The sequence below is a fragment of the Hemiscyllium ocellatum genome, chromosome 8, assembly GCF_020745735.1.
Source record: "Hemiscyllium ocellatum isolate sHemOce1 chromosome 8, sHemOce1.pat.X.cur, whole genome shotgun sequence".
NCBI lineage: Eukaryota > Metazoa > Chordata > Chondrichthyes > Orectolobiformes > Hemiscylliidae > Hemiscyllium > Hemiscyllium ocellatum.
In genome coordinates, this window is record NC_083408.1 from 77,800,873 (window position 1) to 77,920,622 (window position 119,750).

At 40.3% G+C, this 119,750-nt stretch overlaps 1 protein-coding gene across 2 annotated transcripts; it reads right to left on the reverse strand.

Annotated features, from left to right (window-relative positions):
- Positions 1 to 20,750: 20,750 nt before the first annotated feature.
- Positions 20,751 to 104,650, reverse strand: traf3 (TNF receptor-associated factor 3). 2 transcript variants are annotated; one of them, XM_060828492.1, is made up of 11 exons: positions 104,552 to 104,650; positions 49,585 to 49,857; positions 48,553 to 48,604; positions 48,348 to 48,452; positions 47,105 to 47,269; positions 44,225 to 44,302; positions 43,242 to 43,316; positions 42,778 to 42,870; positions 26,381 to 26,521; positions 24,846 to 25,038; positions 20,751 to 23,977 (listed from the first exon to the last, which is right to left on the reverse strand). In XM_060828492.1, the coding sequence occupies exons 1-11, from the start codon at positions 104,569 to 104,571 to the stop codon at positions 23,406 to 23,408; spliced, it is 1,767 nt and encodes a 588-aa protein (XP_060684475.1). In that variant the 5' UTR covers positions 104,572 to 104,650; the 3' UTR covers positions 20,751 to 23,405. The 2 variants fall into 2 exon arrangements, with proteins under 2 accessions (XP_060684475.1, XP_060684476.1); XM_060828493.1 differs by having other exon boundaries at positions 104,359 to 104,630.
- Between the last annotated feature and the right edge of the window lie 15,100 nt (positions 104,651 to 119,750).

Below are 119,750 nucleotides of genomic sequence, written 5' to 3' on the forward strand. Positions count from 1 at the left end.
TTTGCAGACTACTGGAGCACAAAATGCACAAAACCTAATCATGTTCTATAGTTTATCGAAAATGTAAAAAAAATCATTTTTTTGTGTCCAATGCATAGCCTGCCGATTCAAAGGGTGAGGTAATGGTAGAAATTGGGTGCTTTCAGTTTAATATAATCCTATCCTACAATTATTCCTGTTTTGTTGGAGCTCCTCAATATTAGCTGGGGGATTATGTAGCTCGCTTGGTTCGAGTGTGGTATGGAATAAAGCCATTGGCATGGATTCAATCCTCTTACTAGTTCATATCAAATGAACTCCTCATCTTAACCATATATTTGCAAAATAGTTATCCACAATCTGTACATAATCAATTGTCTCTCTATAGAATGGAGAGAAATGCCTATGTTCCTTCATGGGATACAGCTCCATGTCAAATAATAACCAGAGCAAATGCATATCTAATCCATCCCATTAAAGTTGCAGAAGTCAACATCAGTCTAAAAGTATTTGCATTTTAAAAGTTGCATGTTATTACAATACATAAGGTTCAACTACTATTTCTATAAACTCCAGAGGGCGGCACGGTGGCACAGTGGTTAGCACTGCTGCCTCACAGCGCCTGTCGACCCGGGTTCAATTCCCGACTCAGGTGACTGACTGTGTGGAGTTTGCATGTTCTCCCCGTGTCTGCGTGGGTTTCCTCCGGGTGCTCCGGTTTCCTCCCACAGTCCAAAGATGTGCGGGTCAGGTGAATTGGCCAAGCTAAATTGCCCGTAGTGTTAGGTAAGGGGTAAATGTAGGGGTATGGGTGGGTTGCGCTTCGGCGGGTCGGTGTGGACTTGTTGGGCCGAAGGGCCTGTTTCCACACTGTAAGTCTAATCTAATCTAAAGAAGGTATTTTTGTAATATGCAGTGTTACACACTGCCAGGGCCTTCACATGATTTCGAACCAAATGTATAGATTAAGTTTGAGTCAGTAATCAAACACTTTGGTTAATCTCTGTGTTTTCAAGATCACTGCACAAAACATCAATCTTACAAAACTACAAGTTGACCACATTTGCAAATCATATCAGGGAATAACAATCGAATCTCCGAAACAGTCCAAACTGGAAGGTGATCAAACTCTGGATGGTGAGATATGAAACAAGTGCAAGATGTTGGATATTGGGCAAATTATGAAAACATACTGACTAAATAAGGTTTAACCAACTTGGACAGATAGAAAGAAATCTGACAGGAGTAGTGTGCTTGCTGCCTGCCAGATCATTCATTATTAAACAATGGCCAACAAATCAAATGAGGGCTGAATTGTGTTAGACCTGAGGTAATCAGCACATATTTTCATTTGTATGAACAGACTTTTAACTGAGATATAAAAACAATAGCTTTTCTAAAAAGAACAGCGATTAGACTGTTCCAGAGTGCCAGAGAATTGAGTAATGAAGAATGATTAAATAGAAGCAGTGATTTTTTTTTTGAAAGGTAAAATGACTGAAGGGTTGAGGAGGGTGCAGTGTAGAGTTGATGATCTATCTCAAACTCCTCCCTGATGTCTCCAGTGTTACAGTTATCAGTCTTTAACCAATTTGATTCACTCCACACAATGTAAAAAAAAATGATACTGATTACTGCAGAGGATCCTGAAAACATTCAGGCAATAATACTGAAAACCTGTGCTCCAGGACTAGTTTTACCACTAGCCAAGCTGTTCCAATGCAGTTACCATAGCAGCGTCAATCTGACAATGTGGAAAGTTGTCCAGGCACATTCTAAGGGACTATATATTTTTCCTATTTGGGCTAAAAGCTGGAATGCAAGTCAGACTGAGAGACAGCTGTACAACCAAGACAGAAGGAGAGATCTGCAACTTCCAAGAGCAAAGTGGTGCACATTTTAGGCACATAAAACAATGTTGCTTTTTGGAGAAGTGGGATTGTTGCTTTGAAACACAGTGGTGCCAGAGGTTTTTGAGTTAAGGAAACTGTAGACAACAGCTGTCAGAATGATCAAGCTCTGTTTGGTACCAATCTGTAGAGCAACCAGAGATGGCAAACGAAATACATCTCTCTCATCCCTTCTTTCAGAGTGAGTGAAAAGATTTTAAAAAACCAAGAAAGCTTAATAGAAAAATCTCTCAAAGGGCAAGATCTATGTCCAGTGAGTCAACTTTCAAAGTGAAGGATGACTATTGCTTTCCAGCAAAAGCATACCATCATTGTCAAAATTCAAAGGAACTGTGACAGACTATTAATCCACTCTCGTGATCTGGTTTTCTGAGTTTTTTTTATTTCACATTTAAGTTTATCATTTATAGTTTTTCTACCCATGTTACCTGTATCAAACTGTTAATGTTTTGTCTGTATTAATCATGGAGAAGAAAGTGAGGACTGCAGATGCTGGAGATCAGAGTCGAGAGTGTGGTGCTGGAAAAGCACAGCAGGTCAGGCAGCATCTGATTCTCCTGTTGTGCTTTTCCAGCACCACATTCTCGACTCTGTATTAATCATGAATGGATGTGTGTACTTGGGGCTTTTAAAAAGGCATAGTTTATGTCATATAGTATTAAGTTAGGTATCCTCTATTCAACCATCTTCAGCTGCTTCATCCATCATCTTCCTTGCCTTGTGCCGTCAAAAGTGGGATATTCATTGACGATTGCACAATGTTCATTACCATTTGCAATTCCTTGCTTACTGAAAAGGTCAACATCGATATGTAGTCGGATCAGGACAATATCCAGGCTTAGACCGAAAAGTGGCAGGTAACATTTATGTCACACAAATGCCAGGTGTCACAACTGGTCCCAGGCAAGGATCCCGAATTTGTTATGTTTCTGGATAAGAGTGGAAGGATCTGGCTGTCCTTTCCTATTCACACCACTCCCCCAACCCCTTCAGCCTCTATTGATCGTAACAAGGTTAACTTAAAATAAAGGATCCCTTTCCTTGTGCAAACCTTTCCGAATTCCAATGAAATTTATATCGTGGAAGCAGCCAATTTCACTAGGTTTTTCTCAGATAAATAAAACATGAGTTCCTCAGTTACTAACATACAAGGAAAAATATAACTAACATATGTACAGAAAGACTAGAAATGAGAATCAAGTGGAAAGGTAACAGTTAAATATGAAATGAATTTACGACATGAACCAGTCTTTGATTTATCCATGGAATAGACGCTCTAATAATGCAGCTGCTGAGTGATTCCAGTGGCATTAATGCAGGTAATTGGGTAGTTGATTTGGTGTTCTGCAGGTTAGCTCAAATAAGTTATCTGGTTTCTGATTTGACTATAGCTTTTGGCTGACAAGTTGCTCTCAGCTGAGAGAGAAAGAGAATAATTTCCCATTCTTTTTCTTTTTACCTTTTAGTAGAGGCAATGGTGTAGTGGTACTGTCACTGGAATCATAATCCAGAACTCCAGGCTTAATCAATTCATTCTGGAAATAGGAGTTTGAATCTCACCAATGGCAGAAGGTGAAATTTGAATTCAATATAAAGATCTGAAATTAAAAGCTCACCCAATGGCGACTATGTAACTCCTGGCAATTGTTATGACATCGATCTGGTTTACTAATGTCCTTCAGGGAAGGAAATCTACCTTCCTTAGCTGGTCTGGCTTACATGTGACTCTTGACTCTAAGTGACGTCCATACTACATAAGCAAACTTTAAAAACCACAGGGTGTTTAGTATGTGTCTTTCAGCTGTACCCTTAGCAGCATACACATTAGCTTAGTAGCATTAATACACCAGAATAGCCTATCCCAACAGTTGTACACTGTTTTAAACCTTTTTTCATGAATTCCTGACAGGGCACAGACATGTTTTTTGCCAAGACTGTTTTCCATTTATATTACATTACACCCACAATCAAAAGATATAATTCTGAGGATTTGGTTCCAGGTTTTGCTTTGTATCTCTTCTTTTAAAAGTGTCTCTTTAAAATTCCTTTACATCCTCACATGTGCAACTTCCAGGGTGTCTGTCGATGCTAGGTGTAATCCACACAGGGGTTTTCCAGAGAGCCATCTCTGTCTTGTGTGTCCTTTCTCAATTTAAAAAGAATTCCTCAAGTAATTTCAGGCAATGATCCATTGTCATGACAATAGTCATCTACAAGCATTGCACTTGATGTTCAACAGTATTATGATCAGGAGTTAACAGAATTACCATCACTGAAACACCATCAGGAACAGTATTACCATCACTGAAACACCACCAGAACATCTTGGGGGTCACCATTGACCAGTAACTGAACTGGAACAGCCACGTAAATACAGTGCTGAGAGGAACAGGTCAGAGGTCAGGAATTCTTCAGTGAGTAACTGTACCTCAGTGTCTCTCCAACATCTACAAGGCACAGGTCAGAGGTGTGGTCGAATAATCTCCACTTGCCTGGATAAGTGCAGCTCCAACAGCACTCAAGGTGCTCTGCATCATTCAGAATATAGCAACCCATTTGACTGATAGCCCTTCTGCCAATGTTAACTACATTCACCACTGATAGGTAGTGTGTACCATCTGTAACTCACAAAGGTTCCTCAATAGCATCATCTAACTCTGCAATCTTTGCCACCTACCAAGGACAAGGGAAGCAGATACATGGGAACACCATTTTCAGCAAGTTTCCATTCACATCATACACTAGTCTAGAACTATATCACTGTTCCTTCACTGTCACTGGAACTGTTCCTACAACTTTCCTTCCATCTTTGGAACCTGTGCACCTCAAGAACTGTGGCATTCACCACCTTTGCCAGGGTATTTAGAGGTGGACAATAACACTAGACTGGGCAATGACACCTAGATCCTGTGAATTAATAATGTAAATTCTATCTTGTTTGTTGTTTATTTCTTATATTGAAAAACTTTAAATCATCAAATTTTGTTGTGTGATTATTTGCACGTGGGAAATTCAGATATCCCTTTAAATGTTAATTCTCTACTGAGATCATAATATTATTGAATTAGTCCCACCCCTGTTCTTTCAGTACTGCTTTGTCAATATTTCCCCTTCAAGTACAGTTGCATTTGTGACATAGGTGATAATTATTAAAAATAGTAAAGGGTGTTAAAGATCTGGAATGGAGCACAGTCTCTGAGGTCATTCAAGAGGCAGTCAGATCCTATAATGGAAGCTTTGGGGTTAAATAAAAGAATGAGCTGGAGTTACGTTTATTGGATCCTGCAATCAACCTATATTTTTGAGATCCTGGCTTTGTAATATATGACATCCAGATGTTCAAAAAGACCCTTCATGTAATTTATTTTACTGGTGCAATTTTCCTAGCCTTGGAGTAATCTGAGTACTGGTGAAAAATGGGAGAAAATATTGAGAGGTTGAAAATATCTGAATCTTAAAGTCAAGACAAAAAAAGCTCTGATTTCCCCTCCAGCATATTGATCACAATCAACTGGTGAATCAGAGTCTCTGACTGTCGGTCTCACCATCCAGAAACTAGGTAGCTGAACAAAGGTGTATGCTGTTAACAGGCTTTGCCAACTTATTGTATCAAGTAAACTATCAATACAGGGTGAAGCAAGTTTTGAGTTAGCAATGCAACTAAGTAAATAACATAATTGGAACTGATGAGTGAAGCTAGTGTATGATAACATAGGAGGCTATTCAGTCCATCACATCCATGCAGACTCTGAGCAATAGCAGCTCAGCTATTTCTTATTCTCTGTAGACCTGCTGTTTGCTTTTCAGCTGCCTATCCAATTAAGGAAAAATTATGGAAAATGTTCCTTTATCCCACGCCCAATATCTAACCAAGAAAAGACAACCAGGCACCCCAAAACAAGTCGCAGCCATAGAAGTGACCATCAAGCCTCCACACTTGAAAGCAGCTAGTGACATTCCAGATGATCCAGATGCATGGATCTAGAAACCAGCCTGCAGTGTGCCCAGTAGCAGTGATGTTACAACCTATAAGGTGAAGCAATTGTATATGTAACAAGCCTGTAATATTGAAGAAACCAAAAATATACAACCTGCACATGAAAGGGGAAAATGAATTTCTGTTCACAATTGAAAAAGCAAGTGCTTTTATGTCGCCAAAGCATATATTGATAAGTAAAAGGAGAATTTGGAACACCACCACACAATGATGCATCATAAATCCAAGGATAGTTTTCCCGTGAAGAGCATGCATCAGACAATGGAAAAGTTAAGGGCAGGTTTGGAAAGTTCAACAATAAAATGTAAGGTTACAACAAAGCATCATTTTGCAGTTGCCATCTTCTGGCAAAACACAATAAATCATTCAGAGATGATGAAGCAGAAAGAAGCGATGACTGTGGCCTCTGATTCTTTATTCAAAATCTCTAAGAACAAAGAAATAATAATAATGACAATCCAGAACATATCACTTGGTGCATCCATAGTAGCAAGACAAGTGGTATATTTGTCTGAAGACATCTCTCAGCAACTATCGCAAGACGTGAAGGGCTGTGAATTCTTCTCACTGCAATTTGATGAATCTATTAATATGAGCAGCACAGCCCAGCAATTATTTTTGTGTGCATGATCTTTAAGGATGTAACAACTAATGAGGACCATCTCACCCTTTGGTTCTTGAGAGAGAACAAGGGATGAGAATACCTGCAACAGATTCAAAAGGTAAGTGCATGAGATAAACATTCCAAACAAGAAACTGGTTTCCATCACAACTGTTGTATCGGTCATGCTTGGTGCAAATGTAAGCTATGTTGCATTTTGCAGAAACAATTCTGATTTTCCATCTTTGGTCAATTACCATTGCATAATCCACCAGCAAGCATTAGCAAGTAAAGTTATGGACTTTTGGCATGTAACAAAAGTTGATAAGATTGTAAACTCAATATGAACAAGAGTCCTTTAGCATTACCCATTTAAATCCTTACTCGATGAGTTGAAGCTGCCGACTGTAAACTAACCCTCCATGCTGAGGTGAGGTGGTTAGTTCCAGTGAAGCTCCTGCAAAGTTTTTTAATCTAATGCTTGAAATCATCACTTTTTTAAAGCAAGAAATAAAGTGTGCAGTGAGACAGTGTGCAATTTTACTGTCCATTCCTTATAGAAATAACATCAAACTGAATGAGCGGAATAGTGAACTGCGGAGGAAGAATAGTGACTTAGCACATAAGATCAGTGCGTGAATGTACTCAAATTGAAACCGGGCCTGTGATCTTCCTAATTGAAAAGTAAAATGCAACAACACTCCAAGTCTGGAGAAAATATTAGAAAAAAAGGCAAAGGCATATAGAAATGCTCACAAACTACCTATGCACACCTGAGAATGTTAGCAGAGGAACTCAACAGGAAATTTTAGGAATTAGATATGATGGAACAAATCATCACACTTGTCTTAAATCCATCCCTTCATGTAGACCTTGATGGATTGGCTACCAAATTCCATCAGGTGTTTGATTTACAAAGAATTGGATTTGCTCTGCAAAATGAGATGGAGCTGAAATTCAGATCAAGGAATAATGATTTTTGAGGACTTATTGAACAGTGCATGTCTCTCTGTTAATTAAACCTAACACTCAGAAAAGCTCACCTCACCCTTGTAATCTGTTAAAATATGAGTGACAGAGAGCTTCCAAATTCCACTATTTAAAGAAAATAACATCAATTTATTTTTAACTCTAAAAGTAAACATTGAACAATTATTCACAATTCCCCTTTCTCTTAACTGCTTGTTATCTGCCTCCAACTCTAAAACAATATGCTGTTTCAATAAGACCCTTATTAAAATTACATCAACTTAATTTCAAAGCCACTCAGCTGCTGTCATCCTCAATGTATTTATTCTTCCGGTTGAAGATCTCCCTGGGTCGTCATCTTTCTTTTTACTGCGAGTATGTTTCATATGAAAAGGTACCTTTGATAAACAATGTTTCCTAATTACTTGGAGAGCAAAATGTTAGGTCTCCATGTGTTTCTGTCTTAATAGCAATTGCTCTCTGACCAATATTCAGAAAGTTCAAAAGGTTCCCATTTTATATTTCCCCTACATTGGATTGTTTCATTGGTTTGATGTTTGCAAAATACTAAATTCAAATTCAACTGAGTTGTAGTATCCTGGGGCATACTTTTAATTGATTGGTTAAATTCAAATTGTTGTTTAAACAGCAACCAAAACTCAGGTATCCATTTCACAGCTAAATGTTACATGTTTTCAATTTTTCAGTACACTCTGGGCCTGCCATCTAGGTATATACACAGGTGATTGTAACACGTCAGTTCAAAACAGTATTCACTCTCTCTTAAAGGTACAGTACACGCCTTCAACTTCATAACAGTACCCCTCTGAAAAAGTGCACACTGTATTTTATTCTTGAGATGAATCAATATATAAGGCCAGATTTTCCTGTTTATAGGCTCTTATTTTCAGGGTGGTATGGTGGATGTGCTATCATAGCCCAGAACATGCTATCTGCCATTCCTCACTTTATTAATTAGGCCTCCTCATCAAGCAATTAGGTAAGCAGGCAGCACACACAGCTATATTCCACATCAGATGCTGCAAGCCAGGAACTACCTAATTCACTGACCACTGGTACCTGCCACCATTTTCTCTTGCTACCTCTAACTCTGCTCCTGCACACAAACCTCATGGGCCACCAATGTCACTATTACATGCAGCATCTCCACTCAATGGCTCTCACTCACTAGGTCCTCCACAACCACTAACCCTTCCTGCCGTCTGGCTAAAATAGCTATGCAGTCCTCAGAGGCTGGCAATCTCCAATATGTGCAAAGTGAATAAGCACCAAAAAAGCTATAAGCGTCAACCTGTCTCCTTGAGCACCAAGGTGTCCTAGCAGGAGAATGCTAGTGAAAAGTGCCCTTGACCTTCAAAGTGAAGTCTTGAAGGTCTAAAGTGGATCCTGAACTGGTCTGAGATCAACTATGATAATAAGAAGGAGCTGGTTCTTTGCTGATTTCAGGGGGTGAAGGTTGGAGGAAGGCGCTGTCCATGGATCGTTCAAGGATGTTGTTAAAGGTACTTCAAATCAGAGGCTGGAGAAGCAAGTGGAAAGCTACAGGTAACCACTCTGACTTTCAAGTCAGGAATTATTGCATCTAGTTTCTCAGGAGGATTGTAAGCTGAATAAAAATAAAGTGTAATTAGCTAACAATGAGATGCAAACACATGAGAAAGAGGTAGTTGCTTTTTGATAGTGAAATTTAGAACTCACCATTGATAGCTTGAGGCAGTGGATTCTTCTTAACTACAAGATAATTTTTTGAATTTAACCACAATCCAGAATCTACCACAAAGAAAATATGGTATAAATAGATTTTTTTAGCTTTATATAAATCTAAAATGGAGTAACTATAATTATTCATTTTGTCCTTTGATCACTGAGACTCATTGCAGCACCTGTGACAGTCCATTATGTGCCCCCCTTCCCCCCCCCCAACCGTGTCAAAACAGTTTGGGGGCTTATCCGGGATTTGGATAGATTTAGACAGGTTTAGAGAGATCCAGTCTGAGATTTAGACAACTTTGAACAGATTTGATGTTCAAAAGGTCCCAGCAGATTTAAACATTTGCTGATTACAGTCCGAGATCTTAAAGTAAAATGTGGGTGAGAAAATTTGTTTAATTTTGGTTGCATGTAGTTGGTTAGATTAAAAGTGAGGGAAATGGCTGTTAAGATTGCTAAAGAGATTTTGGGGTTTGAAGGTGCTTCCCAAAGAAAATTTAGAAAGACAGAGGAAGGATATACTTTTAGAATTAACAGTTGGGTTAGAATTGGGTTTAATCATGGACAAAAGGAAAGCTTTAATTATAATGGAGTTGGTCAAGCACTTCGGTGTATCAGAGAAACAGAGAAGTGTGATAGTTAGAAAAACTTAAATTACAATTGAGGCAAATGGAGTTAGAAGATAAAGGAAGAGAAAGTTCTTAGCTGGGCAAAAGGAAAAAGAGAGAAGAGAAAGAGAGAAGATTTGACAGAGAGACATAGATTAGCTGCAGAGCTGAGCTGAGAGGTGACAAATGGAGTTTAATGCAGAAAATTATGAGGTGATTCAGTTTGGAAGGAGTAACAGGACTGCAGAGTACTGGGCCAATGGTAGTGTAGCTGAGCTGAGCGATCTCGGGTGTCCATGTACATAGATCCCTAAAAGTTGCCACCCAGGTTGATAGGGTTTTAAGAAGGCATATGGTGCGTTGGCTTTTATTGATAGAGGGATTGCAGTTCAGAACCATGAAATCATGCTGCAGCTGTACAAAACTCTGGTGCAGCCACATTTAGAATATTGCATATAGTTCTGGTCATTGCATTATAGGAAAGATGTGGAAGCTTTGGAAAGGGTTCAGTGGAGATTTACTAGATTTTGCCTGGTATGGAGGGAAGGTCTTATGAGGAAAGGCTGAGGGACTTGAGGCTGTTTTCGTTAGAGAGAAGAAGGCTGAGAGGTGACTTAATTGAGACATATAAGATAATCAGAGGGTTAGACAGGGTGGACAGTTAGAGCCTTTTTCCTCAAATGGTGATGGCTAGCGTGAAGAGAAATAGCTTTAAATTGAGGAGTGTTAGATATAGATGTCAGAGGTCGTTTCTTTGCTCAGAGAGCAGTAGGGGCGTGGAACGCATTGCCTGCAAAGTAGTAGACTTACCAACTTTAAGGGCATTTAAATGGTCATTGGATAGGCATATAGAGTCATAGAGACATAGAGATGTACAGCACGCAAACAGACCCTTCGGTCCAACCCATCCATGCCGACCAGATATCCCACCCCAATCTAGTCCCACCTGCCAGCATCCTGCCCATATCCCCCCAAACCCTTCCTATTCATATACCCATCCAAATGCCTCTTAAATGTTGCAATTGTATCAGCCTCCACCACATTCTCTGGCAGCTCATTCCATACACGTAACACCCTCTGCGTGAAAATGTTGTCCCTTAGGTCTCTTTTATATCCTTCCCCTCTCACCCTAAACCTATGCCCTCTAATTCTGGACTCCCCGACCCCAGGGAAAAGACGTTGTCTATTTATCCTATTCATGCCCCTCATAATTTTGTAAACCTCTATAAGGTCACCCCTCAGCCTCTAACACTCCAGGGAAAACAGCCCTAGCCTGTTCAGCCTCTCCCTGTAGCTTAGATCCTCCAACTTTGGCAACATCTTTGTATATCTTTTCTGAACCCTTTTAAGTTTCACAATATCTTTCCAATAGGAAGGAGACCAGAATTGCACGCAATATTCCAACAGTGGCCTAACCAATGTCCTGTACAGACGCAACATGACGTCCCAACTCCTGTACTCAATACTCTGACTAATAAAGGAAAGCATGCCAAACCCCTTTTTCACTATCCTATCTACCTGCGACTCCACTTTCAAGGAGCTATGAACCTGCACTCCAAGGTCTCTTTGTTCAGCAACACTACCTAGGACCTTACCATTAAGTGTAGAAGTCCTGCTAAGATCTGCTTTCCCCAAATGTAGCACCTTGCATTTATCTGAATTAAACTCCATCTGCCACTTCTCTGCCCATTGGCCCATCTGGTCCAGATCCTGTTGTAATCTGAGGTAACCCTCTTTGCTATCCACTACACCTCCAATTTTGGTGTCATCTACAAACTTACTAACTGTACCTCTTATGCTTGCATCCAAATCATTTATGTAAATGACAAAAGGTAGAGGACCCAGCACCGATCCTTGTGGCACTCCACTGGTCACAGACCTCCAGTCTGAAAAACAACCCTCCACCACCACCCTCTGTCTTCTACATTTGAGCCAGTTCTGTATCCAAATGGCTAGTTCTCCCTGTATTCCGTGAGATCTAACCTTGCTAATCAATCTCCCATGGGGAACCTTGTCGAAGGCCTTACTGAAGTCCATATAGATCACATCTACTGCTCTGCCCTCAGTAATCTTCTTTGTTACTTCTTCAAGAAACTCAATCAAGTTTGTGAGACATGATTTCCCATGCACAAAGCCATGTTGACTATTCCTAATCAGTCCTTGCCTTTCCAATTACAGGAACATCCTGTCCCTCAGGATTGCCTCCAACAACTTGCCACCACCGAGGTCAGGCTCACTGATCTATACTTCCCTGGCTTGTCTTTACCGCCCTTCTTAAACAGTGGCACCACGTTTGCCAACCTCCAGTCTTCTGGCACCTCATCTGTGACTATCACTGATACAAATATCTCAGCAAGAGGCCTAGCAATCACTTCTTTAGCTTCCCACAGAGTTCTCAGGTACACCTGATCAGGTCCTGGAGATTTATCCACTTTTAACTGTTTTAAGACATCCAGCACTTCCTCCTCTGTAATCTGGACATTTTGCAAGATGTCACCATCTATTTTCCTACAATCTATATCTTCCATATCCTTTTCCACAGAAAATACTGATGCAAATATTCATTTAGTATCTCCCCCATTTTCTGTGGCTCCACACAAAAGCCTCCTTGCTGATCTTTGAGGAGCCTTATTCTTTCTCTAGTTACCCTTTTGTCTTAATGTTTCTGTAAAAGCCCTTTGGATTCTCCTTAATTCTATTTGCCAAAACTATGTCATGTTCCCGTTTTGCCCTCCCGATTTCCCTCTTAAGTATACTCCTACTTTCTTTATACTCTTCTAAGGATTCACTGTCTACACCTGACATATGCTTCCTTCTTTTTCTTAACCAAACCCTCAATTTCTTTAGTCATCCAGCATTCCCTATACCTAACAGTCTTTCCTTTCACCCTAACAGGAATATTCCTTCTCTGGATTCTTGTTATCTCATTTCTGAAGGCTTCCCATTTTCCAGCCGTCCCGTTACCTGCGATCATCTGCCTCCAATCAGTTTACGAAAGTTCTTGCCTAATACCGTCAAAATTGACCTTTCTCCAATTTAGAACTTCAACTTTTAGATCTGGTCTACCATTTTCCATCACTATTTTAAAACAAATAGAATTATGGTCGCTGGCCCTAAAGTTCTCCCCCACTGACACCTCAGTCACCTGCCCTGCCTTATTTCCCAAGAGTGGGTCAAGTTTTACACCTTCTCTAGTAGGTATATCCACATACTGAATCAGAAAATTGTCTTGTACACACTTATGAAATTCCTCTCCATCTAAACCTTTAACACTTTGGCGATGGATGAGAATGGGATAGAGTAGATTAGTTGGGCTTCAGATTGGTTCCACAGGTCAGCGCAACATAGAGGGCCAAACGGTCTGTATTACACTGTAGTGTTCTATGTTCTATAATTTGAAATTCAGAAATTGCTAATTAGTCAGGAAAGTCAAGTTTATAGAATGAAGATGAAGTCAAAAGGTAGTGATGTATGCAAACATTGCCATATTTCAATGAGAAAGATGTTGAAGCCTTGTTTATTTAATTTGAAAAATTGGCCTAAGCAGATACAGTGGTCCAAGGATTTATAGGTAATGCTAGTTCAGACTAAACTGTTAGGCAGAGCTCGTGAGGGATTTTCAGCATTGTCAGATGAGGGGTCAAGAGATTATGCAGATGCCAAAAAGGCTATTTTAAGTGCCAGAGGCATATACACAGTGGTTCAGAAACAGAAGGAACCAGGTCAGACTGATGTTGAGTTCAAAAGAATTAAACATAGTCATTTTGATCGATGGGTCTGGGCCTTAAAAATAGACAAGACATACGAGCCTCTAAGACAGATTATTCTGCTGGAGGATTTTAAAAACTCACTTCCAGTGATGATAAGAACTTATGTGAATGAACAGAAAGTTCAAGAAGTGAGAAGAGTAGCTGGGATGGCAGATGAATACGCATTGGTACATAAGGCAAAATGTGGCTTCTGACATGAATTTCATCCAGTGAGGGATAGAAATTGGGAGGAGGGAAGATCCTAGACTACAAAATAAAGAGTAGATCGCACTGGGAATAGTTTACCACAGGTGAGAAAAGAAGCCCAAGAGGGTGAAAAGGAATTGGAAGAGCACAGGTATTTCACCATTTGCATTGGTGTGGGATACAAAATTACAGTGCCAGTAATTTAAGAAGGGCACTGGGAAAAGATGTTTTCAAAGCCAGAGGGTGGGAAACACAAAATCACAGTGATGGTCGTTGAAGAAAGGCACTGTGGGAAAAGATGTGGTAAAAAAGGCTAAGTCAGTAGGAATAGTGAAAATAGTGAAGGAAACTCTGAGAAAAGTCAAGGAACTGTAGGAGAGTGCACAGCCTAGGCAGGGGCTGGGTATTGAGTTAGTTATCAATCTCTATAAAGAATTCCCCTCTGTGGGTAAAGTTTATTCAGGAAGAACGGGGAGAAGGGAAAGAAGTTACTATTTTGAGAGATATGGGAGCTACTCTGTCTTCAGTTGTAAGAGATTAACGTAATTGGACTCTTTCTGACATGTTACCCAAGATCATAATTTGTGGGATAGACAGACAGAAATTCAGCATCAGGTTGGAGAGCCAAATCAAGACTGGAGAAATAGCAATGGGAGTGATTGACAGAGTGTCAGTTCCAGGAATACAGTTTGTTCTTGGGAATGATTTAGTAGGATCCAAGGTGGAAGTGCCACCCCTTAATGTGGAGAAGCCAAAGGAAGACCAGGGAACTGAGGAGTTAAAAGAAAAATACTCTGGAATTTTTTCAGACCGTATAGTAACAAGATTCCACTGTTATAAGCAAAACAATAAAGAAAATTATGAAGGAGTTGAGGTTCAGTTGGCTGATACCCTGCTTGAGGTAATAGATTATAGAGTCATGGAGATGTACAGCATGGAAACAGACCCTTTGGTCCAACCCATCCACGCCGACCAGATATCCCACCCCAATCTAGTCCCACCTGCCAGCACCAGCCCATATCCCTCCAAAACCTTCCTATTCATATACCCATCCAAATGCCTCTTAAATGTTGCAATTGTATCAGCCTCCACTACTTCCTCTGGCAGCTCATTCCATACATGTACCACCCTCTGCGTGAAAACGTTGCCCCTTAGGTCTCTTTTATATCTTTCCCTCTCACCCTAAGCCTATGCCCTCTAGTTCTGGACTCCCCCACCTCAGGGAAAATACTTTGTCTATTTATCCTGTCCATGTCCCTCATAACTTTGTAAACCTCAGCCTCCGCTCTCCAGGGAAAACAGCCCCAGCCTGTTCAGCCTCTCCCTGTAGCTCAAACCCTCCAACCCTGGCAACCTCCTTGTAAATTTGTTCTGAACTCTTTCAAGTTTCACAACATCTTTCCGATAGGAAGGAGAACAGAATTGCACACGATATTCCAACAGTGGCCTAACCAATATCCTGTACAGACACAACATGACCTCCCAACTCCTGTACTCAATGCACTGACCAATAAATGAAAGCATACCAAACGCCTTCTTCACTATCCTATCTACCTGCGACTCCACTTTCAAAGAGCTATGAACCTGCACTCTAAGGTCTCTTTGGTCAGCAACACTCCCTAGGATCTTACCATTAAGTGTATAAGTCCTGCTATGATTTGCTTTCCCAAAATGCAGCACCCCACATTTATCTGAATTAAACTCCATCTGCCACCTCTCTGCCCATTGGCCCACCTGGTCAAGATCCTGTTGTAATCTGATGTAACCCTCTTCGCCATCCACTGCACCTCCAATTTTGGTGTCATCTACAAACTTACTAACTGTACTTCTTATGCTCACACACAAATCATTTATGAAAATAACAAAAAGTTGAGGACCCAGTCCTGTTCCTTGTGGCACTCCACTGGTCACAGGCCTCCAGTCTGAAAAACAACCCTCCACCACCACCCTCTGTCTTCTACATTTGAGCCAGTTCTGTATCCAAATGGCTAGTTTTCCCTATATTCTGTGAGATCTAACCTTGCTAATCAATCTCCCATGGGGAACTTGTCAAATGCCTTACTGAAATCCATATAGATCACATCTACCACTCTGCCCTCATCAATCCTTTTTGTTACTTCTTCAAGAAACTCAATCAATTTTGTGAGACATGATTTCTTATGGACAAAGCCATGTTGACTATCCCTAATCAGTCCTTGCCTTTCCAATTACAGGAACATCCTGTCCCTCAGGATTGCCTCCAACAACTTGCCCACCACCGACATCAGGTTCACTGGTCTAAAGTTCCCTGGCTTGCCCTTACCATCCTTCTTAAACAGTGGCACCACGTTTGCCAACCTCCAGTCTTCCGGCACCTCACCTGTGACTATCGATGATACAAATATCTCAGCAAGAGGCCCAGCAATCACTTCTCTAGCTTCCCACAGAGTTCTCGGGTACACCTGATCAGGTCCTGGAGATTTATCCAAACTTTATGCATTTCAAGAAATCCAGCACTTCCTCCTCTGTAATCTGGACATTTTGCAAGATGTCACCATCTATTTCCCTACAGAATATATCTTCCATATCCTTTTCCACAGTAAATACTGATGCAAAGTATTCATTTAGTATCTCCCCCATTTTCTGCGGCTCCACATAAAGGCCGCCTTGCTGATCTTTGAGGGGCCCTATTTTCTAGGAGAAAGTGAGGACTGCAGATGCTGGGGATCAGAGCTTAAAAATGTGTTGCTGGAAAAGCGCAGCAGGTCAGGCAGCATCAAAGGAGAAGGAGAATCGATGTTTCGGGCATGAGCCCTTCTTCAGGAATGAGGAGGGTGTGCCAAGCAGGCTAAGATAAAAGGTAGGGAGGAGGGACTTGGGGGAGGAGCGTTGGGAATGCAATAGGTGGAAGGAGGTTAAGGTGAGGGTGATAGGCCGGAGAAGTGGTGGGGGCGGAGAGGTCGGAAAGAAGATTGCAGGTCAAGAAGGCGGTGCTGAGTCTGAGGGTTGGGACTGAGAAAAGGTGGGGGGAGGGGAAACAAGGAAGCTGAAGAAATCTGCATTCATCCCTTGTGGTTGGAGGGTTCCTAGGCGGAAGATGAGTTGCACTTCCTCCAGGCAAGGGAGGTGCAGTGGTAGTTTGGCGCACCGATCGTTATTTGCTGAGGCTAACCGCCAGCTTGCAGACACATCCTCCTACTGCCCCCTTGACCATGACCCCAGCTCCCAGCACCAAACCATCATCTCCCAGACCATCCATAACCTCATCACCTCAGGGGATCTCCCATCCACTGCCTCCAACCTCATAGTCCCACAACCCTGCACCACCCATTTCTACCTCCTGCCCAAAATCCACAAACCTGACTGCCCCGGCCGACCCATTGTCTCAGCCTGTTCCTGCCCCACCGAACTCATTTCTGCATACCTCGACACGGTCCTGTCCCCCTTAGTCGAAGAACCCCCCAGCTACGTTCGCGACACCACCCATGCCTTCCACTTCCTCCATGATTTTCGCTTCCCTGGCTCCCAACGCCTTATCTTCACCATGGACATCCAGTCTCTATACACTTCCATCCCCCATCACAAAGGCCTCAAAGCTCTCTGCTTCTTCCTTTCCCACCAAACCAACAAGTACCCTTCTACTGACACTCTCTTTCGGCTGACTGAACTGGTCCTCACTCTTAACAACTTCTCCTTCCAATCCTCCCACTTCTTCCAAACCAAAGGAGTAGCCATGGGCACCCGCATGGGCCCTAGATATGCCTGCCTCTTCGTTGGATATGTGGAACAGTCCATCTTCCGCAGCTACACTGTCACCACCCCCCACCTTTTCCTCCGCTACATTGATAACTGTATCGGCGCTACCTTGTGCTCCCACAAGGAGGTTGAACAATTCATCCACTTTACCAACACCTTCCACCCCAACCTCAAATTTACTTGGACCGTCTCAGACTCCTCCTTCCACTTCGTAGACCTCTCCATCTCTATCTCGGATGACCAACTCAACATGGACATGTATTATAAACCGATCGACTTCCATAGCTGCCTAGAATAAACCTCCTCCCACCCTGCCCCTTGTAAAAATGCCATCCCGTATTCCAAATTCCTTCGCCTTCACCGCATCTGCTCCCAGGAGGACCAATTCCAATACCGAACAACCCAGATGGCCTCCTTCTTCAAAGACCACAATTTCGCCCCAGACGTGATTGACAATGCTCTCCACCGCATCTCTTCCACTTCCCAGTCCTCCGCCTTTGAACCCCGCCACTCCAATCGCCACCAGGACAGAACCCGACTAGTCTTCACCTACCACTGCACCAATCTCCAGATACATCGGATCATCCTTTTTCATGTACGCGACCGCCAAACGGACCCCACCACCAAGGATATATTTCCCTCCCCACCCCTATCAGCGTTCCGGAAAGACCACTCCCTCCGTGACTGCCTTGTCAGATCCACACATCCCCCACCAACCCAACCTCCACTCCCGGCACCTTCCCCTGAAACCGCAAGAAATGCAAAACTTGCGCCCACACCTCCCCCCTCACTTCCCTCCAAGGCCCCAAGGGATCCTTCAATATCCATCTTCCACCTAGGAACCCTCCAACCACAAGGGATGAATGCAGATTTCTCCAGCTTCCTCATTTCCCTCCCCCCACCTTTGCTCAGTCCCAACCCTCAGACTCAGCACCGTCTTCTTGACCTGCAATCTTCTTCCCGACCTCTCCGCCCCCACCCCTTCTCCGGCCTATCACCCTCACCTTAACCTCCTTCCACCTATCGCATTCCCAACGGCCCTCCTCACTACCTTTTATCTTAGCCTGCTTGGCACACCCTCCTCATTCCTGAAGAAGGGCTTATGCCCGAAACGTCGATTCTCCTTCTCCTTTGATGCTGCCTGACCTGCTGCGCTTTTCCAGCAACACATGTTTAAGCTTTGGGCCCTATTTTCTCCCTCGTTACCCTTTTGTCCTTAACGTATTTGTAAAAACCCTTTCGATTCTCCTTAATTTTATTTGCCAAAACTATCTTATGTCCCCTTTTTGCCCTCCTGATTTCCCTCTTAAGTATTCTCTTACTGCCTTAATACTCTTCTAAGGATTCACTCGATCTATCCTGTCTATACCTTACATATGCTTCCTTCTTTTTCTTAACCAAACCCTCAATTTCTTTAGTCACCCAGCATTCCCTATACCTACCAGCCTTCCCTTTCACCCTGACAGGAATATACTTTCTCTGGATTCTCATGTAGTACAGGAAAAACCTGAACAGGCAGAGGGTCACGCAGAAATGTTTAGTCCTGAAAGCTAATGGACTTACAACAGAAAGATGAGAAAATAAAAGATATATATAGATGCATACTCAGAAAAGGAATCAGAATACATTCCTGAAGTTTATTATAGAACCCTAAGACGAAAATGGAGACCATGGGCGAAAGTGCACCAGATTGTGTTGCCAATGGCATACAGACAGGAGGCGTTACAGGTAGCACGTGAATTACCAGTAGGAGATCATCTAGGTGTGAGGAAGACTCAGGCTAAAGAGCAAAAGCACTTCTATTGGTCTGGACTGCTCAAGGATATGGTTAAATTTTGCCGTACACATGACACAAGCCAAATAGTAGGTAAGCTTCAGGTGGTAATAAAACCAGCACCTTTGTTGCCAATTCCTGCATTTACGTGGATTATAATTGATTGCGTAGGTCCCCTCCTGAAAATGAAAAATGGAAAGCCAGTACTTGCTAATCCTAGTGAACGTGTCTACCAGATTTCTGGATGTAATTCCATTATGGTGTATGAGGCAAAAAGGATAGTGTGGGCTACCCAGAGACAGTCAGACGAAGGGTCTAATTTTACTGCTAGGCTGTTTAAAGAGGTTATGGGTAGCTTAGGCATACAACACTTTAAATCAAGTGCATACCATCATGAATGGCAGGGGGCTTTGGAATGGTGGCATCAGACCCTGAAGACCATGTTCAATGCATACCGTCAGAATTACTCAAATGATTGGAATAAAGGCATCCATTTGTATTGTTTACCATTAGAGATGCCCCAAATGAATTACTCCCCTTGAGTTAATATTTGGACAGGAAGTGAGAGGGCCTTTGAAATTAATTAAAGATAAATTGATCTGACCGAAGTTGGCGATCTCATACTTGGATTATGTATCTGAGGTCTTCATCAGGAATGAGACAAGGATTTCAGTGAGTCTCTCTCTCACTGCACCCCCCAGGTCATCCCCTCCCCCAAGTCCCTCCTCCCTACCTTTTATCTTAGCCTGCTTGGCTACTCTCATTCCTGATGAAGGGCTTATGCTCGAAACGTCGAATTCCCTATTCCTGAGATGCTGCCTAACCTGCTGTGCTTTAACCAGCAACACATTTTCAGCTGTGATCTCCAGCATCTGCAGACCTCATTTTTTACTCGAAGATTTTAACCTACTGCGAATCCTCTTGCAAGGATGCCTTCCTTGAAGAAGCTCTCTTCCTCCCTCTACAAGGATTTCAGTGAGTCTCTCTCTCACTGCACCCCCCAGGTCATCCCCTCCCCCAAGTCCCTCCTCCCTACCTTTTATCTTAGCCTGCTTGGCTACTCTCTCTCATTCCTGATGAAGGGCTTATGCTCGAAACGTCGAATTCCCTATTCCTGAGATGCTACCTAACCTGCTGTGCTTTAACCAGCAACACATTTTCATGTTGTATTGTGTAAAAAGTATCAAAATGCAGGTAGCTTTTGTTCTTCTGCTGCTTAGAGTACATGAATAAGTATGATATGTGGAGGAGTGGAGCAGAGATATCTCTGTATTAATCGAAATGGCATTTCTCCAGAAAAGATACAATTTTGATCTCAAAGTTATTGTTTCACAACCACTGGTGACAAAAGGGTGTCTAAGAAATGAAGATTTCACAAGACATTTTCATAAGATCTTCTTTCTCTGTAACACCACGGTTCTGACTAATATGAATAATAATAAAAAGCCAGACAACAAATTTGTCATTAAATAATATAATTTTCAGTAAAATTAAAAACGATGTTAAATTAATTGTAAACACTGCAAAAACCTGAAAAATATGAATAATTTATTCAAAATTATGAAATGTTTGTGGTTTATGGATTTGCAGAGCTGAACACAGTTTCTGGGGGTACATTGCCATGACAGAAGCGTTACAACACTTTCACAGTTTCATCAGCTCATTCTTGACAAGGTCCTTGCACACATGCCATTCTTTTGTCTGGGTTTCAGGATTCCAGCTTTAATTCCTAACTCCATACATTTCCACCATTAAATCTGAGCTCCCTACAAATCTAGCACAAAATCTAGTTTGTTTGTCCTGAGAACAGTTTGTAAACATGAGTGTGTGTTTTTGCACCTGGATGAGGGAGACAGATTTAACAGTGAGAATATGGAGGGTTAATGGAGTGAGTTAATGGAGACTCATCCTGAAAACAAAAGTAAATAAACACCAGAGTACAGGTGACAACTTTTTCACCATATACAATGCGTTACAACAGAGAGCCATTGAAAAAAATCCCCAACGACCCATTCTTAATCAGGGTCAGAACATCATGGATTGATTTAGTACAGTGTTGTAATCAAAACCTTATTGTACACCAGTCATTAAGTCATAGCTCTGGTGGATGTGCAGTAAACACTACAGTAATTTGGTGGTAATCTGGGTCAAACAAAAACTAATTTTGGATGCTTACATAAAGCAAGAGTGAAAGGAACACCACAATAAGTAAGAGTAAGTCCCACATTACTTCTTGCATTGGAGTGGTTCCTGCAAATCTCATGATCAAACCTCAGATCAAAAGGTATCGCAATATTGAAATCATCGATGCTCACTTTTGTAACTGTCTTTACACTTAGTAAAATCTGACAAAGTTACAACAGTTAATATTGCAAATTCCATTTACAATGACAAATTGACCATGTATTTTCAGCTGGTTACAAAATAAAGAGAAAAAACGTTTTGCATTATCATTTTGTTCTCTTTAAATACTTGCTGAGTTTTCACTGTAACACAGAGAATAGGACATATCCATTCCGAAGGGGCACCACTGGTACCAACATGTAACTCAACTTTCTTTCCAGGGATGCTGCCAGGCTTGTTGAGTTTTCCCAACAATTTCCATTTAAGTTTCTGATTTCCAGCACCAACAGGTTTTTTTGAGGGTCTTGTTTTGGACATATCCATTGTTATTGGCCATTTCCCATTGACGCTCAATGTGTATTAAATCAATTACTAAAGACAATAATTAATTTTTAAAATAAATATCCCCTCACTTGAGGTAGTTCCACTTGTGTAATCAGTTCTCATTCAATGGTTTTTTTTATGAGACTCAGCTAATTCATCACAAAAACCTTCATACCCAAGTGCACTGACATTGACATTTGCCAGCAGAAAACTGGATCAATGAACTTTAAGCAACTGATTTCTTACCATTTCAGGCTACAACATTGCAACCAACTGTTCTGCACAGCTGATCAGATAATTCAGTACACACCAGGGATCGATTAGGAACCTTGCCAATTTATAGGCTTAATGCCAAATGATGGAGTGCATTTACCAATCTAGTCATCAGGGAATTGACTATTGATCGTAGAATTGTGGCATTGTCTGAATGAAACTGAAGCAAGCCAAAAGTGAATGAAGGAAATACATCTTCAGTTACACATTTTGAATCAATTAAACTCAAACAATGCAGAATTCCTTCCTCAAATGTAGCTAGGACAATTAAGAATACAATGATAACAGATTGATTAACTGACTTAATGAGCAGGCCAAATATGACTCATTACTTCTTTGTTGAAGCCAAATTACATGATAATTTATGTCACTGTGTTTCAGTGTACACCCTGTTAGTAATGCAGGAATTCTTGAATTGAGTAACTGATCAAATGGTTACTTCTAGGATTTATTTGTTCAGGACAAATATGTAAAAGGATCTACAATATGATCTAAATATTTTTCCATTTTACATTCAATCAAAACCTTTTTTTTTAAAATAACCTCTCCTTAAATCTAGTGTGTTTAGGAAGGACTACACAAAACTCGAGGAACCAGTTTGACTCTCTCTCATCTTACAGGTTTTTTCTCAGTCACTCCTCCCATCAACTCACAGCAGTTCAACTAATTGAAACTGGGGAGTTTTCCAGACCATGAACTGGAGTCATATTGTTGCAATGCTGGAGATTCCCTTTCTCTTAACTAATTTCTGAATCTAAATCTTATTAAACTTGAAGCTAAACAAAAGAAAAAGACAATCGCGTAGACAATTATTTGACCACACTGCTGTAGCATACAGAACCTACCCAGATTGTAATGCTAACAAACAAAATGCTACAGAGCTTTTCATGGTTCCAGCGGCAACTCTCAATTCAGCTGGACAGTCAATGCTGTCGGTCATCGCTTCAGAATACTATTGCTAAAGTACCCCACAGAATGAACAATTACCACCAAATGCTGACATTATATAGTTATTGGTGTCATTCCAGTATATCCTCTTTTGGTGTGAGAGGCAAAGGTCTTGAGCTTCAGATGGTCAAGGGAAGAACTCGAGCTTGAGACACCTGGGGAGGAATGCCTTTCTGTTGAAAATCAACATGTTGGACTTCACTGAGGCAGACCCCCTGTGTAACTGTAATTTTCCTCCTGTTTGACACATTCATGGGTCATGGATCTGGTAAATCTGAGGTATCAACAACTACTTTTATGAAGATAGTGTCATCTTTAATATACGTCCCATTTTCCAAAACAGTCTGTGCAACAAAGAGTGGGCAGCCTGAAGCAATATTCATCTCTCCCACTGGTTTCTTAAAACTACTACTGTTGGGATCTGGCTTAAAGGCATCACCTAAATGGCTTTTTGTCGGTGCTTGATCTAATAACATCAAAGTTACTTTCTGTTTAAAAGGCCACGGTAACAGTGCATCATATTCTCCCCGCATAACGACAAAGAACAGCGACAAGTGAGTTCCTTTGCCCATGCCATCTCCATTGAGGTAAACCCGAGCACACATCTTATAGCCAAAATATCCAGTGTAAAATGGCTGGCTATACAAGGACAATGTTTTTCCACTAACAGCTTCCTGTTTTCGGCGTGCATAATCTCGGATTTTCCAAATTAGTTTTCCATTGTAGCTTGCCGTTTCGAGCACTTGAAAGCGTAGGTCCATATCTGCTAAGCGCACATCATGTACACTGAGAAGGCTGCCATGTCTTTTTACTTGGTTATCCAATGCACCTGCAAGGGAGAAAACATTTTGAACATAAAAAGCTTTTGTTTGAACCAAGCAATTTTGAGCAGAATAATCTCTATAAGAGTTTTAATTGGAAACAAGTTAAGTGATGTTAAACTTGAAAGGGTTCACAAAAGATTTACAAGGATGTTACCAGGGTTGGAGGGCTTGAGTTATAGGGAGAGGTTGAATAGGCTGGGTTATTTTCTCTGGAACGTCAGAGGCTGAGGGATGACCTTATCGAGGTTTATAAAATCATGAGGGGAATAGCCAAGTTCTTTTCTCCCAAGGGTAAGAAAGTCCAAAACTTGTGGGCATTGGTTTAAGGTGAGAGGGGAAAGATTTGAAAAGGTCTTGAGGGACAACATTTTCATTCAGAGGGTGCTAGGTGCATGGAATGAGCTGCCAGAGGAAGTGGTGGAGGCTAGTACAATTACAACATTTAAAAGCAATCTTGATGGGTATATGAATGGGAAAAATTTAGAGGAATATGGGCCAAATGTTGGCAAATGGGTTTAGATTAGTTAAGGATATCTGGTTGGCTTGGACAAGTTGGACTGACTAGTCTGTTTCTATGCTGTATGATTCTATAACAGCTCACTTCAGATTAGGGAGACAGCAGTTCAATAAATGCATTTTTCTTTTTTAAAAAAAAAGTACTGCAACACAACCAATGCTGTTGCCAGATCCCGCCTGTAAATAAATTATTTTTACTGAACTTAGTTATGGTACATAACTACTCTAAGGACTGACACATTGTCAGTGATCCCTTAAGCTGTGAACTCAACATTAATTATGGGCTCAGTCAGATTGTTCCTAAACTGCAACAACTGACGTTAGATACGGGAAATGGGGTAATGGTACTGTACTCACTCAGGTTTGCTGGTCCTGTGGCCATCCCACCAGCTCTGCCCGCTAGTTCCAGCTGTCGGAGTTGGATTTGGAGCTTGTCTACAGATTCTTCCAAAGTTTTCACCTCTCTCACAGACTCCTCCTGCTTCTGATAAGTCTGTTGTGATGCTTGATCAATATTCATCAGTTTATCTGTCTGACTAGCTAACATTTTCTGCAAAAAAGAAAATCAAAAACAGCAAATTAAGTGTGGTATTTGACACAATGTAAAGGATTTGTTTTTGAAACAACGACAGGAAGAATCAGCATCCCTCTGAACCTACGATCTGCAGCATCGAGAATTAGATCCAAACTCAATGATAGGAGGCAAAATAACATACACTGGTACATTTCCAATGTGTAAAGTGAAATGGGAAGATGAAAGTGTCAGGTAGCATGGTGTGAAACCAATACATTACTTTATAAATAAGAGAAAGTCCCTCATTATAAAAAAGAACCTACTGGCACAAGAGAGGCAGGAAACACATAGGGTCAAGGATAAACATGAAAAATATTTGGAGAACAACAGAGAATCATTTCGAATAGATAATTAAGAACAAGGAGGAAAACAGTCTTCCAAACAAGACAAATCAGAGACAGTCAACAGGCAAGTGCGATATTGATTGACAGATATCAACCAGAGGTCAGAAACAGATAGGCACAATGGTCAATTTAAAGGAAGCTGTATTGTAATAGCGGAAGCATATGATGGCATATTGAAGGCTGTTGCTGCTTTTGGGAATCTGCATGCTGGGATAGTCAGAAACATAGTCTGGAGATTAAGTTGTATAGAATGGCTTAGGAAAGGTTAAATAGCTTTTCAAAACTGGAGGTGTGCAAGTCAGAATCACCAGGGAGGTAAATGAAATTGCTCCTGTCGATATAGAAGATTACAAATTCACTTACTGTGGCTAGTCAACCTAATGTAAAATAAGTTACACTTAAGTCACTGAATAGGCTGGTTAACACAAGGAGGGAAATTTAATCCTCCATGAGGTAAAAGGAGTATGTGAGAACTGACAGGTTATTCTGATGGGAATCTTTGATCGACCCAAATTAGGGAACCCCAAACCAGAACTGGGAAATGTGTCAGGCTATAATGCTAAACATGCAGAATGTATACATTCACACAATTCACAAGTACAGACTAAATAAACTGGACCCTAAATAATTTAACTAATTATTTAAAAGTGGAAATAAAAGCAAAACAAACTACAGAGGAAGATCTATAAAAACTCCACATGAAGTAAAGAGAAGTGGCTCTTTATAAATATATGTAAATGCACAAATACATTAAAATGGGAGAAAGAATGAAATCTACAAAAAAAACGTAGAGAAGCCAGGATTAAACATATTAAAAGAGATCTAACAGACTGATAAACCAGAGTCTAGTCAAGATTTTCTTTGACTTAACCTTTTAGAGTAAATTATATCCTGGACATGGCCATTAAGACACTTCCACTAACTGGGATCTGCAGAAACCAAAAGTATTCCTCATCTGTGTCAATAGCTCTTACCTGCATGTATCCAAGTCGACTTTCATTTTTGGTTGCAAGCTGTGCTAATTTACTCTGCTCCTTCTCCAAGTGGCTTATCTGAGCTGACATAATATCAATCATTTTAGACTTTTCCTGCAACTTGTTCTGAAGCTCAAAAATCTGCAATGAGACAAAAAAAAACTTTTACTAAACAGTCCCTCATAAACCAGCAAGCAACATTTGTCTCTTCACAAGGGATTATGCATTTGAGTCCAGATTGAACTTACATTTTCATATTTGTCACAAGTTGCCGAGATTACTAAAATGATCATTTTTACAAAATCTATAAAAGACTTTATCTGCCAATTGAGAGTAGGGTGACTGGAACCTCAGGCTATCTTATAGATAGATGATCACTTGACATGGGTTTTCACTGTTTCAGGCAGTTTGATGCCACAAAGTTTTCAATTCTCTCCTGGAAGGAAGTCACCAAAAACTTGGTGATATGGGGAACAAATGCAAGCTGGGATTGAATTTCAACACAGCTATTAATTTGCCTGAATTGTCATACCTTCCATTGTAATAATTTGGCAGAAATAGGTCAAAGTGCATGGAAACCTGAGACACTGTACCCACTCAACTGGTGTCTTAATGAAACAAAATTAAATGTTTGAAAAATGAAATTACTCTCTAATTGATGTTCAGATGAGATGTTAAAAAGCTGAAAGAATGATCCAAATAGTTCCACAAACATACCTGAACCTCAGCTAAGTCAGAAGTAGAGATTTACAATTTAATTTAGTTCAGTAGAAGATTGAGTTTGATCCAGTTAATGGCTGATCATATATGCAAAGTATATGCTGCAAAAGAGGACAAACCAATACCATTGAACACCAATATTATTAAATAATGAACAAACCCAAGTTTAGAGTGAAGAAAAAGAAAGGGCGTGTCACCACTTTTTCAATAGTTCTTAGATGTCAAGACACATATACTTTGCATATATGACACAGCTGGAACAATGCCCAAAAATATTGTAAATGTGAATTTATAACATCCTTTGGGTTTTTGGCTAACTGCAGTCAAAACAGATTAAAGACCAACAAAATGGCACAAAAACAGTTTTTCTTTGCCATAGTTTAGTTATTAAATTACCAACAAAATATCATTTGGAATCGCCTCATTGTGTCAAAAAGCTAACTGCTTCTAAGTAAATGAGAATGAAGGAAAATAAACTGGATAAAAGTAATTGCAAAGAGGATGAATCAAAACATTGGACCATCTTATATTTGAGAGATGTCATGAGGTAAAACAAAGAGCAAGATATTTAAGACACACACCTAATGACAGTCAATGACAGATGTCTCTGTTCTGAATGTTCAATCTAAGTACCACAAAATTATCAACAATGACTACCACACACATACTGATGGAAAACTGAAAAATTATCTATGTTTAGTAGAAAGAATTCAAGACAAACAGTGGAAGGAAAATGATCAAACAAAATCTTAAAATAGTGTCCTTGCTGATGTCCAATCATCATTGCCATACAATGAAACTTAACAGCTAATTTTCACAACAATGGAATAATTGGCAAAATAATTGATTTTTGCTAATAGTAGTGGAGGAATTAATATTGGCGAGGAAAATATCACTGTTTTTCTTTGAATAATTTAAAACTAAAATGACACAATCGACATTTGAGCCAAATGTTTGTCTGAGATCCCACTTCAAAGAACCGAACACCTAATTCAGGCTGAAACCTTATTGAATAATGAGGAAGTGCTGAACTGTCAGGAGATGCAATCTTCTGACAGACTTAAAACAGATGGACAAAAAAAAATCTCGTGGTACTATCTGAAGAAGAGAAGCAAGCTGTCCCAAGCACCCTGATGAATATTCATCCCTGAACTAACATTTCTCATGAAAATGATTCACTGCGATTATCATTGTTGTGGAAATATTCGGTGTGCCAATTGATTGCTGTGTTTCCCTAATTACATTTGAAAAGTACTTAATTGACTGTAAGTAGATTGGCCACATCCTGAGGTTTTGAAAAGTCTTATATAAATATAAGTCTTTCTTTCCTTCTTGCTTTCTCTCTCAGCAGACTGATGGCATCTTCTTTTAATGTCTTTGATATTCTGCTTGACATGGTCAAAAGTCATATGATCTGAAAACGTGTTGCTGGAAAAGCGCAGCAGGTCAGGCAGCATCCAAGGAGCAGGAGAATCGACATTTCGGGCATGAGCCCTTCTTCAGGAATCCACAGTCTTCACTTTTTCCTAGAAGTCATATGATACCAGCTTACAGCCCAGCAGGTTTATTTGAAATCACAAGCTTTTATCAGGTAAAGTGACTTCACTGCCAAAGGTGTAACACTTCGAAAGCTTGTGATTTCAAATAAACCTGTTTGACTATAACCTGATGTCGTGTGACTTCTAATTTTGTTTACCCCAGTCCAACACTGGCACCATCGCATCATTGCTTAGATTAGATTAGATTAGGGAAACAGGCCCTTCGGCCCAACAAGTCCACACTGACCCTCCGACTAATGTACCTAACACTATGGGCAATTTAGAATGGCCAATTCACCTGACCTGCACATCTTTGGACTGTGGAAGGAAACCAGATCACCCAGAGGAAACTCACACAGACATGGGGAGAATGTGCAAACTCAACACAGACAGCCAGTCTCCCGAGGCTGGGATTGAACCCAGGTTCTGAATTAATGGTGCTGGAAAAGCACCGCAGTTCAGGCAGCATCCGAGGAGCAGTAAAATCGCGATTCGGGCAAAAGCCCTTCATCAGGAATACGGGAATCCTGTATTCCTGATGAAGGGCTTTTGCCCAAAACATCGATTTTACTGCTCCTCGGATGCTGCCTGATCTGCTGTGCTTTTCCAGCACCACTAATCCAGAATCTGGTTTCCAGCATTTGCAGTCATTGTTTTTACCTGATTGAACCTAGGTCCCTGGTGCTGAGAGGCAGCAGGGCTAACCACTGAGCCACCGTACCGCCCTCCATGCTTGACATGGAAACCTATAACTTATGCTCAAGACTGGGATGGGACTTGAACTCTCAACTCTAATTTTAAGGGGAACCAGGTTATCATTCAGGCAATTCTGAATTTAAGTAAAAGATGAAACTATGACCAATTGCTAAAACCTCCAAATAAGCTCATGGAAATATAGAATTCTTAAAATGCATCCGTGCCACTGCTTTGAAAATCAGAAAGAAAGATTTCTCATCTGTTTACTCTGAAGCATAGGCCAGAAGGCAAAATGTTTAAAATCAAATCACACAAATATTATAAGCAAATCTGACAGTTTTTAAAAACAGCCAGCATGTGGCTGGCCTGCTCTTAAATTCACATGCTGAATTCTGAATTGAAACAATAAAAACAGATCCACAGTCAAATGCAGGGAAGTATGCTGTAATTTATGACTAATCACTATCAAAACTAATCAGTGATTTATAAACTTTACATAAAACAACTAGTAAATTGATTTTAAACAATTGGCCATCTGACCTATGTTTCAAAGTAAACAGATGAGGATTTTTTTGTATTTTCAAAGCAATGGCATGGATCATTTTAAGGATTCTACATAATGTTTGCACTGTTCTCAGATGTTTAAAATAGCCACTGCATTTAGGGTCAAGAGAGTGTGGTGTTGGAAAAGCACACCAGGTCAGGCAATATCCAAGGAACAGTTGAATCCACGGTTCGGGCATAAGCCCTTCATCAGAAATGGCAACACTCTCGACTCTGATCTCCAGCATCTGCAGTCCTCACTTTCTCCCACTGCATTTAGGGTCTCAGTGCAGATTAAACTCAACATTTTATTGGCAACCTTTTAAAGTCAGAGGAATCTTCATTCAGAAACAGGGGCTATCTTTTACCAAGCAGCATGGCAAATTTACAAATGCTGGCTGGATTCTCCTAAAAGCTTCTTCTAAAAACAAAAGATTAATTAAAAGCATTTGATTTTATTGATCAAAACACTCAGATATGCAGAGCAAATCTGTTTAAAATACTCAGACGCTGAGGAAAGCACCTTAGTTCCAAATTCTCTACATTGTGTAATTCACCTAACCGTGTAAGGCATCAAGTTCAATATTATATAACGCTGGCCACATTTTCTCCAACGATTACCGCAGTTTGACTGGTAGTAGCTCTATCTGGTGAGGTGCACAGAACATTCAAGATTTAAAGACACATTGTTGTAGTTAAAATATATGGAATCTTCTTTTGCTATGATATTAGAATTTCAAGGATAGTCATATCTTGAATGTAATCCAGTCCTTTAAACTAACCACTGCACTGTCAATAAGGGACAGATTTGGCCTACTGGCTTATAACATTCAAATACATCAACATTTTTGGGAATCCCAAACCGTTTTATTTTTTTTAACATCTTCATGTTAAAAACATCAGGTGACCTGATTACAATGGCTGAAACCCAGCACTCAACACAAGGGAAGAAAAACATTTTCCACACTGACACTTGATTCAATCTGTGACTCTCAGCCCTTAAAAGGCATAGGTGACAATGTAAATATGGAACATTAGTGCAGAGGCCATGGTCTCTCACAATGGCAACTAAACAACATCAGTCTTATAATAGAAACAAAGAAATTCAATGCTGGAAATCTGAAAGAAAAGTAGAAAGTGTTGGAGAAATATAGCAGGCCTGGGAGCAATGGAGAGAAAAAAAAAGTTAACATGTCAAGTCCAATGATTCTTCATTAGAACAGAAAAGAGCTGGGAAAGGGTGCTATTTATGCAGCTGACATCAAGTCCTATTAGATAGTGAATTAGTGCTTCTGTGATGTGCATCGTATGGTTGAAGATACACAAACAAAATGTTTCAAAGTACTCAAGAAACACAGTGAAGCTAATTTTATAAAATGCCTTATGCATCAGAATTTAATCACAAAAATAAACATGCCATTATTCACTCAGGGCCATTAACGCATGAGCATCTACCGTTGGCAACTCTAATGATTTTACTTTTCAGTTGGAACTTCAACAGGATTCCTATAGACCAAAAGCCTAAGGTGGGGCTCACATATTATAAAAACGCCTTAAGTCAAGTCAAGTCAACCCAAACCAGCGTAACCAGTCTTATTGCTCAAGAGATAATGATTACAGAAAATGCTGGAGATACGCAGCAGGTCAGATAGCACCAGTGAAGAGAGGAATAGGTTAACATTCCACATCAATAATGATTTGGAGATGCCGGTATTGTACTGAGGTGTACAAAATTAAAAATCACAACACCAGGTTATAGTCCAACAGGTTTAATTGGAAGCACACTAGCTTTCGGAGCGATGCTCCTTCATCAGGTGATAGTGACTATCACCTGACGAAGGAGCGTTGCTCCAAAAGCTAGTGTGCTCCAATTAAACCTGTTGGACTATAACCTGGTGTTGTGTGATTTTTAACTTTGCACATCAATAATGTTTATCAGAACCAGGAGACATTACAGACAAGATTAAAAACAAGTGATAGGCAACAAGGTGGTCTATATTGTTACAGTGATATAACAGAGGAGGAAGAAAACTTGGAAAGCCTGACAAATAGAAGACTCCTGTGATTCAGAAAACACAGTATAAAATAGGCAGTGGCAGCCTGGATATGTAGCCCACAATGCTGACCACTTAGAGAATTCCCACCCTGTGGTGCACACAGCCATCCAAGAGAAATTGGGAACAGTGATGAAGGTTAAATGTTTTTAAACATTGTTAAAGCTGAAAAATTGTAAACTATCCAGTATTAAATTTGTGATTCAGAATGGAAACCTACAAATGGTAATCAATGATCAGAGATTGTACTACACAAGGTGGGACAGCACTATTGACAAGTGAGGTGAATGGAAATTGAAAGTAATGACTGTGAAATGAAACATGTAATGCTCAGTGGATGAAGTTGCATAAAAAAAAATGTTTCAGTTGTGAGCCTTCATCAAAACACAACTCAGTCCTCAAACATTCCACTTTTAGTTCCACCTATAAGCCCACTTTCTTTCTTTAGATCTGTCGTCAGACTGCTGCAGTAGCTGGATCATGCAATCTACCTTCTCTATTATATGTAGAACCATATATAAAAGGGTTGAAGAATATTCTTTACTGATGCTTGGGGATTATCCTCCACTCATAAGTACTCCTGTGCCTAGTGACAACTTAAAAATTCAAATAATATGGAATTACAGGCCATTCCCCAGGATTTTGTGGATTGTCATCCACGATCCCATCAATTATTCCATGAAAATCATAACCAATCCTAACTATAAATTATTAAATTAATTCAACAGTATCTCCTTGATTAGCATCACATTTGTCTTGAATTTCTGATAAAGGAGAATAACTGAACTATCTCCCAGATATTGACTGACCCATTGGAAAGTCCAGCATCTTCTGTGTTTTCTTTTGATATATTTATTGAAAATGAGGATTCTTCACTGATGGGATCCAATGAACCACAAATCTGCTGGAGTTAGAGATTCAGTCCGCCAGTTCTGAACCTGCTCAGGGAACTACTGGCCAAGGATTTCATTTGAGAAATAATAAATCCATCAGATTGAGTGCTTCAGGAAAGCCCAGTTGAAGTCTGAAATGTCAGATATTCAGTGGGCAGATGATTTACTGAGCTCAGCTGCCTGCTGTTTAGTTCTGAAACAGTCTAAAATTACAGTCCAAATGTTCGCTTGTTCTTTAAAATGTTGTTCTGTGAGGATCAGTGACATTACAGTGAGACTCTACAGCAAGAGGAGAGGCTCAGCAGGCAACCAGCAGTTCACAGAGTGATAAAAGAGGTCTTGAAAAATCTCTACACTGCACTAAATGAAGACTTTAAATTTAGGGTACCCCCTCCATTTTGTTTTTGTTTTTTAAAAAATGTCCATGCAATGGTCAATAAGTCACCTGACAGTCAGTCTGCAAATCTCAGGCATGATTGGCTCATATCAGCCAAGTTCTTAAAAATGCTGCCCACAGCCTATGTTGAGTGACAACAGACCAGCGCATGACACCCAGAGAATCACAGATGCCGAGTGATTCTCTCTCATTATAATAGCTTATTATAATAATGACCTCAGAAACCAGCATTGCCTACAAAGCACTTTCAAACATTTGGGGAGTTATGAAAGGCACGACATAAATGTAAGTTCTTTCAAAGTAGACAGTAGTCAATTAATTGGAGATTTTATTTTTAAAAATAACTGGTTTAATAATTTAACAATTTAGTAGCTAATATTTCTTTTATGCCCATAACTAAATCTGTTAGGTACCAAGTACCCTTTACTATTTTTGTACAACCACCCAATCTTAGTACTTTTAAAAGCCTTATGTTCATTCCATATAGAAACTTTTGAGTTGTTACATGGGCTTAAAGGAGACATTGGAGGCAATTAAAAAATAAGGCCTGTTGTATGATCATTGCAGACCTCATTGCTAACAATATGCTGTGCAACTGTAATCTATCCACCATATGTGATGGCTGAAATATGTAGTCTCAGATCTCCGTGGCTGAGTTCACATTGACATTGTTCTCAGACTCAAGGGGGCAGAAGAATTAAGAAAGCTAAACCCTTTTGTAAAATATTAGACATCAGCCTGCTAGTAATAGATAAAGAGCAGGAGGTAAAGGAAAAGAAACGAGAATGGGCATTTAAATGATCATATCTTCTTATCTGCTTTGATTCAATTAACTTAATTGAATTGACAAGTTGGCTTTAAATCCTGGTCTTAGAGGTGGAAGAATCAGATGTACTCCAAAGTCAAATATAGCAGGCATAAACTCAACAGCTGCTATCACTGCTGTCTAAATTCAACTGGAATTTGTATTAGTGAATGTGTGAAGCCTAGATATTGGTATTAGTAAAAGTACTAATAGGATGGCAATTATGCAACATTAATTGTGGAACAATTTCTTAATTTGAAGATTGAGTAACTAAACACAAAGAAAAACAACAGCATGTATAATTCTCAAATTGGTAAGCGTTAAAATTACATATTGATGCAAATGGAAACTGGTTATTGTGGATATAAGTAACTGCCACTTAAACATGACCTTTTCAGCTTTGGGGAATTGGTTAACAAGAGGTGGAATCACTTTGTTCACAGATGGTTCAGTTCCCAGTTTTCTCAAACTCACTTGACTTCACTGACTTCAACCAGGCCACTAGATGGTGTCTGAAGCAGCTGCAATATTATTTAAGAGAAAGCTAGTAAACCCATGAGGCCAGAGAGTAGTAGTTGCACATCACCTAGCGCATACATTACCATTTAACTAAATCATGACAGTAGCACCTTGTATTTCACAACAGTCAGCTGATCTGAGGTACATTTTAAGTTGAAATTTTGTTCACTTTACTATGAAATCGTGTTATGTCACTGCTTGAATTAATTTCATGGAGGATTTACAACATTAAACTGGGTTACTATAAGATAGACAGAATCTCTGCAGAAGTATTTAAACTTTGACCTCACAGTGGGGGAAGGAGGAAGCAGCAATGTTAATGAGATAGCTGAATAACTCAGCAATGGCATTTTTTAAAAATGATGGTGTTTACAGTTACAGTGTTCCTTTATCTTATGTCAAAGAGGAAGTGACAGAATCTCCTGGGATTTCCAATGGATTAAAAAAGCCCCACAGAATGAGAAAACAAAAGAGACACACTGGATGAGAGTGTGGATGACAAACTTGGAAAGAAATCTTAGGAGAGAGGGCACCTATTTTAGTGTGAACTTTTATTTAAAAAAGGAATGATTTGCATCAAATCTTTCAAAGATAGAAGTTATTATTTCCAGGAAAGTGAAACTGCAAGTACTTCTCGTATTAATTATTTAAAAAATTCATGTGTGGGATATGGCTGGCCAGCATTTATTACCCATCCCTAGTTGCCCTTGAGAAGGCAACTGTGCTCTTCTACTATTATTTTTTGCTCTAAATTCTGTGTCTTATGATCCTGCCCCACTAGTTATCTGATGAAGGAACAAAAGCTAGTGCTTCCAAATAACCTGTTGGACTACAACTTGGTCTTGTGCAATTTTTAAACTTTGTCCACCCCAATCCAAAACCAACACATCCACTTTTTGAACTGCTGCAGTCCTCATGCTGCGGGTTGGCCCACAATGCCACTGGGCAGAGAATTCCAGGATTTTGATCAATGACAGTGAAGGAATGGATATGTAGTTGCAAGTCAGGATGGTGAGTGGCTTCGAGGGTAATTTGCAGATGGTGGCGTTCCCATATATCGGCTACCCTTGTCTTTCTAGGTAGAAGAGGTCATGGGTTTGCAAAGTGCTGTATGAGGATCTTATGAGGAAATTTCTACAGAGCAACTTGTAGATAGTACATACTACTGTGACTGAACACTGGCTGTGGAGGGAGTGGTGCCAATCAAGCAGGCTGCTTTGTCCAGATGGTGTCAAGCTTCTTGAGTATTGCAGGAGCTGCACCCATCTAAGCAAGTGGGGAATATTCCATCACACTCTTGATTTGTGTCTTGTAGATGGTGGACAGGCAAATGGGGAGTCAGGGAATGAGTTACTCTTCACAATATTCCTAGCCTCTGACCTGCTCTTGTAGCCACTGTACTTATGAGGCAAGTCCAGTTGAGTTTCTGATTGATGGCAACCCAAAGATGTTGATAGTGTGGCCGTCAGAGATGGCAATACCATCGAATGTCAAGCGGCAGTGGCTAGATTGTCTCTTAGAGATGGTCATTGTCTGACATTTACATGGCACAAATGTTACTTTCCAATTGTCAGCCCAAGCCTGGATATTGTCTGGATTTTAGTCTCAATTGAACGTGGACTACTTTAGTGGAGTCACAAATTGTGCTGAACATTGAGCAATCATTGTTGAACATCCCCACTTCTGACCTTGCAATGGATGCAAGCAGCTGAAGATGGTTAGGCCTAGAACTCCAGTGGAGATGTCCTAGAGCTAAGGAGACTGACACCCTACAACCACAACCATCTCCCTATGTGCCAGATATGACACCAATGAACAGGGATATTGATGGCGTCTTCTCCTCCTCCTGCGAGTTGTTTAACTGTTCACCACCATTCATGACTGGATGTGGCAGGACTGCAAAGCTTAGATCTGATATCCACTGATTCCAGTTTTGCTAGGGTTCCTTGATATCACACCTGGTAGAATGCAGCCTTGATGTCAAGGGCTGTCACTCTTCCCTCACCCTTGGAATTCTGCTCTTTTGTCCATGTTTAAACCAAGGCTGTAATGAAGTCAGGAGCTGAGTGGCCCTGGTGGAACCCAAATTGGGAGTCACTGAGCAAGTGCTGCTTGATAGCACTGTTGATGACAACATCCATCACTTTACTGATGATCGAGAGGAGACTGATGGGGAGGTAAGTGGCCAGGTTGAATGTGCTCAGCTTTTTGAGTATAGGATATACCTGGACAAATTTTCATATTGTCAGGCAAATGCCAATGCTCTAATTATACTGAAACAGTTTGGCTAGTGGAGTTCAGGAGCACAAGTCTTCAGTATTATTGTTGAAATGTTGTCAGGGCCCATAGCCTTCACATTATCCAGTGTCTCCAACTGTTTCTAGAAATCACGTGGAGTGAAGTGAATTGGTCGAAGACTGGTATCTGTGGTTCTGGGGTGCTCTGGAGAAGGTCACAGTGAATCAATCACTTGACACTTCTGGCTGAAGATAGCTACAAAAGCTTCAGCCTTACCTTCAGATATGCTGAGCTCTTTCATTATCGAGAATGGGGATACTTGTGGAGCTTCATCCTCCTCCAGTGAGTTAATTGTCCACCACCATTCATGATGTGGCAGGATGGCAGAGTTCTGATTCTTTGGTTGTGGGATCGCTTAGCTCTGTCTATCACTTGCTGTTTATGTTGTTTAGCATCTAAGTAGTCCTGTTTGGCATCTTCACCAGGTTATACATAGTGCTGCTCCTGGAATGCCCTCCTGCAGTTTCCCCTGAGCCAGGGTTGATCCCCTGGCTTGATGGTAATAGTTGAGTGGGGGATATGCTGGGCCATGATGTTGCTGATTGCTGCAGTACAGTCCTTCTGCTGTTGATGACCCAAAGCTCCTCATGGATGCCCAGTCTTGAGTTGCTAGACCTGTTCAAAATCTGTCCCAATTAGCACAGTGATAGTGCCACTCAACACAATTAATACAAGTTTAAACACAAAATGAGTTATAATTAAATATTCCACCAACTACTTTAGCAAAAATACAATTATTTATACTGTGTCTTAAACATGATAAAACTTCCCAAAACGCTTCACAGCAGAATGATATCAAACAGTATGACATCAAGCTTCATCACAAGGAGAAATTAGGATAGATAGGCAAACATTTGGTCAAAGAGGTAGATTTTAAGGAGTGTCTTAAAGGAGGAAAGTGTTGAGTGGATATTCCAGAGTTCAGGCTATAGCCACCAACTATGCTGCAATCAAAATTGGGAATTGTACAGTAGGCCAGAATTAGAGGACAGCACAAGATAACAGAGCTAGGATCCCATCATCCTGGAAAAAAATCAACAAACACCAAGGATCAAACAAACTAGTTTCAGTAAGAACAGAAAAGTTGGTAAAAGGAGGGGGGAGGTGGAATTATTAATCAAGAGTAGTATTACAGCAGCTGTGATAACGCTTGAGGACTCATTCACTGAGGTAGTACGGGCTGAGGTTAGAAACAGGAAGGAGAGGTCACCCTGTTGGGATTCCCTATAGGCCTCCAAATTGTTCCAGGGATGAAGTGGAAAGGATAGCAAAAATGATTCTTGATAGGAGCGAGAGTAACAGGGTAGTTGTTATGGGTGACTCGAACTATAGTATTCTCAGTCAATATTGGGGAAGTTAAAGTAATTTAGATGGGTCAGTTTTTGTTCAATGTGTGCAGGAGGGCTTTCTGACACAATATACAGACAGGCCAACAATGGGCGATGCCATTTTGGATTTGGTACTGCGGAATGAACTAGGCCAGATTTGGAGGTAGGTGAGCACTTTGGCGATAGTAACCACAATTCGGTTATGTTTACTATAGCAATGGGCAAGGATAGGTATATAATGCAGGGAACGAGGTGTAACTGCGGGAAAGGCAATTATGATGCAATTAGGCAAGGTTTAGGATTCAGACGATGAGGAGGGAAACTGCAGGGGACACACTTCAAATGTGGAGCTTATTCAAGGAACAGCTATTGTGGGTCCTTACTAAGTATATACCTATCAAGCAGGGAGATTGTTGTTGAGAGAGGGAGCTATGGTTTAACTAAAGAAGTTGAAGTTTTTGCCAAGAGAAGGAAGGCAGCTTATGTGAGGATGAGGGCTGAAAGCTCAGTTAGGGGGGTTTGAGAGTTATAAGTTAGCCAGAAAAGATCTAAAGAGAGGGCTAAGGAGGACCAGGTGGGGACATGAGAAGTTGTTGGCGGATAGGATCAAGGAAAATCCTAAGGCCTTCTATAAATATACCAGGAATAAAAGAATGACGAGAGTAAGATTAGGGCAAATCAAAGACAGCAGTGGGAAATCGTGTGTGGAATCTGAGGACATAGGGGAATCTACATAGGGGAAGAATACTTCTCGTCAGTATTCACATCGGAAAAGGGCAATGTTAAAGAGAATACGAAGTTACAAGCTACTAGATTAGATGGGATAGCGGTTGACAAAGAGGAGATTTAGCAATTTTGGAAGATCTGAAAATAGATAAGACCCCTGGGCTGGAAAGGATTTGCCCTCGGATTCTCTGGGAAGCCAGGGAGGAGACCGCAGAGCCTTTGGCTTTGATCTTTATGTCATCATTGTCGACAGGAATAGTGCCAGAAGACTGGAGGATAGCAAATGTTGTTCCCTTGTTTAAGAAGGGGAGTTGGGATAACCCTGATAATCATAGGCCAGAGTGTCTTACTTCGGTTGTGGGTAAGGTGTTGGAAAAGGTTATAAGAGATAGGATTTATGATCATCTGGAAAGGAATAATTTGATTAGGATAGTCAACACAATTTTGTGAAAGGTAGGTTGTGCCTAACTAACTTTATTGAGTTCTTCGAGAAGGTGACAAAACAGATGGCTGAAGGTAAAAAGGTTGATGTGGTGTATATGGACTTCAGTAAAGCATTTGATAAGGTTCCACACAGTAGGTTATTGCACAAAATATGGAGTTTCAGGATTGAAGATGATTTAGTGGTTTGGATCAGAAATTGGCTAGCAGAAAGAAGACAGAGGGTGGTGGTTGATGGGAAATGTTCATCCTGGAGCTCAGTTACCAGTGGTGTGTCGCAAGGATCTGTTTCCGGTCCACTGTTGTTTGTCATTTTTATAAATGATCTGGACGTGGGCGTAGAAGGATGGGTTAATAAGTTTGCAGATGACACTAAGGGAGGCAAAGTTGTGGATAGTGCCGAAAGATGTTGTGGGTTGCAGAGGAACATAGATAATATGTGGAGCTGAGCTCAGAGGTAGCAAATGGAGTTTAATGTGGAAAAGTGTGAGGTTGTTCACTTCAGAAGAAGTACCAGGAATGCAGAGTACTGGGCTAATCGTAAAATTCTTGGCAGTGAAGATGAACAGAGGGCTCGATGTCCAGGTGCATGGTTGAGAGGTAACTGAATAGGGTTAGATAGGTGGACAGTGAGAGCTTTTTCCTCAGATGGCGAAGGCTAACACGAGAAGACATAGCTTTAAATTGAGGGGTGATAGATTTAGGACAGATATCAGGGGTAGTTTCTTTACTCAGAGAGTAGTAGGAATGTGGAACAGCCTGCCTCCAACGGTAATAGATGTGCCAATGTTAAGGGCATTGAACATACGTATGGATAATAATGGAATGGTGTAGGTTAGATGGGCATCAGATTAATTTCACAGGTTGGTACAACATTGAGGGTCAAAGGGTCTGTATTGTGCTGTAAAGTTCTATGTTCTACGTTCAGTTATCAAACTTGGGGTCTGTGATAATGATAACAACATACATCTGCTATACCTTAGTAAGTCATTACAATAGTGCACAGCCTGAGCTAATTGCAGTGTGAATGGAATTCATGCTATAGCCTGGATATTTATGTAGGATAATAATAGCAAGATCATAATGAGAGATGAGGTGAAACAACACAGTTTATCTGTAAAAGGGAACTCCTTTATATCAATCGCTCACAACAGGGGTTTCAATTTTTTCTAAACGATTGCAAATATGACTTAAATGTTGAAACAAACAATTTTACCAAAGACAGCATTCCTGCTACTCAAGGCCTAAGGGAGTGTGTGCACTAGGTGCAAAACTAGGGCATCTATAACCTTGTTTGGAGGGGGGGTGGTGGGGGGGAAAACGCAGGAAAGAGTGTGGTGGCAATTGGTGGTGGTAGTCTAGGCTTCAGCAATATTCTCCACACATATAGTACTGATAAACAGTTACTTTCTATATGAAAAAATGATACTGTGCATCATTAGTTAATCATTTCAGTGGTAAGTCAGCTTTCATTTCCTACTACCACCTCCCACTTATTTCCTGTACCAATGACAAGTGGGTGTAGGGGACAGAAGATCATGAAGGAGATGGGGTGCGCGGTCCTTGCTTGGCTTTCCATTAGTCGCTGGCACTATCCATCAATCAAACACCTGCGGAGGGTTGTTTAGTCTGGCGTGGGCGGGCACAGGCATGCACATGGTGGGCAGCAGTGTAGATATCAGCCGAGGATGGTGTGGCAGTGGGAGGCTGAAATATGACTAATGGGAGTCCAGTACAAAACATACCGTGCATCTGTGCAGTATTAATCATACACATTGATCTGGCTGTATGCACTAGAAATACAAAATGTAACGGCGAGTCTACAAATCTGGTTCATTCCTTTCAGCTTTCTGCTTTGTGTAAACCAAGAATTTAAGCACTGCAATTGTGTTTTTTTAAAAAGGAGACATATTTACTTCATAATTTTCCCTTACAGGCACCTCACCCAACTGGATACATTGATTATTTGGTCCAGAAATATTTTGGAAAGCTAATGTCATAGAAATATAAAAATATAAAATAGGAACATGAGTAGGCCATTCAGCCCTTTGAGCCTGCTCCGCCCCTCAACATGATCATGGCTGCTCATCCAACACAGTCCCCTGTTCTCAATTCTCCCCATACGCTTTGATCTGTTTAGCCCCATGTATCTAACTCCTCCTTGAAAACATTCAATGCTTTAGCCTCAACCACATTCTCTGGCAGAGAATTCCTCAGGATCATTACTCTCTGGGTGAAAACATTTCTCCTCAACTCAGTCCTAAATGGCCTTTCATATCTTTAGACTTTGACCCCTAGCTCTGGACATCCTTCCTGTGTTTATCCTGTCTAATCCCATTACAATTTTATAGATTTCTTGGAAATCCCCACCCTCATTCTTTTAAACTCCAGTAAATATCGTCCTAACTGATCCAGTCTTTCGACATACGTCAGTCCTATCATCCCAGTAATCAGTCTGGTAAACATTCGCTGCAATTTCTCTATAGTAAGAACATCCTTCCTCAGAAAAGGAGACGAAAACTGCCCACAATACTCCAGGTGTGGTCTCACCAAGGCCCTGTATAATTGCAGCAAAATATCCATGCTCCTGTACCTGAATCATCTCGCTGGGAAGGCCAACATACCATTTGCTGTTTTGACTGCCTGCTTATAGCCACATGCTTACTGTCAACATCATTCAGAATGGAATTTCACTTCTGTTAACCATGCCAAAAGAATTTTCTTGCTTTGAGTTCCAGTAATTAACTAGAATTAAGTTGCTTTCAGAAAAAAAAAGTTTAAAACTTGCGTGCAATTTGCTGTGATTACTGGGACAGAATTACCTTCACAATTCATTGAATGTGTTTGTCTATGCTTCATGTTGACATTGTATTTAGGCCTATAAAATATAACTTGCTGTGATGCTTGTAAAACACCAAGTAAATTTTGATTAATTTGTAATAATGAGTTTATTTTTTAAAAAAATCATTTGAACAATACCATAACTTTTAATTTGTGATCATAATTTATGGCATATTGTGATTAGTGGGTTCAGAGGCATCATGACATCATGATGCTGTCCCTTCTCAGGCTGTTACATTCTGCTTGAAACCATTGATATGATGTATTTTTGATATCGGTGGTAATTCTGTATTCACGAGAATAAAGAAACATACCAGGCTCTCTTAACCTCTTGCAGTCATTTATTTTGGCTGGTTAAAATGAAAGCAATCTCGCTGATCTCTTCCTCTGACCTTGCCCGACTTATCACAACATCCACTGACCCCACCAAAGCTGGCTTGTGACTGCCTTCACATGCAACAACCAAAAGCGATCAAGTGAACACGCTTTTTCAGTTTCTCAATAGAGCAAGCATGCTCCTTTAAAAACAATTCCATTGATTTAAAAGTAAACAATTTGATAGACCAAGCAAATTCACACTAGTCCTTGCTCTGATTACCGTATTTTCGAGATCTCCATTCTTCATCAACACAGAGTTCAAATGTTGAGCCATACTATCAGCGTCATGCATTTTAAGTTGCTGGTTGGTTCCCTAAAACAGCAAACAATAAAATTCAATATAGCATGTAGAGAAAACAATGGGAAAAGCCCAGCAATGTAGATTCACAGCAATGTTCAACCAAAGAAATTCAGCAAACTGAAGCAGCTTATCATTACATATACTATGTGCATTCATGAAAGTATGGCTTCAGTTTTGTAGAATACAAAGTAAATGCAACATCGATAGTGCAACCAAAAAAAGCTGAGCATTTTTACTTGTCATTACAACTTCATAACTTCAAGAATTGCCTCCATTTGAAAGAAGGTCTACCGTTGAATTTAAATACTATTTTCTAGACTTGTTTTTTCTATGTTTACAATAAGGCTTTTATATCAGCAAAATTAATAAGATTGTGTACTAACTTGGAAGTTGCATCCATACTTAGAGAAAGGGCAAGTCATGACCACATTGAGACATTGCAACTGATGACTATTTAACTGCAAGTAGAAAACAGAGTATAATAGTTAAATGCATTGCAATGATGAGCATCTCAAATCAAGCACTTTCATACAGGAATAATCTAAATGTAAATGGAAAGCTATTTATAACAGCTAATGGAAAACTTGTCAAAGTATCAGAGGTGGCAATGTATAGCTACTGAATACTTCTAATACTTTTTTTTCTTTATTTAAATGGTCTAAAATTTAATGTTAATATTAGAAAGCTCTTGTGAAGATGCATCAACATGAAATATTAATGCAGTTTCTCCTTCCACGATGCCATGCGATCTGCTGAGTGTTTCTAGTACTTTGAGATTTCCAACATTTCTCTGTGCGCTGTGTATAATTGAACTATAAACTCATCCTCATTAATCAATGCAATTTTCTTATATTCTCAACACAATTATGCCATAGTAAAGAACTGATTTTTTTAGTTCAATGGGTCAAAGGACACAATGTGTTAGAAAACTTTCAGAAACTCTCTATTCGTAGTTTGCACTGGAAACCATTCAGCTGTTCAAGCATAGTTGCCTACCCTGGCTTTCAGCAATCGAGATTAGACAGCATTATGACTGAGCACATAAAAGCAATGAGAAATCCCCATCTCAATAATTCAGCTTTCATTTAGGAAGGGAATGACAGACTGTTGTATTCTTATAATTCAGATTAGGATGCACACTCAGCAGATCCTAAAAATAAACTCCAGGGCTCATAATAGAAAGCCATTGTAGAAATGAACAATTGCTGCTCCCTCTCATTTTCCATCAATAGGAATTTTGGTCCTACACTTTTATTTGAAAGGATAACCTGAATTTTGTGATTTTATTCCCGTACTACATGTATCTTCAATGTGAAATATCCAGCTCCCAACACTTCACACAGGAAATTAAAAAATATCCACTTACCTCTCCCCTCAGAATACGAGCATTGCACTTATTGGGACATGGCACTGGGAACGACGGACAGTCAAATTCTTCATGTTTCTACGAAAATGAAGAGAAACCTTCAATTTCCTCAAATACCACTCCCCTCAAAGGATTTTAACAGCACTACTCAGGGGTGTACTTTGGTCTTTTACTTTAAATCTATTTGTTTGTTTCCAGTCATGGAAAGTCTGTACATTTTTAATGGAGTTGATTTTAATTAGTTATAAAACTATACGTTAAGCAGTTAAACTCCTTAGAGTGATGGCTGTTTGAAGACAATTGATCAGAAATGTTGAAAATCAATCATTTGCATTGAATTAATCAACTTTGATACATTTCACTTTCAGTACATTTAAAAATCTGTCTTGCTTCCCCCTCCCACCTCTCCATCCCACCCAAAGAAAATTTCTGCCCACTTCTGAACAGGTTGGCTTCACCTGAAAATTAGTGTCACAGGCACTAGTTTCCCAGGGTCTCACAAAATGATCCCACTAAAGATAAGTTACAGCCCTGGCATTTTCCTTTAATGAGGGACAGATCAGATTAACACACAATGCACTTAATACAGGATGTGACTGACTGAAAGGTATTAAAAATTCTGTTTGTCCAGCAGGGTACAGGTTCACATACAGGTTTTATATCAAAGCAATTGCCTGCATTCCTGTATAAAATGCAGATCTGGTGTAGCTCTGAAAGTCGTCGGTGCTTTTGCCGCAGATTAGGCAGTAAACAGCAGAAATGGATTTTACTAGAGACAGTCAGGATTAAAGAAGATTTAGACCCTGGTTTAGTTTTCACTGTGATTCACTTTGTACAAAATCAAAAGAAGCAAAAAAAAAATCCCTGAAGGCCATCATTCTCTTTAAAGTGCTTAGGAGAAAAAAAAGCCAACAGCATCACTTTGGTCATAGGTTTACCCAAGTATTACTAACTTGTGAATAAATTGTCACTGTTCTGGTTAACACCTCTCCTACCGTTACTGGTTAAAAAACACTATAGCCGGATAGGGAATAAAATGTCAAGTATTGTTATGCAAGTAAGAAATAACCACAGCTTATGCCTGAAATCAAAAGTGTTCTTATAAAATTACTCAAACCTTCAGCAAATCTCAGTCACCCTCAGTACTGAACTGAAGTAAAAAATAATTCACAGTTGAGGTGGTTGATGTTTTGCTGATGCAGCATCTCACATCATTCCCAGTGAAAGGACTCTGCTCTTCGTCAAATCTTCTCTTAAGAGTCTAAGGGAAGGTGTAAAAGCTATGCTCTGATTTAGTTTCCCTTTTCTTAAGGATACTGGGCACTTCTCATTTTCATATAATGATTAAATATATTTGATTAGCATCTTTATCATCGTTAAATGTTTGAAGACAGTTCACTAGGTCAAGGAGGGACCAGGTTAATGACCATTATAAGAACCCTTTTGGCATAGAAGACTTGTTTATTTAACTGGCATCTAATAGATGTAAGGAGCTACTGAGATCACCATAAGACCAAAGATTTACAAACAGAATCAGGCCATTTGACCCATCATGTTGCTCCATCATTCGATCATGGTTGATATGTTTCTTAACCCCATTCTGCTGCCTTCTCCCTGTAACCAATCACCCCTTACTAATCAAAAGCCTGATCATAAGGGAGAAGCTGGCCAGTTGATTGGAGGAGGAGCATAGCAGGGAAGATGATGCAGCAGTAATTGCAGGACCACATTGTATGCTTTTGCTTTTATCCTGTCCCTGACTTCCCTTGTCAGCCATGGATTCCACCTGGATATTGAAGTCCCCCATAACTACTGTAATAGTGCTTTTCCTACATGATTTTTCTGTCTCCTGATTTATTTTCATCCCCACATCCTGATTACCACTAGGAGGCCTGTACATTTTTCCCTTTGTGATTCCTTAATTCTACCCACACAGATTCTTTGCATTCTGACTCTATGTTGCTTCTTGCTATTGATTAAATTTCATTTCTTACTAACAAAACAATCCCACCTCCCCTGTCCATCTGCCTGTCCTTTCAATAGGATGCATATCCTTAGATATTTAGTTCCCAGCACTGATTCCCTTGCAGCCACATCTCGGTGATACCCATTGAGTTGTACATGCCAATTTTAATCTGCACTACCAGCTCATTTACCTTGTTTCGTATTCTGTGTACAAATACAATACCCTCCATTGTGCATTGACTGCTCCTTCTCAGCGTTGTCCCCTTATCTGCTGATCCTGAAGGTAGATTTGTAACCCCCTCAATACTCTCTGTCCTATTACTTGCTCAGGAATCTTTAATAACCTCTGGTGAGCCCTTCCTCCCTTGAATTTTTTCCATAATTATCTGTGCAACTGACAACCAACAATGCCCCCAGCCCCCACCCCCATCTGCAAACTATTTAGTTTAATTCCCCATCCACAGCCCTAGTTACATGATTGGCCTGGACTCGGTCCTAGAATGATTCAGGTGGAGCCCGTTTCATTGGGCCAGCTCCCTCCCTCCCTCCTCAGTACTGTGTTCCAATATCCCATGGAATCAACCTGTTTCTCCCACTTTCAGCCACATGTTTACCTCTTCAATCTTGTTGATTAACCTGTGCCAATTAGTTGTGGTTCGGGTAATAATCCAGAGATTATCACTTTTTTAAATTCTGCTTTTCAATTCAGCATTCACAGAATCAATCACAATGGTGGCATATGAGTGTGGCATGGCATTTATTAATTGATAACAATAAATTACTCTCAAACTGCCAGCACAATTCTAGTTGTCCTTCAACATTCTTGGAATATTACTTCTTATAAACATAAAGAGCACTCCCATTGAAAGACTGAAGTTACAAACAGGCATTCATTTATTTCAATGGTGTTCTTACTTTTAACTCAGCAATAGCAACTTCAGTCCTGCAGTATTTACAGGTTTGCTCCCGATATTTACAGCTTGAATTTAAATGGTCAGCTAGATCTTTCCTTTGCACCATTTCTGTGCATCCCCTGCGTGCACAGCGAACTTCCTGGTGAGGACATTCAAGTAAGTGACCCTTGAAGAGAGAAAACAAAAACTAAATATTGACATTGATATTACTTCCTCCAATATTGAAACATAATCTATTTTTGATTTTGGGGGTCACAGTAGAATATTGGTTACATTACTGGATTAGTAAAGATCTGGAAACTCTGACTTCAAATGCATTTGGGGAATTTAAATTCAACTAATTAATTCAACCTGGAATAAAAAATGATTATCAGCAAAGGTGACTACGAAAATGTTGATGGTGAACAAAACCTACTGGTTCACAAATAGTGATTATCATCCTTATCAGTCTAACCTATACACATCCCCACACCCACAGCAATATAGGCAACTCTTCAATTTCCTCTGAAATAGCCTAGCAAGTTATTCAGTTCAATGCAGCTTTTTGTAATGTGCAAAGATTCACTGCAGAAATTTTTCAAGGCTCTTTAGATAGCACCATCCAAACACACAATCACTACCATCTAGAAGGACAAGGCCAGCTGATATATTGGATCACCACCACCTGTAAGTTCCCCTCCAAGTCGCTCAGCATGCTGACATGGAAATATACCACTGTTTCTTCAGTGTTGCTCGGTCATAATCCTACAACTCCTTCCTTAATTCCATTCCCACCTGACAGCAGATAGACTGTGGCATGTCGAGAAGAGAGCTAACCACCATCCTCTCAAAGGCAACAAGGAATAGACAATAAATGCTGACCCAACCAGCGATGCCCACATCCCAAAAATGAATAACAAAAGTTCAAGATGGCACTTCAACATTACTTTTTTAAAGAGTATTTAGAGAGGGATGTTAATTGCTGGTTTTGCCAGTGACAAAGAATACTCTAATTTTTTTTAAAATTAAATTCTCAAACTATAACCCTCATAACACAATCTCTTATGTCAGTTATCATAACAAAGTTATTTTGACTTTTATACATATTGAAATTTTAACATTACATGCAATTATAAGGATTAACAAAGAGTCTTTAAAATTCGACAACCAAATTAAAACTTAACACCCTCAGTCCAATTATTATACAAAAATACATCAAAATAACTTGAAGATTTTCAAGTTAGATGCTGAATCATATCATTTACCTCAAGATTTCCAAGAGGTAGCTGTTTCTTGCAGCCATTTATCTCATTCCTACAGAAGACGTGAAGTGCAAGAACCTCTTTTTTACAGCAGATGTCCTTGAAAATCTTTGAAAATACAATAAATGACATGCCGTGTCAAAATTAATCCAGATTAAATGGTAAAAGTTAATTTAAAAACAATTATACTATTCTCTCAATTGCCTACCGTATTCTCAAATAAAGGCACATTATCGACTGGACAAACTGGTTTCGGACTCCTAGAAATATAAAACATCTGATAAACATAAAAGTCAGAGTAATTTAAATTCTAAACAGCACAGGCAATGTTTTGATTACATAACTCACACATATAAAAGGACACATTCTTAATACCAAGAATTCATCTAGAAAACTCTAGATCAGAATCTCTCATTTTCGATTGCCATTTCTTTGAACTAAAGACTTGACGAGTTAATTACTTTGCATAAGAATATAAGAACTTGTAGCAGTAGAAGACAAATCAGCCCTTCCAGCCTGCTCCACCATTTAATATGATCACAGCAGATCTCATCTTGGCCTGTAACTCCACTTTTCTGCCCACTCTATAACCTTTCAACCATTACTTATTCAAAATCTGTCTATGTTCTCCTTAAATTTATTCAATGCCCCAGCAACCACACACTCTGAGGGAGTGAATTCCTTAGATTCACAACCCTTTGAGAGAAGTAATTTCTGCTCATCTGTTTTAAATCTGCTACCCCTAATCCTAAAACTATGACCATTGAGGCAAAGTGCAAATGGTGTCACATTGTAGGACAGGGTGCAGGCAGGTTTATGGCCCAGTTAGAACAATATCCCACTGCAATAAGTGTCCCTTTTTGGATGGAAGTGAATCCGAGATGTGCTCCCTGCTGGAAGACATTTCAGTTGTTGGTCCAAATTGACCCCAAAAGAATCGATGGAATGACTACTCCTTGTGAAACTGGATGGCTGTCACACTTACTATTTATTCCAGGGTATCAATCAATTTACAAGAATTTAATAACAGACAACTTCCTTTGCTCGACTTGGTATTTCACTTTCACCATTTCATAATGGTTTGCAAAATATTTTTCAATTATTTATTCAGATAAAACAAATTCAAGTTTAAATATGTCAAGTTAGTCAATACATCTAACTATGATTACAATACATGAAGGGGGAATCATTCATATTAACCAAAATTATACATCTGAATTTCTAATAAATGATTTCTTACCCAATGATTTTCCTTACACAACTTTCACAGAATCTGTGGCCACATTCAGTCTGTTTGGGATTGCACAATGCAAGATGACAATATTCACATTTGTACTTGTTTTCCAGCTTCAGTACAAACTTCTCCTTAAAGCCCCCATCGTCTGGTTCAATGCTTAGAGATGACAGCCTGCTATTTGGAACATTAGCCACATTGGTCTGCTGCATCAGGGAAAGTTGCGGAGCCGATGACTCTATGTTTCTTGCAGTTGCCATGGCCAATGGCCGTCCAGATCTGTGAGAGAAAAGCGTTTAGTCTAGGCAGTTCACTTAGAGCATTTCATAGACTAATATTGCATTTTACAGAGTTCCATATTTTGAGCCACCCTTAGCTCAGTTATTTAATAAGTCACCAAGTAAACAAAGCGATTGAGTTTGTGTTTTTATTGTCTATCATTTAAACTAATTGACTCAAGCAAGGGAAGCTTCTCTGTTCATGCCTGGTTAATATAAAAACACCAAGGGGAGGAGTGGAACAATAAAAAGTAACTAAATCTTCCTAATTTATTTGGTTGCACAGTGAATGCAATATTATTTTGAAGATTCACTCTGCACAGTCCTCAAAATGAAAGTAGCATCATAGCAGCGATCAAAATGTAAACATTAAAAAGAAAATCAATTTCTCAGCTTCAATTAGTAAATCTTAACAGGAATGGTATTAGAAAACTTTATTAAGCCTTATTCCAGTCCTGATGGCACAGACACAGAGAACATAAACAATTGGTAAACAAATGGAAGAGGTGGAATAGGCTGGGGTTATTTTCCCTGGAGCATTGGAGAATAAGGGGTGACCTTACAGCAGCTTACAAAATCATGACGAGCATCAATAGGGCAAATAGCCAAGGTTTTTCCCAGGGTAGGGGAGTCCAAAACTAGGGGGCACAGGATCAAATTGAGAGGGAAAAAATTTAAAAGGGACTTGAGGGGCAACATTTTCACACAGAGGATGGTGCGTGTATGGAATGACCTGCCAGAGGAAATGGTGGAGTCATATACAGTTACAACATTTAAAAGGCATCTGGATGTGTATATGAATAGGAAGGATTTGGCGAGATATGGGCCAAATGCTGGCAAATGGGACTAGATTAATTTAGAATACCTGGTCAGCACGGACAAGTTGAACCGAAGGGTCTGTTTCTGTGCTGTATCTCTCTGTGACTCTATAAATTTCTATAAGTGGTTACTAGATTTAGTCTTACTCTGACAGAACATTTACAAACAAAAGCAAAAATGTACACACAATTGCCTGAATCAATTGTTTACTCCTCTGAACTAAAATCAATATCAAACTGTGGGTTGTCTTGCGTACAAACAACGTCAAGTCAATTAAAGTAAACTTGTGTTAAAGCACCTTTCTGCAGCATTTCTACATGCTATACCTATTTTATCAGCATACAAACAAGGAGCAGAAGTGATTTACTCAGCCCCATATGTACGAATCCAGAAGCGCCGTGACCTTCTGTAAGAATAACACTACCTTTATAGCTTGGTTATAAATTGGTAATCCCTTATTTCGAAACAGATGACCCCTAGGTCTAGATTCTCCCACAAAAGGAGACACCCTATCCACAGCTGCCCTGTCAAAACCACTCCGTTTCAATCAATATGTCTCATTCTTCTGAACTCCATACGAAAGATAAAAAGGTTTATGGGTAAAATGCTGAAGTCACTGACATAATCAAACCTGAAGGCTGAAACATGGCCCTGTGGCAACACATCACTAGGTTTTCCGGCCCTACAAATAGTGCCACTGAGAAAAGTAAATAAAGTTGCTCATTTGAAGATCAACAATGCAACAACAAAAGCAAGCAATATCATAAGGCATGGGAAAAGAAGTAGGCCATATGGCCCATCAAGTCTGCTCATCATTCAATAATATCACAGCTGGTCTGATAGCCCTCAACTCCACTTTCCTGCCTTATCTCTATAACTCATGATTCCTTGCTGATTAAAACTCTGCCTATCTTGATTTTGAATATGCTTAACAAACCTCTGCTATGAGCAATTCCAGAGATTCATTACCTTCAGAGAGCAATGCTTCTTCATCTTTGTCCTAACTATGTGATTCCTAACTTTGAGATCATGCCCTCTGGTCCTAGACTTTTCCCACAAGGGAAAAGCATCTCTGCATTTTTCCCATCAAGCCTTCTCAGAATCTTATATATGTTTCAATAAAGATCTCCTCTTATTCTTCCAAACTCTGAGTACAAGCCCAATCTACTCAACCCTTCCTCATAAAACAATCCCTCCATACCTGTATTCAGCCTGGAAACCTTCTCTGGACTACCTCTGATGATAGAAACAAGCAACAAAACTGTTCACAGATGTGGTCTAACAAATTGCTTATGTAGTTTTAGCAAGATTGCCCCATTTTTAAACTCTATTTCTTTGAAAACAGGGTCAACTGTATTTGTGTGGGTCAGGCAGCATCCGGGAAGCAGTAGAATCGATGTTTCAGACATAAGCCCTTCATCAGGAATTCCTGATGAAGGGTTTATGCCCGAAATGTTGATTCTCCTGCTTTTCGGATGCTGCCAGACCTGCTCATCAGCATCGGCAGTCCTCACTTTCGTCCAACTGCCCATTTATCTTCCTTATCACTCATTGAACTTGGATGCTAGCATTTTTGTGATTGATGTACGGGGACCCTCAAATTACACTATTCTGTAGCTTTCTGCATTCTGGATTAGTGGTGCTGGAAGAGCATAGCAGTTCAGGCAGCATTCGAGGAGCAGCGAAATCAACATTTCTGGCAAAAGCCCTTCATCAGGAATAAAGGCAGTGAGCCTGAAACGTGGAGAGATAAGCTAGAGGAGGGTGGGGGTGGGGAGAAAGTAGCATAGAGTACAATGGTGATGGGGAGGGGATGAAGGTGATAGGTCAGGGAGGAGAGGGTGGAGTGGATAGGTGGAAAAGGAGATAGGCAGGTAGGACAAGTCCGGACAAGTCATGGGGTCAGTGCTGAGATGGAAGTTTGGAACTATGGTGAGGTGGGGGAAGGGGAAATGAGGAAACTGTTGAAGTCCACATTGATGCCTTAGGGTTGAAGTGTTCCAAGGTGGAAGGCGAGGCGTTCTTCCTCCAGGCGTCTGGTGGTGAGGGAGCAGCGGTGAAGGAGGCCCACGACCTCCATGTCCTCGGCAGAGTGGGAGGGGGAGTTGAAATGTTGGGCCACGGGGCAGTGAGGTTGATTGGTGCGGGCATCCCGGAGATGTTCCCTAAAGCGCTCTGCTAGGAGGCGCCCAGTCTCCCCGATGTAGAGGTAACCGCATCGGGAACAACTGATGCAATAAATGGTATTAGTGGATGTGCAGGTAAAATTTTGATGTAAGTGGAAGGCTCCTTTAGGGCCTTGGATAGAGATGAGGAAGGAGGTGTAGGTGCAAGTTTTACAGTTCCTGCGGAGGCAGGGGAAAGTGCCAGGATGGGAGGGTGGGTTGTAGGGGGGCGTGGACCTGATCAGGTAGTCACGGAGGGAACGGTCTTTGCGGAAGGCGGAAAGGGGTGGGGAGGGAAATATATCCCTGGTGGTGGGGTCTTTTTGGAGGTGGCGGAAATGTCGGCAGATGATTTGGTTTATGCGACGGTTTGTAGGGTGGAAGGTGAGCACCAGGGGTGTTCTGTCCTTGTTACGGTTGGAGGTGTGGGGTCAGAGGGCAGAGGTGCGGGATGTGGACGAGATGCATTGGAGGGCATCTTTAATCACATGGGAAGGGAAATTGCGGTCTCTAAAGGAGGCTATCTGGTGTGTTCTGTGGTGGAACTGGTCCTGCTGTGAGCAGATATGGCGGAGGCGGAAGAATTGGGAATACGGGATGGCATTTTTGCAAGAGGTAGGGTGGGAAGAGGTGTATTCCAGGTAGCTGTGAGGGTCGGTGGGTTTGTAAAAAATGTCAGTGTCACGTCGGTCGTCATTAATGGAGATGGAGGGGTCCAGGAAGGGGGAGGTGTCAGAGATGGTCCAGGTAAATTTACGTCAGGGTGGAATGTGTTGGTGAAATTGATGAATTGCTCAACCTCCTCGCTGGAGCACGAGGTTGCGGCAACGCAGTCATCAATGTAGTGGAGAAAGAGGTGGGGAGTGGTGCTGGTGTAATTACGGAAGATCAACTGTTCTACGTAGCCAACAAAGACAAGCATAGCTGGGGCCCATACGTGTGCCCATGGCTACCCCTTTGGTCTGGAGGAAGTGGGAGGATTCAAAGGAGAAATTGTTAAGGGTGAGGACCAGTTCGGCCAAACGAATGAGAGTGTCGGTGGAAGGGTACTGTTGGGGACGTCTGGAGAGGAAAAAACGGAGGGCTTGGGAGGCCCTGATCATGGCGGATGGAGGTGTAGAGGGATTGGATATCCATGGTGAAGATGAGGCATTGGGGGCCTGGGAAACAGATGTCTTTGAGGAAGTGGAGGGCGTGGGTGGTGTCTTGAACGTATGAGGGGAGTTCCTGGACTGGGGGGATAGGACAGTGTCGAGGTAGGTAGAGATGAGTTCAGTGGGGCAGGAGTACGCTGAGACAATGGGTCTGCCAGGGTGGTCAGGCTTGTGAATCTTGGGAAGGAGGTAGAACCAGGCAGTGCGGGGTTCCTGAACTATGAGGTTGGAAGCTATGGGTGGGAGATGTCCTGAGGTGATGAGGCAGTTAAATAATGTTCAGCTCCTCTATTCTTCTGCCAAAGTGCATAATCTCACAGTATCTCACATTACATTCCAATACTAAGTTTTTTGCCCACTCACTGAACTTGCAACTATTTATTATCATCCTCACCACTTGCATTCCCACTTGTTTTTGTACTGTCCACAAACTTGGCTCTTGTACATTGACTTCCCTCAACCAAGTCATTAATACATAGATTGTAAATAATAGTAGCCCCAGCACTGATCCCTATGACATTCCACTAGTTAAAGGTTGCCATCCTGAAAGGTTGATTCTTATCCCAACTCTCTCTACTCTATTAGTTAGCCAATACATGACAATACACTAACACTGATGCATGGAATCTGATCTTTTTAAGGTACCACACTTTAGGCTACTTCTCCGCACCTTTTGGGAATCCAAATACATTACATCCATTGGTACCTCTTTATCCATCCTGCCTTTTACTTCCTTAAAGAATTCTAATAAATTTGTCAGGCAAAGATTTTCCATTCATGAAGCTAAAATGACTCACTGAACTATGTATTTCGAAATACTTTACCATTACCTCCATTACAATAGACTCTAAAATTATCTGAATGACATACGCTAAGCTAACTGGACTAGTGCTACCAGTTTTTCAATTCCTTCCCTTTTTGATTAAGGATGTCACATGTTTGGAACTTTGAGAATCTAAGGATTCTTAGAAGATTACTACTGATGTATCCACGATCTCTGTAGCTACCTCTCATAAAATCCAAGGATGCAATTCATCAAGTTCAAGGGGCATTTCAGCCATCAGTCTGTCTAGTGATTGTTATTATATTTAAAAAACATAAAACAAGATCAAATATACCATTGGGGATTTTGTATTTCACTGGGATATATCTGGAAATAATACTCAGCTACAGCACAATCTGTTTTATACTAAACAAGGAATATGTCCTTGTTCACAGAGTTTTTTTTAATGAATCAAAGATGAACAATTCTAAGGGCTTCTTAAATTAGAAATCTTCAGCTGAAGTTGGAAAAAGGATGATAGTTTTGTAAATGTGCCAACATTTGGCACTTAATGATCAATCAGCTAATAAGTGCATTCACCATGGTAATGCCTCTACTAATCAGAGTCCACCTGCCAAACAAGCAGCGCTTTCCTTTCATACTGTTCAAATGGTGCTATCCGTCACATTTTTCTCCTTCGATAAAATGTCTTTTATCAGCAATACTCAACTTGACATGTCAAATTTCAACACAATAGCAAAGGCAATTCATAGCATTCAAAAACAAGAAAGAGGTATTGCAAATAAAATAACTTACAACATTCTTCTAGCACACAATATTAACGGATGCTTTTAAAAAATCTAGATCCAAATTCGCTTCTTTGTGAAAACCATATCATTCCTTTTCTGCACAATACCCAATCTGTGGACCAAATTTTACTGAAATCAGTCCATCGCTTTGTTTGGAGACAGGACTGGATTACACAAACCACTGCAGTTCTCTCACACCTTAACTAAATGTAGGGCAGGTGGAGAAGGGAGATGCTGGGGTGTCCTGTACTTGATTCTGAATGCTGCATCTCATGAATCACTTCAAAGATGAGGCTTCTATTCCATCGAAGGAATAAGTATAAACTTAAAGAATGATTAGATGGTGAAGATGAGGCATTGGGGGCCAGGGAAACGGAAGTCTTGGAGGAGGTGGAGGGCGTGGAATGTTTGGCAGTTTTGCAGGTCCACAGTGCCAAGGAGCAGAGGGTCTCACAAAGATTGGCAAGTGGGGTTGGGTTAAAGAGGCTAGGTCTGGGTTTTCCCATGAGCGGGTAAAATACTGGCAGGGGTAGAATATGGCCTTTACAAAGCTATTAAGTAACCACTCAATCAGGCTCAAGGTCGGACAGTCTGCCTGATAAATATCCTGCCCTGTCATCCTCCCCGTTCAGTGCAAATAGGTCAGGATGGATGGGATGAAATACACTGGATTTTCCATGCTCTCATCCTTCGACCCCATTGGTTGGGATGCCTAACATCCAGCCCTTATTGTTTGCAAACAAGAAGAGTAACAAACAGGGGTGGGAACTTTCAGCACTGTCTCTTCCAGACAGTGCATTTTTAACAAGTCTCCAATGAAAGAGGTTTCTCCCCATCTCACTCCTAGCTCTCATGCTGACAACCTGGCTACTGACATATCAACCAGTGAAAACTGAATATCCTTCTTTACCCTGTCAAAATTGTTCATAATTTTGAACACTTTGATACGGTCACATCTTAATTTTCTCTGCTCCAAGGAGAATGAGCCCAGTCTGCCTAATCTTTCCTTGTTCCTAAAGTCCTTCATTCGTGGTATAACTCTAGTAAATCTCCTTTGCATTCTTTCCAGGGCTTTAACATCTTTCCTTAAACAAGATATCAGGAACTGAACACAATATTCCGAATTCTGAAGAAAGGTCACCGCACTCGAAATGTTAACTCTGATTTCTCTCCCCAGATGCTGCCAAACCTGCTGAGCTTTTCCACAATTTCTAATTTTGTTACAATATTCCAAATGTGGTCTGATCAATGATTTATAGAGGTGCAGTATCTCTTCCTTGCTGTTATACTCTTACGTCTCTAGTTATAAACCCAAAGATCCTAGAAACTTTCTGAACAACTGTTTCAACTTGCCTGGCCACCTTCAGAGGATCATGCACGTGAGTCCCAAGGCCCTCTGTTCCCATACTCCCCTCAAAGTTGTACCATCCAGCCTGGATTGCCTCTCCACATTTTTATTTTCTATTAAAATGCATTTACCTCACATTTCTCTGAATTGAAATTCATCTGGCAGGTGTCTGTGCATTTGGCCATTTCATTAATGTCTCTCTGAAGTCACTTAGTGCCACCCTCACAATTCACTATTCTCCCTGGTCTAGTATCACCTGCAAACTTAGAGATTTTGCCTCATTCATCACCTCCAAATTGTTTACATAAAATCATAAAAATGCAAGATCCCAATACTAATTCCTGGACAGCACCACTTTTAACTCATCTCCAGACTAAGAAACACACACTTATACTTCCTGTCTGTTTCTTATCTTTTAGCCAACTTCTAATCCATGCTGACAAGGACCCGTCAATCCCAAACAGTTCTAATTTGCTAAACAACCTGCCACGTGGCACTGTACCAAGTGCTTTCTGAAAATCCAAATATACAATATCCACTGCACTACCCTCATCTACTCCCTGTGGCACCTTATCAAATAACTTAATTACATTTGTCAGATGTGTCTGCCCTTGACAATGCCATGTTGACTGTCTAGTCAAAACTTATTTTGCTCCTGTTTATGTTTATGCTCTCCTGTATTTATGGCCTCCATCTATCAATGTCAGGTTGACAGGTTTGCAGTTTCCTAGCTTATCCTTTGCCTCTTTCATAAAGGTGCTTTATGAAAAGAAAGTCACTAGAATAATTTGACAACGATTATCAATTTCCACTGTCTGTAATTTCAGTGCAGTCATATATTCTATTTATATATAGATCCCCTTGCAGACACATATTTCTTTTGCTCTCAGTTCCCTCAGTCTCTCAATTGAAAGAGAGCTTACTGATCAAAGAACTTGTATCATATTCAAAATCTACTAAACACTCAGTCTCACTGGCAGGATGCCTTTCTGGATTTCCAGGACTCAGTAAGGGATGCAAGAGGAAAGTCCCAGATCCCAAAATAAACCACACAACTGCAAAACAAGTTTATAATGGATTCCAATAGCACATACTCTAACCTTTTCTGCTACTTGTGCGTATGATACTTAAACATTAAATTTACAAAGCAAAGGGCAATAGAGTACATTCAATAATGTGCGAGTTTCCTACTTCCTCATTATTCAGGCACTCTGCCATTAATGACATTTAGTTACATCTCCAGCTTTTTTTGGCTTATTGGTCGTGTTGTAATGTAGTCATGGCTTTGGTGTACATACCTCAAGGAGCGTACAGCAAGCAATTGCGCAGGCCTTCCCTCTAGTTTAAATTTTCCTTAGTCCTATAGTTCTTATGTTCACTAATTTTGTTCCCTTTTACATACATACATCACTCCTGCTATTGGCATAGTCCTGCCAAATTCGAGAGGGGGCAAGTTGATGGGTTTCGTGGCAATGGCACTGGACTAGCAAGCCAGAATCTCCAGGCAATGTTCTGGGGACATGGGTTCAAATCCCTCCATAATAAATGATGAAACATGAATTCAGCAAAATCTAAAAGAAAGATCTGGCCTAATGGCAATCAATTGTCATAAAAACCTAGCTGGTTCACTAATACCTTTTAGGGAAGAAAATCTGCTATCCTTTCCTCTTCTGGCCTACATGTAACCCCAGAGCCACAGCAATGAGGTTGCCTCTTAACTGTCCTGTGAGCAAGAAGAGATGGGCATTAAATGTTGGCCTGAGTGTCAACACTCACATCCTGTGAACGAATGAATTAAATCCAATCAACAAGAACTCTACACTTGCTGATCAGTAATGCTCAGTCTGGTTCAGATGCTTACTCAAAAACACTGTAATCGTGGATCAACTCTCATCACTTTTAATTCCTCTTATTTCTCCCAGTTTTGCTACATCCCTTTCCTCTGGCACAGGGTAGACACAACAGGATACTTTCTCCTTTGTAGTAAACTTGAACCCACAGTCGGTTCTGCTATAACATTTGTTTAACACAAATTGGCTTTAACCCAAATGAAGAATTTAGACCATTATTTGTATATCATGAACTTTCCTTACTTGTATTGGCTATAACGCAATTCCTGCCCCATTACTTTAATGTGTGTGGCTACTGTGCAATTTTCTTATAATGTGAGATTGCATGAGAACAGGACTATCACATTATATCAAAACCAACTGTATAGCCAAACTCAAAGCAACCTGTGATAGGGATTCCCCAATAATTTATATTGATGGTGTATCACTGGTGGAATAGTGAGCCATGAAAGACAAGGAGGTTAATGTGCATTACACTGGCTCAACTCAGTAAACACTGCGGTGTAAAATGCAAAATGACCTCTGCACTCTCAAATTAGGAAGGTGAGTGGGAATGGTTGGGGAACAAAGTCATTAAGAGTTTCTACATTCACTAATCCTTACTGTTTTCTGTGCAGGGATATGATGATTGAGAGAAGGAACAGGCTCAATTGGGAGACCACATCAAACTCATTGTCCTGACTCACGAGAACAGCCATATGGATCAAAGAGTTTGCATGAATTTGGACTGTATGAGTCACACAGTCAATGTAGAGAAGAATGGGCAAACAGGAAAAGAAAAATAGAATAAAATAATGACGGGAACTGTAACCTCTCTTTATCATCATTGATGGAGATTACATTAATGTGAAAACCTCTAGAGGAAACGGGGATGGCTGGGTAGGGTTGGAGGCAGAAAGAGGGAACGAATGGGAAAGCCCCTCAGGGTGCACTTATTGCACTAGCTGAGGTAGATCATAACTTGCTGCCCCAGGAGACATTGACACATCATTAGTTTTGTAGCCTTTCCAGTAAATGCAGAAGTTATTTTGAAAGATTTTTTCATTTTCACGAATCTGCAGCAACTACATAACTGACAAGTAAAGAACCATTAAAAACAAAAATGGATAAAAGCTTCTGGCTTTAAACATAGTCTATATTAAATTAATGTTCTAAGATAATTTTTTAAAGTAACATTTATGAGTTTTTTACACCACATTACAAAACCTGCACAATGTAAAGCAAAACCCGAATGCAGTACCGAGACTGCTGCAATCAGTACATTCTTTGCATGAGATGCTACACTGAAGTTCCATCTTCCCTCTCAGATAGATATAAGAATTCCTGTGGTGCTGTTTGAAGAAGAGAGTGGGTGCTACCCTGACCAATTAATTCATAGAATCCCTACAGTGTGGAAACCAGCCATTCAGCCCATCAAGTTAACTCTGAAAAGCATCCCATCCAGACTCTTTCTCCCCCCTCCCTCTCTCTGTCCTCTTCTCCACGGCCCCCCTCCCCCATCCCTGTAACCCTGCATTTCCCACGGCTAATCCACCTAACATGTACATCCCTGGATATTATGGGCAATTTAGCATGACAAATCCAACTAACCACCTATTCTTTGGACTGTGAGAGAAACTAGAGAACCTGGAGAAAACCCATGCAGACACAAGGAGATGGGCAAACTCCACACAGACAGTCGCTGGAGGGTGGAAGCAAACCTGGGTTCCTAGCACTGTGAAGCAGCAGTGTTAACCACTGAGCCACCATGTCGTCCCAATTTCTCAACCAATATCATTAGAACAGATTGTTTCATCATTTATCACATCGCTATTTGTAAGAGCTGTCATCATGAATGCACGGCTTCGCATTCCTACATTACAACAATGAGTACACCTCAAAAGTACTTAATTGCCAAAGACGTGGTTTGGGGAGTCTTTGTGGATTGTATAATTGCAAATTCTTTATTGGCTTTATGAAGAAAGAAAATTTCCAACACATTTTTCATTGGTTTACTTGGCTGGGATTCCACAATTCTTTTGTAAAGAACAATAATTGGCCTGATTTGATAAAAGCCCATTTAATTGTCTGGTTACTCAACTTAACAGCCTAAAGCAGAAACAATTTATCCATTAGTTGGTCTTCAGAATTCCTTGGTAAAACTCTTGTAACAGGATTAAGACCAAACGGGCATCAGTAGGAAGCTTTAGGAGTGGTTCAAGCAAAACAAAATACAAACATTAAAGACCATTCAAAAAAACTAACATTATAAAACTGCTGCTACAAGCAGTTTCTTGAGGATGAACATATATAGAGGCATTGTTCTGTGTGCTATGATGTACTTACTACCCTAGGTTTGTATAAGATCTCATCACTATGTACTATGATGTCTTCTATAACTTCTGTTACATTGTAAATAGGTCTCCCCCATTCCCACCCACAACAAAACATTGGCACATTGACAAAAACACTAATTGACCATTGCGTCATTCACATCGGTGTAATGTAGGGGCAGCCAATTTTGGTCATATCGAAGAACAAATCTCCACACAATCCTGCCACTCCATCCCCAATCATTCCTTGCAGACAACCCACTCATTCCAGGTATTAAATCTAGTAAATCTCCACATTTATGTCTTTCCTTAAATAGGGAGTCCAAAACTGTAACACAGTATTCAAGCTCTGGTTTTACCAATACCCTGTAAATCTCCAACTACTCCATCCCCACAATCCTGCCACTGGCATCCTAATATGTTTATACCAGAACACTCTCCTTTCCCACACTAGATGGACAACTAGGAGGTAGTTTGCTGACTGTTTGGATGATTAGGCAGTAAAACAGCCTAATTTTCTATCGCCAACTATTGTATGGGCCCACAGTTCTTGCTCCCAGCAATGTCTGGGAGATTAAAATGTTCATCCCTGGTGACTCCAAGGCAATCTTGATTGTCAACACACCTGATGTAATGAGAAGGGTTTCAATAGGAAATAGGTTTTACATAGAAAACAACATTGTTCCTGCGGCACAACTTTGCTGAAATATCCAAGACAGAAGCTTGCAGGAATACACTGCTGCTATTCCTGAGATTACAAAATTCAGCAAAGAAAGCATAACACAACAATGAAGAGAACAAACATGAGCAGCCATCAACTTTCTAAACTCTATTTAGCATTCTTTCTAAAACCTTATTTCACAATTTATAAATTTAAGAAAACACTGAGTCTTTATTTTTGATTAACCTTGCTAATTACAGCTATTTATTTGTTAAGAAATTCCTAGCTTAGAACTGAATTTTCATAAAACTGTCTGCCACAAATTCTTGAACTGGAGATGACGAACCAACAAATGCCTTTGCCTTTCCTGATTGGTCCCTGAACAATACATCCCAAATACACACTTCTACTTTATAATTCCTGTAACTAGTCTTATAGAGTATGCTTCTGATGAAAGAAACGAATAAGAATCAAAGCACCACTTGTGCTGGTTGAATGTTTAAAAATATTCCAGACAAGCTGGCTCCTGTTCTAATTTCAAAGGTATTTGTCTAATGCCATATTGATACATATCAGTCTAGGGGAATCCCACATGGGAATGAGATCAATCCAGGTACTTATATTATTAGATCTCAAGCTTTATATACTTGTGGAGGCTGATACATGTACAACATCTAATGAACGATCGCCAAGACAATTCATAAACTTCTGAGCCCTTCATTGTGCAAGTGGCAAATTGATTATGTTGATTCCAGGGATAGCATTATTTTGGATGGGGCTTACACTGAGAAAGGCTGCAGAGTTCTGAGGTACAGAAGATCCAAGAGTCTTAGTTTATGAGTGACAACAGGTTAGCATGCAGGTACAACACATAACCAGCAAGGCTAATGGGACGCTAGCCTTGATTATGAGAAGAACAGAAGATGAAAGATGGTATGCTTCAGATATACAGGGTATTGGTAAAACCAGAGCTTGAATACGGTGTTACAGCTTTGGACTCATTATTTAAGGAAAGACATAAATGTGGAGATTTACTAGATTTAATACCCGGAATGAGTGGGTTGTCTGCAAGGAATGTTGGACAGGCTGAGCTTGATTTCCCTCAAATTCAGAACAGCAATGGCTGATTTGATTGAAGAGTACAAGATCCTGAATGGACTTGACAAGGTGGGCATGGAAAAGATGTTTATTCCCTGCTCTTCTACCTCCTTGAGCTGCTCACATTCTCCAAATCCTCACATTCTCCAAATCCAAAACTGCTTCACCTACAAACAAAGTTATTAAGTGGGTGATCCAGCTCTGTCTCCTCCCAGCATCCCAGATGCCAGACTTCAACTAAGTAAATTCACTTCACATGATATCAAGAAATGACTGAACACACCGAACATTTCAAAGGTTATGGGTTCTGACAATGTTCCAGCAATATTGTCAAGATGAGACCAAAGTTGAATTATATCACCAATATTTCACGATCGCTGTATTAAAATTGCAAATGTCTCTCCCACACCACACACAGAACTGTGGTGTCCCTTCAATCCAAAAACTGTACCATTTCAGCAAGGCAGCTCATTTAACACCTTCTTTAAGAGCAATTAGAGCTGAGCAATAAATGCTGGTCCAGCCAGTGACACCTCATCCCAGGAACAAATAAACAATAAAACCACCCTCTTTAAATCCTCCCTTATTTCACCATTTGTCATCTTATGTTAAAACCATCAACTATGCTTTTGGACACCCCTCAAATTTCTTTTCCAATCTTGCTTAAGTCTGTCTTTGAACCTCGGGTCATTTTGGTATTTCAAAAGATGCTATGCAAGTATTTATTGTTCTCAGCATAAATCATAGCATCTTGAAAATAGAGCAGACAAAATTATTTTATGCCCAAGTCAATGGTTTCTAACGACCAACTTATCTGCATTATTCCACAATCTTAACCACTCAGCAATGAAGCATTATACCTCATGAATACATTTTATGAAATATATATTTCTCTCAGTATGTGGAAACAAAAAAAGCATTCAATTCAACTCATTCTTTTGGAAGAAGCTGTGCCTTCTACCTTCGCATTTAAGTATCTCTCGAATAATGCCAAAGCTTTTTCTTTCACCTTTCTAAATATTGAATTGCTTCATGATGGAACACATTCACCTAAACCAATGATAATCCTATTATGGTCTTTTGTGGCTTAAGGATCTGCCTTCTATATAATTTAGGAATATGAGCAAGCCATTTCGTCTCTCAAGTCTATGTAGTCTAAGCAAATCTTCATGCACACTTCAAGTTTCTTGCATGACTTCCTTAGCTGTAGCTTACTGATGGTGCTGGGATTCTTTTTTGTTCATTTTTCTTGGTCCTTGACAATTGGGACTCTCAAATTTATACAGAGCATCATAAAGTGCTATAAACTGTTGATAAGATATCCTAAAGCATCAAAATGTATCTGGAATCAATTAGTATAATTTGTACATGTGAACATTAATCATTTGTCCTTTCTATGGTGCAAAAATCTGTTGTTGGATCCTTCGAAGCTTTTTAAGACAGTAAATATTTGTGATCTTGAATTTGATGGAAATTTTGAACTTAAATTGTCCATCCATCATTTAGTGATCAATTGAGCGTAAAATTAATTCCAATAGTTGATTTCCAATTGTAATAGTAACCACCATCAGATGAGCACATAGTAATGTTTGATGTACTGCGTGGAGTATAAAGCTTTTAAAAAACCTGCTTTGTTTCATTGTACCTGAAAAGTTGAAGTGATTGGAAATCTGAGCTTATTCCAGTAACTCAGTGGTATGGATCTGAAGGGATTCCCCTCTGCTTATAATTTGGTAATTGTGAGAATAACTATGGCTGGCCTGCTCAGTGGAGGGTGAAGGGGCTATTTGCAGACACACTTTCAGCAGAATTGAAAGTTACTTTCTAGCCAAGTGAACTAACTACTCCAGACTTTGAATTTTGTGGTCAGAATTTGTCTTTACTACATTCCCCTTAATAATCTCAGATCAGTCCCCAGTCCGTTCTGATCCGTCTATGCTAAGTTTAGAACTAGATCATTTTAAGGTCCAATTTTCATGCTGATCTTAGGAGTTGTTCATTATATTATTTATGAGGATTTTATGTTTTTATATCACTTCTTGATCCCCAGCCCTCTGGCACCCCACCTATCCAATTAGCAATTTCATTTAAAATCTTAATAAGAATCATTGGACAGTGAACAGCAAACAGAAACCAATGCAGCGTAGAGAACGTGAATCTCAAAGTCATTCTAGTCAATGCAGTTCAATTTGGAATGTTGTACTGACAATGGAAAATACTGCATAACAGACTTGTGAGCAAACGTACAGATCACGGAATGGAGGGAGCAGTGGCAAGATGGTACAAAATTGACTTAGTGATAGGAAACCAAGCAATGACCATTAGATATTTGACACAGTAGAGGAAGGTTTGTAGTAACATTTCCCAACGGACAGTATTGTTTGTCCCGATTTGTATCAATAATCTACACCTTGGGGTGCAAGGGACAATCTGTAAGTTTTCAGATGATACTGAACTTGAAAGCCTAGAACTTCAAAAGGGAAATTGACAAGTTGGTAGCATGTGTGGACAGGTTGCAGATGAAGTTCACAGCAGAGAAGTGTGACCTGATAAGTTTGGTAGAAAAAGCATAGACAGTATGTAAAACATAAAGGGCACTACTTTAAATGGGTGCGTAGGAACAAAGAGCAATATGTGTATAAATCATGAAAAATGGCAGGATAGGTGGAGAGCACAGTATGTAAAGCATATAATATCTAAGGATTTATTAAAAGCAGCATCGTGCACAGAGTAAGGTGGTTATGTTGAACTGTAAAGACACTGGTTAGACCTCAGCGGGAATACTGTGTGCAGCACTGGGTCCCACACTTCAGGACTGACATGAATGCATTGGAGACAATGTAGAAGAGGGGTACAGGAATCCAAAGATGAGAAGCATTAGTTATAAATGGAAAGAAGGTCAAGAGAAATTTAATTGAAGTTTTCAAATCATGAAGGGTCTGGAAAGAGCAGGTAGAAAGACTCTGTCGCCACTTGTCAGCAGATCAAAAGCAAGGCAGCACAGATCTAAAACGGCTTGAAAACAAATGTGATGCGAGAATGAGCTTTTTCACACAGTGCAGGCTTCCAATCTGGAACACACTGAAGCTGCCTTCACCACACCCCCAAATCAATCAAAGCTTTCCAGAGGGTATTAGAGGATTATTTACAGGGTTACAGGGAAAGGATAGCACAATGTCATAATGCACATTTCGAGAGCTGGGGCAGACATGATGGACCACATGACCATCTTCTGTACTGTAATAATTTTAAACCATTCAGGATCTTATATACTTTAATCAAGTCACCCCTCATTCTTCAAAATGCCAGGAGAACGAAGCCCAGTCTGTCCACGACTTCCTCATAATACATCCCACTCATTCCAGGTATCAATCACATAAACGTCCATCCTTAAAGATATGTGCATCCATCAGTGCAAAAGACAAGGCTGAAGCATTTGCATCTTTCCTCAGCCAGAAATTCCAAGTGGATGGTGCATCTTGGATTCTTCTGGAAATACTAGTTTAGTAATTGATAGCCTTCAGCCAATTCAATTCACTCCAACACAATACCAAGAGTCGGCTGGAGGCACCAGATTCTGCAAAGAGTATGGGCTTTGACAGCATTTTGGCAATAGTACAAGATCTGTGCTCCAGAACATGCTGTGCCTTTGGCCAAGTTCTTCCAGTATAACTACAACACTGACATCTATCCAACAATGTGAAAAATTGCGCAAGTATGTCCTGTCCACTAAAAGCAGGACAAATCCACCCAGCCAATTATTGCATGACCAGTTTACTCTCAGTCAGTAGCAAAAGTTGTAAGGTGTCATCAACAGTGCTTTCAAGCAGCACTTGCTTATCAACAACCTGCTCACTGATCTCAATTGGGTTCAGTTAGGGCCACTCCTGGCTTCATTACAGCTTTGGTCCAAACAGGGGCAAAGAAGCTGGAGTTCAGAGGCAAATTGGAAGTGACTGGCCTTGACTTCAGGGCAGTATTTGAATTAAGGAGTTCTAGCAAAACTGAGGTCAATAGCAATCAATGGAGGATGTCTCTGCTGGTTGGAGTCGTAACTGGCAGAAATGTTGTGGTTGTTGGAGGTCAGCCATCTCCAGGACATCTCTGTAGGAGTTCCTCAGGATAGTGTCTGAGGCCCAACCATCTTCAGCTGAGTCATCAATGACCTTCCCTCCACCATAAGGTCAGAAGTGGGGATGTTTGCTGATGATTGCAGTGTTCAGCAACATTTGCAACTCCTCAAATACTAAATCAATCAGTGTCCAAACACAACAAGATCTGGACAAATGGCAAGTAAAACTCATACCACATAACTGTTAGGCAATAGTAATCTCCAACAAGAGTGACCTAACCATTGCCCCTTGATGTCCAATGACATTATAATCACTTGAATACCCACTGCCCAGGTCCTGAGGGCTACTATGGATGAGAAGCTCACTGGAGCAGCTTTATAAATACAATACCTATAAGAATGGGTCAGAGGCTAGGAGTTTTGCAGTGAGTAACTCACCTCCTGACCTCTCAAAGCCTGCCCATCATCTGTAAGACACAAGTCAGGAATATGATGAAATATTTCCATTTGCCTAAATAAATGCAGCTCCAATCACACTCCAGATACTCCATACCATTCACAACAAAACAGTCTACCAAGTGACACAGAGTAAGAACCGAGATGGAGAGATGTGGGGGATTTGATCTTTCCTTTCCTGGAGGTGTGCAAAGTGCTAGTAAATGTTGGACCTGCTTCTTGCCCCCTCAATAATTAACTGCTGGTTAAGGAAGGTGGGGGGGGGGATCATTTGCCCCATTTAAGGCCAAGTTCAATTTAAAACACCTTAACTAAGGTGAACTCAAAATGGGAGATAATGGGTGATTGTTGAAAGTCAATCCCTTTTCCTCCAACCCCCACCACTGCATCCCCCCTCCCACCCCTTTAAAAAATTTTGACCTCCTGAAGCATTGTCCTTAACTAACAGCCTTTAGGACCCAGAGAGTGCTACCTTACTCAGCACAGTGACACTTACTCTTCCCCAAAATCCTATCCACACACCAAGCTGGGAGAGGAGGAAAACCCAGGCTTAACAGGCGATTCCTTTCAATCCCATATTTCATTTGAATTGTACTGAGGCTAGCTGTCAGTGTGCACCACAAGAGTCAAATACAAGTGCAGTGTGAGTTAAACCCAACTCCTTAGCTTGATCTTGGTCCCTGATGATCGGAACTTGGCTGAGGAAGTCTCTCTCTCGCTCTTGTGTTTTAAACCATAGGTTAAAACAAAAGCACTATTAATGAGCTTTGCACTTTTTAAAGTTCATCTTTTTTAATTACTAATTTTCTTTAAATTGTCCATACGTTGCTTTGTCTTTCTTTTGCTCAGCAAGTTTTGAATATTTTCATCATTTTTCAAGCATTTCTCTCACATATAAACATCGTATCAAACCTTATCTCTCCAAAGATTGAGTGAGTACTGAATTGTGACCCCTTGTGGAAAAGATGGACTCCCTGGTCTATATTGCCACACAGGTGGCTTAATTATGTCGCACATTCAAAGGTCATTGAGTTGAAAGGCTTTACTCCAAATACATGCAGCAACAGACAGCAGCTGCATGGAGGCAGCATCCAAAGAGCATGAAAATCAACGTTTCAGGCAAAAGCCCTTCATCAGGAATGATGAAGGGCTTTTGCCCAAAATGTCAATTTTCCTGCTCCTCAGATGCTGCCTGACCTGCTGTGTCTTTCCAGCACCACTCTGATCTAAACTCTGGTTTCCAGCATCTGCCGTCCTCATTTTTGCCTAGCATCTGCATGAAGTACAGCAAAAGCCAAAAGCAGACATTGTACATTGCGAGTAACTGACTTGAAAAAACAGAGCCCACTCCAGAGATAAAATTGTTTTGACATTAAATAAATTGAGTCAAATTCACTTCCACTCAGTTCAATTTAAAACACCTTAAATAAGATGAACTCAAAACATCAAATCAGATTGTGGATTGCATTAGTCTGGGGCTTTTAGATCATGGATTTATGCTACAACTGTACTGTATATGCAACAATTATTTTACTTTGCCTTAATACAGCAGCTATTGTATAAAGTCAGTTTAAAATCATGCACGGATTGACCTGACCGTGAAGGAGGAAGACTTTCATGGTTAGGTTTTAGCATCTGATATGAATGCACTCAACATTTATGTCAAGTTAAAGTTATTTCACATCAATGCTAAACTCACATTGAATGTTATGGAAGGTTGTGTGTTCTCTCACACAGAAACTACCTAAAAATAGCCAAAGGCATAAACTTGCTTTAATACCAATATCAACCCATTAATCTATTGACATTAGATTAACTCAGATAGGCAAATCCAGTCTAGGAATTTAATCATATTGTAATATCACATCCTTTAAATGTGTTTCAAATCTGCAATTTTTTTGTGAGTATTAATAACATTCGGAAGTAAAAGTGTGTTCAATTTATTAGAGGTCAACTTTTATAAAAATGCAGATCTACATGACTGTCAGCTAATTCTTTGTTAATTCAGCATCATTCCTGCCTAGCGCTGTTTTATAGCTGGTTCAAAATGTTTAAATGTAAATACAATACCGTAACCTTTTCACAGGAAACCTAAGTCTTGAAAACTATGGACTTAAAATGTTACAGAAAATCCTTACACTCTTCAAAATACACACTCACATGGATAAAAGAAAGATCAAAAGGACCTCCTCTGAATTTGTATGCATCATATGGAGAAGCTATTGAACTGCAAATTGAAGCTTCATAACAAATATTTAATCAAACCAGCATCCTTCTAACCTGGGCTAATCATTGCTAAGCAACATCATATTATTTTAAAATTTAAAAAATTGTACTGACCTGGAAACACTACCATGAAGATACTGTTCTTCTACACTTCCACCCAACGAAACAGAGCAATAAAACAGAACTTCAGAGGCGGTAGAAATTCTATTAGGGAGTTTCCTAGGCTGGATCAGTTCCTGGTACAGCTGGGGATGGCCTGTCTAAAAACTCCCAGAAAAACTATTTGGGGAAAGTTCCCAGAGCAACATAAGCTCTTTCTTCTCCAGTTTGAACTTTTATCCGAGAAATGCCATTAGCCATATTAAAGCTAGTTAATGATAAAAGCTCCATATTTTTTAAAGACGTGTAAATGTTAGGAGCTATTTGCTTTAAATGCCACAAACTTTTTAACTTAAGGACAGTTTGGAATGTTTTCCATATAATATTTACCGGCAGCAAGAGCTGGTTACTTTGGCATCTGTATAACCCAAAATTTTAAGAAGATAAAAATATAAGATCGCTCCATATTGTTGTACTAACATGGCAGTCAGTACAAATAACAGAAAATGATCAATGAAAACTCAAGAGCCAAGGTCCAGCAAATTAGCTGAGTACCAAACCATGAAAGAGACTGGTTTGAATTAAGGTATTCAACAAAAAATTCTCCAAATGCAGCTCTTGCATGAAACATTGATCAGGAAATCAAGGATCACTGTGGTTCAGATTCTGACTATTGCTCTAAGTGCATGAAAGCCAAGCTGTGCGCAAACACTTTTCCAAACATGCTCACCACTGGAATGCATAAACGTCAGAACGGAAAGCTTTTTTTTGGTCACTTGATGCACAAATACTTCCCAAACATTTTTTTCTTATAATAGTCAGACCACAACTTTCAATTGTTTCTTCTACAAGGGGATTGGATAAGGCATTATCATATGCAATTGGACACACAGGGTGTGTGAATCAGGAATTGTAAACTAAGGAGAAACTCAAGGAAATTATAATCACCAGGCAAGTGGTGCTGAGCAAATCTTTGCCGTTGTGGACTGACAAGTCACAGACTCCATATGGACCTCACCTTATGGTCTCAAAAGATGTAGCTAGTGAGATAGTTACAACATGGGTTTTTAATTCTCTGGATTTGCAAAAGGTTCTACTTGCAAAAGTAATTTATTCAAAAAGGGAGGAACACACAAGAAAATACAAGCCAGTTAGCATCATGTCTGTTATAAAGAAGATGTTAATACTATTATTAACACATTGTCCCAAGATACTTAGAAAATTTCAAGATAACCAAGTAGAGTTGGCTTTTTGCATGAGGAATCCTATATAACCAATTTATTGGTGTTCTTTGAGGAATCAACCTGTGCTATGGGTAAAGCAAAACTGGAGGATGCATTATCCTTTGATTTATGCTAATAAAATGCCTTCTGGAAATCTAAGGTTATTGTGAAAGATAATGGCTCATGGTGGAGAAGGTAACACGTTGGCAGGCTAACAGAAACAGAGTTGGCATATGTGGGTCAGTTTCTGCTTGGTAAGTGGTACTGAATGGTACGCTACAGGGATTTGTGTTGGGATCTCAACTTTTTTTTTTCCCCAACTTATATAAAACAGAACCAAAGGTATTGTTGCTAAAACGTACTGACGATGCAAAGATAGGTAGAAAAGTAAGTTGTGAAGAAGACACAACGAGGCTACAAAGACGTAAAGAAACATTAAGTAAGTGGACAGAAATGTGGCAAGTTAAGTACAAATGTGGAAAATGTAAAATTGTCCATTTTGGCAAGAATGAAAAAAAAGCAACACATTGTGTAAATGGTGAGAGATTGCAATTCGCCGAGATGCAGATGAATCTGGATGTCCTAGTGTATGAATTATAAAAAGTTAGTATGTTTGTAGAAATTAATCAGGAAAACTAATAGAATGTCATTGCTTATCACCAGAGGAATTGAATACAAAAGACAGGGTATACTTCAGTTATGCAAGGTATCGTTGAGACCATATCTGGTGGACTGCATACAGTACAAGTCTTCTTATTTAAGGAAGGATATAAATGTGTTGGAAGCAGTTCAGAGAAGATTTTACTAGACTAATACCGGGAATGGGCAGATTGTTTTATGGGGAAAGATTGGACAGGCTATGGTTTGTATCAGTTTGCATTTCAAAAGAATAAAAATAATTAACTAAAACATAGAAGACCCTGTAATAGGAGAAAGTGAGGACTGCAGATGCTGGAGATCAGAGCTGAAAATGTGTTGCTGGAAAAGCGCAGCAGGTCAGGCAGCATCCAAGGAGCAGGAGAATCGACGTTTCAGGCATGAGCCCTTCTTCAGGAATATTTTGACATACTAAATATGGATAACATGTTTCCTCTTTTGGGATGAGTTCACTGTTTCAAAAGAAACAGTTATTCATTTATAATACTGAGGAGTAGAATTTACCTTACTCGCAAAAGATCGGTTTACTTCGTAACTCTACTTCTGCTGCTTTTACAGGAAGAGAACAGTTTAATATTTTTTACAGTAGAGGTAAAATCCTTCTTGATAAAGAAGGGAGTGAAAGATTATTGGGGATATGTGGAGTAAGCGAATTAGCCGTGAAGATTCCCCTCATGGCAGAATCTAGAACTGGGGATAGTTTCAGTATAAGGGGTTCACTCATTTGAGACAAATATCAGGAAGAATTTATTTTCTGAGAGAGTGGTGGGGCTTGAAATTCTCAACCCAAAAGAGTTACAGAAGCAATGACCATATTCAAGGTTGAATTGGCTTAATGCTTGAAGAGTTAAAGGTTATAGGGAACAGGAAGGAAAGTGTAGTTGAGGCCAAGATCAGATTAACCATCATTCTATCGAATGGCACAGCAAACCTGAGGGGGCCATGTGACCTATTCCTGCCCTTACTACATTCTTAAGCTCAGGACAATACTGAAAGAGTAATTTATGAGATATCCCTACTTGCAAGTAAAATTATTTGTCAGTGGTAGACAATTTCACGTACTGGGTACCAAATCAGTTCACTAAAGAAATCATCTCCCAAAAATGCAACTGAGTATTAACACTCAAACGATCACAAGATAAATAATACTCCCAGGTTACTTTGAAGACCAATTATAATTTTTAAAAATTTATTTACTGTTGGGGATTTTTCATGTAATTAGTAAATAAAAATCATTAACCATTTTAGTTAGCCAATTGACATGTTTAAAGGTAATTACTTGCTTTAGATTTCTTTTTATAAATAATCCAAGTGAATGAATGTGCTAAAGAAGTTCCCTTTACAACAAAGAGTATTAATGAAACAACTATTTTACTTCTTATGACAATTTCACTCACAATATTCTATTGAATTCCCCATAGTTCAATATGTACACAAATCATTAATATTACACTTTGAACAATCTATAGCCAATTTTTCTTCTGCCCACTTCAATAATCAAGTTGTCACTTCCTGTGAACCAAAATTCAACCTTACGTTTGTATGAATAAAGAAATAGTAATCTTTTAAAGTAGAGAGATGTATGCACTAGAAATACACAGTTCTGTTCACTCCCACTCTCCAGGTTCACAGTACTTTCGAGAACAACTCAATCAAAGCCTTGAATTTATTAGATAATATTTAACAAATTTAGGAATCAATGTTTATGTTTAATGGTACCTTCCATTAGATCTATGGATTTAACTCTTCAAATCTCAAACTCAAGCATATGATCTTGGCTCGGATACAATACTGTGAGTGCTGCATTGTTACAACTGCCACCTTCTGATGTGATTAGATTACACCTGTCCTCTCATGTAAAAGATCCTACCATTCGAAACAAAAAGAAACAGTGGAGTTCTTTTGATGTTCTAACCAACATTCATTCCTCAACCAATATCGCTAAAATAGAAATCTTGGTCATTTGGCACATTGCTGATTGTGGGACCTGGATGTGGGAAATTGCCTGCTGTGTTTCCCTACATTACCACAATGACCACACTTCAAAAAATACTTCATTGGCACAAATCACTTTGAAATATTCTGATAGCATCAAAGGTGCTATATAAACCCAAGTTCCTCTTTCCCTATTAAGCACCAGATTAACTCAGCAAATCGAGTAGTGTAAAATATTTCATTCATCATCAGTACGGTAAATTATTCAGAAGTCTCATATTGGTGGTAGCTTTCTGTGGTTTAGATCATGTTACAAAAATTCTCTAAGAATTATTTAAAACGTACCCTAGAAATTAAGTCAGACTGAACGCAAGTTAATGTAAGGGCTAATGGTAACTTAACCAGCTGCATTTTTCCTAATAGATTTATTTAAAAACAAGTATAAATACAAAATCAATAGAAGTAGTGGCATATATTAATTAAGCTATGAAAAAAAAACCTAACAGAGTCATTCCTAGAGAAAGCAAATTGAAGAGCAGAGAAATTCCAGTAAATTTGAATAGACTGTTGGTTAGATCATACTTGGTCATACTGCATACCATTCTGGTCTCACTGTTATACTTCTTTGGAATAACACAAGGAATTAAATGCCCATTAGAAGGGTGGACTATTAACCCACTGTAACAGAAAAAATTAATATTTCAAAGGAAACATATTAAATCAAATTGAAATCCCCATGGTTCAGACTCCACGCCAGAACCCTCAATGCACACCAATTGAAGAAGATTTCGAGTACCCCAATAAGACCATAGAAGATAGGCAGAACATTGGGCTGAATGATCCGAAAAGCTCACTTTATGGACTTACTGATTACTTTCGCTACTGCCAGGAGCAGACCCATGAAGAGTTTTTCAGATCTGGATTACCAAATGAAATAAATGTATATCAAATGCACTAAAGGGCATGAGAAAAGGATTCATTAGGATGATAGATGTGCTGAAAAGCTTAAAGCTATTAAGAAAAATTGAATAGGTCATGGTGGCCTTTCTTCTAGAGAAGCAAACGCACAACAGTAACTTGATAGAGGCTTTTCAAATAATGAAAAGATTTGATAGAACAGATGAGGAGAAAAGGTTTTCACTTGGTGGGGAAGTTTGGAGCCTAGAATTAGAAGCCAGAAACATAAGACAGTTCATAAAAATCCAAGAGAGAGACTAGGGCAACTCTTTTTGTAAAGTAAGTCTCCTTAACATCGAGATCCACAGCCTATCATGTCTATGGTGATCAAAAACAACCACCTAACTATTCCAGTCCCATTTTCCAGCACTTGGCCCATAGTGTTGTATGTCTTGTTATCATAAATGCACCTCTATCAAAGGAAGGTTTTTCTGGCTACCGACTGATTTACCACGAGACTGATTCCTAGTATGGTAGGACTAACGCAGAAGAGTATTTGGAACAGTTAGACTGCTCTCACTGGAGTTGAGGAGAATAATATGGGTTCTCAGAGAAATCTATAAAATTCTCATAGGACTCGACATAAGATGTTCCTGATGACTGTAGTCCAGAACCAGGGGACACAGTTTAAGCATGCAAGATATGCCACTTAGAACTAAGATGAGAAGAAATTTCTACACTCAGAGAATGATGAGCCTGGGGCATTCTGTGCCATGCAAAGCAGTCAAGCCTAAAACATTGAACGTTTTCTAGAAGGAATTAGATTCATTTCTCAGGACTAAAAGGATCAAAAGGTATGGAGAGAAAGAGAGAACAGGGTATGATTGAGATGATTGACAATGACCATATTAATGGAACAGCAGGCTCAAAGGGTTGAATGACCTACACTTACTCTTATTTTTAATGGTCAATTTAACTAGCCTATAGTTATCCATTTTTCTGGATGGTTCCTGTTATAAATTAAGGCACTTAAATGACGGCTTTCCAATAATTAGGGAATTTTCCAGCATCAAAGTATTTACTTTCCCTGTAGATACTTTATTCAATGTACTAGGATGGAGCTTCCAACAGGTCCAGGGGACTTATTGGGTCTTTGGCCCTATTACTTTCCCTAGGATTTTTTTTTCTCTATTTATTGCTATTGCATTTATTTCTGGACTTGAGGAGGTGGATGTTGAAAGGATGCTTCCTCTTCTGGGATAATCTAGAGCTTGGTGTCATAGTTTAAAAATAAAGGGTCACCCATTTAAGACAGAGATGAGAAATCATTTTTGCTCTCTGAGGATTGTGAATCTTTGAGAATCACTTCCTCAAAAGGCAAAGTATACAGAATCTTTAAAATATTTTTAAAGATAGAGGTAAATGGATTTCTGATTAGCAAGAGGACAAAGCTTTACTGGAGATTTTCAGGAATGTCGAGTTGAAATTAAAATCAGGCCAACACAGCAGAGCTCAAATGTAGAGCAGTCTCAAAAGGGCTCAGTGGCCTACACTTGTTCCTTCTTCATATTTCATCTCTTCCTTTTGCCCCTTGATTATTTAGCATTTTTGGAATGTTATTAGTGTCTTCTTCTGTAAAGTCTGATGCAAAGTGTTTATTCAACTCCTCTGCCATTTTCTAAGCCACATTATTAATTCCTCAGTCTCATTCTCTAAGGGGACAATGTTAACTTTGACCCCTCTCTTCTTTTTTATGTATTTAAAAAAGCTCTTGCTGTCCATCTTGATATTACTTGCAAGTTTATCTTCTCCTTTTCTTTTGTTGGTTTTCAAAGCTCTCCCAAACCTCCAGCTCTTCTCACTACTCTTGCTAATCTTTACCACATTGCAGGGTTTTTTTCTTGCAAGAAGTCGACTCTCTGCAATTAGACCATAACAGCATAAGACACAGAAATAGAAACTAGACCATTAAGCTCATTGAATGGCAAAGCAGATTCAATCATGGTTGATAAGTTTTTCAATCCCATTGTCTCGCTTTCTTCCCGTAACCTTTGATCCCCTTGATACTCAGGAACCTACCTTTTTCAGTCTTAAATATATTCAAATGACCTGACCTCCACAGCCTTCTGTGACAATGAATTCCACAGATTCACCACGCTCTGGCTGAAGAAGTTTCTCCTTGTCTCCATTCTAAAAGGTCTTCACTTTACTCTAAGGCTGGGTCCTCAGGTCCTCGTCTCTCCTACCAATAGAAACAACTTCCCAAAATCTACTCTGTCCAGGACGTTCAGTATTATGTATGCTTCAATTAGATATTATCAAACCTAAAACCATAATTCAGTAAACATGGAAAATGCAAGCAGGCTCTATTTCACGGGGCTTTAGGGGTCAAAACAGAGAATATTTTTGCTAGTAGACCTGAACACAAGCTTGAAAAAGCTCTCTCTCTTGCAAAGAGGAGTAGCCAGTGACAGAACTAATTGGAAAGAAACAGAACTTAAAAGGTCACTGCAATATTTGCTACTGCTGACAGTCTAAGAAATCAACTAATTAACCAGGTCAAAAGATAAAAATGTATGCCTCAGGGAAACCAAAATTAACCTAATCGTTATATTCTTTCATCTTAGTTTTGTATACGGACATTAACCACTTTTAACTTGAGTGTGTGCGAGAGGGCCCAAGTGATGGCATGAAAGCCACATGCCTGACATTGCATTGTCAATTTCCTCAGGATTAGCAAGCAACAAGCCTGATCTTTCTTTGATTTAAGAAAGACTTGTTAGCAATAAGAAGTTACTTAATTTAAAATGTTGTTTCCATTTTATTATGGAAAACGTGCAAAAAACTTGAACTTTTCCTGAGACCAAGGATGTTGATAAAAGGGGAGCCATTCCATCCCTTCTTGCCTGGTTCTAACTGGGGTGAAAAGACTCAGTTTCTCTGGTCTTTCTTTACAACTGGTGCCATTAGCTCTTTTCTGCTCACCTTCAATACAGAAGCATTTCTCTTGCTCTCCAGTGACCAGAACTGGACACCATATTCAAGATGGAGAAAGTGAGGTCTGCAGATGCTGGAGTATCAAAGCTGAAAATGTGTTGCTGGAAAAGCGCAGCAGGTCAGGCAGCATCCAAGGAACAGGAAGGAGAGAGGGTGGGGGCAGAGAGGTCAGGAAGAGGATTGCAGGTTAGGAAGGCGGTGCTGAGTTCGAGGGATTCGAGTGAGACAAGGTGGGGGGAGGGGAAATGAGGAAACTGGAGAAATCTGAGTTCATCCCTTATGGTTGGAGAGTTCCCAGGCGGAAGATGAGGCGCTCTTCCTCCAACCGTCGTGTTGTTATGGTCTGGCGATGGAGGGATGAACTCAGCACCACCTTCCCAACCTGCAATCCTCTTCCTGACTCTCTGCCCCCATCCCACTCTGGCCTATCACCCTCACCTTGACCTCCTTCCACCTATCACATCTCCAATGTCCCTCCCCCAAGTCCCTCCTCCCTACCTTTTACCTTAGCCTGCTGGACACACTTTCCTCATTCCTGATGAAGGGCTTATGCCCGAAACATCAAATTTCCTGTTCCTTGGATGCTGCCTGACCTGCTGCGCTTTTCCAGCAACACATTTTCAGCTACCATATTCAAGATGTATTGTAAAAGCAGCTCCATCATTACTTACATTTCTTAGTTAAACATTTCCACAATTTGCACTCCATCATTGAGCAATTTATTACTTTTGTTCTCTGTCAGTGTGCATAATTTGGATATGAATATTAATAAATCCACCTAAACGCAAGAGTTGAGAAAAGTTTCATTTTTAGCTTGTTCTTTGACATGAATGGATATTACGTTATCTACTTTCCATGTTACCGATATTATCTCATAGTTCTCTACATTGAATCACCTCTCCGTTATTCTGCTTAGAAATGTTAGACAATTCAATTTGTAATGTTGGAGGTGTTTGCTAATTTCATGTCTCTCCTCATCTGGTATCACTGACACTTTGCACTGAATATCTGACGCCAAGCCACTTACATAATTTAGAAACAATAGGAAAAGCGAGCTTGTATTTATATAAATGTTCACATTCTCCATTTGTCCCAAAATATTTCATAGTCAATAAGTTACATTTTAATAAAAGTAAAACACTGGGATGCTGGAAATCTGAGACAAGCACAGAAAATGCTAGAGGAGGTCAGTGTGTACGACAGCATCTGTGGAGAGAAAGAGAGTTCACATTTTGAATCCAGTATAACTCCTTTTCAGAACGGAAAGGGTTGAAAAATCACAGAAGCATAGGAGGAACAAGAGGTCAGATAGTGTAGATGTCCAGTGCAAAAGACAAAGGAAAAGCTGTGATTAGATTAGATTCCCTACAATATGGAAACAGGCCCTTCAGCCCAACAAGTCCACACCGACCCTCGGAAGAGCAACCCACCCAGACCCATTCCCCTACCCCACATTTACCCGTGACACTATGGGCATTTTAGCATGGCCAATTCACCTGACCTACACATCTTTTGGATTGTGGGAGGAAATCGGAGCACCAGGAGAAAACCCATGCAGACATGGACAGAATGTGCAAACTGCACACAGACAGTTGCCCAAGGCGGGAATCGAACCCGGGTCACTGGTGCTGTGAGGCAGCAGTGCTAACCATTGAGCCACCATGCCGTGTGAAAAAGAAAAAGAACTGTACAATGGGTATACATGAAAGGGAGCAAATGGATGCTCTCTACTAAGAGCAAAATAAACAAGACAAGGCTTTTGCCAGGGTGGAGGGGGGGTGGGTGGCAGTGAAGAACAGACATAATGTAGTCAGTGTCTGAAGTTATTGAATACAACATTCAGACCTCAAGACTGCAAAGTGCTGAAGTAGAAAACGAGTGCTGTTCCTTGAACCTGCACTGCGCCTTGTTGGAACATTGCCGCAGAATGGACAGAATTGTTAGCATGGGAGCAAGGTAGTGTACAGAAATGGCATCAACTGGGAGGACAGTGCATTGCCTACACGCAGAGTGGGGGTGTTCCACAGAGTAATCACCCAGTATATGTTTGGTCTCGTCAATGTAAAGTTGACCACATTGTGAGCAGCGAATGCAGTAAACTAAATCAAAAGAAGTAGAAATGAAATGCTGCTTGACCAGGAAGGTGTCTTTGGGGGCCTTGGATAGTGAGGACAAAGGAGGTGAATGGGCAAGTGCTACAGACACTGCCACTGGAGTGTGAGCAAGGGTTAAGAGCGATGGAGGAATAGACAGAAGTGTCACAGTGAGAACAGTCCTTGAGGAATGTTGACAGTGGAGGGTAATGACAGCCTGCTGAAGAGGACAGAAATAACAGAGGACAATCCTTTGAATGTAGAGAGTAGTGCAGAGGAAGACAAAGGATGGGGGAACATTATCGTTGTTTTGAGGAGGAGGTCAAGACAGAGTAGGGAAGATGGATTGCACACAGGTGAAGGCTTCATCAACCAGTGGAAGGGGAAGCGAGGGAAGCAATGTCCTCAAATGAAGAAAAAAAAGATCATATTGGAGGCAGCCTAGTGGGGAGGTGGCATCATCAGAACAGATGCAATGGAGACAGAGATTCTGGGAGACCAGAATGGAATCTTTGCTGGGACCAGGATGAGGAGATGTCGTGAAAGTAACTGTGAAAGTCAGTGGTCTTGTCAGATTTTAAGTATAATCATTGTTACATTTGCTGTGAGCAAATTGGTTGCCATGTTTGCAAAGCTCCACAAACAGCAACGTGTTAAGTGACAAATAATTTTGTTTCAGTAATGTTAGTTGAAGATCAATGTTGGCAAAGATACTAAAAGAAATAAACCGTTTTACTTAAAAAAAAGTTCCATGCCAAATTATGTTCACCGAAGAAATCAGAACAGGCCTTAGTTTGTGTCTTTTTGAAAAAAAGTCACATCTGACCAAGCAGTGTATCCACAGTACACCATTTGGTTGCCAGTCTACATTACATACTTATACTTTTCAAATGTGACATTAATCTACAACAACCATCTGATTCCAAAGGTATGCTTTTAATAACAGAACTAATCTGAAATAATACAAGATTTTAGAGTGCATGTATTACTGATCTTTTTAAAAATACTCAATACCAAATCTTCTGTCTGGAAATGCAAGAATTTTTTGTCATATGGAAACATATTACTCTAGGGCTCACCATTGAAGTCTGCTCTAACCACCACAAAAATCTACCATTCCCTTTAAAAACAAAGGTTCTAGAAACAGTAGAGAAAAAAAAAAATCTGGTTTTGAAATCTGACTTCCAGTAACATGAGTACGCGGTTCCACCAAAATCGTTTGAACATAAATGTGCTTGCACCCTTATCATTTGTCAGCGCAACACTTTTGAACCATTTTAAAAAATAATTGAAGTCTCAGTTATTAATGAAATCCTTTGTAAAGTATCAACAGAAATACCTCTGTGGGGAGAATGTTCGTTATTTTGTTAGAGGACGGAAAATAGTTTGCTTTTGTAAAGGAAATTTTATGCTCAAAAGGTTAAGGGGATGTGGCTGTTTTCAAGGCAAAATGAATGAAAAGGTAGGTTTTACTAAAAACAAGGTGAAGAATAAGTCTCTTTATTATTCTCCATAGGAAACCACAAACCCAGTTGCTTTTTTACCTTTAATGGAAATAGTAACAGCTGCAAATGCAGAGTCCCTTAAATACATGTAGAACATTTAATAACAGAATTATAAAATCTTTCTCTCATCAGTATAATTGTCATGATCAATAAAACCTACGTGAAAGCAAGTAATTAATTAATTCCAATTCAAAGCCTTCTACTAAATTTTGTATCTTTATTAATACAGAGTATCATCCTTTAGATCAGAAATATCTTCTGTGAAAAGATTACATACAAGGAATATGTCCATTCTACCAGTTGTCAGCTAATGCTTCTCAGCTATAAACTGATAAACACACAAATACTAGCTTAAAATCTTTCATTCAGCAAGAAATCAACCCACGCTCGTAGCAAATTGGAGTATCGAGTATGAAAGGCCACCAACATACCCTTCAACATACCACCAGGAGTATCAGTTGGCAGCTGAGATGACAGAGTTATTCCAATGTATAGAATAAGACTTTTTCATTGTCTTAAATAACAGAGAAGCATTTTTTTTCCCACAGATCTCCAGTTTTCATCCCTCTATTTCCAAGTATATGAAGGGGAAGGCACCAATCTTCAAGTAAAGGTCACAGTGCTCTTTCATAATCACTCACTTAAACACTACCTTTCTCAGGACTTGCACAGTCACTGTTTTTTTTGCCAAAATAAGTCTGTTTGCTTGAATGAATGGTGTGGCTGAACACATCTGAGAATCTCAAAAAAATCCCTTACATCAGCAGGTCTAAGATTCAATCCATGTTCAGATATCATGACAATTTATGAAGGTCATTTATTCTGGTTTCTTGATATTTAGAGTCAATCAGAGTCAATGACTAGATTAATTCTATCTACCCAACCATACACAAAATATTACTGCCTATTGTTTGACTATCTTTTCTCACATAGTTAAAGCAACTGCAATGCCCAATAACAAGCTAACCCATTGTAAGTTTGTGTATTTTTCCAAGAGCAACAGTCACATTGGTCAACTTTGGACAACTGATGGAGTAAGTGAAAACAACTGGAGACAGAGCACTGAGCAGATAACATTCAATAATGAATATTTGACCAAGTAAATTTGGATTTCCATTAAGGTGCTTCTTTGACACTAATCTCCATTACATTCATCATAGTCATTTGTGTTTCAATTATGGTATTGAATTGATGGTTTATTGGTAAAAGATTTGCAAATTAAGTCCTCCCTAGTTGTTCATGCATTCTGTTTTGCTTTGATTCTAAAGTCCATTAAGTTCCTTTTGGAAAGAAAATGGTTCATTGTAATGTTTGACTGTGACTGTGAATAAAGTAAACAATACTGAAATATTTACCTGCTACAATCAAACTTTGGTATGACCCAAATTATTTGCCAAATACAGATGATCAAGCCAAAGTGTTAATAGGTCCAAGAAGACAATCTTAATAGGACAATTAAAGAGCTACCCTGCCTTAATCATCTAGTTTCATGGTTCATATTACTATCTGAGGTAGCTTTTTAAAGTTTTGTAAAGATGAATTATTTAGGTGCAAAGTAACTGAACCTCTGGAAGACAGACTTTACTAGACCACCCAAGATATGCAGAGGAAGCTCAATTATCCGAATGAGATGGGTGGGCATTATTTCGTTCAGATAATTGATTATTCGGTTAATTGATTCAATGCCTCTTCTCTGGGGCTCGGAGCTTTCTGTTAAGTCCACTCCCGGTTCAGGAGTCAAGGCAGCAGCACACCATGTGCAAGCCCCCACTTCTCACCCACTCCCCCAACCCTGTCCAACACTGTCCCCTGTCCTCCACCCCTGCCCCCTGGCGGCCCCTTCAACCCCATCCAGCACTGCCCCCACCGTCCACCCCACCCCCGCCAACCCTTCCCAAACCAGACCAACACTGCTCCCACCTCCGCCACCCGCCAGCCCGCCCCCCCCCCCCCCCCCCCCAAGGTTCTACCTTTGCCCCACGAAAGGTTCACGAAATCTCAAACGTTAGAAAACATTTGGAATCAGTCACAGTAAGTGAAAGGACCTTTACCCACTGTTGGGGTGGGGGCAAGGGACAGATTCAAAGCATTTTCAGTTTGAAGTACAAGTGATTGTGTTCCTTTCATGGTAAAATACAGTTGATAACCCAAGGTGAACATTTATTGAGTACTGTTTGCTTTGTTAAGTTTTTGTTTTGTGAAATCCTCTTTTAAAATGGTGGAACCTTGTGGCTTTGTTCTTTCAGTAAATAAACAGAGATTTCACATTTATCTTTAACGGTTTCTATGGAGATCATAACTTCAATCTATCCTTCTAACTGAAGTTTGAGACTGTTCTCCTTGGAGAAAAGAAGATTGAAAGGAGATTTGAAAGAGGTTTTGAAAGTTATAAGTCATAATGGACAGATTAGATAGGGAGAAGCTGTTCCTGCTTGTAAAATGAACAAGGAATGAGGTGGAATAGATTTAAAATAGATGTGCTAAAGAAGTAAGGGTGATGTGAGAAAAAAAATCACAGTGAATTGTCAGGATACAGAATGCACTGAGTAATGGGCATTGGATGGTTATTTGGATAGAAACAGTGTGCAAGTGCATGGGGAAGATGTAGAGCTTGGCTCGATGTAATGATGTTCATTTGAAGAACTAGTTCAGGTATGATGGACCAAATTAGTTCCTTCTGCGTCTTAATTCTATGATTCTGTGAAACACTTAATTAGACTTATTCTGTCTAGCTTCCCATCCTTCACCTTCTGAAATATTCAGAATTGCTATTAGTATTGCTTTCCATATCAACTCTGACTCACCCACTGGCCCAATCTTTGCTGACCTACATTGGCACATTTCAGTACCTCCATGATTTCATCCCTTAACTACAATAAATCCTCTCTCCCTAACTTTCCATTATTAAGACTTCAGCTTCATAGGTATTTCCTCTCCCCTTCCTGCAAGGTTTGCACCCATGCTTTCAACCCCTCACTCTGAATTTTTGAATCTAAATCTTGTACTTCTCCAGTTCTTTTCTTTTAAAAAAACAAAGCCTCCTCTCAGTAAGCTTTTGTTTCCTTCCTTCAGTATTTCCTTCCACGGCTGAGAATCCAATTGCCCCTGCCCCATATTACACATGTGCAGCAGCGAAAGACACTTGTCTAAATGAAACAAATACTAATTAAATAAATGCAACTTCTGTTATTGACCAAAAGGCTGCTTCTCGATTCTCATTAAAAAGGTCTAAAAAAAACTGGGTGCAAAAGGAGCTATCTTGTAAGAGTAATGAAGGAGTTGGGAACAAATCAGAATTTTAGGGCTTTGTCCACTTATTTTGAGATGCCAACATTCTGCAAATCCTTCATCATGTTTTCAATAAGCCTATTTTTGAAAGGTTTCCATAGAGTCATCCTCCTACAGATAAAAATAATTTCAGATAAAAATCACTCCAGGCTTGCAATCCATTAGCAATTTGCACCCCATTAATAATGCAAGCTTTAAATTGTTGACAATAGATGTTCATTTAATCCAAATTTCCATTTCCAGGCTGTTACTCAACTGCTCATTCCCCACTGGAGCCAGTTGTATGAAGCAGACTGAACTCAACCTCAGGTGCTACCCAAACTAATTAAACAACTGCTGTTTCTCAATAAAAGATTTGCTTAATATAATGGAAGATTAAAAACATTCACAACGTGCTGTTATTCATTACAGAACTAGGTTCTCCCAGCTAATTTGTTTGAGAATAAAATATTAAAATTTCACCAAAAATTCTTCAGCTAAAATGTTCAGAAACTCGAGCATTTTCACAGGTAGTCAACTACAATTCTCAAAACAAATCCTAACTAGGATTTCCAATTAACACTCCTTTGGTTTTACAGATGGAGTAACTTTCATATTACCATGGAGTTTAGCAAGAGACGAGAGTAAGAATACTATTTCAAAAAGGCTACGTGTTTTGTGTCATACCTACAAGATGCATATCTGGAATAAAGCATTCTGACAAAGTTAATAGCTAGGGACTGATCTTACAAAGTGCAGGCAAAATGCCAAATGGATACAATTACCTCTGAAGTACAGTGAACACAGCATGGAGTAAAACAGCTTTACCTATGCCTTTTTTTTTGCTAACTGGTCAGTCTGATTAATATCATGAAAATGGTCAAGAAAAATATCTTATTTCAATTCGGGATCATACATTACCATGCAGTTGCAAGTGGGTTAGAATTTAGATTTGAAGGTACACCATCATTTTCTAAGAATTAATTTTGTTTTGTTTAAACCTAATGATGAGCATCTGAAAAAAAGGTCATCTACCAAAAGGTAACGGTTATGAACTAACCAGACATTGGTTTCAAACCTGGTTTGAAATTGCAGCTGAATTTCACTGGAAAATTCCTCATAGTGGTTTGATGAATATCATCACATTACTCATTCAGGTAATTTTGTCATAAAAAGTATAAAATAAATAAATTTAACTTGCCTCAGCTTTAAGGCTCAAACTGTTACTGATTTTAGCTTTGAGAAATACACATTAGACAGCCTTATAGTTTACAAGGGTACCCCCTTGCAGAGTGGCATTCACTAGACAAATGCTGAACTTTTAAACACCTAACAGAGTCATAGAGATGTACAGCATGGAAACAGACCCTTCAGACCTACTTGTCCACGTCGACCAGATATCCAAACCTATTCACTAGCACCTGGCCCTTATTAGTCTAACCCTTCCTATTCAGCTACCCATCCATATGCCTTTTAAATGTTGTAATTGTACAAGCCTCCACCACTTCCTCTGGCAGCTCATTCCATAGATGCACCACCCTCTGCATGAAAATGTTGCCCCTTTGGTCTCTTTCCCTTCTCACCCAAAACCTATGCCCTCTATTTGTGGACTTCCACAACCCAGGGAAAAGACCTTGTCTATTTATCCTATCCATGCCCCTCATAATTTTATAAATCTCACCGCTCAGCCTCCAACGCTCCAGAGAAAACAGCCCCAGCCTAAAAAGCCACCCCCATAGCTCAAATTCTCTAACCCTGCAACATCCTTGTAAATCTTTCCTGAACCCTTTCAAGTTTCACAACATCCTTCCAACAGGAAGGAGACCAGAACTGCATGGAATATTCCAACAGTGGCCTAACCAATGTCCTGTATATCCGCAACATGACCTTCCAACTCCTGTACTCAATACTCTGACCAATAAAGGAAAGCATACCAAACACCTTCTTCACTATCCTATCTACCTGCGACTCCACTTTCAAGGAACTACGAACCTGCACTCCAAGGTCTCTTTGTTCAACAACACTCCCCAGGACCTTACCATTAAACATATGTCCTGCTCGGATTTGTGTTTCCAAAATGCAACACCTCACATTTATTTAAATTAAATTCCATCTGCCCATCGACCCATCTGATCAGGATCCCGTTGTACTCTAAAGTAACTTTCTTTGCTGTCCACTGCACCTCCAATTTTGGTGTCAACTATACCTCCTATGTTCACATCTAAATCATTTACATAAATGACAAAAAGTAGTGGACCCATAACCAATTCTTGAGCCAAACCACTGGTCACAGGCCTCCAGTCTGAAAAGCAACCCTCCACCACCACCCTGTCTTCTATCTTTGAGCCAGTTCTGTATCCAAATGGCTTTTTCTCCCTGTATTCCGTGAGATCTAACCATGCTAACCAGTCTCTCCCATGTTGAATGCCTTACTGAAGTCCACGTAGATCACATCCACCATTCTGCCCTCAACAATCTTCTTTGTTCCTTCTTCAAAAAACTCAATCAAGTTCATCAGACATGATTTCCCATGCACAAAGCCATGCTGACTATCCTTAATCGTCCCTGCCTTTCCAAATACATATAAATCCTGTCCCTCAGGATTCCCTCCAACAACTTGCCCACCTCCAATATTAGGCTCACTGGTCTATAGTCCCTGGCTTTTCCTTACCACCTTTCTTAAACAGTGGCACAACGTTAGCCAACCTCCAGTCTTCCAGTACCTCACCTGTGTCTAATCAACGATAAAAATATCTGAGCAAAGGGTCAAGCAATCATTTCCCTAGCTTACCCCAGAGTTCAAGGGTCCACCTGATCAGGTCCTGGGGGTTTATTCACTTTTATGCATTTCAAAACATCCAGCACCTCCTCTTCTCTAATATGGACATTTTTCAAGATGTCACAATCTATTTCCCCACATTATGTATCTTTCATGTCCTTCTCTACAGTAAACATTGATGCAAAATACTTGTTTAGCATCTCTGCCATCTCCTGCGGCTCCACACAAAGGCCGCCTTGCTGATCTTTGAGGAGCCCTATTCTCTCGTTAGTTACCCTTTTATCTTTGATGTATTTATAAAAACCCTTTGGACTGTCCTTAACCCTATTTGCCAAAGCTATCTCACGTCCCTTTTTTGCCCTCCTGATTTCCCTCTTAAGCATACTCCTACTGCCTTTATACTCTTCTAAGGATTCACTTGATCTATCCTGTCTATACCTGACACATGCTTCCTTCTTTTTCTTAACCAAAACCTCAATTTCTTTAGTCATCCAGCATTCCTTATACCTACCAGCCTTTCCTTTCACCCTAACAGGTCTATACGGTCTCTGGACTCTCGTTATCTCATTTCTGAAGGCTTCCCATTTTCCAGGTGTCCCTTTACCTGAGAACATCTGCCCCCAATCAGCTTTTGAATGTTCTTGCCAAATACCGCCCAAATTGGCCTTCCTCCAATTTAGAACTTCAACTTTTAGATCCAGTCTATCCTTTTCCATCACTATTTTAAAAGTAATAGAACACTAACACCTCAGTCACCTGCCCTGCCTTGTTTCCTAAGAATTGGTCAAGTTTTGCACCTTCTCTAGTAGGAACATCCATACACCGAATCAGAACATTTTCTTGTACACAACTAACACTATGGCAGTCCCAGTCAATGTTTGGAAAGTTAAAATCCATGACCACAATCACCCTATTATTCTTACAGATAAGACATAGGAGTGGAAGTAAGGTCATTCAGCCCATCGAGTCCACTCCGCTAATTAATCATGGCTGATGGACATTTCAACTCCACTTACCCACATTCTCCCCGTAGCCCTTAATTCCTTGTGACATCAAGAATTTGTTAATCTCTGGCTTGAAGACATTTAGCGTCCGGCCTCCACTGCACTCCGCGGCAATGAATTCCACAGACCCACCACACCCTGGCTGAAGAAATGTTTTCGCATTTCTGTTCTGAATTGACCCCCTCTAATTCGAAGGCTGTGCCCATGGGTCCTAGTCTTCTCACCTAACGGAAACAATTTCCTAGCGTCCACCCTTTCCAAGCCATGTATTATCTGGTAAGTTTCTATTAGATCTCCCCTTAACCTAAACTCCAATGAATATAATCGCAGGATCCTCAGCCGTTCCTCGTATGTTAGACCAACCATTCCAGGGATCATCCGTGTGAATCTCCGCTGGACATGCTCCAGTGCCAGTATGTCCCTCCTGAGGTGTGGGGCCCAAAACTGGACACAGTACTCCAAATGGGGCCTAACCAGAGCTTTATAAAGTCTCAGTAGCACATCACTGCTTTTATATTCCAACCCTCTTGGAGATAAATGACAATATTGCATTCGCTTTCTTAATCACGGATTCAACCTGCATGTTTACCTTTAGAGAATCCTCAACTAGCACTCCCAGATCCCTTTGTAATTTGGCTTTATGAATTTTCTCACCGTTTAGAAAGTAGTCCATGCTTGTATTCTTTTTTCCAAAGTGCAAGACCTCGCATTTGCTCACATTGAACTTCATCAGCCATTTCCTGGACCACTCTCCCAAACTGTCTAGATCCTTCTGCAGCCTCCCCACTTCCTCAGTACTATCTGCCTGTCCACCTAACTTCGTATCATCGGCAAACTCCGCTAGAATACCCCCAGTCCCTTCATCCAGATCATTAATATATAACGTGAACAGCTGTCATCGGCTGCCATTCCGAAAAAGAACCTCTTATCCCAACTCTCTGCCTTCTGTCAGACAGCCAATCCTCAATCCATACCAGTAGCTCACCTCGAACACCACGAGCCCTCACCTTACTCAGCAGCCTCTCGTGTGGCACCTTATCAAAGGCCTTTTGGAAGTCTAGTTAGACCACATCCACTGGGCTTCCCTGGTCTAATCTACTTGTCACCTCTTCAAAGAATTCCAACAAGTTTGTCAGGCACGACCTCCCCTTACTAAATCCATGTTGACTTGTACTAATCCGACCCTGCTCTTCCAAAAATTTAGAAACCTCATTCTTAACGGTGGATTCTAGAATTTTACCAACAACCAAGATTAGGCTAATTGGCCTATAATTTTCCATCTTTTGTCTTGATCCTTTCTTGTACAATGGGGTTACAACAGCGATCTTCCAATCATCCGGGACTTTCCCCGACTCCAGTGACTTTTGAAAGAACTCAACCAACGCCTCCGCTATTTCCTCAGACCTCTAGGATGTAGCCCATCGGGGCCAGGAGGTTTGTCAATTTTAAGACCTTTTAGCTTTTCTAAAACTCTCTCTTTTGTAATGGCAACCATACTCAACTCAGCCCCCTGACTCCCTTTAATTGTTGGGATATTACTCATGTCTTCCACTGTGAAGACTGATGCAAAGTACTTATTAAGTTCTCTAGCTATTTCCTTATTTCCCATCACTAGCCTTCTAGCATCAGTTTGAAGTGGCCCAATGTCTACTTTTGTCTGTTGTTTGTTTCTTATGTACTGAAAGAAACTTTTACTATCATTTCGAATATTACTGGCTAGCCTACCTTCATATTTGATCCTCTCCTTCCTTATCTCTCTCTTTGTTATCCTCTGTTTGTTTTTGTAGCCTTCCCAATCTTCTGATTAGTAATCTAATTAGAAGATAACTGAAATCTCCATACAAATTTGTTTCTCAATTTCCCATTGACTATTAGGAGGTCTATGATACAATCTCAGTGATCATCCCTTTCTTATTTCTCAGTTCCACCCACTCCCCTGCATGTATTCCCAGGAATATCCTAAGTACAGCAGGATGCTGCCTGAACTGCTGTGTTCTTCCAGCACCACTAATCCAGAATCTGGTTTCCAGCATCTGTAGTCATTGTTTTTACCTAAGTACAGCAGTAGCCATCCCTTACCAAAAATGCCACTAACCCAGTCCTAATCATGCCCTGAGCTCATCTGCCGCAGCATTGTAAGTTAATAGTTCTAAATAAAATTTTTGGACAATTCTGTGAGAACTTTTAACTACAAATCCTGTATATCACCAACAAGTTCATTATGTTTGGATATCAACAGTAGTTCAAAGAGATCTTGCACAATCAAATTGATTAATGGAACTTAAATTATAAAAGATCCAGTATGAAATTAGGAATGAACAAACTCATCAGGATTGCTAACGGTTCCAAGGGAACATTTAACAAATAACTGAATCAAGCACTAATATGGAAAGGGAGCTGGAAAGCAAGGCAATGGGTTCCAATAAAATCAGAAGCATTACCTTTACCTTTATTTTTACCCTTTCAGGTCAATCTTCTGCACAAATCTGGACCAGCAGAGTAATGCAGAAACTCCAGAACTAAATACATCCTCTGCATGTGAACACAAAACAGTTTCAGCTGTTCAACTGATTCTGAGAGTATGCAAGTAGCCTCAGGTAGTTGCTGTACAAATAGCAGCCAGCAAACCTTCCAAATTTTGGCTCCCCGAGGATGATACAATCACAGACAGAATGCAAAGATTTTCCTGATGACCGTATAAGGCAAGAAAATACCAAACCTTTCTATGCACAATTTGTGTACCTCAGTTAAATGATGAATTTAGTGGGGGCTTTAATCCAATTGGAACAAACAATTGTCTGAAATGACTTTATATTTACAAAGAAAATATTAAACACTGTATTTCCTTTCAGATGGTAAGACCTCAGTATTATGACTTCATGGAGATAGTGTAATTCCGATACTACGTTTGACACAAATAATCATTGATGAGACCTTACCTACACTCTAAACAAGGCAACACAACAATGAGCAAAGTCCATAAACTTAACACCCATAGAATAACACTGGTTTGAGTGATTATGCCAATAATTTGGATAATGGTTCAAACACTGTAGATGAGAGTAAACAAGCAAACAACTACATTAATCTTCCATGGACTTACAAATCATATAATGTGCTCTAACTGAATCATTTGTTAGACATAGATTAGAACCTCATGTACCAGTCATTTGTCTTGAACTGCAGTACAAGTAGTTCTTCTGTAACACATTGGTTGCATTCTTGTGCAACCCTGCATTATAGAAAAATCTGACTTTAGAAACAGCGTTTAAAGTGTTGACGATGTTATTGCATTACAGCCAACACACGTTTTAAAAATTTGCACTTTAGAAACTGTGTCTCCAATTCATCAATCCCATTACAGCAAATTCGCGTTAGCGAAATGTGCATTAAAGCAGAACAACTTGTACTTAATTAAGGCCAGATTTGCAATTAAGGTACAACTATTATACCATATAGTCACAGTTTTGCTATAAATCAAATATTGTCCACAGCTGAAACATTCTGGAGTTATTACTGAAACGTCCACCAGACCAATAAGGCAAGAGAACAGGAAATTAGAATACAAGCCCAAGATCAACAATGACCTTGTATTATCCATTCTTGCTTCTATTTCTATGGTCTAAATAAGCTGACAATCCTGTTTGTTTATAAATGGTTGTTATCACTCACTTGGGTAGCGCTCTTGAAATCAAGTTCCACTATTCCCAGAGTCATCACAAAAATTAAAGATGTTTTTAAAAATATGCTAAGTTTCCCAATGTATCTGACCTTCAGACCTAGATTAATAAATAGCATAGACCAGCTTTCTATATTTATCAAGAATTTATTACAAGTAATTAGACTCTAGTTACAGGTAAAGTTATAAACAGTCAGCATATAAACACTATTACCTCACTTCATTAAGATTTACCTTCCTATCATACCAAATATGCTAGACATCAAGAATTCTCTAATCTGGTACTTGGTGACCGCAGCTCACCAGTAGCTGGGAGATGCCTCTGTGTTAGTCATCATCAGCAGAATAATCATAAGGATCGTACCAACAATAGAATGGGAACAAAGATTTTGGAACCATCTCTCCAGTTTTTCCCCTTTGTCTTAACCTATTTTACCCTGTCTGTTTGTCAGTGTATACATAAGGAGGAATTTGTAAAGGTAATGTTGTTAGCATGCTCTTTTGTACAGTCACAGAGACAGGCTACTTGTCAGTTAGGATCTGCTGGTGGGAGAGGAGGGCTGCTGAATATCTTGCTGTATGGCACATCAGGACATCAATCTAATACCTACAGCATGTGCCAGCTACCCGTGCTGAGGACGCACCATATGTTTATTAAACCAAATGACCATGTCGGAAGAAAGGTGAAGACTAGTCCTCAGCCCATCAAAGGAAGGAAGTGTAGGCTGTCTGCAAGAGGTATTCCACACACTGCTGTCCCAGGGCTACGGTCAGGAGATATGTCTGACAATAGTGTAGAGAGTGGGTGACAGTCCGTCACAAGTATTCAAAGGAATTGCCTAATGAGAACCTGCAAACACCACAGTCAGGGGTCTGCTCAGTCACTTGAAGGAGCTGTTCAATGAAGTCAGTCAGATTTCTAGGACTGTCTGTTGATCATGGAGGAGAAGATAAAGGAGAGGCATATATTGGGGTGAAGTGAGGGACAGAAGGAACTCTAGGTGTTTGGAATAACGTCAGAGGGCATGACAGGCCAGAGGAGGGGGAGTATTGAAAGTGATCACCACCCTCGCATCTACAGGGGAGAGTATACAGGGATGAGGATGGACATCTTCTGTTATAATGTTGAGACTTAAGGGCAAGGAGGACACTATTTAATATGAGGAGTCTCTACAATTTTGTGGAGGGAATGCATAAAAATCAGCTGTTGGTGTACAGCAAGATCAAAGTGGAGACTTTGGAGGACAGTAGGGGGTTGAGGGAGAGCGAGTGGGTTTACTAGCTGACCAGGTGAAGCAACTGAATGCAGCTGAAAAATGGCTGGGCCACTGCATGGGCTGAGTAGAATCATTGTCACCAATGAGTGGAAACACGGGATCCATTTCTGTTGGATGCTAGAGCACTGAAGGTAGTAAATTCATGAAGAAAGTGCTTGCAAGCTCCAGCTACATTTCATTTGCAATTATTAAGAATCCCTACAGTGTGGAAACATTTGATCCAACAGGTCCACACCAAATCTCTAAATAGAATCCCAGCCAGACTCACTCTCCTACCCTATCCCTGCACTTGCATGGCTCACCTACCTAAACTGCTCATCTTTGGACTGGGGAAACTTTGTCCATTTATAATGCAAAAAGAACGAACATGCTTTAAGACTTCAATTGCTGATTTACACCAATGCCACTGGTGTTTGAAAATCTGGCATTGCCAACTCAATGAAGTCAGCACTAATGACTTCAAAAGAAATAAATATTGCACAAGAGCAGCCCATCACTTGTGGAAATTCCAAGGATACTGTGAGAACATCCATCATATGCCATGAAAATAAGACACCAGACTCCATCGAATGTAATTTAAAGTGGAATGGTTGATGTAGGTCTGGGAAGGGGTCAGAATGCAGCAGTGGTCAAAATCATGTCAAAGTCACATCTACAAACAGGATAATGTAGATCATCCTTTATCCCTCTTATTCATGTTACAGACTCATACAGCATTGTCAATTCAAACTGGACAACTCCCACAAAATTTCTATGGGTTTAAATATAGATCCCGCAGCAAGGTTTCAATACTGATTGATGCTTCGTGCCATAAACAAAATGTGCTTTATGGTACAGTATGCACGGGTCAGTTTCCTGCAGTTTGTGGTCAATATTAGTTTTATTTATTCTGGGTGACAGGTGAAGGACTGTAAAGCGAGAGATTCTTTGATAGATCCTTCTGTAGTATTAGACATCGATAGACTGTTCTCACACTCGTTTTGGAAGCAATTCCCTGTTCTCACATCCTCTCTGCTTCGACATGCTTCAAGTGTCACACAAACTGTTCACTGGTTCCAGTTAATGGAACATTTTAAGTGTAGCTTCCAAGTGTTTCGTTCTGTTGATCAGCATCCCTGTTTTAATTTCTCCAACCTCTCAACAGTATAGTACCTCACCACATCAGAGATCAGAAACTGATTGTGAGGAATAAGGCAAGGGAAATTCCTCAATCCTTTCCCCAGTGGGTCAATATCACTACAATGCATGCCAATTCCCGCTCAACTGATCATACATATGTATCGTTCTGAGATCTCAAAGCAGAGGATCACAAGAAAGTTATTCAGAAGGTTTGCTTTTACCTGACCTGAAAACAACACTTACTGCAACAGCTCAACTAACATCTCAAAGCTTGCTCAGCAATGAAATAAAGTGCATCACAAGAAAACAGATTAGGCAATTGCTATTGAATTGAATAGAATATGTAATTCAAATTTATAGTTTTAAATATAGCTCACTATTCAACAAGTTTCATTTGCCTGTTTCCCTCCTCCCCAAATCTTTAATGTCATCCTGGTCTGGCTCCTCAAGATCCCCTACAGCCTGTACACTGATCTTTCAAAGACTGCAACTCCCACAATTGCTGGCTCCTGCTGGAAACCAGGCTTCCAATGGCAACAGCAGTTGCTATGTTATCCACAACTAATCTTAGATTTATACAGTGCAGAAAAAACCCCCGAGGACCACTGACACTGCACCGACAATAACTATCACTAAAAATGCACTATTCCCAATTTCCTGCACTGTCCCACATTCTTGAATGTTACAAAATTTAAAGTTCTCGTCCAAATTTTTTAAAAAATGGTTGTATGTTTTCCAGCCTCTACTACCTTTCCAAACAGCGCATTCCAAATTCCCATCACCTGCTGAATGAAAGAGTTTTTTTCTGAAATTAATTCAATCTACTACCCAAATCCCTTTTATGATTGACCCCTCAACCAAGGGGAACAGCTGCTCTCTATTCACCCTGTCCGTAGTTCTCATAATCTCATACACTTCAATCACGTTCCCCCTCAGTCTTCTCTGCTCTGAAGAAAACAATCCAAGCCTATCTAGGCTCTCCTTTTAACTCACTTTCTCCATCCCATGTAACATCCTGTGAACCTCCCCTGTAACCCCTCCAGTGCTATCACATCTTTCCTGTAGTGGTGACCAAAATTGTACACTGTACTCCAGCTGTGGCTTGACCAATTGTCGATACAACTTCAATATTACCTTCTTGCCCTGATATTCTATGCCGCAACAAATGAAAGCAAGTGTCCTATATGCCTTAACTATTCTATTAACGTGTTCTGCCAACTTCAGGGATCTGTGATAACTACCCCAAAATCTCTCTGTTCCCTTAAACTACCCAGTGTCCTGCAATTTATTAAATACTCACTCATCTTGTTTCTTCTTCCAAAGTGCATCATTTCACACATATCAGATTCCAAACCATCTGCTCTGGTTTGCCTATCTGACTAACCCAATTATATCTTCCTGTAACATACAATCTTCTACTTTGCTATTAACAATCCACCAATCTTGGCATCATCTGCAAATTTGCTTAATATTCCCCCCGAAATTTTCATCTGTATCATGTATGTAGACAACAAACAACAAGAGTCTCAATACTGATCCTTGTGGCACACTGATGGAGACCAGCCTCCAGTCACTCAAACAGCCTTCTACCATACCCTTTGTGTCCTATTACTAAGCCAGTTTCTGATCCATCTAGCCAGGTTTCCCTCAATTCCATGTGCTCTAACCTTCTCAATTTCCCATGTGGGACCTTGTCAAAAGCTTTGCTAAAATCCATATGAACTACATCAACTGAACTTTCCCCATCCCCACACTTGATCACATTTTCAAAAATTCTAACAAATGTTTTTAGGCATGCCCTCCCTCTGACAAATCCATGCTGGCCATTCCTAACTGACCTGCACATTTTCAAGTGAGTATTAATTCACTCCTTCACATTTTCTCCAATCGTTTCCCAATTACTGATGGGAGACTTCCCAGTCTGTAATTTCCTGGCTAATCTTTACCACACTTCTTAAGAAGTGGAACCACATTTGTTGTCCTCCAGTTCTCTGGTATATCCCTCATGATTAGAGGGGAATGAAAAATTTGAGTCAATTAAAAACCATATCAAATGATCCTGGAGAAACCACCTCAATAAGGCTGTCTCCTCTTTTGGAGATTTCATATTCACCTCATCTTTCAAGACTATCACTAGTGCTAGAATGTTAGTGGGACTGTCAATTCAGAGTGCTGTCAAGCATCACGAAGATGCTTTCTACAGCAACCAAGAATGGAGCAAAACATGTGTGCAGAACCCCTTTTAGCAGTTTTTTGTTATGCATTCTGGAGAAGAGTAATTAGTTATAGCAATGAAAGGTAGGCAAAGCTGTCCTTCTACTGAAGGAAGTAGCAATGAGGAAAAAAAACAGGAAAATGATCAGAAGAAATGGTGTCAGATACAATGCAAATATTTTTCCCTAAGTTTGAGAGTTTGAAGCATTACTCAGAAATAATCTCACTGGTTACAGAGCTCAACAGTTATCAGTGTAATGTTGCAGTATAATTCAATGACACAGTCAACATCAGTATATCAAAATCAGTATTAGAGTCATGATCCAGTTAGTGCAACAAATTTAAAGCTGCGATATTCCAGAATAGTGTAAACAATTTTCATTCTTTTTCTTCTTCCCTTCCTCCAGAATGCCACAATTCTCAGATGTACAGCTCAATCAAATAACTATTCTTCATCTTGGAGCCTCTTCAGCAATTGGGCTATTTTATCTTGCTGACTGTCACATTTGCCAACAGGAGAAGAAGATTGGAATTTTTGACTTTCTCACCATCAGCCACCAGCTCTGCCATTCTCATAGATACTGCAGCAGAGAACAACAAACGTTGCACTGAGTAGCTTTGATATCTAGGACCTTTTCCAGGTCTGTGTGATCCAATATTCACTCACTGAGCCGTTATCAATTATTAACACAATGTTAAAATCATTTGATTGAGTATACAGATTGATGAAAAAAAATGTAGTTCTAACTGCAGTTACCTTACTACTTTGAGCAAAAGCACAGCCTGACCTTGCCGAACATTCACAAGCACCTTACCAAAGAACATTAAATAATGATAAAGTGCAAAATTCACAATTTGACATATCAATCCCAAACTCTATAGTTTTGAGGCAAATTATAGTACATAATTTCTTTCCTCCCCCCCCCCCCCACCCCCCACCCTTTACCAGCCCTGTTTAAAGATCTTTAAACCAAAGACATTATCACTCTGCAAAGGTACATGGTACTGCGCAAAAATATCTACATTTAGTTCTACATTTTCCCTTCGTGTACATTTCAGATATTGATACTAAGTCAGGTGCATTTTCTTAAAATGGTCAGGCATTATAATTGTGACTTCCTGGGTAATGCCCTCCTGCAAAATACTACCACAGTAACGTCCAGCCTGGGTTTTGGTAGCCTGCATAAAGTTCATATTAATCTGCATTCAAAAATGTCCTGAGCAGCACGTTCACGTATTTTAAATCAATTAACAGTCTTGATACTGTGTGGTATCAATCTAGAAAAATACTCATGTTTAATCACACAGAAACTATAACTTATTACTTCCCAATCTAAGAACTGTCTTCTAAAATCTCTATTCTAGGCTGCTAATATACTTCTCATGAAAGCTGGCTGCTCCGTTTTCTAAAAGCAACAATTTAATAATTCACTGGTCAACCAATTTGAAAAGTCTCAAACTTCTTGTCTTATCAGCATTTCAATAGAGGTGTAGTGGACAGCGAAGAGGATTACCTCAGATTACAACAGGATCTTGATCAGATGGGCCAATGGGCTGAGAAGTGGCAGATGGAGTTTAATTCAGATAAATGTGAGGTGCTGCATTTTGGGAAAGCAAATCTTAGCAGGACCTATACACTTAAATGGTAAAGTCCTAGGTAGTGTTGCTGAACAAAGAGACCTTGGAGTGCAGGTTCATAGATCCTTGAATGTGGAGTCGCAGATAGATAGGGTAGTGAAGGAGGTGTTTGGTATGCTTTCCTTTATTGGTCAAAGTATTGAGTACAGGAGTTGGGAGGTCATGTTGCGGCTGTACAGGACATTGGTTAGGCCACTGTTGGAATATCGCGTGCAATTCTGGTCTCCTTCCTATCGGAAAGATGTTGTGAAACTTGAAAGGGTTCAGAAACAATTTCCAAGGATGTTGCCAGGGTTGGAGGATTTGATCTATAGGGAGAGGCTGAACATGCTGGGGCTGTTTTCCCTGGAGCGTCGGAAGCTGAGGGGAGACCTTATAGAGGTTTACAAAATTATGAGGAGCATGGATAGGATAAATAGACAAAGTCTTTTTCCTTGGGGTCAGGGAGTCCAGAACTAGAGGGCATAGGTTTAGGGTGAGAGGAGAAAGATACAAAAGAGACCTACAGGGCAACTTTTTCACACAGAGGGTGGTGCGTATATGGAATGAGCTGCCAGAGGAAGTGGTGGAGGCGGGTACAATTGCAACATTTAAGAGGCATTTGGATGGGTATATGAAAAGGAAGAGTTTGGAGAAATATGGGCCGGGTGCTGGCAGGTGGGACTAGATTGGGTTAGGATATAAGACCATAAGACATAGGAGTGGAAGTAAGGCCATTCGGCCCATCGAGTCCACTCCGCCATTCAATCATGGCTGATAGGCATGGACGGGTTGGACCAAAGGATCTGTTTCCATGCTGTACATCTCTATGACTCTATTTAAGACATGAATCTTCTCCAAGCTATTTTTGAAAAAAAAACCCTAGCCATTTCAGAAGGTTCCATGACCTGAGTTTCTTACAGATATCAATCCTAAGAGAGCATGAGGGGCAGAGTGACCTCTTTAAACATCTCATAAATTTTAAAAAAAAATTGTCTGTCACAACACAGCAACACTGCATGATAAAACAGAAACTATGTCTGCGCTTCAAATGTTTTCCAATTAATACTGCACATGACTATAAGAAAAGCAGAAGATGAAAGAGAAGGAAATGGAAATCAATGATAAAACAGTGTATTACACTTGTGAAGCAATTATGATTTTCACAGTTCAATCTGAATCACTATAGCACTACTTCGAAAACATGAGATATTTCTTTTTTTCTTTGTTTTTTCCAATGTTCTCTCTCGGGGGTAATGACTTATATCAAAATAAGATTCCAGAGACATGAGCTCTCTTCAACTTCACAGCAGTTTTCAAATCAGCAAAACCTAGTGAAGACTTTACCACAATGAACGAAAGCACATCCTGACCTTGCCGATCATTCACAAGCACCTTACCAAAGAACATTAGATAATAAAAAAGTGCAAAATTCAATCTCAAACTTCATAGTTTTGAGGCAAATTGTAATGCATCTACTATCACCGCAAACTGTGCCCAGATAACCACAACAGATACAGGAATGAAGTTGGGCTTTTCCTGGAATGCACAGCACATTACATAAAGATTTTGCTAAGTATACATAGAACAAGTGTACACGGTATGCTCATGTTATATGTAATGTTCATATTCATATGAAATAGAGATAGAGATCGCATATATAGTACTGGCTGCAGGAAAGGTTCCATGGAGTAGACATTCCTGTTCTTTGGAACCATTTCTTCCTCCATTCGGTACAAAAGTACGATAAATTGTGTGAAACCTACTTGATCTAAATATGCCATGAATATTGGTGAAAGAAGATTTCTCAACAATTAAGAGTTCCTCTTCTATTGCTTACCTTTACTTACACTTGTTGCCAATTACAGCACCAATGTCCTCAGAGAAGTCATTTAAGTCCCATTCTAGAGAATTGGCTCCATATGCTGTCATTTGGGTACAGGACGTCTCTATTAATTGTACTAACATTTGGAGGAGTTGCGAGTGACACTGTGCTCTTTTGTGTGTAAATGATCTAATGGAATTATTGGCAAAAAGCTAGGAAATGCTCGCTGGTGTCTTTGCCAATATCCATCTTTCATCCAATATCACAAACCAAACTATTGTTATTAGATGTGAACTATTGGGTGCAAACTGACTTCTGAATTTCTCCATATTACAACACTACCTCCATTTCAAAAGTTATTGGGTGTAAAACATTTGGAATATTCCAAGGTTGTGAAAGGTACTATATATAGTTTCTTTCTTTACAAGAATAGGATCCGAAGATTAAGAGGGACTGTCAGCTTTTAGTTTAAGAACCATACTTGGAACTTTGTTTAATTACTATGTTTTTACATGATGTCAAACAAAGTATTTTGGGAATTGAATAGTCTTCTTGCTCAACATACTATTACCGACAACTCCATGGGTTCTTCCAGTGAGGTTTAGATAAAATTGACAAACAAAACAGAAATTTTGAAGTTGCTCACAGACCACAGACATGATATTAAATTAAAATCTCTTTGTTGTTGAGAAATCTTCTGTCACCAATATTCATGGCAACTTTAGATCAAATAGGTTTCACACAATTCATCGTACTTTTGTGCCAGTTTGGAGGAAGAAAAGAACAGGAATGTCTACTCCATGGAACCTTTCCTGCAGTCAGTTCACATGATTTTGCTTGTATTCCGGAAATAAACCAAAATATAAACTGTATTGTTTTCCCATCCAATAAACAGAAGTCGACACATTCAGGTCTGGGCTGCCATCCACAAGCTCCATCTTTTACAGACCACTACACTTCACACTCCCTGTGCACAAAAACCCAAGTTATGAAACTGAATGATGTATGCTCTTTCTAAACAATTCTTCAACTTTAACCACCACAAACTCAAAAGCAAAATACTGCAAATGGTGGTTATATAAACTAACAAAATGCTCAAAACAGTCAGCAGGTCTGGCAGTATCTGTGGAGAGGGAAACAAGGTTGGCGTTTCAGGTGTATGACCTTTCAACAGTTCTGACGAAAAGGTCATTGACCTGACTAGTTTATCTGGTTTCTCTCCCCCTGATTCTGCCAGCCATGCTCAGTATTTCCAGCATTTTCTGCGTTTATTCTAAATTTAAATTAACTTGCAGTCTTCCCAATAGATTAATCAAACAGTAAAACCCAGGGAGGTCCTAAGTCAACACATGCTGAGTTTGCTGATCATTGCAAGCAGAGGGACATTGCAATTCAGCATCAGAGTCCCCAGGGTTGAGAAAGGAAAAAAAACATTTCCAATCCTGATTGTTAGCCAGTGACTCTGAGAATATTTGGTGAACACAGAATGAAGCTCTAAAGAACACTGGAGTCAAATGAACTTGCCACATAAACAGTGACACCAAGAGCAAGTCAGAGGCTAGGAAATTTGCAGCAAGCAACTCACCACCTGATTCCCCAAAGCTTGTTCATCATCTACCATGCACATGTCAGGAGTGTGATGGAATACTCCCAACTTACCCGCATGAGTGCAGCTGCAGCAACACTCAACAAGCTTGACATCATCCAAAACAAAGCAGCCCATTTGACTGGCACTTCATCTATAAGCATTCACTTCCTCCACCATCGACGGTCAGTAGCAGCAATATGTACTGCAGCAATTCACCAAAGATCCTTAAACAGCATCTTCCAAACACACGGCCACTTCCATCTAGAAGGACAAGGTCAGCAGATACATGGCAACACCACTACCTACAAGTTCCCTCCAAGCCACTTACCATCCTGACTTGGAAATATATTGCAATTCATCACTGTCGCTGGGTCAATATACTGGAATTCCCTCCCTAAAGTCACTGTGGGACAACCTGCAGCAGCTCTAGTAGGTAGTTCATCACGACCTTTTCAAGGGCAGTAAACGCTAGCCAGCCAGCGATGCCCAAGTCCCACAAGTGAATTTTTAAAAAATTGTTCAATGTCTAATCTAGAGTCAAATATAAAGAATGACAACTGATCACTACTTACCATTTCTATCCCTTTCCTACCAAAACAACAAAAACTGGGGCAAAACAAAAAAGGAGGCTAGTGTCATCTTCTTGACTAAAGTTGGCCATAGGGCATCAGAAAGTTGTTACCATGCAACATTATGATTCTCCACTAAAAGGCACTTGGAATAAGATATTTGGGAAAACTGACCGAGGAATATTTTTCTAAATTGTGCAGCATTGCTGTGATACCTATGAAACTTTACCTCAAGACAAGTCAACAGAGCCAGAAAAGAAGGGGAGGGGACAATACGAAATTAAAGAAAAAGTAGCATTTAGTAAAATGAAATTTACCTTCCATTACACCCTCTCAAAGATTTGTAAACTTAAAAGATTGAGGTTTTTGTCAGTTACAAATTATTTGGGATTTCATATCTTCCACCTTTATTTGTCTAACCTATATACATCGATCCCAATTCCATCATTAACCCTTGGAGCAGCCAATGTTAATCAAGGTAGTCAAGTTCAAGTTTTGTACACTTGAGATTGACTACATCAACAGTCAACTATTGGCTGGAAAATTCAATGTCAGTCAATCTCTAATGAAAGCTGAATGTACTAAGAAATCAGTAGCTCCATCAAGCATTTTGCTTGGAATTTTCCTTAAATGGCCTCTTCAAAACCCACTAACTATACTAATGCATTGAGTGCGATATGACAATATAGCCCACACAGAAGGCAAGATTTGAGGAGAGGGGAAAGATTTTTTCATTGGAATTTGTAGATACTTTTGCAACTTACTATCCACAGACCTGAGAAATTTTATTTAACAGATTAATGAAAATACTAAAACAAAATCGGACTCAAAGTGAAGAAAAACCAACAATGATCTTTAAAGCTTGAACTTCAGTGCAAGCATTTGCACCATGATCTGTATCTCAGGTAATGCCTGTAGCTCTAGATTGATTGATAACATTAAGCCCATAAGTAAATCTGCAACAAACTGTAATTGATCATTCAACACCAAAGAGCATTTCCTGGTACTTCCACATATTTTAAACTCTCCTAACCCATATCAAAACTGAAACAAAAATCCACAACATGACACGCAGTATTTAAAGAAGGAACTGAGGTGTTAATGATTGACAAAAAAGGTCATTCTTTCATTTTAATCACAAAGGGTGACTGGTCTGATAAAGCCTTTAGCGTTTCAGGTTTTGCTGATAAAAAAAGTCCAACACTGTCACGAGTGAAGTTTGCAGCAATCCCCAATGTTAAATGTTAAAAACAAGACACAGAGCAAATGTAAAATATAACTCTATTCAGTGTGTTTGGGTAGGGGGGGGGGGGGGGGGGAGAATGAGAGAACGAAGAAGGGAGCCACTTGTCAATTTTCCCTTTGCCTCAGAGTGTAAGTTACTTCCATTGTATTTGAATGGCCATTTATTTTTTTTATCTGGGGTCTTACTGTACCTGCACGCTCAGAATATAAACATTAAGTGCTCCTTCCCACCATTGTTCCACTTGCAAGCAAAAGATTGTCAAATCTGTGGCATAAAAACTGGAGCTGGATGCAGAGAGTTTTCAGGTTCTACTCTTTCTGGGAATGAACTGTATTTGGGGTGAAAAAGAAACTTCAGTTTATTCCCTGTTAAGATCCAGCTACTGATTCCACTGAAAAAACGAGGCTCATCTCAATCTCACAGGCTTGATATTTTCCAACTAAAACAAAAGGCCTTACGCAGAGTGTCATTTGCTAATAGGGTCTTCAAAGATGAGGAATGAAAAGGCATGTAACATAGGGATACATCTCCAGGGAGCAGTAACAGCTGTTCAGTGGGGCATACTCAGTTATCCTGCAGAAGGGGCAACAGTAACAGACCTAATAACAAGTGCCTCCATCCATAGTAGTTCACCCACCCCCCTGTTTAACTACTGCTCCAAGTAGTTAAAATTGGACAAGTTTCACCATAAAGTCAAGTTGAAAACTTCACACATATGTTTAAAATTGGTACACTTACGTCACCCCAAGTGACCATTTCAGAGCTGTGCCTGTGTAACTTGTACTGTCTGATCATTCTGTACACTATGTCTAAATTCACCTCTCACTGAAGGCTTCAATTACAACAAGGAGTGATGGAGCTACTGATGAACCATGCACAAGCGCTCGAGTATAGTTTCAACCATATTCTATGCAGAGCGGACAGGGCGTTCAATAAGTTACAGTCTCTCGGTTTGGTCTGTTATAATTGTTGTTTGAATTTCATGTAAAGAGCCAGAGAGTCCGCCTACCGAGGCTGCAGGACCCAGAAGTCTCCCTGCACAAATGCCTGGCAGAACCAAGCCAGAAATGTTCCTCTTCTCCCGGGCGACAGAGAGCTCCAGTGCGGCTTGTACATTGTTAACCCCCAGCTCGCCTCCCCCAGCCCTCAGCTCCCCAATGACCATGAGCCAGTACTAACCACAAACGCTGCTCTTCATCCGAGCTCGGAGTCCCGGTCGGCCCCTTTGCGTTTCCTAGTCCTTCCCCCCACCTCCCCTCCTCGGTCTCGCTTCGTTCTCTCTATCCTTCAGTCCCGGACCCAAACGTGTCAGTTTCGCGGAGCGGCCAACCGGAAAACGGCGTCTTCTGGTAAAAATGTAGTAGAAAAGCACCTCTGATTCATTGCTGCCATTTTGAACGCCTTGGAATGAAAATGACCGATTGCACAATGTTAAAATTCCCCATTTTTCTGCCGCTGGTGCTAGCACGGATCCATTCACTGCAATGACTGACTGTTCTGACTGGAAAGCCCCTTATGTCAATATCACTTCCTCTGCCTCTGGAAATCCCCTTCTCTCTAAACAATATAACACCCAGTGCGCACACACACATACACAGCTACAGCACTGCACTGAGCAGCCTCATAGAGACACAAGTGCTTCAAAATGTGGTGTTTCTGTGGACCATCTTACCGGTTTCTACTTTTCTGAAATTTAGAATCAACATTTGCTGAGGCACATGCTAAATCGAAAGGCCACCAAATATGGCAATTGAAACATTTCGCATTAGGCTAAGGTCTGCAATAGTTAAATTGAGAAATCGTGGGCTGTTAGAAAAAAAAGAGAAAAAAAAGATTACCGGTCTCGGCATTAGTGACGTTAACAAATATCTAAAACAAAATGCAACAATATCTGCAGTTCGCTGGAATGAAAGAGCTTTGCACCGTCTGATGTCATCAGCCTGCGAAATCGGGGCTGATTCCTTCATTGGATGGTGTTTGTCGACATCAACTCCTCAAAATAGCCCTCTCTCAAATTAGAATACTTGTGCTCACTTATTTTTGTTTAAATATCAAACAAGTCAGTCCTCTTTCCTTTTCACGGAACTCGGTAGGTTGTGGCATTGTCTGAACCTGGGAACTCCAGTGTAGTGGATAAGTAAGGTGCCCTATTGGCAACAACAGCCTTGTCGAATTTGTCACTGCCCTTGACATCATTGTTTTCCTTCTGCAGCCTTCCTCAAGTTTCCTCTCCCGTCAGCACTCTGTCGACCTCCTAGTCGGTTTTCTTGTCGTTTCCCATATGTTGCTTTGGCCCTATCCTCACTGAGCTGACAGTATGCAGCTCCCCTTCCTGGCTTTTACACTACCTCAACACTTTTTCTCCCTCTCCACACAACACTCACCCTCCTTCAAATAAAACCTTGATCCTTCTATCCATGTATTCTTTAAAACCACAACCCCCAACATTTTCCAAAGACTATGGACAGCACAGCCCAAGTTTATCCATGCTTCCCTCTACTCCAGTTGGATACCTCACCCTGTGTTGCTCCAAAACAGACCCCAACCAGCCATAGGGAGAGGCTGAATAGGCTGGGGCTGTTTTCCCTGTAGCATCAGAGACTCAGGAGTGACCTTGTAGAGGTTTATAAAATCATGAGGGGCATGGATAGGATAAATAGACAAGGCTTTTCCCCTGGCATGGGGGAGTCCAGGACTAGAGAGAATATGGGGCAACTTTTTCACACAGAGGGTGGTACGTGTATGGAATGAGCTGCCAGAGGAAGTGGTGGAGGCTGGTACAATTACAACATTTAAAAGGCATATGGATGGGTAGCTGAATAGGAAGGGTTTGGAGGGATATGGGCCAGTTGCTGGCAGGTGGGACTAGATTGGGTTGGGATATCTGGTTGGCATGGACGGGTTGGACCGAAGGATCTGGTTCCATGCTGCATGTCTCGATGACTCTATGATTCTAGAGCTGACCCCCTCTAGATTGGTTATCATTGTGCATAATCCTCACCTTTCTCTGATGTTCATGAAATGGATGACTGCACCATCATCCTCTGACATCCTTCTGTTGTCCTTGCTGCTATGCAATAAGGTACTTTGCTTAGGTCAGGACACAGGCAGCAGAGGTGTGGAGGTGAAGAAGTTCCTAAAACATGGAGACCAGCATTCTATCCAGGAACATATTGCAGAAGTCCAGTTTAAATGATGTATGAGGATTTCAGCAACAGGCAGGTGGGGAGGAATGGAAGTTGACGATTTCTAGTCAGTAAAGGTCAGGCAGCATCTCAGGATCAAGATTTTCAATGTTTTGGGCATTAACCATCATGAGTGCTAGGAAGGGGGCTGAGGTATAGAGAGGTGGGGCTAGGGGAAAGGTAGGTAGGTGGGATTATGATAGGTGGGCGAAGGTTCGGAGGTGATTGTGATATGTCAGTGAGAAGTGTGGAGCAGATGGGTGGGACGGAAGATGGACAGGTAGGTCAGGTCAAGGGGGTGGAGCCGAGTCAGAGGGTTGGATCTGGGATGGGATGGGATGGGATGGGGGAAGGGAGATTTGGAAACTAGTGAATTCAAATGTTGAGGCTGTGTGCTTTTAGGCTCGCGAGGTGGAAGATGAAGTGTTCTCCCTGCAGTTTGTAGGTGGCCTTGTTTAGACAGTAGAAGAGGCCCAGAAAGGACGGACCATCCATGTTAGCCAACCAACCCCACCTCCCACTCCCCTAATGACACTGCCGCCAATGATTTCTAGTCCCCAACCCCATCAAAATGTGTGTATTTATAATCCCTTCATCACCATTTGTCTCACTAAACTCTCCCAGTCTTCCACATATCATAACATCCCTCCTCATTCACTGACAACCTCTGTCCTTCCAACTGTGGTTTTTGTGACTCTCACTTCCTTCATGCTGCTGCTGATGTCTGCATTGAGGCATCATGTTTGACAATTCTTACCCAAGTCATAGAGTCTTTGAGTCATACAGCATAGAAGCAAGCCCTTCAGCCCACCACATCTACACCATCCAACAAACACCAAAACTACACTAATCCCATTTACCTGCACTTGCTCCATAGCTTCCTATGCCCTGGCATTTTAAGTGCTCACCCAGATACTTGTTAAATGTTGAGTACCTGTCTCCACCACCCTGTCAGGGTGTACATTTCATGTATCTACCACCTTATGAGTGAATAAAAGTTTTTTTTTCAGATTTCCTCTAAACCACTTGTTCCTCTTCTAAAACTAATGACCTCTAGTCTTAGACATGTCTGCCATGGGGAAGAAATTCTCACGATCTGCTTTGTCTATGCCTGTCATAATTTTGTAAACCGCCATCAGATCCTCCCCTAGCCTCCTTTGCTCCTAGAAAACAAACCCAGCCTCTCCTCATAACTTAGACTTTCCGTTCCAGGCAACATCTGGTGAATCTGCTCTGAATCCTCTCTCGTACAATCATGTCCTTCCCATAGTCTGGTGACCAGAACTGTATACAGTATTCCATCTATGGCCTAACTAATGTTTTCTAAAGTTGTAACAAGACTTCCTCACTCCTACATTCTGTGTTCCAGCTAATGAAGGCAAGCATCCCGTATGCCTTTTTCTACCTGTGCTGACAACTTCAGGGATCTATGGACTTGTACGCCAAGGTGCCTTTGTTCCTCAGTACTCCCTAAGGATCTGTTGTTCATTGTATATATCCCTCCATTATTAGACCTTCCAAAATGCATCACCTCACACTTTATTAACATTTTCTAGAACCTCACCCTCCAGATGAAATCCTGCATAGAATTTCTTTCTCCTCTGTGAATACAAATGATAAATATCCATTTAAGATCTCACCCACATCCACTAGCTCTCTACACAGGTTGCCTCTTTGGTCTATAATAGGTCCCACCATTTCACTGTTAATTCTCTTACTCTTAATAGACTTTAAAATGCCTTGGGGTTTTCTTTAATCCCATCTGCCAAAGCTATTTCATGGTCCCCCCATATTTCCTTTTTAAGCAACCTCCTACATTCTCTGTACTTTTGAAGGGCCTCCCTTGTATTTAATGTGTTGTACCTGACATGTATTTGCTTCTTTTTTTTTTATCACATTCTCGATATCCCTTGACTCGAGGATTCCCTGGATCTGCTGCTCTTCCCTTTCACTTGGAGGTTCACAATGGCCCTGAATTCTCACTATACTACTTTTAAAAGACTCCCAATTTCCTTTGACTTACCTGCAAGTAGCTGCTCGCAGTCTATGATTGCCAGGTCCTGTCTAATGATACTAAAATTTTCCTTCCCCCCCAGTTTAGATGCTCAACTTTTACACTATCTCGAGCCCTTTCCAAAGTGTTTTTGAAACTTACAGATTTATGATCACTATTCCTAAAATGCTTGCACACTCAAACTTGACCAGCTTCATGCCCTTGGATTAAGTCTAGTACTGCCCCATCTCTCACGGGACTATCTACGTACTGGTACAAGAATTTCTCTGGATGCACTTTCAAAATTCTGTCTAATCCCTTCACACTTAGGTGAACCTAGTTAATGTTGGTAAAGTACAACTATAACCCTGTTTTTCTCACACCTTTCTGTGATTTGCCTACGTATCTGCTCCTCTATCTCCCTGTGACTGTTGTGAGGCCTGTAGTACAATCCCAGTAAATTAATCACCCTTTTTTTACTTCTAAGCTCTACCCAGGTGGCCTCATTTGAAGACCCTTTCAGGACATCATCCCTCATTGCTGCAGTGATGCTTTTTTCTTTATCATGTAAAAAATGAGGTCTGCAGATGCTGGAGATCACAGCTGCAAATGTGTTGCTGGTCAAAGCACAGCAGGTTAGGCAGCATCTCAGGAATAGAGAATTCGACGTTTCGAGCATAAGCCCTTCATCCCTCACCTCTTTGACTTATCCCATATTGTGCCTGAAACTTCTTTATCCTGGAATGTTGAACTGCCAGTCCAGTTCTTCTTCATGTCTTAGTGTTTGCAACAATATTATATTCCCACATGCTGATCAGTGTTCTATTTTCATCTGCCTTATCAGTCATGTTCCTCACAATAAAATAGATCCAATGCAGCTTTCTACACCTTCAACGTGCCTTATTGTGCCAATGTCTTCTCCATCTACTGGACTGTCCTAGCAGTCTTTCTACATTGGACCTTGCTCCCAACTTTACATCTGCTCTGTGCCCCATTCCCCACCAAATCAGTTTAAAACCTCCCTAACAGCACAAGCAAAGGATATTGGACCCATTCTGGTTCAGGTGCAATCTGTCCAGCTTGTACAGATCCCACCTATCCCAGAAACTGTCCCAATGATCCAAAAATCTAAAGCCTGCCCTCCTGCACTATCCCTTTCGCCATGTGTTCATCTGACCAAACTTTCTTCGAGTCATAGAGATGTACAGCATGAAAACAGACTCTTCAGTCAAACCCGTCCTTGCCAGATATCCTCAATAAATCTAGTCCCATTTGCCAGCATTTGGCCCATATCTCCCTAAACCTTCCCTTTCATATATCCATCCAGATGCCTTTTAAATGTTGTCATTGTACTAGACACTTCCTCTGGCAGCTCATTCCATACATGCATGACCATCTGCATGAAAAAGTTGCCTCTTATGTCCCTTTTAAGTCTTTCCCCCGTCACCTTAAACTTATGCCCTCTAGTTTTGTACTCACCCCATCCCAGGGAAAAGACCTTGTCTATTCACCCTATCCATGCCCTTCATGATTTTATAAACTTCTATAAATTCATCCCTTAGCCTCCATCACTCCAGGGAAATAGCCCCAGCCTATTCACTATTCCTACACTCAGTAGGGCTTGACACTAAAAGTTATCTGAAGATTGCAGTGTTAGTAGTCCTCTTCATTAATCTATCATCTAACTCTCAATTCCTGCTGCTGCTGGGCCTCATTTGTTTTGAACCCATGTCATTGGTATCAATATGTACTACAACTGCTGGCTGTTCACCCTTCCCCTTCAGAACACCCTGCAACCACACTTTGACATTCCTGGCCTGGCACCAGGGAGGCAACACACCATTCAAGAGTTTGCTGCCATAGAACTACCTACCACTTCCCCTTACAATCGTGTCCCCCTATCACGAAAACTCTCCCCCCACCCCCCTGCTGTGTGTGGCAGAGCTAACTGTAGTGCCACAAACTTGGCTGCTGCTGCTTTCCCTGGAGAGGCCATTCTCCCCCAACATGGAATATCGATTTGAGAGGGGGCTAGTCACAGGGGACTCCTGCACTGCCTGCCCACACTTACTCATCTTCCTGGTAATTACCCAATGCTTTTCTGTCAACACAACCCTTACTGGTGGTGTGACCAGCTCACCAAACATGTTTTCCACGACATTCTCAGCATCCCAGATGCTCCACATTGAGCACATCCACAACTCAACATGATCGAGGCGGACAATCAGAAGCTGAAGCTGAACACAGTTCCTGCATCCATGGTCACCATGGAGACTAGACATGATTTCCCACCTCTTGCAGGAGGAGCACTCCACAGGACCAAGTTCTCCTGCTGTTCAGAACCATTACTGGCTACAAACCGTATTCTCAATCTTACCCATTACTCACCAAGTAAGATTTCTCTCTCTCGCTCTGTCTCTCTTCATTCATCATAGAATCCCTACTGTGTGGAAGCAGGCCATTTGACCCAAATAGTTCACACCACCCCTTTGAAGACAATCCCACACAGACTCACCACCCCCCCACCCCCCGTCCCCCTTACTCTATCTCTGTAACTCAGCATTCCCCATGGCTAATCCACCTAGCCTGCACATCTGTGCATTGTGGGAGGAAACCCACACAGACACAGGGAGAATGTACAACTCCACACAGTTGCCCAAGGGTGGAATCGAACCCAGGTCCCTGGCGCTGTGAAGCAGCAGTGCTAACCACTGAGCCACCGTGCCAACATTCTTAACAAGCTACAAACATCAAGAATAAGGACTTTATTGTCTGTCTCCCACAAGGTACTACTCATTCAGTCTCTAAAGCCAGTTCCCGAGCAGCTAATCCTCTGGCCTTCTGTTACTTTTTTCACCCTGACATCACCTCTGGAACTCCACCTCTGGATTCATGTCCACTCCCCTCCCACTCGGACTGAGCTTCATCCGCTCCAACTGAGCTCAATCCACTTCACTCCTGCTGCTGCTCTGACTGAGCCCCTACAGCCTGTTCACCTCACCCTCCTATTTTAACACTTGCCTTAAAACCAATGTTTTCAATATCCTTTGGATCATTGTTTGAGTCGATCTCAGAAGGAACTTTCAACATTAAAGTCACCATATTTGTTGTAAGTTGTTTTTTTTTGTTTGCTGATCCTCATGTGGGCAACAGTTTGGGAAATAAGATTGTCCCCAGTGTTCTTGGGTGGAGGTTGCTTCGAAGGCTACATGTCATCTGATCTTTGCTGTAGATGACTACTGCAATCCCTATTGAAAATGTGAGTATTTGGAGACCTGAGGATAGGTTGGGTCAAAGCTCACATTTGAAGTAGGCCAACTGCTGAAAGATAGCTGGTGCTCTGGAACCAATTTTCAACAGGAAGCAATATCTTAAGGACTTATAGCAACAGGATCAGCATGCAGATATATGCTGATAACAACCAGCACCATAAGAAGGACCAGAACTGATCCAACTTTACATTAGGAGGCATGAAGGTAAAAGTACTTTATCTTACCCCTGATTCTATCCTCTTCTCTGACTGTTTCATCAGAATAAACCCAAAAATATATATTTTATTTTTTTTCTTTCATTTGATGTGTGCATTGCTAGCAAGACCAGCATTTTGAGCATATTCTAATTGCCTTTGAACTGAACGGTTTCCAAGACCATTTCAGGGGACAGTTAAGAATCAATCACATTGCTGTGGGTCTAGAGTCTACAGGCTAGACTAGGTTAGGAAAGAAGATCTGATGATCTTAAGACCATTAGTGGACCAGATGGATGTTTTTTACAACAATTGATAATAGTTTCATGTGCTTTGAGCTTCAAATTATATGTTTCACCTCTTCATAAAACTGCATTCCTCCCCTTTTGCGATATCCCTTACCTCAGCTCTTTTATCATTTCCAGTACCAATGAAACTTTTGGCCTTAACCTTCATTGTCCCAAAGTTTAGCTTCTCCAAACCCTTTTCTTCCCAAGCTCTCCTACAAATAAACGCTAGGTCACAAAAACTCAATTTCTGCTTGCTCATCACTTCTGATATTGTCACTTCCATTAGTCGATAGTATACTGCATTCAAAATTCATATCCTTACTTATAAAGTCTTGACCAGGCTTGTCCCACCTGTATTTTCCCCTGAGTATTTTGTAGTTGATGAATTAGGTAGCTTAACTCACTGCCTCATTTCAAGTGTAGGTTTGGGATTAAAAAAAACTAAGCTTCTTCTCACTCTTGCAAAATAATCCTCGAAGCCAAAATCCTAAAGGTTAAAGTGGAACTAAATAAAGTCATACAGCACAGAAACAGACCTTTTGGTCCAACTCATCCATGCTGATCAAGTTTCCCAAAAGAAACTGGTCCCAATTACTTGCATTTGGTCAATTTCCCTTTAAACCTTTCCTGTTCATGTACTTGTCCAAAAGTCTATTAAATGTTGTAAATGTACCTGCATCTACCACTTCTTCTGGCAGCTTATTCCACATACGAATCGCTCTCTACAAAAAAAAATGTCCCTCAGGTCCCTTTTAAATTTTTCTCTGCCTACCTTAAAATTTTGCCATCTAGGTTTCAACTGTTCAACCCTCGGGAAAATACCTTTGCTATTCACCCTATCTACATCCCTCATGATTTTATAAGCTTCTCTAAGGTTACCCCTCAATCTCCTACACACCAGTAAAAAAACGTCCCAGCCTATGCAGTCTCTCCTCATAACTCTGATACTCCAGTCCCTGTAAATCTTTTCTGCACCTTTTCAATTTAATAATATTGTTCCTTAAACAAGGCGACCAGAACTGTGAGCAGTCCTCCAAAAGTGGCCTCACCAATGTCCTGTACAAGTACAGCATGACATTGCAACTCCCAAACTGAATGGTCTGAACAATGAAGGCAAGCAAGCCTTCCTGTGATGCCACTTTCAATGAACTATACACCTGAACCCCTCAATCTCTCTATGCTACAACAATCCCCAGGACCCTACCATTAACTATGTCTCACCCTTGTTCTTCTTACCAAATGCAACACCTGCATTTACCTAAATTAGAGTCTATATTTCACTCCTCAGCCCATTGGTCCAATTGATCAAGATTCCCTCTGTAATCTTAGATAACTTACTTCACTCTGTACTATATCACCAATTTTGGTGTCATCTGCAAACTTACTATATTTCCCATATTCTCATCCAAATCATTTATATAAATGACAAATAAAAGTGGATCCAGCACTGATTCTTGTGGAATGCTGCTGGTCCCAGGCTTGCAGTCTGAAAAACAACCCTCCACTACCACCCTCTCTCCAATCATCAAGCCACTTTTGTATCCAGTTGGCAACCTCTCACTGACTCCCATATGATCTAACTTCACGAACTAATCTACCATATGGAATCTTGTCAAAGGCCTTATAAAGTCCATGTAGACAACATCTCCTGCTGTGCCCTCATCTAATGGTGGTGCAGTGGCTAGTCCTGCTGCCTCATTAGTGCTAAGGACCCAGGTTTGACTCCACCCTTTGGCAACTGTCTGTGTGGAGTTTGCAAATTCTCCCAGTGTCTGTGTGGCTTTCCTCCAGGTGTTCTAGTTTCCTCCCTCCCACAGAGATGTGCAGGTTAGGTCCATAGTGTCCAGTGATATGCAGGCTAGGTGGGATAGCTATGTGAAATGTGGAATTACAGGGATAGGAATGGTGGTGGTGGGGGGGGGGGGGGGGGGGCGCAAGAGTAGGTCTGGAAGAATGCTTTTTGGAGGCTTGGTGTGGAGTCAATGCACTGAATGGCCTGCTCTCACACTATGGAGATTCTATGCTCATGATTCCATGGTCTTCAATCAAGTTTGTGAGGCACAATTGCCCACACTCAAACCCTAACCAGTTCTTGCTTCTCCAAATGTATGTATATCCTGTCTCTCAGAATCCTCTCCAAACACCTACCAGCACTGATATCAGACTCAGCAGTCTGTAGATCCCAGGTTTCTCTTTGCAGCCTTTCTTAATTAAAAGTGGACAAATAGCCAGCTCACCAGTGCCCTTGACTTGCATGACTTCAGCTGATTAAACTCCAATAGTACCTTTGTTCATACTTGGGAACAACTATGATAGAGACCTTCAAGGCGAGTGCCATGTAGGCCTGATAGCCATGAGTTGTATGGCACAAGAACACTTACGAGGTGTTTGTGATGTTAGTTACTGGGAAATTATGGATGAAACATTTCACAACCTAGCAGCATTAACATAGCTTAGAAGCAGTTTAACAGAAAATCACAAACAGTGTGATTTTCTGTTACGTGGTTGGAAACATTGCAACTAGTGCAGCAATTTTCTGATAAAGTTGCCAGTGTAGGTGCAGCAATGGTAGCAACACTGGCAAGGTCTGAATCGTTTTTATTTCATTTTGTCTTGACAAAGCTGTCAATCAGATGAAGTGTGCAAATTCAATAAGGTGACCTTTGGTTTAGTGTGGCAGGCGACAGGGCTGTGTGATTAGACTGAGGCCCAAGATGCTTACATATTATGCATTGCTACGTTTAAATTTGTGACACAATATGAAGTGTGGGGGGGGGGGAAGCAAAGCACCTTTCAGCCCAATGCAGAAGAAAGTCAAAGAGTGGAGCAGGAATAAGGGGAAGAAAAATGATAAAAATATTCAACCTGGTTTGAATATTAACTGTTGTATCTGATAAATGTCCAACAAAAAGGATGTGTAAAGAGTTTCCAGTATTTCAAGTCCTACTGCAGCAGCTGCAGTGTACAACTTACCTCTATTAGTGACACAATATCTTGCAAAAGGTAAAAAATTAAGAACCAAAACCATTTGGGTTTTTTGAAAATCCCCTAAGGCAAGTTAGCAACCTTTGTTTTCTTATTCTCAGCCACCTTACATCCTGTGTTTTTATCACTTGAAATGTCATTCCATCTCAGGAACTTGTCCAGGTCCTTTCTGAAGGGGATCCACATGGCAACCTGCTTTCGTATTCTGTTGCAGAGGACGGCGCCTGTGAAAAGAAACCTTGTGGCATCTAACCTAACTTTTTACACACATATTATATCTGACTTAAGCCAACCAAATCCATGTCAAGTAATCCATCTTTCACTCTTTTTTTTGAAAAAGCTTTGCCATCTCTCTTATAAAAATATATTTCTCAAATCAAAATGATCCCAATTCATCGAGTCTACTTCCGTAACCAAGATCTCCAAGCTGAGAATCAATTTGGCTGCACTCTTCTCCAATGTCTGTACTATACTGTGGAGGCCACAATACTTCAAATTATAACAATACTAAGGCCCAGTGCGGTCTGTACACACCTAAATCTATAATTACTTCCATATTGTACTGTCCTGAATAACATAAGCTAAAAGCCATTTGCTTTCCTTATCCCCTCAAGACATTGCGGGTTTTTGTTAAATTCACTCATGGTACTTGAGCGTGGCTGGCTGGCTGGCCAACATTTATTGCCCATCCCTAGTTGCCCTTGAGAAGATGGTGATGAGCTATCTTCTTGAAGCACTGCAGACCATGTGCTGCAGGTAGATCGACAATGCTCTACCAGAGGAACTCAAGAACTTTGACCCAATGACAGTGAAGGAATTGTGATATATTTCCAAATCTTTGTGGTGAGTTGCTTGAAGAGGAATTGATCGAGACTTTGGAAGATGTTATTTAAGGATCTTTAGTGAATTTCTGCAGTGCATCTTCTAGATAGTATATAATGCTTCTACTGAGTGTCGGTAGTGAGTGACTGGGTGCTTAGAGATGTGGTGCTAATCAAGGGGCTGCTTTGTCCTGGATGGAGTCAAGCTTCACAAATGTTGTTGGGGCTGCACTCGTCCACGCAAGTGAGGAGAATTCCATCACACTCCTGGCTTTTGCCTTGTCGATGATAGACAGACTTGGGGGTAGCAGGAGGTAAGTTACTCACTGTAGTATTCCTAGCCTCTGACCTGCTCTTTTAGTGTTTATGTGATGAGTCCTGTTGAATTTCTGTCAATGGTAACCCCCAGAATGTTTATAGTGGGAGATTCCCTGAAGGTAACACCATTGAATATCAAGGGTCAGTGGTTAGATCATCTCTTACTGGACATGGTCATTGCCTGGTATTTGTGTGGCACAAATCTTACCTGCCACTTGTCAGTCCAAGCCTGGAGATTGTTCAGGTCTTGTTGCATTTGAACATTGACTGCTTCAGTATCTAAAGAGTCACAAATGGTGCTGAACATTATGTAACCATTAGCAAACATTCCCACTTCCAACCTTACTATAGAGGGAAGGTCATTGATGTCAAACACACCAGTCTGTAGATCCCAGGTTTCTCTTTGCAGCCTTTCTTAATTAAAAGTGGACAAATAGCCAGCTCACCAGTGCCCTTGACTTACATGATATTTGGGCCTAGGACACTACTCTGATGATGAATTCCTGCAGAGATGTCCTGGAGTGAAATGACTGATCTCCAACAACCACTACCATCTTCCTATGTACCAGGTATGATTCAAAACAACAGAGTTTGACCCGATACTCATTATTTGCAATTTTGTTAGGGCTCCTTGATGCCTCATGTGGTCAAATACAACCTTCATATTAAGGGCTGCTACTGTCACCTCACCTCTGGAGTTCAGTTCTTTTGTCCATGTTTGAATGATGGCTGTCACGTGGTCAGGAGCTAAGTGGCCCTGGTGGAACCCAAACTGGGCATCACCGAGCAGGTGCTGCTTGATAGCACTGTTGATGACACCTTCCACCACTTTACTGATGATTGAACATCCACTAATGGGGTAGCAAAGAACTGAGTTGGACATGTCCTGCTTTTTGTATACAAAACATACCTGGGCTGTTTTTCATATTGTTGTGTAGATGCCAATATTGTAACTGTACTGGAACAGCTTGACTAGGGGAGCAGCAAGTTCTGAAGCACAAGTCTATAGTACTATTGCCAGAAGGTTATCAGGAACATAGCCTTTGCAATATCCAGTATCTCTAACCGTTTCTTGATATTACATGGATTAAACAAAGTGGAAAGATAAATTAAGATAACAATGGGATATTTTTGAAATTGATGACAAAGATTCAAAATAAGTAGACCATTAAAAAAGATAACTGCAAGTTTCAGGATAGTGTGGGCACCTTTGATGGCGAATGATACAAAATAGAAAGAATATAAAGACAGACTAAGAGGGGTTTAGTTTTAAAAGTACCTCAGACATGTTTGAATAAAATTAAAATGTTCAGTAAGTTACACACATTAGTAAAGAAAGAACTTTTAAATTTGCTGTGGCAATCCTGAGAGGACAGAAAGATGAATTAATGTGAGATTTGTGGAAATTGGGGAAATTGTAAAATTTCTACTTATATAAGCTACATTGACATGGATATTGGAAAGGATGTCAATACTAAACCGGTCAAGAGTATGGTGACAGGTTGTAGAATAAACAGGTTGACAAAAATATTTTTAAACAACACCAAATGAATCCTTAATCGTTTCCTTTCACTTATAGTCAGAGAACCTTTACCACCTAGTTTAATGTTAGGAGTGAAATATAAGTGCAAATCTGGCTTGCAGAACTAGGTCAACCAACTCAGAGTAACTAAGAATTTATTCGAGTAACTTACAATTAGGAGAAATACGAGCTTGAATGAATGAATGAATTAATTAAGCAAACAGCTTATACATTATCAACTATGACCGCACTCAGAAACACAATTACCAGTACTTAATCATCAACTATGCAAATAATTGCTACATATTGTTAAATGACTAAATAAATAACTGGTAATAAAAGCATTTCAGTTATGTTACAGTCATTGAGCCTTAAGTAAATTATAAGCTGTTTATAGTTACAGTATATTTATTGGATTTGATTAGTATTTGGGATTGATATAAATTAGTGAAATGAATTTAGAAGTATACGCCCATGATAACTGACAAATGAACATTATTATATAACCCTTCTAGTGATTAAATTACAAGTTTAAATGCTTGCATCACCCTAATTGGTCTCCTCTGGTAAAATATCATTTGCTTTCCAACACATCTAGGCAATGAGCATCTACAGGCTCTATCCATACCTCCAATAATCACTGTCTCTGAATAAATTCACTTTCCATGCTGGTAGGTGAATTTGGACTAAGCAGCTTAAATCAAACTCCCTATATCTGCATGCATCTGCCTATAAAACCATTAAATAATAACTTGCTTAATCTCTCTCTGTTGGAGGTGGGCTTTCTGATCTTACGGAGATATCTTTCTATATATTAGATATAAAGTACTGCTGAAGGAACTACAACTAAACCAAGGACTGAAAATGGAGATAAACTAATTGTCAGAAGCACTGAGCATCAGTCCTGCATGATGAAATAGGAAGTATTTGCATCATAACCATGATGATTAGTTACTGCTAATGATTACCCATCAGCTCTTAAAATGACATGCTTATCAGAAGTTCCCTGAAATTCAATATTTACAATATCTGCAATGCTGATACATTATTTCCTCATAGAACTCTGATTAATAAAGGTACACCTCTATTTCCTATAGCCACTCTAGAATTTTCTAATAATTGCCAATGTATCCTTACAAATTGCATCTTAAGAAAGTATACCAACAACTTTCCTTTAATCAACCTGAATTAACATTAATAATAAAATCCCTTTAGGCAACATTGCCCTGGTGGGATATAGAATTCTCAACAATCTGTTACACTGCTAGAAACAAATACTCCACTTGGTGGCTCCACTGTAAGTTCCCACACTGAATCCGATTGTGGAATATATTTAGAATTAAAATTCAAACTGCAGCTCTCCAAATACAATTCCAACTCTATACTGCTTCACCGAAATCTCCTGGGCAAGCCTAATCACAGTTTCAATATATTTAATTCCGGCAACATGCTAACTAAGGATGGTCAACCAAACTAACCTAAATTTTTACAAAGTCATGTTGTTGGCTCATAACAAACCTTTGTATTGAAGGCAAAAGTAAAATACCGCAGATGCTGGAAATCTGAACTAAAACTATAAAATGTTGGAAATACTGAGGAGGTAAGACCACACCTGAGAGGAAAATCGGAGTTATTGAGATGGATTATATCAGGCCAGGGTGTGAGAAGAACTTGCCTCATGTACCAGGCAGAAAACCAGCTTGATACCGCCTGTCTCTTTGTGGGGGAAGGCTCAATTGAGTCAAGTATTCTTCGACTATTTAAGTGGCCACCACGGGACCTCTCCTACTATTGGGATTTCCAGCAGTAAAAGTTCTACCTGACAAGACAGCTGTATAGTGGCCCCATTGGAAGCAGTGGTCACTGGCCTCACTGCACTCACCACAGGCCCAGGAATGGCCTGGGGTACTGAATCAAAATATGAGTGAGGATTGGTGGCTATTGAGTGGGTCCAGGAGAGGTGCGTTGATGGGAAAATGGGAGGAGGGATT

Bases quoted from the DNA above. Each gene is read 5' to 3' on its own strand.
- traf3 (XM_060828492.1), bottom strand. From the start codon at position 104,571: ATGGCAGCAATGAATCAGAG. The intron at 49,858-104,551 runs GTGCTTTTCTAC...TTTCTCTCACAG, and splicing joins ATGGCAGCAATGAATCAGAG to ATCTGGACGGCCATTGGCCA. The intron at 26,522-42,777 runs GTAATCAGAGCA...GTCTCATTGCAG, and splicing joins ATGGAGATCTCGAAAATACG to ATTTTTGAGCTTCAGAACAA.